The sequence below is a fragment of the Rosa rugosa genome, chromosome 6, assembly GCF_958449725.1.
Source record: "Rosa rugosa chromosome 6, drRosRugo1.1, whole genome shotgun sequence".
NCBI lineage: Eukaryota > Viridiplantae > Streptophyta > Magnoliopsida > Rosales > Rosaceae > Rosa > Rosa rugosa.
Genome location: NC_084825.1, coordinates 32,684,759 through 32,787,051, shown reverse-complemented (window position 1 = coordinate 32,787,051; position 102,293 = coordinate 32,684,759). Strand labels below are relative to the sequence as shown.

General features: G+C 45.4%; 3 protein-coding genes across 3 annotated transcripts; 1 reads left to right on the top strand and 2 right to left on the bottom strand.

Moving 5' to 3' along the window:
- Nucleotides 1-47,022: 47,022 nt before the first annotated feature.
- On the bottom strand, nt 47,023-47,565 carry LOC133716605 (putative zinc finger A20 and AN1 domain-containing stress-associated protein 8). Its single transcript, XM_062143291.1, has one exon. The coding sequence runs from the start codon at nt 47,503-47,505 to the stop codon at nt 47,023-47,025; it is 483 nt and encodes a 160-aa protein (XP_061999275.1). The 5' UTR covers nt 47,506-47,565.
- A 19,711-nt stretch (nt 47,566-67,276) lies between these two features.
- LOC133718723 (methylsterol monooxygenase 1-1-like) lies at nt 67,277-68,995 on the top strand. Its single transcript, XM_062145590.1, has 5 exons — nt 67,277-67,614; nt 67,761-68,083; nt 68,317-68,464; nt 68,576-68,608; nt 68,709-68,995. Exons 1-5 carry the CDS (start codon nt 67,285-67,287, stop codon nt 68,790-68,792), a joined length of 918 nt encoding a protein of 305 aa, XP_062001574.1. The 5' UTR covers nt 67,277-67,284; the 3' UTR covers nt 68,793-68,995.
- A 314-nt stretch (nt 68,996-69,309) lies between these two features.
- Nucleotides 69,310-74,705, bottom strand: LOC133717235 (uncharacterized). Its single transcript, XM_062143912.1, has 10 exons — nt 74,342-74,705; nt 74,031-74,136; nt 73,678-73,738; nt 73,288-73,586; nt 72,920-73,059; nt 72,198-72,272; nt 71,576-71,666; nt 70,756-70,950; nt 70,220-70,264; nt 69,310-69,721 (listed from the first exon to the last, which is right to left on the bottom strand). Exons 1-10 carry the CDS (start codon nt 74,540-74,542, stop codon nt 69,636-69,638), a joined length of 1,299 nt encoding a protein of 432 aa, XP_061999896.1. The 5' UTR covers nt 74,543-74,705; the 3' UTR covers nt 69,310-69,635.
- Between the last annotated feature and the right edge of the window lie 27,588 nt (nt 74,706-102,293).

Here is a 102,293-nt window from a genome sequence, read left to right as displayed (position 1 = left end):
ATTGAGACCTAAGATAGGAAGTACAATAAACACATCTAAAAGGCAGTGCTCTTTTTTATAAATTCTTTGTTGGAAACAATTGCTTGATGATACTAAGCAGCTAGGCATGAACAAGCAAGTAGTCAGAGTCTGTTCAATATGAGCATAACTCGTGTCTTTTTATATTAAGTCCCGGAATATGAGTTTTAGGGTATACTGCTATAGAAGATAACGATATAGACCTAGTAAAAAAGAAGAAGATAAGGATATAGACCTAGTCTTTGTCGTTTTCTATTTTCCGGAAAGCATTGCTTTTCATACTTTTGTACAAATGTTGTGATTTTTTTTTTTTTTTGAACAAAGGAGAGCAGCACTTTTATTGATGATTAATTAGTATGATTAGAATCATACTGAAGTACATCATGTAAGAAATCTGGAGGCTGATGGAACCAAGCCTCACTTTTGTACAAATGTTGTGAACTTGTGATTGAGAATCTTTTTAGAGAAGATACTTACTATTTATATATTCTCAAAATTAAATTTATATTCATGAGAAAAATAATAAGTTTGACTTACAATAAATTAGTTGTTGTATTTGATAAAAAAAAATAATGAGTTGATATTTTCAAACAAAAAAAGAGTAAACAACAAATTTTTATTTGTATAAAAAATCAATTAGAGTATGACCGGCCAATTAGACATAGCTTACAAGTTAAATTGTGAGTCTGATCAAATTTGACAATTGGTACTATAATCTTATCAATCCGATATGAAGATTGATTATAATTTATAAATATAGCTCTATCGATCTCAAAATCAATGGTTATTTCCTTCATTCTAATTTAAAACTAACGATGTATAACGATAAAGAAAAGAAATTAATTACTTTATGTTTAAGTAAATCCAGAATATGTGTCTGGCCCAAACTCTAGGTTACTTGACCTAGTTGTAATAGGATTTTGAATTAGAGATATTCTCGGAGATATTCATAGATATCCGATTAATTGTACGATTATCTTTCTTTGTACAACTCTGATTCTATGTCTTGTAATCCTCTATATAAAGAGGTCCCTATTATCAATGAAAGTACGACTCAATTCTCTCCCAATTCCCGTTTCTCTAAAACACGTTATCAACACGAAACCCTAACCCTGAAACAAATAGCCAAACCCTGATTCAAGAAACTAAAACCTTAAATCTGAATACAAAACCTTGAACCTTTTTCTGCCTCCGCCACACAACTTGAAGCCCTCGACGTCAGGAATCCAGAACCGGTGGCAGAACCACCAGAACCGGCCAAAAACCTACCTAACCGGCCACCAGAAGCTCCATACAACCTGCAGCAAATATTCCACCGGTTCACCATCTTCCGAACCTCCAATTTCCACCAAATTTCGCCAGCAGAAGCCCCTCGATCTGAAGATTCAGGAATCGGAAGAAACAGCACAAAAAAACGGTCTAGAAGTTACTGAACCGACAACAAATATTTCTTGCAGAAAACCGGCAGAAAAGAGAAGAAGAAAAAAAAAAAAGAAAAAGGAGGAGGCAGCCCAAGCCGCGGCCCAATAACGCAAGCCACGTCAGCAGCATCGTCATCAGCCACATCAGCAATTCGGTGCCACGTCAGCATCAGGGACCCACTGCCATGGCATCACCGGACCCCACTGCCACGTCAGCTCTGGACCCCCTGCCATGTCAGCATCGGTTGACCGTTTCCGGTCAACTTTCCGGTGACTTTTCCGGTCAAATTTTCCGGCGACCTATTTCGAGGTATTTTTTTACTAAAAGTTTCCGTTTTTGAAGTTTTAATTTCTTTTCTCTTCTTTTTCTCGGGGACTTGCAAACTCCCTTCTTCTACCCCCCTTTCTTCATCATAGGGGAGACCTAATTAAGCCGAGCTGTGAGGGTTCGTGCTCACTCCAAGCTTGGAGCTTGTTGAAATCTCCAAACTAAGAGTTTGTAGAGAATTTATGATCGACCACTTACGTCATTGTTTCCATCTAATCCAATACCTCTTGGAATTGAATTTCTTGGAAGCGATTACACTCAGGAATTTTATATATTTTCGTGGTAGCTTTTTCTCTCCGAAACTAACCCTTTTTCTTGTTCTCTTTCAGGATGAGTAACCTGAACAAATTGGACTTTGCTCCATTGAGAACAACTGGCTCTAGATATCACAGGTGGGTTCGTGATGTTCGCCAGCATCTCAAGGCCGATGGAATCCTGGATATGATTCTCAAGCCTAGCCAGGACTTGCTAACTGTTGAGCAAGCTCAAGCTTTGGAAGCAAATAGAGCAGCCTTAGAGGCAAATAAGGCGAAAGCCATCATCCTAATGACTCGTCATATGGATGATTCGCTCCAGTACGAGTGTATGAATGAAGAAGACCCCAGAAGGCTGTAGATCTCACTCGAAGAAAGATTTGGCAAAGTCCGTGACTCCCTGCTTCCTGACCTAGAAGTGAGATGGCATAGCCTCCGCTTCTGTGATTTCAAGTCAGTTCTTGACTACAACTCGGAAGCACTTCGCATTAAATCCTTAATGAAATTCTGTGGTAAAGAGATCACAAATGCGATGTTGATTGAGAAGACTCTCTCTACCTTCCCTGTCTCTGCATTGATGGTTGCTAAGAACTATCGAATCAATGTTACTGCAGGATGGATCACAAGGTTTTATGAGCTCATTGGAGCTATGAATATCGTTGAAAAGCATGACAACATCCTTGTGAAGAACTATAATTCGAGATCCGTGGAAACAGAGCATATTCTGGAATCCAATTATAGTCGCGCCCCTAAGAGAGGGGGCCAAGAGCGAAACCCTAATCTTAGGGATACTTCTGGACGTTCTGGTCCATATAATCGCTCTACTTGGGAAGGTAACCGCCAAAACAGGCGAACACGGAACTGAAGAGGTCAACGTGGAAAGAGAGAGGGAGGCAACGCCTCTGGCCATGTTGGTGGCGCCACCAACACTAGGAGCCATCTAAATGACGCTTTCAAAGCGCCTCAATCAATGGAGTCTGAGCGAAGAGATGTATGTTCTCGATGTGGAGTATCCGGTCATTGGGCACACATTTGTAGAGCTCGTGAAGAAATTGTCACCGCCTACAAAGCATATTGTGAAGCAAGAGAAGCTCACTATGTGGAACAAGAAGATCAAGAAGATGATCTAAATTGAAGGGTTGAAGACTACAAAACTTGCTGGGATCAATAGATCGCCAATTCTGTTTAAGTATTTATTTTTCCAAGAGATGTAATTGGCAATTGCTATATACTTTGTAGTAAATGCCATTGGTTTAGTTTTTCTTCACATAGGCTCATCCAAAATAAGTATGATGTTTAGGAAGGTTTTGAGATAAGTGGTACTTAAGCGAGCTTTGCTCCACCGATATCTCTCTACTCACCTGGTCATATCTATTTTGGAGTTACCGAAAGAAGTTAAACGACTACCTTTGTTTTGCATTAGCTAGCATTTGGAGATTCTCCTAATGGTTAAGAGACAATGATGTACTATGTTGGCTTATGAATAAAATTTCGAGTTCTTTTCATTATGACTCCATTTTGATTCTGAGCATATTACTTTGTGACTACGATGGCTGGGCCATCAATATTAATTCAAGGACATGGAATAGCCCAAGTTCCCCCTGCCAAATGGCACTTTGATTATTGTCACAGAAACTCTCTACACTCCTAGGTCAAATCGCACCTATGAATAGCCAACGGATTCCATGCGAAAACGCATGTAGAGAACGGAAATAAGCTACTTTGCAATACCTCTAATGATTGCGAACAAAGGCGCATCTTAGAGAAGCTTATGTGTCTCTCTAGTGGACTCTATGTCACTATTCGAGCTATTAAATCCAATAAAGTTATGAGAGTAGATCTCTTGGATTTAGACACATATTGGCTTTGTCACGACAGGATAGGATGACCTGATCCTGATATGATGATCCGTCTACTAAAGACTTCGCATGGACATCCATTCTCTCGAGCGAAACGATGCATGAATCAAAAGTTGATTCTTGGACTAAGTGTGACCGCCGCCGCTGCCCCTGGCCCCGCTGCCATCCACCACCAGCCTAGGGCTGGCACAGTCCCTATCCATGACGCCATGGATGGCGTCCATCATGGCGATGACTCCCTAGGTGATGCTGCAATCACCAACTTTGCTTCAAATAACGTTTTAGACACTCAGACCCAACCAAAATCCTCATTGGTTACTTTTAAAGCCTCTCGCTCATTTTACAAAGCCTGTTCCTTAGGGAAGTTAGGACTGAGACCGTCCTATGCAAAGGATAGTGTTCTAAAACTCGGCCGCCCAGGCCGCCTAGGCGGCGCCTCTCCGCCGCGAGTAATGACAAATCGGGGCATCTGGGCGTTCTGATTTTCGGTGGGTGCCTAGGCCGCCTAGGCGCCCGCCTAAGCCGCCTATGCGGTAGGCGTTCGGCGTTGCGCTGGGCGGATATATATATTTTTTCCTCGCGATACAAGTCCCAAAATGGGATCTCACTCATCTCAGTCCCACTCCACTCTTCCTTCATCGCTGTCTCACTTCGCCGCCGCTCTCCTCCGCCCGACTCTACTCCGTGTGCGACTCTCCTCCGCATGACTTTCCCGTCTGAAGGCCTCTCTCTCTCTCTCTCGATCTCGCTCCTTGCGGCTTCTCTCTCACTCCGTGCGGCTTCTCTCTCTTCTTCGTTCCCAACTGCGCCCCTCCACGCCTTCAGCCTCCAGCCCTCCACCGCTCCCACGGGTTCTCCACGTAAGTTCTATTCTTCCATTTTTCTTGTTCTGAACATCTGATAATTGCTTGAAGCCTTGAATTGGAAAATTGGAATTGATCTTTGCTTGAGTTCTTATTACTGATAAATTGATAATCAATCTTCTTCTTCTTCTAAATTGATATTTGATAAATTGCTTGGTTCTGTTGCTTATGGATCAATCTGGGTTAACATTCTGTGCCTACTATGTGATGAAATTTAGGCGTTTTAGTTTTTGACTTTTTGTTGTTGGGTTGTTCAGTTGCGTTTTCAGTTGAGAAGGCCATCATTTTATCCATAGGGAATATAGCAGCAATACAGAAAAACCCACCACAGCAAACTTTAGATGTTACATTTTATTGTTCTGTTAATTGAACATCATTTTTCTTCACCATTCCTTTTATGTGGTGAAACTGTGAAAGCCTTGAATCAGAAATTTTAGTTAGTTTTTTTATCATTGACATTTTGTTAGTAATTTCGCATAGCAAAGGATGAGTAGGATTTTTTTCCAATGAAACAAAAATGAAAGTAGCAAATTATGAATGCCGATAATAACTTTCGTCTAAAGCTTTGTTTTGCACTGGATCAGCCATAGGAATGCATATATGATGCTCTTAAGGAAGCATAGAGGAAGAGATGTCTGCATTTTAAGGGAGAAAGTTGTGAATAAAGTTTAACTGATGAAATGAAATGAGTAATTTTCAAGCATAAAGGGCATACAAACAATCAGGTCTCTTAAAACAAAAGGCAGACCAAAGAATGATCTGTAATTCTGTATACAAATTTGCAAAACTGGATGGTGCTTCTATATTGTTCAACTCCCTTCTTCAAAGACTTGTAGTTATGAGCGGTTCACCGGAGCTGACTAACGGTGTAGCCGTGTAGGTACCTGATACGTAGGAACAGGCATATTTGTAGGAAGATTTGGCAATTCTGCCTCAAAGTTCAGAACATGAACTGCTTGCCTTATTGAGGGCCTTAAGCTTTTATCAGGGTGAACACACCACAATCCTACAACTATCATACACTCTACTTGCTGTGGTGGGTTTTTCTGTATTGCTACGGGTTCATATTTTAGTTTCTGCCACTATTGTGCCATGTTAATGCATTCTGCCACTTTGTAGTTTGTAATGAAGCATTGAAGATTTGAAGCTAAATTGTATTTGTTCATTGTTTGTTTATTAATAGGGCTTCCTCGATGGCATCTTCCGGAGGATATGGAGAAGAAGAGTTAGAGGCTTAGGCTTGCAATTGTTTTATGTATGCTTATTTAGGACTCTTTTAACATTTGAATATTCTAGATGCAATTTTATTACTCTTTTAAGTGTATATATTTTCAATTACATAAATATAAAAGCTATAAAAATAAAATAAAAATTAAAAAATACAAAACCGCCTAGGCGCCACCTAGGCACCCGCCTAGCCGCCTGGGCGCTCCTCCCCTGCCCACCGCCCGACTAGCGCCTAGCGATTTTTCGAACCTTGGCAAAGGATATGAAAATACTCATTCTGTTCTTACATAGAATCCATTGGGATTCTGTTGACTGATTCAACCATCTTGCGGACGCTTAAATATTTCATGATGTTGGTTGACACACAAACACTCTGGTCACGTGTTATGCCATTGCTAGGCGAACGGGCAACTACGTTGGATTTGAGATTCCAACAATCGTCCGCCACTTAATGCCCTTGCTAGGCGATCTCTTTACCGCATGTCTTGCGGATTGTCACTTTGATGAGACAGTCTTCTCGTTGTTAGGGAGAGATAAGAACACGAATGTTCAGCAGGAACGACAGGAATTGTTGTGGTCTGTCCCCACTATGTCTCATCTCGATCCCCACTAAAGTGACGATATCATACATATCTGCTGCAAATATGCCTGCAAGGAAGGACATCCTTACGAGAGGACGTAGCGCCACCCTACACGGAGGTAGGCATGGCGCCAACGCCATAGAGAGTGGCACTCTGGTGTTACAGGCCATGGCCCCAACTAGGATGCGTGGGAGGCCCGTGGGTTCGAAGGATACTTTGGCACATTCCAATCCTTTGATCATCAAGACTCAAAATCCGTCTCATGAGAATCTTCCGGATTATGTTATCGTTGGGGGACGCCTCAACGTCAAAACCTATTCTTGAGAATATAGAGCTCTTTGAAAATTACACTAGTGTACATGAGACGTGGGATAGAAACTCCATCATAATTGATGATGTAGTTGCGCATTTCGTTGCGCATGAGTTTGTTGAGTCCGATGATATCGAACCACGCTCTGTTGATGAATGAATGCCAACATAGAGAAATTTGGCCTAAATGGAAAGATGCGATCCAGGTTAAGTTGGATTCTCTAACGAAGAGCAAGGTTTTTTGAGCCAATGATGCCATCACCTCCTGACATAAAACCTATTGACTAATGGATCTTCGTTAGAAAGCGTGATGAGAAAAAGAGATGGTAATCTCGCCTTATGGCGCAAGGCTTCTCACAAAACGTCCTGGAATCGACTACGTTGAGACATATTCTCTCGTAATGGATGTCATTGTACTCCACTACCTTGTCAGTTTGGTAGTTTCCAAATAACTGAACAAGTTACAAATGTCGTCACTACGTATCTCTGTAGGGATCTAGATAAGGAATATACATGAAGGTTCATGGTGAACTTCATTTACCCAAGTCAAGTGGCTGTAGACCACGGAGCGCATTTTACAAAGAGGTTGAAACGCTCACTAAAGTGACTACTTGATTGGGAAGGGATATGCCCACGCGTTTCCATAACAAGTTTCGGATTCTATCGCGGTTCATATTGGACATGATCTTCATTGGAAGCCCTTAAAAAGTTAAGGGAAATCGCTGAACACTTAAAATCCGAGTTTGAGATGAAGGATTTTGGGAGAACACGATTATGTCTCGGTTTGGAACTTGAGCATCGTTTTGATAGATGCTTAGGCATTTTGACAAGGTCAAGCCTCCAAGCATCCTCATGATCGTCCGTAGTCTTGATCCTAAAAAGGATCCTCTTCGTTCGAAGGATGATGTCAAAGATGTGCTAGAGGCGGAAGTGCCCTACATAAGTACAATAGGCATATTATTATACTTAGCTCAATGCACAAGACCGGACATCTCATTTTCCATGAACTTGTTAGCTAGATATAGCTTTGCGCCAACGCGACGCCATTGGATTGGTGTAAAAGATATCTTTCGGTATTTGAGATGTACGATTGATATTGGCTTGTTCTATCCCTACAGAGAGATGATGGATTCAGACCCATCACACACAAGGAATGCCGCCAACACTGGCCTGCGTCCACTATCCCCATCCCAAAACGACATGTGTTTTGGAAGGTTTTGCTGATATTGGGTATCTCTTTGACCCATACAAAGGTCATTCCCAAACTGGTTAAGTGTTCACCATGGATAAAGACCGTGATATCTTGGAGGTCTACAGAACAGACCCTAGTCGCTATATCTTAGAACCATGCAGAGATTATTGCTCTTCACGAAGTAGTTCGAGAATGTTTATGGATTGGATCCATAATTACGCATGTTCGAACAATTGTGGTTTGAAGTCTACCACAGATGAGCCTACGAGCATTTAGGATAATGCTGCTTATTTTGAATAAGTGAAGCAAGGCTACATCAAAAGCGACAACACCAAGGATAATCAGCAACAACAGACTCTCCTCAAGATCAAAGTGAACTAGGTTCGATTTGAGGACAGTGTGGTAGACTGGCTTACTAAGTTATTGCCTAAATTCCACTTTCGAGAAACATGTTAATTGGTAGCATCGTTTGCGGAAGTTATCCGAACTCCCATGACCATTGTCATCAGGGGGGGATGCAGACATCAGGGGGAGATGTCTACATGTATGGTCTTGAAACGTGAAGGGTGTGTTGTGCTCTTTTTCCCCTTCGGCCGAGGTTATTTTTGTCCCACAGGGTTTTTGTTACTCGTCAAGGTTTTTAATGAGACAACGAGAGGAGTACCACGTTTGGGCGACACAAGGGGGAGTGTTTAAGTAAATCCAGAATATGTGTCTGGCCCAAACTCTAGGTTACTTGACCTAGTTGTAATAGGGTTTTGAATTAGAGATATTCTCGGAGATATTCATAGATATCTGATTAATTGTACGATTATCTTTCCTTGTACAACTCTGATTCTATGTCTTGTAATCCTCTATATAAAGAGGTCCCTATTATCAATGAAAGTACGACTCAATTCTCTCCCAATTCCCGTTTCTCTAAAACACTTTACAATTTAATATTGGTTTTTTTTAAAAAACATATTATTCTAAATACAGTGGTTCTTTGTGCAAAACTTTTGATGATTTTTAATTGAAGATTGGTGGATCACCTTACGACCAATAGTTGAAAGTCAATGAGGGACTAAGAAATCCGAGAAGAAAAAGAAGAAACATAAAGATGGATGCTCATATCAGAATCGCCCAAGCATTCCTTAATCAATCGATCAATTTTATCTACTTTGTTTTACCTTTCGACTTTCACACCAAGCAAGCAAAAATACCAGACTATAATAAATTACTAATCCCCTGCAGCTCAACCATAAACGTGACAATGACCAAAACGAAAAATATAAATCAAAGACTAAATCTTTAGGGTAAGAAAACCATTAATAATATTGTAAAGTCTGAGAAACCAAAGAAAAATCTATCTTGTACCAAGAAAAGCATCCCACTCATTTACAAGACTAGTGTTTCCAATATGTACAGTCTTATCAGACTTTCCTGGAAGAGACCTCCTGAAATTTTTTACAAACTAAATGTTGATGGCACTCGAAAATCTGCATCTGGTAAAATTGGGGCTGGTGGAGTCATCAGAGACCACACTGGGAATTGGGTAATTGGCTTCCAAATTTACTTAGGGGTTGGTGAGATTCTGGAGGCTGAAGCCTGGGGTCTCTTTTATGGTTTGAAGTTAGCATCAAATCTGCACATCCATATGCTGGAAATTGAATCTGACTCTGCTATTCTTGTCCAGTTAGTGCAGCAGCAAAATCTTCCTACTCATCCTCTTGGATCTCTGCTCACTGGATGCAGCAACTTTATGGCTACTATGCAGAATGTCCATCTCATGCACATCTTTCTTGAATGTAATATGACCGCGGATGCTTTGGCTAGATGCAGCATTGATCATGAGCCTGGCCTCATCACATTTATGGATCCTCCTGTTCATGCTACTCATGCCTTCCTTGATGATCTTGCTATTGTAACTAGAACTAGGAGAACTATCTCTTCTTAGCTTTTTCTTTGCTTTTGTTTGGGCCTTTTAGGTCTTGCTTGTAACCAAAAAAAAAAAAAAACATCCCACTCATTTAAATAAAAAAGCTTTTATACTTTTCCATAGCTGAATTGCTGGAAAAGACAAAGGAAAATCCTTTTAGCCATTTTGGAGCCAAGCATAGGCCTTATCCTCAAGTAGCATGGTTGAGAAAGCTCAGAGAAGATGGTGAGAATCTCTCCCTTCTACTGCTTGTTCTCCTACTTGTTCTCTCTTCCTTAAACTAACATAGGAATCTTAAAAACAAAAAGAAATCTACTTTGGTTTCAACCGTCAGATATAGACATAACGACCCACTGTTAATATTTGCTTGCCGGGTCCAATGGACCCCATTGATGAATACAATTCAAAATTAACTTTGACAAAAGAAGGATCAGGCGGTCTCCAAGTAATATTATCAGTTTTATTATTGTTCACTGTTGACAAGTCTTTAACACAAAGTAAGCTTCTAAGCACACTCTTGATATTATAAATCAAAATTTTCAAATCTCTTTCCACAAATATTTGAGTATGGTCATTACATTGGTGGTTTCTGTCGTAGGCTAGGTAACCAAACTGCCTTCTTCACTGAATTAATGGGAGTTATTCTTGGGATTGACTATGCTTTTAAGTTTGGTTGGCGCTATATTTGGCTTGAGAGTGATTCTACTAGTGTTCTTGCATGCATTACCTCTTCTTCCTTCTCTCCACCATGGCCTCTTCATATTGCATGGTTAAATTGCTTATCACGCATCCGATCGATGTCCTTTTATTGCTCTCATGTTCTTCGTGAAGGGAATACTGTTGCAGGCAGAATGGCAAACCTGAGTTTGGCTTCTTCTTCGTTGGTATGGTATGAGGTTCCACCGCCTGCTCTCTCTCTTTTTCTTCGAATGGATGACTTGGGTTTTCCCTATCAGCGTGATACCTAAAAGTTGGTGGACTCATGGTTCCATTGAAGCAAGGATTTACTGCAGCACCACATGTTTATTGTTATGCTGTAATCTTTTTAGAGTAGCAGATGGAATTCAGTTTTTCCATCTTTTATTTTTCTGCATTGTACTTGGGGGTACATTTTTGTCCCATGTTTTTGTAATTTTAGCTTTTTCATTAATAAAATTTTTCGATAAGGGGACGGGTAATGGGTTCCCAGAGTGTAGTAGGCCCCTCTCCTTTGGGATTGAGGATGAGACTTGTTCCCTACATCGTCTACCTCCGAGGAACTAATATATATCGCCTAATCCCTTATTGGTTAAAAAAAAAAAAGGGTTTTTGTCCATTTACCCCATTTCTAGAGATTTTTTTCCCACTTACCCCATTAAGTTTTTTTAATTCCCTCTGACTCAAAACACTCTAAGGAGGTCTTCCCTAATACCCCATTAAGATTTTTGTTTTTGTTTTTGTTTTTAATACCATTTTACCCTCACCTTTGTTACTTAAAGAGAGAGAGAGAAAATGGAAGAGAGAGAAACCATAGGGGACTTCGCCGGAGCCCGGTCCATCGGTCGCCGGAATCTGATCACCGGCCGCCGCCCATCGGACTTTTCTGAAAACCTCACCGAAAAGGTTTATTGCCCCCAATAGACCTCTATTGCTCCCCAATAGACGTTTATTGCCCCAATAGTCTATTGCCCCCCAATAGACGTTTATCAACCATGTATTGCCCCCCAATAGACGTATATTGCCCCTCAATAGGACTTTCAGTCTCCAGAATGGGAACTAATCTCCCTAAATTTAGACAAATAAAACTTTGATTACATAAAAAAAAAAATTACATCAATTCAAAACGTTTATTGCCCCCCAATAGACGTCTATTGCCCCCAATAGATCTTTAACAAGCCTCTATTGCCCCAATAGAACCTTTTTTTTTTTTTTTTTCATTTTGAGCTTCTGAACCAATTTACCTCAAAAAAAAAAAAAAAAAACATAAAAAAGAAGAAGAAGAAGCAAGAATTTGATTTGGGCACCCCTCAATCTTCCCCAATCTTCTTCTCTCGATCTATTAGGCCAAACAAAGCCTTAATACTTGTACATAACCGCTCCGGCTTGTCATCCTTTGCAGAAACAGTATACAGAGAGAGAGAGAGGGAAGAGAGAGAGAGAGAGAGAGAGAGAAAGATCGAAGGGAAAAGAGAGTGGCATAAAGTAGTTGTTTAATTAGGTGGAGGGCAGAATTGTCATTTTATTTTAAGGACTAAATACTGTTTAGTCCTTGAGCTTTTGACCATAAAACACTTCAGTCCCTGACCTTCTAATTTCACACGTTTAGTCCCTGTACTTTAAAATTTCAGACTAAGAGGTCCTTGCGGTCTAAAAGTCGTGGCAAAATGTCTATTATGCCCTCAGTTCTTTTTTTTTTAAATAAATTTATTCCTTTCTCTTTTTTTTTATTTATTCTTTTTTATTTATTTTATTTATTCTTTTTTTTCAAACAGAAAGATAGAAAGGAAAAAAAAACAGAAAACAAATAAACAGAAAGAAAGAAAGGAAAAAAAAAATTTCTTTTCCAAAAAAAATAAAATAATTAATTAATTAAAAAAAAAAGAACTGAGGACATAATAGATATTTTACCGCGACTTTTAGACGGCAAGAATCTATTGGTTTGAAATTTTAAAGTACAGGGACTAAACGTGTGAAATTAGAAGGTCAGTGACTGAAGTGTTTTATGGTCAAAAGCTCAAGGACTAAACAGTATTTAGTCCTTATTTTAAATTGGGTTAGTAGGAATAAAAATCTGTTAATGGGGTAAGTGGGATAACTTTTGTTCATTTTGGTGTTTTGGGTCAAGGACCCTTTAAGTTAATTGGTAATTCAGTAGTCCTCGAAGAACTAAAATCTTTCAGTCTGGCCAAAGTTAGTTTGTTGTTGCAGCTAAAATGTTGCCATGAAGAAAAAGACTACAAAGAATGTCTAAGGGAACTAGGAAAGCTAGAGTGTCCGCCATAAAACTTACTTCTCTAAAAAAATATGTTAAAGAAAATATGTAAAATAACAGCAAAGATTTGAATATCTCGGACCAAGAACTTAATACAACCGCAGTTTCCATTAATAGTATAATAACTTTGAATCTCTTTTTTTTTTTGTTTCTTTTTTTGAATAAAGGGGCAAGGTACCTAAACCCCGAATTACAATATGCAACAAGAGAACTTCCTGAGAATAACAAGAGTCTCAACTAAAATAATGTATTCTAGCAAGCACTCACTAGCGAAGAGTGTTTTACAGGCTACTCCATTTGCTTTACAATTGTGATGACATAACAGAAATTTAACTTTATTACGAAGAAGCATCATTACCAATAACACAGTTTTCCCACTATGTTGCCACTGAAAAATAAATCCAATGATACCTAGTTTCACCCTGGCACTAGGAGGCTGCAACAATTTGACCAGCAAGGAACTCACCGCCTACCTAGAGCAGATACTTTATTGGCACTAGGAGGTTGTAACCATTTTTCAATGCAAAAAACTAGCCGCCTACCTAGAACAGACAAGGCACACAAGGTGCATTAACGGGGACCAAGCCCACCTCGTCCTACCAAACAATGGTAGCAACTTATTAACCCAACTAACAAGTATACATAAAAATGATTAAAAAATTTAAAAGAAAAAATAGCCCATCTTGGACCTAGAGTGCAACACCAGGCCTAAGACCAACCAGGCCCAGAATAAGTCCACAACTGAATAAGGGCAGATAGGATCCAACCCTTACTTCCATTCCAAGATTGCATATGCCTGGGCAGAACCGCCACCACCCTCACACCTCTATCACCGATGTGCCGCCACAGCTCTCAGTCGACCCGCCACCGACAGGAAACCAGCAGAAATCGCCCCCCACCACCACAATCCAAAAACTGGGAAGTTTAACTCTAGAGAGAAGATCAAATTTGATACCGAGTTTCCCTCCATTGCCCTCCCCACTCCCTTCGTCGCCCTTCAGGAGGAAAATCACTGCCAGCACCACCGTCGAACAACCTGTAGCAAGTCCCGACTGCACGACACAACCAACCTCTAATGAATTTGTGACGGGATCCGATCGGATCCAATCACAGACCCACTATCCAGAATGGGCAAGAAGCGCAGCCACAACACAAATCACCACCATTGGCGGCACCGCTACAACCTGTGTAGCCATCGCCAATGAAAGCAAGGCAAATAAAATTCTCTCCGCGCACTCTCGACCACAAGAACAATCACTTTTGACAACCTCCCGCCTGGCCACACTCGACGCACGCCGGCTAGGCCAGAGGCCAGCGCCAACCCGCAGCGCAACTGAACGAGAGCAAACCAGAACAACGACAAGGATTAGGCTACAGAGGAGGGGGGCAATTTGATTTTTATGAAAGCATAAAATCTTTGAATCTCCTTCTACTGAGACTTTGAGAAAAATTTCCCATAGTTCATTATTTAATGCATATGTGGATTTATTTTTGATATTTCTCAACGTGATAGAAAATTTTATTACGAGTTATCATAATAGCATTTGGACCTCCTCACAAATGTTTTGACCTCAAACGTACAAGTTACCCTATCTTTTTCATCCTCTTCCTATTCCACTTGGTATCTTCTGCACTCTCCGTCCACAAGCATCCACATGTAAAATAATTGCACGCATATGATAATTGGAATACCTCCAAGCATGCAATTATCATCTTGTATAGAAGATAGAATCAATTTTTGTTAGAAGTCTACATAGAAAACAGGGTTTTGCAATCCCATTATGCTCTTTGGTGCTGCAGATCTCTGTTTGAGCCCAAAAGTAATTTTGGCAAGATCCTTTAGTGGATTTAGCGCAGCGGGCCGATACCTGCGGCCCAAAAATAAGCCTACTTGGGTTTGGGTTACAGCTTCGCCCATTCCGTGATCCATAAGGAAAACGAAACCTTATTGGAATCAAGTAGCAGAGATTGAATAGGAAACTTAAATCAATAATCCTTCTGTGGCAAGGAACAGTCGACACCCTAGGTATAAATACCAGGTTTCAAGGACGAATCAAGGACCTCTTGACAATCAATTAATCTCTACGATTATCAAAGCCTCTCCCGGAGCAAACTTTCAACCTAGTTGAAACCCGGCGACCGTGCTTCCAGTCCTAGTCTCTTCAAGAGCCGACTGTTAAGTGCTACTGCCACCGATACTACCAGCGAAGCAAGGGTAACGCCCTCGCAACCCAGCGAAGCTAAAGTCACGCTTTAGCAAACCCTATGCTTTCTCAGAACTTCCCAGTGATTGCTCTGCTTAGTCTACAACACTAAGTATCGATTCGGTGTCGCGAAGAGATCACAACCAAAGTCCTTATCCGTAAGGCAAGAAGTCCTTTCTCGGAAGGCATAGAAAAGAACCTTGTGGCGAGGTTGGTGCTCTCCTCGTCCACAACGCTTGAAGAAGAAGTCAGGTCAAGGGACTCCCCCGACGGCTGCACCCCACGGTGCTGGTACGCCCGCGCAATCACACGTTCAAAAGAGACAGTTTGCAGGCCAACTGGTTTCCGTGTCAAACATTTTGGCACGCCCAGTGGGACCCATTGCATAACGTTTCTTCGCAAACGTAACCATTGGGAAATCAAGCGAAAACCCTTACCAAAAGGTTTACGCTAACTGTCCGAAGCACAAGACCTCTAGTTACAGACCACATACTCGTGCGGACTGTCGTGGTCTTTCGGAGGAACAGATAACACAAGAATTTTCTCTCAATCCATCATCGTCCGCGATGTCGACAGAACAGGGAGGAAATCAACCACCCAGTACTGAGGGTGAGAAGTCGGCGCAAAAGTCGGCAAATGAGGTAGTCAAGGCTCCTACGACTACCGAGACTACTTTCAGTGGTGATACCATTGAAATTATCGAGTTCGAACCACTCATCATTCCACCAGATGCTAGCCTGGACGAGAGGCTTCGCATCCTTACTGAACATAGCGAAGGTTATGGGAAACATCTGGCAGTTTCGATGGAGAAAACGGCACGACAACTTCGTGAGTTAGATCAGCGCTTGATTAGGATTGCTGAAGAGGGTAAGGCAAGTACACAAAGTTTCGCCACAGCAGCTATAAGGCACACGGATAGCATTGCTGCGACAAATCGCGCCCACTATCAGGAGCTTTTGGGTGCTGTCAATACAGCCAATACCCATTGCAAAGAGACTGCGGCATCCATCGCGGCCATGCGGAAAGACGGATCAAACCTCGCGACCGAAGTTGCCATGCAGAGGGTCGAGTTGAACCAGACTAGAGAAGTCCTGAATAAGGCTTTGGGTGACCCCCATGCTATCCTTGGGGCGCTTGGCCAACCCTCCAGGTCTGACAAATATGTACATCCTAATGCTCGTGAAAAGGGTAGCAGCAGCACGGCTACACCTTCTGTAGCCATTCCTACAGCAGCCAAGATTAAAGAGAAAGCCCTGGTATTTGGCGGTAGCAAAGAGAAGACTACTCAGGGCGGCCAAACCACCTCCTCTGCTGGACAGAAAAATCAAACCTCAAAGGCCAACGCGCGTGTTTCGGCTGATTCTGCCGCATTCGTGCAATATGACAGTGATGGGGTAGAAAATATATATGAAGAGTTGACAGGAGACTACTATGGCATCGATCTGGCCGGCAATCCGATCAAGATAACATCTCTAGTCAAAGAGACAGCCATGCCAGCAGTGACTCTTCAACAGTCTCCTAATCCCCAAACTATTCGTCTGGGGGGGGGGGGGCGAACAACGAATACTATCCAAGCTATACCGTTGCAGGCTACTCGCCAGAATGCGGTGATACCTGCTCTTCCTGGCTGTTAATGTCTAAAAGTCCGGCGGTAGCTGAACCTTAGTTAACGCTGATCCGATGAGCGGATCTACACTTGTGGTGTTCTCAAAGCCTCCGTTACCTGTCAAGTGAAATACAAAGGGCGTTAGAGGGAGACCGCGTTGGGCGGTCTTCGACTCTCCGATGCCTAAGTTAGTCAATGTATTTATGTTGACAAAGTAACAGTAGGTAAGTATTGAATGCGTAATTAATGAGGAGAGAGGAGAGAACCTTTTATAGGTGAGGAAGAGGTTGATCTTCTCTTTGTTTTCGATGTGGGACTGATATGCTTCAGTTCCCAGTTTCAGAAGCTTCTGATGCCATCTTGGCGTGGCGCGTGGCGGCGCGTCGCCGCCGATCTGGAGATGATCCGACTTTGGGGCTGTAGCCCGCCTGGCGGTGTGCCTGCATGTCATTCCTTTGGTTGGAATTAGTACCTTTGGCGGTACAATGAGCGTGGCCCATTATAGCTAATTATGCTTGCAAATGTACATGTATGTACAAGTCCCCCAAGTCCCCAGTCAAGGAGGGCAATCTTGGTTGGGGAGTTGTTCGGCGGTTTGAAGCGTTTTCTTCCGCTAGACTTGCAAGAGCATAATTAGCGTTAGTGCGTTGTCAACCGTTGGTTTTACTGAGCAAACGCTTTATACCCTTTCGGGTGGGCCCCTGCTAGGCCCCCCAGGGAGTCCCCCACTCCCCGGTGAAGATAGACCTCCGGATGGTCGGCAAATTGTTTGTTGAGGGGGAGCTGCACGGAGCAGAGGGTGTTGGGTAGCGAGCCCAAGCTTTAGTACCCAATTGACGGGGGTCAACGTGCCTGATCAGGGCCGTCGTAGACTGTTGACAAGTCCCCGTGTCCCGTAGGGACGGTCTGACGGTAACGCCGCGTGGCGGTCGTTGTCAGAGTGAGGCGTGGCCTCGGGATTTGCCGTTTGGCGGATATCCCCCCGCTGAATGCAGCAGGAAGCAGCGTCCGGTAGACGTGGCTGGCGGTATTTTGTTGAGCGATAGTGCTGAACAAAATACGCAGCTAGCAAGCTGAAAAGGGGGTTCCGCTAGAGGTACGTAGCGGAAGATGCCCAGCTTGCAAGATGGCAAGGGAGAAGTTCCGCTGGCAGGGTTCGGTCAGCGGAGACTTCGTCACTTGGAAGATGACAAGAGAAAAGTTCCGCTGGCGGGGATTCGCTCAGCGGATACTTCGTCACTTGGAAGATGACAAGGGAGAAGTTCCGCTGGCGGGGATTCGCTCAGCGGATACTTCGTCACTTGGAAGATGACAAGGGAGAAGTTCCGCTGGCGGGGACTTCGGACGGTTGGCGAACTCATCCCAAGTGGTTACTTCCACCAGACGCTTCGTCTGGTGGTGGTTGACACGCGTCCAACCCGTAGAGGGTTAGCGTGTGGAGGCTTGTCTCCTAAGCCTGGCCATCTTCTCGCCATTAATGATAGTAATTATGGATTTCGTAACCGAGGCGACGCCTCGGTTAATCCGGAGAGTAAGTGGAGACTTGTGACACGTGTACGGCTGGTGTATGATGTCGTTTTTTAGCGGACGGCTTAGAACGCGTTGATGTTGACATAAAAGGGGGGGAAACCCAGCGAGATTTGACACTTTGGTAAAAGCTTCAAACTCACAGTCGTCATCTTCTCGCTCTGTTCGTCCGAGATTGAAGAAAGAGGTTGCCGGAGCTTAGAGATACCGTTCCCTGAGAAACGACGATCGCACCCCCCTAAGATTGCTGTGCACCATCGTACCGTGGGCTTCACCACCGAGGTTGGTATCTGGATTCCCTCTTTTCCTGTTTCATTGGATCTGCTATTTTCTGGGTTCTGGTGTTTTTGGTTTTTTTTTTTTTTTGGATGATTTCTGTTTTGCTTTGGCGTGTTCTGAGGTGTAAAGTGAGATTTGGGGGGTTTGGGTTATGGTGGTTGGCAGAGAGTTGGTGTTTAGGGATTTGCTAGATGGTCGAATCTGGGTTGAGTGCGTTTGTTCTTATTTTGGCATTTTCTGGGTAAATTGTTCTTGATGATCTTGGCTATAACTGATGTAAGAATAGGCCAGATCTGTGTGTACCTACATGTACGTTGCAAACCATAATTAGCTATAATAAGACACCCTCATCGTACCGCCAGAGGTACCAACTATGGTCAAAGGAGTAACCCACAGATAGGCAGCCAGGCGGGCCACGGCCTGAGCACAAGCGTTCCCCACGATCACCGCTGACGCGCCGCCACGCACTCTGCCAAGACGGCATCAGAAGCTACTGAAACTGGGAACTGAAGCACTTCAGTCCCACATCGAAAACAAGGAGAAGATCAGACCTCTCCTCACCTATAAAAGGTCCTCTCTTCTCCCTTCATTAAATTACGCATTAACTCTCATTTATTACTATGCTGCCTATATATCAACTGACTTAGGCATCGGAGAAGTGAAGACCGCCCAACGCGGTCTCCCTCTGACGCCCTGCCTTTCATTTGGCAGCTAGCAGGAATCACCAAGTATACAGAGTAGTGGTCCGCCCGCCGGACCCGCGTTAAACGAAGGTTTGGCTACCGCCAGACTTTGAGCATTAACATTGGCGCCGTCTGTGGGAATCCTTGAACAAGAGGTCATCCCATCACAACTACCATGACTAGCGGTAGCGGGGGAAACGCCCATGAGCAGGCAGACCAGTCCGCCATCCCCCAACCATCCAATCCAGCGGTAGGTGTTAACCGAGCACTATTCAACACCCCAACTAACCCTGGCGGTGAGACGGATCCAGGCAGCAGCCGCCCACCAGGCCAGGACCTCGCCGCCATGTACGAGTTGGCACTGGCAGACCTTCACAAGGCAAACAGAGAACGTGAAGAGGAGCGCAGAGAGAAGACCGAGCCCCAAAAGCAGGTGGCTGCGCTGATGTCACGTTTTGATGACCTGAAAAGGACGTTAGAAAGAACCGCCAACCCGGTACAAAGCGAGCATTCGCATAGTACAAGGCGTAGTCATCCCAACGCTGGTACATTGGGACCGGAACCAGTTGTACAGATGCAGGTCCCGCTGGACCCCCCTGAACTACTAGGGATGGGACCACCGCCCATTCCCCAACTCATGTTGGAGCAGGAAGCAGAGTCGGTACCACGCACCAACCGCTCGGAAATTAGGGCAAGAACTGAGGGTGGTCCGCCTGCGCCAAGGCATAGGCAGACCCAGCGGAGTACATATGCCGGACCCGCCGGCGACGCAACAGCCCAAATTCTGGAGAGGGTGCAGCAGTTGGAACAAAGGTTGGTCCGGGCGGAGTCGGGCGCCGCGCCGTCAACTCAAAGTCCACTTTTCACGTCCAGACCAGGGCCCTTCACCGCTGCAATCCTACAGGCTATCAGGCCTGCGTACGCAAAAACTCCGAAGATGTCGCATTACAGCGGTACAACCGACCCCTTCGTCCACATGGACACCTTCAAGAAGGTCACCAACAACAAGGGATTTGACGACCCCACTCTGTGCCACTTGTTCAGCGAAACACTGGACGGGGAGGCAATGAATTGGTTCTTCGAATGTCCGCCAGGATCCATCGACTCATTCAACGCACTGTCACATACCTTCCTCTCCCGGTTCATCTTACTGTCCGCCGGACATCATAACACGAGTCAGCTGTTCAGCGTCAAACAGGGAGAGAATGAGTCACTCAAGGCATTCGTCACAAGGTGGCGAGCGGCGGCATCTCAGTGCCGCGATCTGGACAAATCGATGGCATCGGCGGCCTTCAAGCAAGGACTCCTCAAAGGGCCGTTCCTCTATCACCTCAACTACAATCATCCAAATGCGGCATATGACCATATCATGAGTGAGGCGGTCATTCACGCCCAGGCGGAATTCATTACATATGGAGAAGTCCCACCGCCACCGGTAACGCCAGCAAAGGCCACACAGCCTACCTCCAGTCATGAAACCGTTAATAAGGCACCCGCCGCATCACCAACTGACAAGAAGAGGGAATGGCCACAAGGTCACTACCAGAACAAGCGGCAGAAGGATCAATACCACAAGGGAAACCGCCCAACCCAGGAAGATAACCGCAACAGGCAAACGGAGTCTTCTCAACGGTATGCAGTGTTCACGGTCCTCACAACCTCGTACGAGGAAATATACAATCAGTGCAAGGATCAGATCCCGCCACCTCCTCCAGCAAAATACCCAAAGACGGGCAAACCCAAAAACACCGGCAGATGGTGCAAATACCACGAGGACAGCGGCCACAATACCAACAGCTACAACGCACTCAAGACGGCAATTGAGACCTTGTACCGTGAAGGCAAGATGGAACAGTTCAAGGTGCGCCAACTGCCACCAGTGATCGCCAACGTAGAGACGTTGGGCCGCATTAACACAATCGACGGCGGTGCTCCAATCACGGGCTTGTCTCACAGAGCCAGGAAGCGTTACGCACGCGTTAATCACCCAAAGGAAGTCTGCAATATCCGTTACGAGAGATCCGCCAAGATCCCAAAGGTTGGTTGGGAACCTATCACATTCTCTGAGGAGGAAGAGCGCGGGGTGCACCTACCCCATGATGACCCCTTCTTGGTCGACGCCATCCTTGGTAGGTTCTCAGTGGGGAGAATATTGGTAGATAGCGGGTCCGCTGTCAACGTCATCTTCAGCGGTTGCTACAGCCATCTCAAGCGGAATAACAAGTTGCTCCAGGATCATGAGCCGCTGCTCAGCTTCTCTGGTGACGTCACACAGCCGCTCGGTTCTGACTACATGCGGTTGACTATTGGCACTAGTCCGTGTATGGCGGAGGTACATACAGAATTTATAATCGTTGATTGTCTCAGCTCATATAATGCCATCCTCGGACAACCGGCGCTCAACAAGCTTAAGTGCATTATCGCCGGGTACATGCTTCTCCTGAAGTTCCCCACACCTAACGGCACAGGCAGTATGAGGGGAAGCCAGCAGTTGGCACGCGAGTGTTATTCAACGACTATGGCACGGTCAACACGCCGCCATGATGTCTTAACGGTAGGAAACCAGGCACCGCCACCAAATATCTTCGAGGACCCTGGGGATGAGGAGAAGAAATATGTAAGGAAGGAGCCGGTCAACCCGGACACATCCTTGAAGGTTGTCTGCATCTCGGACGAGCACCCTGAGCGGACGGTCCGTATAGGCGCCCAACTAGATCCAGAAGTAGAGGCAGAGCTCATTCAATTCCTACGTCATAACGCCTCCGTCTTCGCATGGTCCTATGCGGACATGCCAGGTATCTCCCCTGAGATTATCACTCATAAACTGACCATCAAACCCTCTTTTTATCCCATCAAGCAGAAGCGGAGGGCCTTCGATGAAGAGAAATACCGGGCAATCGGAGAAGAGGTCGCCAAACTCCAGGACATTGGATTCATCCGCCAAGTCGTCTATCCCCAGTGGATCTCGAATTTGGTGATGGTCAAAAAGCCCAGCGGCAAGTGGCGGATGTGTGTTGACTTCAAAAACCTCAACAAGGCATGCCCAAAGGATAGTTTCCCGCTACCCCGTATCGATCAGCTGGTCGATTCCACCGCCGGGCATGAGCTCCTCAGCATCATGGATGCTTTCTCCGGATACAATCAGATCAAAATGCACCCTAGCGACCAGGAATGCACAACCTTCACCACCGACAAAGGCCTCTACTGCTACAATGTCATGCCTTTCGGTCTGAAGAACGCCGGTGCCACTTACCAGCGGTTGATGAACGCCATGTTCGCGGAGCATCTGGGAAAAATCATCGAGGTCTACGTGGACGACATGCTAGTTAAGAGCATAAAGGCCGGCGGACATGTGGCAAACCTCAGGATCATAGTAACCATTCTCTTGGCCTATGGTATGCGCCTCAACCCGGAAAAATGTTTCTTTGCAGTCACCGCTAGCAAATTCCTGGGATACATTGTCAGCGAGCGGGGCATCGAGGCTAACCCAGACAAGGTCCAGGCCATCCTTGACCTGGAGGACCCAGAGTACAAGGTGCACGTCCAATGCCTCCAGGGCAAGTTAACCGCCCTTTCTCGATTCATCTCTCGACTCACTGACAAGTGTGCCCCATTCTTCAAACTCCTCAAAACAACGCACAAGAAGAAGGTCATCGACTGGAATCCGGAATGTCAGGCGGCGTTCCAGGGCCTGAAGGAATATCTGGCGGCAGTCCCTCTCCTCTCTGTCCCTGTCCAAGGAGAAACCCTATTCATATATCTAGCGGTATCTGCATCAGCGGTAAGTTGCGCAATTGTCCGAAAGGAGGGCCAAGATGAGCTCCCGGTTTTCTACGCCGGCAGAGGCATGAACGGAGCGGAGACAAGGTATCCTCCCTTGGAACAACTGGCCCTTGCACTTATCGTTGCCGCCAGGCGCCTCCGCCAGTACTTCCAGGCCCACACGATCCATGTGTTAACAAATCAACCACTGAGACAAGTAATGCAGAACCCTGAACACTCCGGGCGCCTCAGCAAGTGGGCCATCGAGCTCAGCGAGTTCGACATAGAATACAAACCAAGAACCGCCATAAAGGGCCAGGTAGTGGCGGACTTCATCGCTGAACTCACCGAACGTCAACCTGAACCCGGTGTAGAGATGGTACCTGGAGCGGAAGTGGTAACCGTCGGGGAGGCAGGTCCCCTCCAGTCGGATTGGAACCTACATGTGGACGGATCCGCCAGCGCCAAGGCCAGCGGTGCCGGAGTCATCCTAACAGGACCCGGGGGACTGAACGCGGAGTACGCGTTGAAATTCAACTTCAAAGCTTCAAACAATGTGGCGGAGTACGAGGCACTGATCGCCGGTCTACTTCTCGCCATTGACTCGGGGGCTGACAGCGTCAACATATTCAGCGACTCTCAATTAGTCGTTAACCAGGTCAACGACAGCTTCCAGGCAAAGGACCAGCAGTTAGCGGCATACTTGGGATATGTCAAAATGTTGCTCAAAAAGTTCAACTTTCACACCATCACACAAATCCCCAGGGAAAAGAACGCCAAGGCTGATTCCCTGGCGAGACTGGCAACCGCCCAGCCACATCAAGGTCCAGCGGACACAAAGGTGGAATGCCTTGACAAGCCAAGCATCACGAAAACCCTAGCGGAAATCTTCAACATTGAAATCAACCCCAGCTGGATGGACGAGATCACTGCATACAAGCGCAGCGGCACACTACCAGAGGATAAGGTCAAGGCACGCCAAATCCAGCGGAGAGCAACCCGCTACAATATCCAGAATGGCAAGCTTTACCGACAGGGGTTCACTCACCCCAACCTCCGCTGTTTAACCCCGGAGGAAGGAAAGGTCGTGTTGGCAGGAATCCACGGCGGGGAGTGCGGAAACCACTCGGGCGCCAGATCCCTGGCCAATCGTACAATGCGACAGGGCTACTTTTGGCCTACGCTTGGTGAGGACGCCCGGCAGGTGTCAAGATCTTGCCACAAATGCCAGCAGTTCGCCGATCTCCCGCATGCGCCGGCTGAACCACTTTCAGTCATCATCGGTCCATGGGTCCACTCTACATGGGGCCTCGACTTAATGGGAAAATTCCCAACCGCCAAGGGACAGTTCAAGTACATCATTGTCGCTGTCGACTACAACAGCAAGTGGATAGAGGCAGAGCCACTGACGGCCATCACTACCGCCAAAGTCATTCACTTCCTCTGGAAAAACATTTACTGCCGCTATGGTGTCCCACACACAATCATTACAGACAACGGCACACAGTTCAACAATGAGGAGCTCATTTCATTGACCGCCAATCTGGGCACCAGGATGAGCTTTGCCTCGGTCGCCCACCCCCAAACCAACGGCCAGGTCGAAGCGGCAAACAAGATAATCAAGAAGCTGCTAAAAAAGAAACTCGACACTGCCAAGGGCCTGTGGGCGGAAAAGCTTCCAGAAGTGCTATGGGCCATCAGAACGACTCCATCCTCCGCCACTGGTGAAACCCCCTTTTGTATGACGTTCGGAACTGAGGCCGTTCTGCCTGTCGAGGTAGCTCAACCCACTGCTCGGGTCGAATGCTACCACCCAGAGACCAACGGCGATGGCATCAACCTGGACTTGGACCTCCTAGAGAAAAAACGACACAAGGCCCATTTGCAAAACCTGGAAAACAAACAACGAGTTTCGCGTTTCTACAACGCCAGAGTCAAGGCCCGCAACCTCCAACTGGGGGACTGGGTAATGAAGGAAGTCATTCCAGCACCAACAAAACTCCGCCCAACTTGGGAAGGTCCATATAAAATAGTAGAAGTCGTTAGCCCAGGCACCTTCTACTTAATGGACAAGGATGGAGTCACTACGACCCACCCTTGGAATACCGAACACCTTCGGTATTACTACAAATAGTCATGTCGCTACCCAGGAGCATCTTGACTTAGCTAAATTTTTGTTCAATATTTAGCTAAGGGAAGCTACCCAACGGGTACATCCCCACTTTTGTTAACACTGACCAGTCAGTTATCAATGAAACGAGGAATTATTCAAACCATTGTTACCAAGTCTAGCACTGAGGGCAGCTCTGGCAACGCCAGCAATCGTCAGCGGACCTCGTCCGCTACGTTGTGCACTTGGACCAATCTTAATTCCTTTAATTTTTCATTGATTGCAAAAGAACATCCTCAGTCAAAACTCTAGCGGTATAGACATGTCATCACACAACGTCAAAAATTCCATATTTCATATATTCAGGGCTGGGACTCCCCACCCAAAAATTGTTCATTACATTAAAAAAAAACAACACAACAAAAGTACATATATTTTCAGCCTCAGCGGCTACACAGTCAAAACAGGGCACGTCCGGCATGTCAGGGGTTGGCCTCGGCGTCGCCTACTTCGGCCTGCGACGGCTGTTCACGGCTTGCTTGGTCAGTCCCTCGAGCGGTGGGACTTGGCGTCTCAATGGTCCCATCCGCCGGAGTCTGATACCCACTGCCTGAGCTGCCACCTCCTGCTGGGGGACTGGGTACTGGCGGGGGTCTCTTCGTCGGCGCTGCATTTTTTGCCTGCGGCGCCTTGGGCAGGGACGCCTTGGCCCAATCAATGGCACCCTTCGCTCGCAACATCTCGACATTCGCCAGGGCGTCGGCCTTCGCCGCTTCATTCAGCGCGTTTTTGTATTCCGCGCTCTGCTTGAAATTCTCCACAGCGGCGGCGGCGGCTCGGCTTCCATCATCCCTCAGCCGGGTCAGCTCACCCTCCAGTCTCTTCACTTCCCCTTGCCTGGCGGCAGACTCCCGCTGCAGGATGTCAATTTTCTTCTCCTTGGCGGTCACACGCTCTTGCAGCAAGGCCTTGTCTTGCTCCAGCTGGGAGACTTGATCATTTCGTTCTATGTCCCGCTGGATGGCGACGTCTAGCTTGCCTCGAGCGTCCGCCGCGTCACAGTCTGCCTTCATCAGGCGTCGCTCCACATCTGCCAGCCTGTCCTTGGCTTCCGCCAGCTCCCTCTCAAGCCTCTTAACCTCCTCCCGGAGCTGACCCTCAATTCGAGGTTGCTTGGGCGCCGCCAAGAACATTTCGTTCAGCCCCACCGCCAGATGCCCAAAGGCTGAGCTAAAGGGCGACTGCTCGATCGCCGTTGGCCGTGTCATCCCTGCCAGACCGCCGAACCCCAACCGCTCGCACAAATGGTAGAGAAACTCCCGCTCGCTGTCGGTCATGAACTCGGTGAAGGCAGCGAACGAGTCCAGATCGCTCACGGGCATTTCTCTCTCGGCCGTCACAGGAGCCTTCGACAGGTCTTGTCGGCTCCTCTTCTGCCTGTGGACCTCGAGGGTCTCGTCATCATCCTCCTCCCCGGCCGAATCACACTGGCGCCGCCTCCGCAGGATCGACCGGGTATCTCCAGGGGGCGCGGCCCTGGTCCCCTTCGGCGGTTGTCTCCCCACCGCGGTAGCGGCAGCCCCCACTGGCGCCACGACCTTTTCTCTCTGTGGCCCACGTCGAGTGGCAGCCACTCTTTCCTTCTGCGGCCCGGAAGAGGATCCCTTTTTCCCCCCGCCCGCTTGTCCATCCGCCTGCACGCTGGGCAGACCGTCGGCCCCTAGGTGCGAGTGGTGCGGCATGGGCAGCGTCACCGCAACCTCGGATGCGCTCACCTCCAGCGTCTCCGGATTCACAACTGTCATCTGGGCCGCCTCGCCTGAAGCATACATTGTCTCCAGGAAGTTGTCTATCTCCGCACGGTCCATGGCTTTGTCAAAGGCGTCACGACTCGCTTTGTTGCCTGGCGGAGTCTCTGAGAACATGCAAACACTTGTCAGCTTTAACCAAGTTATCAAGAGGTACAATGTGGTGGAGGTCTCTTACCAATGGCGCGCGTTAGCTGCTGATCGACCAACAGCTCCCAGCCGGTGAGGAGACGGAAGTCCAGCAAATTGCGGTTCTTCCAACAACCTTTGATACGCGCAACCCGGCACTCTTCCTCACGCGTCAGATTGTAGCGCAGGCCCGCTGTAAAACAACAGACAAGGTGTCAGTCAAACGATTACAACATGTATACCATAAACAGCCAACTATGTTCAGCGGAGATCGACGGACAACCTCGGATTGGCTGAAACTCCGACTTAATCCTAAATGTCGGCTCCCCCTGGTTGGACTCCGCTTGATACTCCCACCCCGTCGTTGCCACGCAAAACGTCCCCCGCCAGTAGGACATCGAATCCCTCAAATTCTCTATCAGCTTGGGCGCTCCCTGCCGGCGGCTCAAATTTACTTGCCCCCTACAACCTTGGCGATTAATGTACACCAGTTCGTAGAAGTGCAAAACCTCCGCCACCGTCGGCCCCTCGCACCCGGATAGGCGCCACAAGGAGTTCATCGCCAGCATCAACCGCCACATGTTGGGACAGATCTGCCCAAATGCGACGCCAAACTCGCACACCAGGATTTGGAGGTTGGGTACAAGCGGCAACGTCACTCCTTGGCGGAATATTGCCTCGTGAACGGCGGCGAACCCCGCTGGAAGAATTGAGGCCTTTTCGTCCGCAGTCGGTTGGCGCAGCTTCACCACTCCCGGCAGCCGGTATGTCCGTTTCATCCGGTTGACCGCGGCGACAGTCATCCGCCCTCCCGCCTCGTCGACGGGGGTCCCATCCGGGAGCACCCACGCCGATTCTGTTTCCTCCCCCGTCACGTTTCCCCCGTCAGCAGAACCACTGGCGGCACTATTACTTGCTAGCCGCTCCTCACTCCTCTCCCGCGCAGCAGCTTCCTCACCCGCCCTAGAACTCTCCGGACGCAACGTACGGCCCATGACAACTTCCCAGGGTATGGTTTGCAGCGGCTCGATGTCTAACGGCTCTGGCAGTGAGGTTCCTGCACGGGCAGACGGACGCAACGAGTCAATAAAAACCCTATCCACCGCACTGATTGACACGTCAGACCCGGAGTCCTCACTGCTCGAGATCTCTACGACGTTGGCCATCCCAAAACCCTAAAACCCAAATCAGTTAGCCCACAGAAGGATCTAACCTATCCCTATATCAGGCATAGCAAAGCACCACGAACAGCTACCCAGAAAATACCAACACATGAACAAACCCCCCCCCCCCTCAACCCAGATTCAACCATCTAGCAAAACCCTAACTGTCAACTCTCTGTCAAAGCACCATCACCTACCTCAAATCTCATCTTACACCCCCGACGAGCATCAAGAAACCCAGTTCACACACCAATCCCAGACACAAATACCAAACCCACAAATCGACAAACACAAAACCAAAGAGAAGGATCACCAGAACACTAACCTCAATCGTTAACTCGCCGGCGTACTGATGCTCGCTATGCCCCGACGACGGAAATTTTCGTCTCTTCGACTACGAGAACTCCACCAACTCACGGCACTCTCTGCAAATCTCGGCTGGGCAGAGCTTGAAGACGACAAACAGTTCGAATGGATTTTCTCATCTCCCTTCTCAATACGTTCCCCCCCTTTTATGTCAACATCAGCGGCTTTTGGGCCGTCCGCTAGAAAACGACATCACACCCCAGCCGTCCACGTGTCCCCTGTCCGCACTAACCCTCCGGGTTAACCGAGGCGTCGCCTCGGTTACGAAATCCATCATTACTCGCATTAATGACGAGAAGACGGCCGGACTAAGGAGACGCGTCTCCACACGCTAACCCTCTAGTTATTTGCCACGTGTCAAGGCGTATCACGAAAGCAATCCAGGGTACACCCCTCTCCAAGTGAGTCTCCGCTGAGCGAAACCCCGCCAGCGGAACTTCTTACTTGTCCTCTCCAAGTGAGTCTCCGCTGAGCGGAACCCCGCCAGCGGAACCTCTCACTTGTCCTCCCCAAGTGAGTCTCCGCTGAGCGAATCCCCGCCAGCGGAACCTCTCACTTGTCCTCTCCAAGTGAGTCTCCGCTGAGCGGAACCCCGCCAGCGGAACCTCTCACTTGTCCTCCCCAAGTGAGTCTCCGCTGAGCGAAACCCCGCCAGCGGAACTTCTCATTTGTCCTCACCAAGTGAGTCTCCGCTGAGCGAAACCCCGCCAGCGAAACTTCTCACTTATCCTCTCCTAGTGACGTTCTCCGCCGGGCGGAACCCCGCCAGCAGAACTTTTCATTAGCTGTTATTTACGAAGTCTCCTAAAAGCGACACTTCTCCCTTGTCATCATACAAACGGGGCACCTTCCGCTACGCACCTCTAGCGGAAACCTCTTTTATCTGATAAATCGCGTACTTTATTCAGCGCGGTACCGCTCAATAAATTAACGCCAAGCACGTCCACTGGACGCTGTTTACTGCTATAAACCAGCGGGGGGACTCCCGCCAGCGGCGGATCCCGAGGCCACGCCTCATTCTAACAAATGACCGCCACGCGGCATTACAGTCAGATTGTCCCTACGGGACACGGGGACTAGTCAACAGTCTACGACGACCCTGATCAGGTACGTTGGCCCCCGTCACTCGGGTCCTAAAGATTGGGTTCGCTACCCAACACCCTCTGCTCCGTGCAGCTCCCCCTCACCAAACAAATTTCGCGACCATCCGGAGGTCCATCTTAGCCGGGGAGTGGGGGACTCCCTGGGGGGCCTAGCAGGGGCCCACCCGAAAGGGTATAAAGCGTTTGCTCAGTAATATCCATGGTTGACAACGCACTGACGCTAATTATGCTTCTGCAAAAGTCTAGCGGAAGAAAACGCTTCACACCGCCGATCAACTCCCCAACCAAGATTGCCCTCCTTGACTGGGGACTTGGGGGACTTGTACCTACATGTACGTTGCAAAGCATAATTAGCTATAATCAGACACCCTCATCGTACCGCCAGAGGTACCAACTATCGTCAAAGGAGTAACCCACAGATAGGCAGCCAGGCGGGCCACGGCCTGAGCACAAGCGTTCCCCACGATCACCGCTGACGCGCCGCCACGCACTCTGCCAAGACGGCATCAGAAGCTACTGAAACTGGGAACTGAAGCACTTCAGTCCCACATCGAAAACAAGGAGAAGATCAGACCTCTCCTCAACTATAAAAGGTCCTCTCTTCTCCCTTCATTAAATTACGCATTAACTCTCATTTATTACTATGCTGCCTATATATCAACTGACTTAGGCATCGGAGAAGTGAAGACCGCCCAACGCGGTCTCCCTCTGACGCCCTGCCTTTCATTTGGCAGCTACCAGGAATCACCAAGTATACAGAGTAGCGGTCCGCCCGCCGGACCCGCGTTAAACGAAGGTTTGGCTACCGCCAGACTTTGAGCATTAACACTGTGTTTGTGCTAACTGGTGTGGGTTTTAGGGTTTGGGATGGCTAACGTCATAGAGATTTCGAGCAGTGAGGATTCCGGGTCTGACGTGTCGTTCAGCGCGGCGGATAGGATATTTATTGACTCGTTGCGTCCGTCTGCCCATGCAGGAACCTCACTGCCAGAACCGCTAGAGGTTGAGCCGCTACAGACCATACCTTGGGAAGTAGCCATGGGTCGTGCGTCACGTCCGGAGAGCTCTAAGACGGGTGAGGTGGCTGCGGCCAAAGCTAGGCGCGACGAGCGTTTGGCGAGCAATAGCGCTGCCAGCGGATCCGCTGGGGACGAGGAAGCAGCGGGGGAGGATGCTGAGTCAGCGTGGTTCCTCCAGGATGGCACCCCTGTTGACGAGGCAGGAGGGCGGATGAATGTCGCCGCCGTTACTAAGATGAAGCGGACGTTCCGGCTGCCGGGCTCGGTGAAACTGCGTCCGCTGACGGTGGATGAGAAGGCGTCGATTCTCCCAGTGGGATTTGTGGCCTGTTAATGTCCAAAAGTCCGGCGGTAGCTGAACCTTAGTTAACGCTGATCCGGTGAGCGGATCGATACTTGTGTACTCAAAGCCTCCGTCACCTGTCAAGTGAAATACAAAGGGCGTCAGAGGGAGACCGCGTTGGGTGGTCTTCGACTCTCCGATGCCTAAGTTAGTCAATGTATTTATGTTGACAAAGTAACAGTAGGTAAGTATTGAATGCGTAATTAATGAGGAGAGAAGAGAGAACCTTTTATAGGTGAGGAAGAGGTTGGTCTTCTCTTTGTTTTCGATGTGGGACTGATATGCTTCAGTTCCCAGTTTCAGAAGCTTCTGATGCCATCTCGGCGTGGCCCGTGGCGGCACGTCGCCGCCGATCTGGAGGTGGTCCGACTTTGGTCTGTAGCCCGCCTGGCGGTGTGCCTGCATGTCATTCCTTCGGTTGGAATGAGTACCTTTGGCGGTACAATGAGCGTGGCCCATTATAGCTAATTATGCTTGCAAATGTACATGTATGTACACGGCCGTTCACGAGGCGATACTCCGCCAAGGAGTGACACACCCGCTGGTGCCAAATCTTCAAATCCTGGTGTGTGAATTCGGCCTTGCGTTTGGTCAGATTTGTCCCAACATGTGGCGTCTGATGCTGGCAATGAACTCACTGTGGCGGTTGTCCGGGTGCGAGGGGCCTACCGTGGCGGAAGTGCTTCACTTTTACGAGCTGGTGTACGTGAAGCGCCAGGGTTGTAGAGGGCAAGTGAACCTGAGCCGCCGCCAGGGAGCGCCCAAGCTGATCGAGAATCTGAGGGATTCGATGTCCTACTGGCGGGGGACATTCTGCGTCGCCACAGAGGGGTGGGAGTATCAGGCTGGGGCGAACGAAGAAGGGCCGACGTTTAGGATTAAGTCGGAGTTCCAACCTATCCGAGGTTGGTAACCAGTTGCCGCTGGACGTAGCTGGCAGGCTCTTTTATCTTGCAGACTTGGTATTTTTACTAATCCACTTGTGTTTGTGCAGCGGGACTGCGGTACAACCTAATGCGCGAGGAGGAGTGTCGCGTGGCGCGGATCAGAGGCTGTTGGCGGAACCGCAACTTGCTGGACTTCCGACTTCTGACTGGCTGGGAGTTGTTAGTCGAGCAGAAACTTACTCGCTCCGTTGGTAAGAAATTTCCGCCAGACTGATCTCTTTTTTGTAATAAGTAGCCGAGACTGACTGGTTTATATATATATTTTTTTTAGAAACTCCGCCAGGCAATAAATCAAGTCGCGACTCTTTCGAAAAAACCATGGACCGCGCAGAGATAGACAACTTTCTGGAAACCATGTACGCCGAGGGGCTAGCGGCCCAGCAGACGCTGGTGAACCCCGAGACACTGGCGCTGAGCCAGTCCGAGGTTCCGGTGGTGCTGCCAATGCCGCACCACTCCCATCTTGGTGAGGATGGCCTGCCGGTGGTGCAGGCGGGGGCCCAAGTGGCCGGCGGGAAGAGGGGAGGCGCTGCAGCTGGGCAGCAGAAAGAGCGGATGCCTGCCAACAGGCGTGGCCCCCAAAAGGAGAGGGTGGTGCCGCCAACAGAGACTGTCATTGCGCCAAGGGAGGAACCGCCGGTGAGGGTGACGAGGACCGCCGCCGGGAACCAAAGGGCGCTGGAGAGAAAACGTCGGCAGGTTGACTCTCCTGACGAGGAAGAGGGGGAGGACGTGGAGGTGATCGGGTCCCGTCGACAGAAGAAGGCCCGAGAAGCTCCGTCGAAGACTGCTGTGGTGGAGGGAAAAGCGCCCGCCGTTAGTGAGCTGGACTCATTTGCCGAGTATGCGGCATTCATGACAAATGGTGAGCGGGAGTTCCTCTTCCATCTCTGCGAACGGCTTGGGTTCGGCGGCCTAGCAGGTATCTCGCGCCCGACGGCAATTGACCAATCGCCCTTCAGCTTGGCGTTTGTCAAATATCGGCGGGACTGCACGACATGTTCGTGGCGGCGTCAAAGCAGCCCCTGGTCGAGGGGGAGCTCAGGGAGGAAATTCAAGGTCTCCAGAGGGAGTTGGCGGAGGCGAAGGAGAAACTGGCGGAGGCAGAGCGGCGCCTGGCGAAGGCGGAGTGTGACTTTGCCGACGCCCGCGGTAAGCTCAACGTGGCCATCGAGCGGGACTTGGAGAGGAATGAACGCGTCTCCAAGTTGGAGCAGGACGTTGCGCTGCTGCAGGAGCGGATTGCCGCTAAGGACAAAAAACTTATTATCGTGCAGCGGGAGTCCGCTGCCAAGGCGACGGAGCTGAAGCGGTTGGAAGGCCAGGTTACTCGTCTGAGAGCTGAAGGGGATACTGCTGCGGCAGCCGCTGTTGAAGCATTCAAGCAGTCTGCGGAGTTTAAGAAGGCGATGACCGAGTCTGCGAAGGCTGGGGCCCTAGCAAACATAGATATGCTGAAGCGGAAGGGCGCCATCGATTTCGCCAAAGCGTCACAGCCTGATGCGCCGCCGGCCAAGAGTACCCCGCCGGAGAAAGACGTCGTGGCCGCTCCAGCGGGAGGTGCTCGCTCAGGCAGCGGAGAAAGTGGCGCACATCCGGCGGAAGGGTCCCAGCAGACTCCCAACCCCACCCCGTCGAAGGTGTCGCGCGCTGGATTCCTGGCGGCACACACTCGTGCGGATGGTACCATAGAGACCCCAAGTCCGACAGCGCGAGGGTCCGATCAAACGAGTCGAGCGATCGTGCCGCCGCCTGCTGAAGCAGAAGATGCCGAAGGCAACCCCTGAAGCCAGCTGGGACCGCTCTAGATTTTCCGACTTGCTTTTTTTTTTTTTTTTGTGTAGCCGCTGAGGCATAACCGTTTGTAATGAATGTTGTGAAATGAAATGAAATTTTGAATTTGTGTTTGCTATGATGTGTTTGTACTGCTAGTTATATTTTCTTTTGTCCATCAATGAAACATTAAAGGAATTAAGATTGGTCCAAGTGCACCACGTAGCGGACGAGGTCCGCTGACGATTGCTGGTGTTGCCAGTTGCCCTCAGTGCTAGACTTGGTAACAATGGTTTGAATAATTCCTCGTTTCATTGATAGCTGATTGATCAGCGTACAAAAGTGGGGTAGTACCCGTTGGGTAGCTTCCCTTAGCTAAATATTGAACAAAAATTTAGCTAAGTCAAGATACTCCTGGGTAGCGGTCTGACTATTTGTAGTAATACCGAAGGTGTTCAGTATTCCAAGGGTGGGTCGATGTGACGCCATCCTTGTCCATTAAGTAGAAGGTGCCTGGGCTAACGACTTCCACAATTTTGTATGGGCCTTCCCAAGTTGGGCGGAGCTTTGTTGGTGGCGGAATGACTTCCTTTATTACCCAGTCCCCCAACTGGAGGTTCCGGGCTTTGACCTTGGCGTTGTAGAAACGCGATACCAGCCTTTTGTTTTGCAAGTTGTGCAAATGGGCCTTGTGTCTTTTTTCTTCTAGGAGGTTCCTGTCCAAGTTGATGCCGTCGCTGTTGGTGTCTGGGCAGTAGCCCTCGATCCTAGCGGTAGGCTGAGTTACTTCAATAGGTAGGACCGCCTCTGTGCCGAACATCACACAGAAAGGAGTTTCGCCGGTGGCGGTAGTTGGAGTTGTCCGGATGGCCCATAGAACTTCTGGAAGCTTCTCCACCCATAAACCCTTGGCGTTGTCGAGCTTCTTTTTTAGCAGCTTCTTGATTATCTTGTTTGCTGCTTCGACCTGGCCGTTGGTTTGGGGATGGGCGACAGATGCGAAACTTAACTTGGTGCCCAAGTTGGCGGTGAACGATATGAGTTCCTTGTTGTTGAACTGTGTACCGTTGTCTGTGATGATTCTGTGTGGGACACCATAGCGGCAGTAGATGTTCTTCCAGAGGAAGCGAATTACCTTGGCGGTAGTAATTGCCGTCAGTGGCTCCGCCTCTATCCACTTGCTGTTGTAGTCGATGGCTACAATGATGTACTTGAACTGGCCCTTGGCGGTTTGGAACTTTCCCATCAAATCGAGGCCCCGCGTGGAGTGAATCCAAGGGCCGATGATGACTGACAGTGGTTCTGCCGTTGCATGTGGGAGATCTGCAAACTGTTGGCATTTGTGGCAAGACCTCGAAATTTGCCGGGCGTCATCACCAAGTGTGGGCCAGAAGTAGCCCTGTCGCAATGTGCGGTTGGCTAAGGATCTGGCGCCTGAGTGGTTTCCACATTCTCTGCCATGGATTTCCGCTAGGACGACCTTTCCCTCCTCTGGGGTTAGACAGCGGAGGTTGGGATGGGTGAATCCTTGGCGGTAAAGCTTGCCATTCTGGATGTTGTAGCGGGTTGCTCTCCGCTTGAGCTGTCTTGCCTGGACCTTATCTTCTGGCAATGTGCAGCTGCGCTTATATGCAATGATCTCGTCCATCCAGCTGGGGTTGACTTCAATGTTGAAGATCTCCGCCAGGGTCTTTGTGATGCTTGGCTTATCAAGGTACTCCACCCTTGTGTCCGCCGGGCTCTGATGTGGCTGGGCGGTTGCCAGCCTCGCCAGTGAATCAGCCTTGGCGTTCTTTTCCCTGGGGATTTGTGTGATGGTGTGAAATTTGAACTTTTTTAGCAACGTTTTGACGTACCCCAAATATGCTGCTAACTGTTGGTCCTTGGCTTGGAAGCTGTCATTGACCTGGTTAACGACTAATTGAGAGTCGCTGAATATGTTGACGCTGTCAGCCCCTGAGTCAATGGCGAGGAGCAGACCGGTAATGAGTGCCTCGTACTCCGCCATGTTGTTTGAAGCTTTGAAGTTGAATTTCAACGCGTACTCCGCGTTCAGTCCCCCGAGTCCTGTTAAGATGACTCCGGCGCCGCTGGCCTTGGCGGTGATGGAGCCGTCCACATGCAGGTTCCAATCTGACTGTAGGGGAATTGCCTCCTCAACGGTTACCATTTCTGTTCCGGGCTCCGTCTCAGCACCGGGTTCTGGCTGACGCTCGGTGAGTTCAGCAATGAAGTCCGCCACTGTCTGGCCCTTCATGGCGGTTCTTGGCTTGTATTCTATGTCGAACTCGCTGAGCTCAATGGCCCACTTGCTGAGGCGCCCCGAGTGTTCAGGGTTCTGCATCACTTGCCTCAGCGGTTGATTGGTTAACACATGGATCGTGTGAGCCTGGAAGTATTGGCGGAGGCGCCTGGCGGCAACGATAAGTGCGAGGGCCAGTTGCTCCAAGGGAGGATATCTTGATTCTGCTCCGTTCATGCCTCTACTAGCGTAGAACACTGGGAGCTCATCTTGGCCTTCCCGCCGGACAATGGCGCAACTTACCGCCGATGTCGAGACTGCTAGGTATATGAATAGTGTTTCTCCTTGCACAGGGACAGAAAGGAGAGGGACTGCCGCCAGGTATTCCTTCAGGCCCTGGATTGCCGCCTGACATTCTGGGTTCCAGTCGATGACCTTCATGTGATTTGTTTTGAGGAGTTTGAAGAATGGGGCACACTTATCAGTGAGTCGAGAGATGAATCGAGAAAGGGCGGTTAACTTGCCCTGTAGGCATTGGACGTCCACCTTATACTCGGGGTCCGCCAAGTTAAGGATGGCCTGTACCTTGTCTGGGTTAGCCTCGATGCCTCGCTCGCTGACGATGTATCCCAGGAATTTGCTAGCGGTGACCGCAAAGAAACATTTTTCTGGGTTGAGGCGCATACCATAGGCCAAGAGAATGGTTACTATGACCTTGAGGTTTGCCACATGTCCGCTGGCCTTTATGCTCTTAACTAGCATGTCGTCCACGTATACCTCGATGATTTTTCCCAGATGCTCAGCGAACATGGCGTTCATCAACCGCTGGTAAGTTGCACCGGCATTCTTCAGACCGAAAGGCATGACATTGTAGCAGTAGAGGCCTTTGTCAGTGGTGAAGGTGGTGCACTCCTGGTCGCTGGGGTGCATCTTGATCTGATTATATCCGGAGAAAACGTCCATTATGCTGAGGAGCTCATGTCCGGCAGTTGAATCGACTAGCTGATCGATACGAGGTAGCGGGAAACTATCCTTTGGGCATGCCTTGTTGAGATTTTTGAAGTCGACACACATCCGCCACTTGCCGCTGGGCTTTTTGACCATTACCAGATTGGAGATCCACTGGGGATAAATGACTTGGCGGATGAATCCAATGTCCTGGAGTTTGGCGACCTCCTCTCCGATTGCCCGGTATTTTTCCTCATCAAAGGCCCTCCGTTTCTGCTTGATGGGATAAAAGGAGGGTTTGATGGTCAGCTTGTGAGTGATAATGTCAGGAGAGATACCTGGCATGTCCGCGTAGGACCATGCAAAGACGGCGGCGCGCTGACCGCGCTATAGTCGTTGAATAACATTCTCGTGCCAGCTGCTGGCTTCCCCTCACACAGCCCGTGCCGTTGGGCGTGGGGAACTTCATGAGAAGCATGTACCCGGCAATGATGCACTTGAGCTTGTTAAGCGCTGGTCGACCAATGATAGCGTTGTACGAACTGAAACAGTCGACAACAATGAATTCCGTATGTACCTCCGCCATGCATGGACTAGTGCCAATAACCAGTCGCATGTAATCCGACCCCAGCGGTTGTGTGACGTCGCCGGAGAAGCTGAGCAGAGGCTCGTGATCCTGGAGTAGTTTTTTGTTCCGCTTGAGATGGTCGTAGCAACCGCTGAAGATGACGTTGACAGCGGACCCGCTATCCACTAAGATTCTCCCCACCGAGAATTTGCCAAGAATGGCATTGACCAAGAATGGGTCGTCATGGGGTAAATGCACTCCACGCTCCTCCTCCTCTGAGAAGGTAATAGGTTCCCAACCTGATCTTGGGAGTTTGGCGGACCTCTCTTAGCGGATGTTGCAGACCTCCTTCGGATGATTAGCGCGTGCATAGCGCTTTCTTGCCCTGTGAGACATGCTGGTGATTGGAGCACCGCCATCGATGGTGTTGATGCGGCCCAAGGTCTCAACGTTGGCGATTACTGGCTGTGGTTGGCGCACCTTGAACTGCTCCAACTTGCCGTCACGATACAAGGTCTCAACGGCCGTTTTGAGAGCATTGCAGCTGTTGGTATTGTGGCCGCTGTCCTCGTGGTATTTGCACCACCTGCCGGTGTTCCTGGGTTTACCCGTTTTTGGGTACCTTGGAGAGGGTGGCGGTGGGATCTGATCCTTGCACTGATTGTAGCTGTCCTCATACGAGGCCGTGAGGACTGTGAATACTGCATACCGCTGCGAGGACTCCGCCTGCTTGTTGCGGTTATCCCCATGGGTTGGGCGGTTGCCCTTGTTGTAATGTTGGTCCTTCTGCCACTTGTTCTGGTGGTGGCCCGGCTGCCACTCCCTTTTCTTGTCAGTTGGCGGTGCTGACTGGATCTTGTCAGCGGTTTCCTGATGAATGGGGGATGGCTGTGTTGACTTTGCTGGAGTTGCTGGTGGTGGTGGGGTCTCTCCATATGTGATGAATTCCGCCTGGGCGTGAATGACCGCCTCACTCATGACGTGGTCATATGTCGCATTGGGATGATTGTAGTTGAGGTGATAAAGGAATGGTCCCTTGAGAAGTCCTTTCCTGAAGGCCGCCGATGCCATTGTTTTGTCTAAGTCACGGCACTGAGACGCTGCCGCTCGCCACCTTGTGACGAAGGCCTTCAGTGATTCGTCCTCCCCCTGCTTGACGCTGAACAGCTGACTTGTGTTGTGATGCCCAGCGGACAATAAGATGAACCGGGAGAGGAAAGCGTGTGACAGTGCATGGAATGAGCTGACAGACCCCGGCGGACACTCAAAGAACCAGTTCATTGCCTCGCCATCCAAAGTTTCGTTGAACAAGTGACACAAGGTGGCGTCGTCGAATCCCTTGTTGTTGGTGACCTTCTTGAAAGTGTCCATGTGGACGAAGGGATCAGACATTCCGCCGTAATGCGACATCTTTGGGGTTTTTGCATATACCGGTCTGACAGCCTGCAGAATTTCAGTGGTGAAGGGCCCAGGTCTGGAAGCGAAGAGCGGATTCTGAGTTGGCGCTGGGGCGCCCGACTCCGCCCTGATCAACCTCTGCTCTAGTTGGTGCATCCTTTCCAAAATCTGGGCGATTGCATCGTCGGCGGAATCAGCCTGAATGATCCGCTGGGCCAGTTTGCGCCTCGGCACAGGCAGATTGCCTTCAGTCCTCGCCCTAGCTTCCGAGCGGTTGGTGTGTGGGAGTGATTCCGCCTCCTGCTCTAACATTAGTTGGGGTATGGGCGGTGGCCCCATTCCCAACAACTCAGGTGGGTTCAGCGGTACTTGCATCTGTATGACCGGCCCTGGTACCAATGTGCCGGTGCCGGGTCGACTACGCCGGGTGCTACGTGACTGCTCGCTTTGTGCTGGGCGGGCGTTGGCCTCCAGCGTCTTCTTTAGTTCCTCAAAACGTGTCATGAGCGTAGCCACCTGTCTTTGGGCTTCAGCCTTTTCCTTGCGCTCCTCCTCACGTTCTCTGTTTGCCTTATGAAGATCCGCCAGTGCTAGCTCGTACATAGTGACGAGATCTTGGCCCGGCGGGCGGCTGCTGCTTGGATTTGTCTCACCGCCGGGGTTGGCCGGGGTTGTGAATAGTGCGCGGTTAACGCCTACCGCTGGGTCGGAGGGTTGGGGGATGGTGGACTGGTCCGCCTGTTCCTCAACGTTTCCTCCGCTACCGTTAGTCATGGTGGATGTGGTGGGATGACCTTTTGTTCAAGGATTCCCACAGACGGTGCCAATGTTAATGTCTGAAAGTCCGGCGGTAGCTGAACCTTAGTTAACGCTGATCCGATGAGTGGATCGACAGTTGTGGTGTTCTCAAAGCCTCCGTTACCTGTCAAGTGAAATACAAAGGGCGTCAGAGGGAGACCGCGTTGGGCGGTCTTCGACTCTCCGATGCCTAAGTTAGTCAATGTATTTAAGTTGACAAAGTAACAGTAGGTAAGTATTGAATGCGTAATTAATGAGGAGAGAGGAGAGAACCTTTTATAGGTGAGGAAGAGGTTGATCTTCTCTTTGTTTTCGATGTGGGACTGATATGCTTCAGTTCCCAGTTTCAGAAGCTTCTGATGCCATCTTGGCGTGGCGCGTGGCGGCGCGTCGCCGCCGATCTGGAGGTGGTCCGACTTTGGGGCTGTAGCCCGCCTGGCGGTGTGCCTGCATGTCATTCCTTTGGTTGGAATTAGTACCTTTGGCGGTACAATAAGCGTGGCCCATTATAGCTAATTATGCTTGCAAATGTACATGTATGTACACTGGTCCAGAATATGTAAGACGTGAAGAGTTAGAGGAGATGATCAGGCTGGCTAACCCTAGGGCCCAAATGGATGGGGTCTATGAGGGGCCTTTCCCGCCGCATATAATGCTCGCGCCCTTCCCCAGAGGTTATAAAAATATCATATTTTCTACGTTTTCAGGGGAAGACACTGAGAATGCGGCAACTCATCTGGCCAGATTAATTCAGGGTGCAGTGCGGCCAGTACCAGAACGATGACATCCTCAAGTGCCAGATCTTTGGTACTTCTCTTTCTGGATCTGCCTTTAGATGGTTTTCCAAACTCCGACCAGGAACAGTGGCGAATTGGCCCGCCATGGAAAAGCTTTTCCGAGAAACCTTTGGGGCCATTGAGCCTGAGGTTGACTTGGCTTCTCTCACTCAGATGACCCAGCAGCCTATCGAGTCTGCCGTTGCATACCTTCAACGCTTCCAGATTCAGAAAGCCAAATTGAGTGTGATCTTGCCTGAGAAAGAGCTGGTCAAGCTGGCGATCAAGGGTTTAGAGCCTCGCCAGCGAAAGAAGTAACATGGTAGCATGATTCAGTCAATGGGAGAGCTCATTACAGAAGTGGGCAGCTTTGAACATCTTCTCAGAGAAACTGACTCAAGAAAGAATGCGTCCAAAGGGACATATGTGCCAGGAAAACATCGCACCGTTGCAGCCCTGAACTACCAGCCAGCTACTTATGACCCTTATTACCATCATCACGCTGAAGAGGTGGTTCAGGAGGAAGATGAGGAAGAGGAGAATGACATCGCTGCTTATGAACTGACAGGAAGAAAGAATCCAGCCTTGAAACAATTGAAAATTGCCAAGGAACCTGTCAAGCTCAAATCAATGGCTTTCACCAAACCTGAGTTCGCGACATATACATATGATGCCAACAGGGCACATGAGATTTTAGATGAGATGATTGCTGCGAAGATGGTAAAGACAGACTTTGGCCCTTTTCCTCGACCGGATCAGCTGAAAGGGAAGAAGTATTGCAAATTCCACAACTTGTGGAATCATAATACAGCTGACTGTGTGAAGCTCAATGACCAGATTCAGGTATGGCTCAATAATGGCAGCTTACAGGTGGAAACTCCGACGACCGCAGCGTCATTAGTAGACCTGAACCCTTTTCCTGACACTGGGATCAATATGGTTGACTTGAACTGGGCAAGGCAGAATCGGAGGAAACCAACCTTGGATTTGAACACAAAGGGGGGAGAAGAAAAGTCTAACGAGGATGAGACCCCTGCAAAGAAGAAAGCTAAACCAGTTGGTCAAGCCTCATCCATGGTCCTATGCTCTCGATGTAAAGAAGAATGTGGCATCCAAGTGTCACATGAAGAGGTCGAGCAAACATTTCGTTTTGGCTCTCTCCCGCCCATCAAGTGGGCCTCGCCATCGAGAAACAATCAACCTTCTAGCCCTAGAGAAAAAGATAAAATGGAGTCAACATCATCCCCAAAGGACTCCAATTTGTTCAGGAAGCTGAGAGCGGCCGCGGTTGATCGAAAACAAGAGGAGAAGGCTACGACCAAGCACAAAGACATTCTGACCAAGCCCTATATCCCACCTGCTTCAGCCGCCACCATCAAGGAAGGCAAATGGTACACCAGGGAAAAGGGAAAGGCAGTGGAAATAAGTCCTTCCAAGAAGAGGAAACTGCAGCGCATGTTTGGGGAGGCCAAGCGCGCGCTAGAGGCTCCGGACCAGGGCCTGATCAAGCCTTCGCAATTGGTCAAATCACCTGAGCAGTATCAAAAGGAGATGGAGGTACTACCTGCTAAGCCATTAGTGACTCCCCGCAGCTTCCAAAAGCAAGCGAGCTCAGCAACAGGGGCATCTAAGCCCAGTGTTTTTTGCAGGATCACTGAAGAAAGAAGACCTCCGCCAGCTCGAAAGGAGAGTTCGCCGACTAGGCGACCACATGTCAGGCGCAGGTTGTTTCGCGAAGACCCAAAAGCTAAATCCTCAGTTTTTGAGAGACTGGGGGGTAAGGACAAGACTACCGATACTTTACAGTGGAGACCTAAAAAGATCCAGAGTGTAGTAGTCGCCCCCTTAGAGGTGAACATAGCAAGGGAACCGAAGTCAAACTCTCCTAAGCAGGCTCCCGGGATACAGGAACATGAGCAACGTGAGGTAAAAGGCCTTACAGAGGAATCGTTGGTAGACCGGTTGGCTAAGCAATTCAACACTGACACCCCTGTCGACGAACCCAAGCTTAACCTGGAAGATGACATGGATGAGACAGATATGACTGACACGTCCTGCAACATGGTTTATGTACTCCCCGCGAGGTATGCGCTACCGGTCACCGCGCAGGATTGTGTAGAAGCTGAGGAAAGTAGTGCACAGCCCTTGCAGATTACATCAGCAGTCACGACACCTGTGGAAGAGGCTGTCTTTCTTGAAACGGAGGATGCCAGCAGCAGAGAATTCTTCATGAGATTCACCAGGCCAACACCTGCTATGGTCCAACACATGCGACCTCTATACATCACAGCAGAAGTTGGCGGTACCAAAGTTAGCAAGATCATGGTTGATACCGGCGCTGCCGTTAATGTTATCACTACCAGGACCATGCACTTGCTCGGGATCAAGAAAGAGAAAATCCAGTCTACGTCCCTTACACTCAAGAACTTCGCGGGGACTGTAACAAAGACCCTGGGACTACTTTTCTTGCGCATCAAGGTTGGCCCTGCAGAGGGAGTTTATGCTTTCTTCGTGACAGATTGTTATGCGGCCTACAGTGCTATTCTGGGCAGAGACTGGATCCACCGGAGTTATTGTGTTCCGTCAACTCTCCATCAGGAGCTCATTATGTGGAACAGGGAGACAGATAAGGCTGAGGTGATCAAAGCGGATCCTCGTCCATTCCCAGTTTCTGCGAATTATGTAGATGCCAGGTACTACTTAGAGCCTATTACTCCATTGTAGGTGAGTGGCATCGATAACAAAGGCCGCCCCACAGGGGTGACGACCTCTGATCTGGCACAGTGGGGGCTCACGCTCGCAAAAGAAGGCCTGGAAAGGCCTGGCCACTCTGTGCCCAAACCCTTAAACGATTAATGGATTACGACCTTCCAGAGGAAGGGATAGAGGCCCTCCACTCGCTGTACGAACGGCTATCATCGTACTTAGTGGAAAAAGAGGCCTATGATCGAATCGCGACCTTAGAAATCGTCAATGAAGAACTCTCTGATCAGGAACAGGAAGATGTAGAAATTCAGCTCGCTCCGGCAGCGCTGGACGATACACCCCCTAAGGTCAGAGACCCTACCGAGAAGGTCAATCTTGGAACAACATATGAGCCTATGGAAGTGGCTATCAGCGCTTACTTAGAGCCTAGCGAGAAACAGAGGCTTATTGACCTATTACTGGAATTCAAAGACTGCTTCGTGGAGAAATATGAAGATATGCCCGGCCTGTCACCGGACTTGGTTTGCCATCAGCTGCCAACACTCCCTGACAAGAGGCCTATGAAACAAGAACCGCGAAGAATGAATTCAGAAACCCAAGTCCTCATCAAAGAGGAAGTCGAAAAAATGCATAAATCAGGCATTATCAGGGTGGCCAAATACAATCAGTGGCTATCTAATAGAGTGCCAGTTTGCAAGAAGAATGGCAAGATGAGGGTCTGCGTGGACTACAGAGATCTTAATGTAGCTACACCTAAAGATGTTTACCCCATGCCGGTAGCGGATATGTGGGTAGACGCCGTAGCAGGACATGAATTGCTGTCCTTCATGGACGGCACCGCGGGGTATCACCAAATTCCGGTAGCAGAAGAAGACAGACATAAAACCACTTTCAGGTGTCCTGGGTTCGCGGGCGTTTTCGAATATGTGGTTATGCCGTTTGGCCTGAAGAATGCTGGGGCAACTTATCAGAGAGCCATGAACCTAATCTTCCATGATATCCCTTGGAAAGATTTTAGAGGTTTACATCGATGATGTAGTTGTGAAGTCTAAGAAGAGAGGGGATCACATCACAGATCTCAGGAAGGTCTTCGAGCGCATGCGACAACACAAACTCAAGATGAACCCCGCCAAATGCGTGTTCGGAGTTCAAGCAGGAGATTTCCTGGGCTTCATTGTCCATCAAAGGGGAATTGAGGTCCCTGAAGACAAAGCAAGCGCAGTCATCAACGCATCCCCTCCGCGAACGAAGAAGGAGCTACAGCGTTTGCTGGGTAAAATCAACTTTCTGAGACGTTTCATTTCTAACTCTGCAGGTAAGATCTAGCCCTTCTCTCCATTGCTGAAGTTGCAAGGACAGAACGAGTTTGTGTGGGAGTCTAAACATCAAGAGGCTTTCGACATAATCAAGGCCTATTTAGCGAGCCCACCAGTGCTTGTTCCCCCTAGAGCTGGATTTCCATTGAAGTTATATATTTCAGCAGCCGAGGCTTCCATTGGTAGCCTACTCGCCCAAGATGATGAGACAGGTCTTGAGCATGCCATTTTTTACTCAGTAGGACACTTACGGATTGCGAGACAAGGTATACTCCTATGGAAAAACTGTGTCTCACATTGTACTTCTCCACTTGCAAGTTGCGACACTACATGTTATCCTTTACTACATGCATCATTGCTCAAACCGACCTGGTTAAGTACATGTTTTCGCGACCTATTCTGAGAGGTCGCATTGGCAAATGGGTACTGGCCCTATCCGAATTCTCGCTACAATACGTTCCACAGAAAGCAATGAAGGGACAGGCTATCGCAGACTTTCTGGCACATCACCCTATGTTGGATATCCCCACAGTGAAGGAATTAGAGATAGCGACCGCCACCACACCTCGACCAGATTTGGCGCGCATTCCAGAGTACGCCATATGGTATCAAGCCACCGTCTCCTTGCAACCCTGGGTATTCTTTTTTGATGGCTCAAGAACAGAAACATTAGCAAGGGCAGGGATTGTTCTGGAAAACCCGGCGGGTGATCGTTTCTCTTATTCGTTCCAATTGGAGTTTAAGTGCACAAATAACCAAGCAGAGTATGAGGCCCTTATTATTGGCCTAGAGGTCTTACTGGAATTGGGAGTAAGGAACGTTCAGGTACGCGACGACTCTCTGCTCGTGATAAATCAGCTTCAAGAGAAGTACAGGTGTGCAAGCTGTTTGCTCGTACCTTATTTGAATCGCACCATTGAGCTTCTGGATCAATTTGATGACGCGGATTTGGAGTACATACCTCGCGAGCGCAATTTCGCGGCCAATGAGCTCGCTCAACTGGCTACAGGCATTACATTGAAGTATGGGGTTCGTGAGCGCATTCTGAAAGTCGAGCGCCGCACGCTGCCTTCGTGGCTAGCGCGGCCTGACCCGCCTGACGATCCGGTTGTCGCGGTCCTAGAGCCTATTGACGTCGATTGGCGCATTCCGTTGATCGATTACCTCAAGCAACCAGGTCCTACAGTAGACAGGAAGATTCGTTTTCTTGCCTTAAATTACTTCCTCAGAGGCGATGAGTTACGACGACGTGGGGAAGATGGCATAGACTTCCGATGTGTCTATGGCTGCGAAGCAAAGCGATTAATGCGCGAAGCACACGCGGGAGTATGTGGAGCCCATCAAGCGGGCCCTAAAATGCGTTGGCTTATCAGAAGACATGGGTATTATTGGCCTAGCATTTTGAAGGACTGTATAACGTTCGCGAAAGGGAGAGAGCTGAAGTCCCCTTTTCTACTTGTGAATGATTGATATTTATAGGAGAATGAGTAGTTGAGGTGGAAAGGAAAGGTATGGGCTCTTCCCTAAAATCGGGGTGTCAACCCCTACTTTCTGCTTACTGACACTCCAAGGATGGGCTGACAGAGTTGGTACGTGACAGGTGTCACGACTATGTGGTCTCTTCCCCTCACATCACTCTTGGGCCATGCTGATGGACCATACTTGTCATCAGAGCATGACACCTGGCCTAGTAGGTAAGAGTTGGCCCTTGATTTCCACTAACTATGTCTCCTTTGCAATGACTTTGTCTACGAATGATCCTGGTAGTCGAGGCCTTGGCCTTGGAGGTCGTGGCTTCTAAGCTTGGGGGTCGAACTCTTGGTCTTGGGGGTTGAGGCTCTTGATTCCTTTGGATTATGCTTCTCTGGTAGTGAGGTCATGATATGCTTTTGCCTTGCCATCCAAGATGGTGAGTCAATCACATGGTGACTGTCCAAGACTTAAGAGGTAGAGGTCCAAGGTTAAAGACTTAGAATACCATGGTTAGGCATCTCACTAGTCATGGTTATTTATGTCTAAGAATTCCTTTTCTTTCTAGATGAAATGTTTAAGTGCGTTGAAAGGTTAGAGTCCTATGTAGACTCTTTGACATTTCAAAGCGTTCTACGTGGAATTGGTTGAAAAGTCAAAAGTATTTGTCGAACCAAATTATGACATCAACAATTGTTTTTGTGTATGTCTTGATTTGATGTATATATTCAACTCTTGGTATACTATGTATGTACATACTAACTTCGATGTACATCAAACATAAAATTCTTTCTAAATTAATCCATTATTGTTTGATCGAAGTTTCGATGTAAATAACAAATTAGAAGTAAGGAAGGAACTAAATAAGGTCGCAAGGAATTAAGGATCACAAGTTTGCAACATGGAAGTTACTAAATAAAAAAATTCTGATTTGTTAAAAAAAAAAATTGAGGTATATTCATATATTCATTGAACCAATCAATTTTTCTTGAGGTACAAGTTCATCACTTCATTATCTTTTTTTTCTAACCATCTAATTAAATTCTATGCTGCATCTTATCACCCTTGCAAAGCGGGTTTTGCTTGGCCAAAACCTCCCTTCCAGCTGTCTTAAAATCCACACCGCACGAGTGTTTTTCGGGGTAGCGATGCTCTCCACAAAACACACCACCACAGCAGCAGTGAAATCCCAGCAGTCCCAACTTTTTGTTACAGCAGGGGCACCTGATTCTTGTAGTTGTAGTTGTAGTTGATCCAGTACTATTCAAACTGTTGGTACCAGAAACCGTCACCGTCGGGCTAGGATGGTCATCAAGTAGAGATGATGAGTTTGGTAGAGGAGTAGGAGTAGTAGTAACTGAATTCTTAAGTACTTCAAATGCCATGACTGACTTGGCGATCAGTTCTTGTTTTAGATAATCAACATAGCATTTTGAGCACATGTTCTTATTTTCCAGAGAGCCAAAAAATCCGCAACCCTTTGCACAAAGTGGAGGATCCATGTTGTTTTGCGACGCCATTTCTGCTTGTTCTCTTCGATCAAATGGTATTGAATTTCGGCAAGATTCTTGTTCTTCTCAATCTAGGCAGGAAGGATGTAATAATTATGAGTGAGTGAAAATGATCTGGTAAGTGTGTGTTTATATAGGCTAGCTATAAACGTGGTGTTAGTATTAGATTTGGAGTTGGACTTCCCTTCCTTACAGGCCAGCTGGCCAGGCTTAATCAAGCCGTGTCATTCTAGAACATTCCTTCCATCATGTGGATTTGCAAACTTTCTTATTTTGCCCTTTTCCTATTTCAATAGGATTTGAGTTACTCAGTGGCTTAAACAGAACAACAACGTCGACATTGAAAACCTTCCCCCCCCCCTTTTTTTTTGTCTCTTTCGTTTTTTAAGAGGTGTCAGAAATTTAAACAGTGATCGTCTTTGCCCAATTATAGCTTTTCCTGTAATTTGATTTGCAATGATTTACAAATTTTTATATATATATATATATATATATATATATATATATATATATTTTCATTTGGCATATAGTGAATGACATTTTCAACTCAAAAAAAGAAAAAAAGAAAAATTTACCACCGTAACTCCTTGAGTACTTCTCAAACCCCTTCAAATACATATGTGAATATTCTTTAAAAATCAAAACTCTTGTAAATGTAAACATAGTTTTTATTAAAATTAGGATATTTGAGCAATTTCCCTCAAATATATAGAAGATTAAGCGATATTAGTTTATATACGACAACTGATTTGGGGCGTCAAGTGCCTAGCTACCTATAATTTTGAAGGAAAGGGGACAATCACAATTGAAAACACACCGCTCGTCTCTTCATTCAATTTAATAACAAGAGTTTCTACACGCCCGATGAGAGTGAGAGCATGTAGTTATCTAACCCCTCAAAATTCAATAAAAATTGTTTTAAAACTCATATTAATGTAAATAGATTTAGATTTTTTTTTCTTTCAAATAAATAAAACATTAAGTTCCTATGAGACGGAGGAACAAGAATAGATTGAGAAAATATATTCGAGTAAGATTCTTGTTCTTCTTAATCTAAATAGTTGACTTGGAATGTCAAGTGTCTACCACTAGTCTCTTCATTTAATTTTAATAATAAAACGTTTTTTGAAATGAAGGATTCATAGACTTAAATATAACCTTAACTTGGGTATAGAATAGTACAAAAGATGACTACTCCATGTAAACAATTTGAGCACCGAGTAGTCTATACCAAACAAAAACCACTTCGCCTTGTAAGTAATCTAGTCTACTTAACTTCAAAGCCGAGCATTCAATTGTGGTATGATGAAACTAAGCAAATCTACAAAGCTAGGCACATAGAAGAGGTCTCATTGGTATAGACTTTAAAACAAACCTAGTATACTAGCCAATAGATGAGCCATTAGCAGCCTAGCCCATAAACTGGAGAAAGAATGGGCTTGTGATAGAGCCCAAACATCTTCTGCACACTTGGGCCTCCTAAAGGTGTTGGACACCCCAAGTACTATGGGCTGGCAAACCCTTAGCACCTAGTAACCAGTATTGACGAACAGACTAGCACTGCCATCCTCCTTCGTAGCCATCAGCCTTAGTTAGGTTTCAAGATGAGTCATGACTTCGCCACCGCATATTCCTGCAGCGCCGCCACCCTTTCAAGATTAGGCTTGTTCGGATGTCTCCTGTGCTTTTGATTTGTGAAAATGTTATTACCCTTTGTCATTCCTAGACAAAACGAGGGAGAAAATGTTATTGCCGATACTAAAGAGTTAGATTGATTTTAAATCTCTTATACTCTATGTGTTTCACAAGGTTTATTGTTTTTTAGTATCACCGGATGGTGAAAGGCAACATGACACAGTTTCAAGGATGCATATTTTTAGTTCTAGGATGTGTGAGTTAGTTTTTAGCAAAGTGTAGTTTTGTAGTATAGGAACTTGTCCCTTTATGCAAAACTAGTGTGTCCTAGTTTAAGGTTTAAGCTTGTAGCTCAAATCAAGATCCTAACTGACTCGTATGACAGTTCAAGTAATGTTCCTTCATTGCATTTTGCATAACTGAGTAGTGGGATTGATAGTTGTGCTTCAATCCTGTAGTCTATATTGAGTCCATGTATGGTACGTCGTCTCTGTGTCCTAGTTTCTAAAAGAAGTTAATTTCAAGTAGTTATGTTAGTTATTAGATCTTTGATGTGTTATGTTTTTGTTTAAAGCATATATCTTTTATCTTTATGATAAAATGTTATTTTTTGGTCATGTTATGTCTTTGGAATATTTGTTTCCTATTAGATGTATAACTATTTAATAAAGTTTATGATACCCTAATAGTTTTAGGGAGAGACTTGTTTAACATATATATATATGCTTTGCAAAACAGTTTTCGTTTTTTTATGCTTTGCAAGAGAGAGCAGTTCATTTTCACAAGAGGCAAAGCAATGTCTTGCTAAGTTAATTCATTTGTTTCATGTCTATGTGAATTAGCAAGACAAGAGTTCATTCATATACTATTCACATCATTCTGCAAGAGTGAGTGTCCTACGAGTTCAGTTGGGAATCAAACGTGCTCAAGAGTTGAAGTTTGATAAGTTTGAGATGAGTGAAGCACATCTAGAAGCTGTGAACAAATTGGAGCGAGGTAGTTCAATAGGCTAGAAAAATTTTAGCTAGAGGTAATCATGTCCAAAGTTATTTGAGAGGTTGTAAGTTTTACCTTGTAGTTTGTTTACTATCTTATAGTGTGTGCTTGAGCACTTGGCCTTCAAGAGTTAAGGCCCCACAGTTGTTTACCTCACATTGAGGGTTTTACTACGTAAACAATTCACGTGTTGTTGTTCATTTTATTTTCTATTCTTGTGTGTCGGCTGATCACTTTAAGTTCTGGTTTAATCTATTTTCGTTCATTAGGGATGCAAGCTTCCTTCAATCCCTCAGCAAGGTCTAGAAAATTATTTGTACTTAGGAGTGACTTGTTCATTCACCCTCCACCCTCCACCCCCCCCAAGCCATTCTAGTACTTTCAACAACCGTTTGCGCAAAGTGGAGGATCCATGTTGTTTTCTGACAGCATATATGCTTTTTATCTTTGATCAACTAGTATTGAATTTGGGCAAGATTCTTCTTCTTCTCAATGTAGCATGAAGGTTATAATAATTGTGAGTGAAAATCTTGTTGTGATTGTGTGTTTAAATAGGGAACTAGCTAAAAACGTGTTGGTAGTATAAAGCATATTTAGTAGACTCTTTATCTTGACTCCTTAACTATTTTGGAGAGCGTATTTAGCCTTTTATTCATTTTAACAACTACACCAGACTCCTAAGTTGCTTCCCATTTTAACTTTTAATTATCTTACTCCTACATATAGGAAGCGAGATGAGCTTGAGTGCTCGAGACACAAAGAGAAAGCGGCCCTAGCGTTAGGGTTTCAAGTAGACGACGACTCTTTGTCTGATCGTGTTCGGTTTCGATCTTGGCCAGGTTTGCATATCGACATCACTTGTAGTGTTGTGTTGAAGAAGAGGCGTCGATGTCATTTTCTGATTTCAATTGCAAACTGTTGGTCTGATTTCGAGGGGTTGATTGGAGTTGGATCAGATTTCTCGATCTATGAAGGCTGGATTTGGTTGATCTGTGCTTGCCGCTATTGTAGCCGTTGTTGTGGTTTTGTATGGCTGTTTTGATGTGGTTTTGATCGGTCGCAAAAGGAGGTGGTCTATGGTTTTGATTGACATCGTCAGCACCGGCGACGATTCTTTGGATGGGATTGCCGCAGGAGAGAGCGGCAATGACTCTGTGGCAAGGGATGCAATTTTTCCTTCCTGCTAGCCTTGCTTGGGTTTGGGCTTAGGCTTGGGCCTCTGGGCTTGAATTTTTTGGGCCTGTTGTTGGGGCTCAAAAGGAGGGTGGATTACTAGTACTTGGGCTGGCCTAACCCGAGAATTGGACCTACATGGATAGGTTGGGCCTTTCAGTGGTCTTCGAGTGCTAGTCTATATATTCGAATAGTGACTGATACTGGAGTTGGTAACTATTTTGAATGTGACTAGCGTTTTTTCAAGTCTAGTATGCGTAGGGATAGCTTCTAGGAGTTTTATGAGATGTTTCTATATTTCATTTGTATCACAATTGAGTGTAGACAAGTGAGGTGTGGATGACTGATGTTTCCTTAAGAGATGAGGCTATTTTTATGTGTACTAGGCTTGCTTTTAAGCGAGCGTTATTGGACTGTAATAAGCTGCAGTACTTGGGTAAAGAATTGGTTGCTTTGGGTAGAGAATTGGTTGCTTTCCCACCAATTTCTCTATTCTTAAGTGTTTGTAGTCTCTAGCTTGTTTATGGTTGTTGATCTAATGCATTCAACTTTTACTTCAAAAAGAAAAAATAGAGAGAGCGATCGAGATGAGGCTCTCTATTATTTTTGTTAATTTAAAACATTCATTTTAAGCTATTTATTTAATTTATAAATATATTTAAACTATTTTTTAATTAAATTAAAATAATATAAATTCATAACTAGTTACAATAGAGAGATATGATGAAGAAGTGTATTAAAATTGGCTATATGAAACGAAAGAGAAACTAGGGCCGCCAAGCACCGCTAGGGTTTGTGTGCCGCCACCAAGCAATCTTGCAGCTTAATCCATTCTGTAGCCATGCTACAAGGAAACATTTTGATCTGGAATTGCAGAGGCATAGTCTGCAATGAGACACAACGAGCCCTTATCGACTTGGTCCAGTTGAAGAAACCGAATCTGATTTTTTTGGCTGAAACCCTTGCGAAACCGTCTTGCATAGACTCTATAACAAGCCGGCTTGGCTTTGCTGGAAATATATGTTATACACACGAAGAGGGATCCCAAGGTCTGGCTTTACTCTGGAGCAATGGGATTCATGTTGATCTGCGCACAAAATCTCCTCATCACATTGATGTTGAGGTTTGTGAACAAGGAAGCCATGCTTCTTACCGTTTCACGGGAATTTATGGCTTCGCTGCACGGGGAGAACGCAATAGAACATGGGATTTAATTCGAACCCTAGCGGCTGAAAGATGTGATTTGGCTTGGCTCATGGCAGGTGATTTTAATGAAATCATGTGCCAGACTGACAAGTCCGGCGGAGTACCACGAGCTGCTGCACCCATGGCTTCATTTAGACATACGATGGTGGATTGTGGCCTCGTTGATATGGGATTCAGTGGCAGTAGGTATACTTGGTCCAATAAGTTTACCAAAGAACGTCTTGACAGAAGTTTTCAATCAATTCAATGGAGGGATTCTTACCCTTACAGTAGGACAATCACACTGCCACCAAATGAGTCTGATCATTGCCCCATCCTTGTTGAAGTGCGATCTGAGTACCATCATTTCAGGCAAGCTAGCAGGAGATTTAGGTTTGAAGAAATGTGGCATGGCAACGAACAATGCAATGCCATCATTCAAAAGAACTGGTCAGCCCCTACAACCGGCAACATGCTGCATCAAATTGGACAAAAAATTTCTACCACAGGTACACAACTCTTGCGCTGGCATACCACAGAATTTGAGAAGCAAAAGGTAGAGCTGTGTGTAATTCGAGAGAAGCTAGAGGATATTATGAAGCAACCTTTCTCTTCAAACCAATATGAAGAGCAACGTTTGTTGCATGTTAAGCATAGTCAGATTCTCTCCCAACAGGAAAAATATTGGAGACAACGTTCTCGAGCTGTTTGGTTAAAATATGGTGATAGGAAATCTGCCTTCTTTCATCGAAAAGCTTCAAACAGAAAAAGCAGAAACTCAATTAAAGGGTTAGTCAATGAAGCAGGCTTATGGCAGAATGAACCAACTGAAATTCGAAGAATGATTATAGAGTACTACAAGGGAGTCTTTACTACAGATGGCATTGACGATGCTGCCCTCTCTGAGGTCTTTCGTGCCACCCCAATGAAGGTTCTGCAACACATGAACTCGGACCTATTACTACCATACACAGATGATGAAATAAAAAGAGCTCTTTTTCAGATGCATCCTTCAAAAAGCCCGGGACCGGATGGTATGTATCCTTTCTTCTTTCAAAAATATTGGGATATTGTTGGTATGGATGTTTGTGTGGCAATCAGAAATTTTCTAGAAGCAGGTGATATTTGGGAAGCTTCCAACTTCACGCACATCTGCCTTATTCCCAAAATTAAAACTCCCACAGAAGCCTCTCACTTTAGACCTATAGCTTTGTGTAATGTAATTTATAGAATTAGCTCAAAGGTCATAGCCAACAGACTGAAAAGGTGGCTCCCTGAAATCATCTCTCCACTACAAAGTGCTTACGTCCCAGGAAGACTGATATCTGACAACACTCTTGTTGCAACAGAAGCTGCTCATTTTATGTATAAATTGAGGACTCAAGAGGAGGGTTTCTTTTCTCTCAAATTGGATATCTCAAAGGCCTATGATCGTCTGGAATGGACTTTTTTGCAGACCATGTTAACAAAATTAGGATTCCATCCACAGTGGATTCAAATGGTGATGAGTTGTGTCAAGTCTGTCACTTATGCTATCTTGGTTAATGGAGAACCAACTGAAGTCATCACACCAGCAAGAGGCATCAGACAAGGTGATCCGTTGTCACCGTATTTGTTTATTCTTTGTGCAGAGGGTCTCTCTGCCCTCCTGTCTCAAGCAGTGGAAGCAGGCGCACTTCAGGGTCTGAAAATGTGTCCAGGGGCTCCCACTCTACACCACTTGTTTTTTGCAGATGACAGTTTTCTCTTTGGAGCTGCAACTGTAGAAGAATGTCAGACGATTAGACAGATTCTCAATGTCTATGCGCAAGCATCAGGTCAAAAGATTAATTTCCAGAAGAGTAGTGTGGTGTTTAGTAGAAATGTACCAGACACTTTACAACATGAGTTGGCATCCATTCTAGCAGTGAAGAAAGTTGATGAGCATGACAGATACCTAGGTCTTCCTTTAAGGGTAGGAAAATCCAAAACTGCCAAGTTCCAATACATACAAGAAAAGTTGACGAAGAAATTAGTGAATTGGAAGTCCAAGATTCTCAGCAGTGCAGGTAAAACAATTCTTATCAAAGCAGTTGCACAAACAATGCCACTCTATGCTATGAATTGTTACCTATTACCTAAAGGTCTCTGTGATGATATTCATAAACTTTGTGCCTCTTTTTTCTGGGGTGACTCTGATACAAAAAAGAAAATCCACTGGAGAAGTTGGGAAAAGTTATGCCTTACTAAACAAGAAGGAGGTATGGGATTTAAGAACATTTATGCTTACAATTTGGCCATGCTTGCTAAACAAGGGTGGAGAATTATTTCCAACCCTCAGTCTCTAGTTGCTCAGCTCTTTAAAGCCAGGTACTTTCCCAATTTTTCTTTCTGGGACGCCGAGCTAGGTGTGGCACCTTCATTCTCATGGAGAAGCATTATTGAGGGCAGACCAGTGCTAAAAGCAGGAGTCAAATGGAGAATAGGTGATGGTCAGCTAGTAAGCATCTGGAACGATGATTGGATCCCAAATTGTCCAAGATATTTAATCCAAAGACCGTTGAGCTCTCCTTTTGATAAGGTGGCAGACTTGATAAATGAGCATGATCGTTCCTGGATTCCCCCATCAGTTCATACGCTTTTCCCTACTGATGTGGCTACACGCATCCTTGCTATTCCCTTAAGCAGAAGAAGCACATGTGACAAACAGTATTGGCAACCAGAAAAGAAAGGTATCTTCACAGTGAAATCGGCTTATTGGGTGGCTAGGGCTCATGTTCTTGGCAATGCTTTAGCTACTACATCAACCGGGGATCCCTTCCAAGAGCTGTGGAAAAGACTATGGGGAGCCAAAGTGCCGGGGAAAGTGCAAATATGTGTGTGGAGAGCATGTCAAAATCTATTGCCCACAAGGGAACGTCTTCTCACCAAGGGCTATGAAGGTGACTTGAGTTGTTTGCTTTGTAAGCATAGAATGGAAGACACTGTGCATCTTTTTTGCAAGTGTCCTGTTGCTGTTGAGTTCTTCTCCATATTATCTTCTCATCTTCAAAATTCTATTCTCCCCAATATGGTGTTTAAAGAATGGATGCTTGAACGAGCCCTACATCTCAAGCAGGAGGTGTTTGAAAGACTTCTCATGGGCATCTGGTCCTTATGGAAGAACAGAAACGAAATGTTATGGGAGAACACTTCGAAACCTGCTTCTGCTCTTTTCCTAAGCTCTATGACATGGTTAGATGAGTACAAACAGGCTAGAACTTCTCCTATTGCACCTCAACCGAAGACTAAAGCTTGCTGGCAGCCTGCACAACATGGTGAAGTAAAAATTAATGTTGATGGACTATAAAGGGCCTACTCTAACTCACGGGGGTCTTGGCGGTGTAATCAGAGACTATAAAGGTCAATTTGTTGCAGCTTTTGCACACCCTATTCAGCTTGTTTCTTCAGCCAAGCAAGTGGAGCTTTTAGCTATCAGGGAGGGGCTGGATTTCATTAAGCATTTGCAGCTCACGCATGCTACTATAGAAACTGATTGTCTTACAGCAGTACAAGAGATCACACATGAGGGTGTTGCCCTCTTTGAGTTTGGTAGTATTGTTGACGATATATGTACAACCCTGCACACCCTGCCGCAAGTCAGGATCACTTTTGCCCCACGGACATGTAACCAAGTAGCACATAGACTAGCCAACCATGGATTCGATTCTGATCAGAAACAAGCCTGGTTTACCCAAGCTCCTAATTGCATTAGGGATGTACTACATCATGATTGTAACCTATTGCCATAGTTTGCAATAAAATCAGTAGCTTCTTTAAAAAAATATTAAAATTGGCTAGTCAAAATGACTTTATAGCTACTTTGGCTAAAATTTCACTAAAAAATTGCTAGCATTGCTAAATATGCTCTTAAAGTTGAGAGTGAGATTTAATTTACTTTTTTTTTTTTTTGAAATAAAGGGTTGGTGCTGCTGCCCTCAAGCCTCGATTAATGAAACTGCCGAATACAAGGGGGGGGGGGACATTGAGATTTAATTTCCTTACAAGGTTTGATTAGTGTCATTTCTTCTAGGACTTTTCTTGCATTATTTTACTTTAGAACTTTTCTACTTTTCCTCCCCTTATTTCAATTGGATTTGAGTGATTATTGAGAGTTTATATTGGGACCTCCAAATCTGCTCACTTGACCTCACTCTATTATGAATTATTAAATGACATATATAACCTACTATAAAATGACAATTAAGGACAATAATTATACCAAAAAATATTATATTTATTTTATGTAGACTTTCCAATTCAATAATATTAGATTGTATTTCTTATTATTTTCCTTATCTATTTTCATTTTCCAATTTCACTACATACTGATTAAAGCATTCATATATATTTAATAAGAATTAAAAATATGATTAAGATCATGTGACATAAAAATGTATGATATATATGTTGAACGCATATTGGTTAGGGAAAACAAAATAAATCCTCTTATGGTTTATGACATAAATCTAAGTCAATCCATTATATTTGTTAAAAAAAAAAAAACTAAAAATATTTAAATAATTAATCATGTGGTACAAAAAATACAGAAAAAAAATAAACATTAAAAAACAAATGATTTTTTTTTTTGAGAATAAAAACAAATGATTTCTTCATTTTTTTTTTTGCACAGCTAAAATAGAAAAAAAAATTAAAAAAAAAAACAGAATAGTTCATAGCATTTTCTTATTGATTAGACATTAATTTTTGAAACTCAAGTTTGATTAAGAAATGTATATTTAGTTAAGATTTATAGAGTGATTAAATCTTTGAAATGACTAAATTTTTTATTTTAAAGATAATTAAGAAATGTATATTTAGTTAAGATTTATAGAGTGATTAAATCTTTGAAATGACTAAATTTTTTATTTTAAAGATAATAATTTGTTTGCAAATTATATGAGTGAGGTTATTTGAGGAAGTTTAGTGAGGTTTAGTGAGTAAATTTAGTATTTGAAAATTTGGTAAGAGGTGTAAAAAGCATAGAGGTCAAGTGAGTAAATTTGGAGGTTCCAATAGAAAATACAGAAGACTTTGCAATGAAAACTTTTTTTTTCTTTTTTTTCTTTTTTTTCTTTCTAAAAAGAGAAATTTGATTCACACATCCCAAATTTCTAAATACACATTCCACATTTTTTGGAAAATTTTTAATTCCTGATTTATCCCTCATTTTAGCTTCTAATAATAAAAATAAATAAATAAAAAAAATTCTTCTCATACCTTTGATATGTGGCAAAGGTGAAGAAAATTCAAGCTCAAGTTATCTTTCAAGTGGTTTTAACGGAATTACCTTTGGTCCCTTAACACCAAGTTGCTACTACTATATTTTATTTGTGATTGATTGTTGGGTTTATCATATATACAATAGCCATTGGTAACTGGGGAGCTTCCTGCAATTTTTCAAGATGATTGACTGGTCATTGAATTGTTAATGCCAAATACTGAGGATTTCTTTTATATTTTCATCAAAATCACCTAATCTTTGTTCTTTTTGTTTGAAATACCTAATCTTTGTTCTTAGTTATATAACCAATAATTTTTTTTCTGTCAAAAAAATAAATAAATAACTTAGGGTGGTTCTAGTTAGACCTCCCCATTTGCTATTTAGACCTCTTATAATTTTTGTAAAATTTTATTTCCTATTTTACCCACTAAAAAATAAGAAGAAGAGAAAAAAATTCCTATTCATCACAAACCCAGCTATTTGATCTTCCTCGCAATGAGACCTTAAAAAAACAACAAGAATTGGTCTTTGGGCATGGATCTGGGAAGCCAAACCTCCCTTTTGAGCAGCAGAATGAGCAAAGAATTCATCAAATCATGGTTTCATATTCCATATTTTCTTCTTGCGCGTAACAAATAATTCTCTATTTCATTTCAATTTAGAAAAGATCATCACATCATCATCAAAACTGCACCTCCCTCCAAAAAGGTTCAATTTTTGCCTCATTAAACATTATTGATGCATCAAAAAACCAAAATAAAGATCAATTCTTTGTGCAAAGCAATCCAATTTTGGTACCTCTCGCTTTCTCAGACCCAGGAAGTACAGAGCTCAGTAAACCCAATTCAATATCATGTTTTTCTCTGATTATCGTTTCAACTTATATAAAATTATAAATATGGATTTGGCAAGCCTTCAATTTGAACCTTAACCCAACCACATATATAGAGCTTGGGTGGAAAAAGAATGAAAAATAAAACTTGTTGATCAATCTCCATGGCCTTATATTAAAAGAATAGAGAACCTTAGGTGGGTTGAACAAATGAAAGAAAGAGGATTTGACTCTGTTGAGGAGAACACATGATTAAAAGAGGCATTTTTTTTTAATTTATAGAATGGGTAAAATAGGAAAAAATAATTTACAAAAATTAGAAGAGGTCCAAATAGCAAATTGAGAGGTCTGAATAGAATCTCCCAATAACTTATACTTGTTTTATCAAAAAGAGTCTTTGTTGTAGTTGCAGATGGAGAAGAGAGAGAAAATGTTGAAGTAAAATGAAAGAGGGGGAAGGGTAGAGAAGGAAATATTGAGAGAGAATGTGGCAAAAAAAATTAAGAGATGTGTACTGAACAAATAGAGATGTGTCAATAAAATATCTCTTCTAAAACTGCTCTTAAAGTTGGGAGTGAGATTTAATTTCCTTACAATGCTTGATTAGTGTCATTTCTTCTAGAACTTTCCTTCCATTATGTTACTTTAGAACTTTTCTACTTTTCCTCTCCTTATTTCAATTGGATTTGAGTGCTTATTTGGCATTTTGGTGGCCAACATACGACTTTGGAATAAAAACCTTTTTCTTTTTTACTTGAGTGATTACTTGGTTTATACAGGAATTTAAAGGCAGAAACATGTAAGGAATGAAATTATCAATTACCTAATCCTTTAGATATTTCTAAAACCCTACTAGGAACTTCTTTTATCTTTTTGCAATTCCCTTCCCATTTTGACAAGATTTTCTACAATCTTGAGCTATATAAACACAGTGATTGATTACATATATGCAAATCGTTCAAGAACGATTCTCTATCAATTTGTAACATCACATAAAACTTACGTATCACCAATTAATTTACTCCAATATCCCTGAATAATTAAATAAAATACTCAAAAACAACGGTAACTAACTATTAAATAATTAACAAAAGAAAACAATCATTCTGTTTTAGAGAAACTGAAATTGAGAGGAAATCACTGTGTATTCTCATTGATAATAGGGGCCTCTTTATATAGAGGATTACAATGCATAGAGTCTGAATCATACAAGGAAAGATAATATCTAGATTCTTCTAATTAAACCCTATTACCACTAGGTCAAGTAACTTAGAGTTTGGGCCAAACACAAATTAGGGTTTTACTTGAACACTCCTCCTTGGGTTGCCCAAACGCGGTGCTTCTCTCGTTGCCTCATTAAAAACCTTGCCGAGTAACAAAAACTCAGTGGGACAAAAATAACCTCGGTCGAAGGGGAAAAAGAGCACAACACACCCTTCACGTTTCGAGACCATACATGTAAACATCTCTCCCTGATGTCTGCATCACCCCCTGATGACAACAGTCATGGGAGTTCGGATAACTTCCGCAAACGATGTTACCAACATGTTTCTCGAAAGTGGAATTAAGGCAATGACTTAGTGAGCCTGCCACACTGTCCTCAGATTGAACTTAGTTCACTTTGATCTTGAGGAGAGTCTGTTGTTGCTGATTATCCTTGGTGTTGTTGCTTTTGATGTAGTCTTGCTTCATTTGTTCAAAACAAGCAGCATTATCCTAAATGTTTGTAGGCTCATCTGTGGTAGACTTCAAACCACAATTGTTCGAACATGCGTAATTATGGATCCAATCCATATACATTCACAAACCTCTTCGTGAAGAGCAATGATCTCTGCATTGTTTGAAGATATAGCGACTAGGGTCTGTTCTGTAGACCTCCAAGATATCATGGTCTTTACCCATGGTGAACACTTAACCATTTTGGGAATGACCTTTGTATGGGTCAGAGAGATACCCAATATCAGCAAAACCTTCCAAAACACATGTTGTTTTGGGATGGGGATAATGGATGCAGGCCAGTGTTGGCGGCGTTCCTAGTGTGTGATGGGTCCAAATCCATCATCTTTCTGTAGGTATAGAACAAGCCCATATCAATCGTACATCTCAAGTACCGAAAAATATCTTTTACACCAATCCAATGGCGTCGCGTTGGCGCAGAGCTATACCTTAGCTAACAAGTTTATGGTAAATGAGATGTCCGGTCTTGTGCATTGAGCTAGGTACAATAATGCGCATATTGTACTTAACTAGGGCATTTCTGCCCCTAGCGCATCTTCGTCATCATCCTTCGAACGAAGAGGATCATTTTCAGGATCAAGACTACGGACGATCATGGGGGTGCTTGAAGGCTTGACATTGTCAAAATGCCTAAGCATCTATCAACACGATGCTCAAGTTCCAAACCGAGACATAATCGTGTTCTCCCATAATCCTTCATCTCAAAATCGGATTTCAAGTGTTCAGCGGTTTTCCTTAACTCTTTAAGGGCTTCCAATGAAGATCATGTCCAACATGAACCGCGATAGAATCCGGAACTTGTTATGAAAACGCGCGGGCATATCCCCTCCCAATCAAGTAGTCATCTTAGTGAGCGTTTCAACCTTATTGTAAACGCGCTCCGTGGTCTAGAGCCTCTTGACTTGGGTAAATGAAGTTCACCATGAACCTTCATGTACATTCCGTATCTAGATCCCATAAAGATACGTAGTGACCACATTTGTAAGCTGCATGTTCAGTTATTCAGAAACAACCAAACTGACAGGGTAGTGGAGTGCATTGACATCCATTACGAGAGAATATGTCTCATCGTAGTAGATTCCAGGGCGTTTTTGCGAGAAGCCTTGCACCATAAGGCGAGATTGCCATCTCTTTTTCTCTTCACGCTTTCTAACGAAGACCCATTAGTCAATAGGTTTTATGTCAGGAGGTGTTGGCATTACTGGCTCAGAAAACCTTTCTCTTCGTTAGAGAATCCATCTTAACCTGGATCGCATCTTTCCATTTAGGCCAGATTTCTCTACGTTGGCATTCATTCATCAACGGAGCGTGGTTCGATATCATCGGACTCAACAAACTCATGCGCATGCGTAGCTACATCATCATTATGATGGAGTTTCTATCCCACGTCTCATGTACACTAGTGTAATTTTCATAGAGCTCTATATTCTCATGAATAGGTTCTGACGTTGAGGCATCCCCCAACGATAACCATAATCCGGAAGATTCTCATGAGACGAATTTTGAGTCTTGATGATCAAAGGATTGGAATGTGCCAAAGTATCCTTCGAACTCAGGGGTCTCCCACGCATCCTAGCTGGGGCCATGGCCTGTAACGCCAAAGTGTCACTCTCTATGGCGTTGGCGCCATGCCTACCTCTGTGTAGGGTGGCGCTACGTCCTCTCGTAGGGACGTCCATCCTTGTAGGCATGTTTGCAGCATATTTGTGTGATCTCGTCACTTTAACAGGGATCGAGATGAGACATAGTAGGGACAGACTACGACAATTTCTGTCGTTCCTGTTGAACATTCGTGTTCTTATCTTCCCCTAACTATCGGAAGACTGTCTCATCAAAGTGACATCCGCAAATCTAGCGGTAAGGAGATCGCCTAGCAAGGGCATTAAGTGGCGGACGATTGTTGGAATTTCAAATCCAACGTAGTTGGCCATTCGTTTGTAATGACCCATCATAGAGCGCTGTGGCGGCGCAATTGGCACATTAGTGGCACACTCAAAGATGCGTAAGTACGATACTTGTACCCAGTCACTAGCTGTAACGCAGAGGTAGATTGAGTGGCGGTGGGTCGTAGACGAATTAGCATAGCTGCATGCGATATTGCATTACCCCAAGGGGATATAAGGAGATTGGTGCGCATTACCAATGTCCTGACTACCATCGTAGTCGTTTTCACGAGACCATTTGGGTGTGTCCATGAGAATATGATGTCCAACATCAATCCCATTGCAGTATCCATCGAATGTCTTCGATGTAAACTCTCTAGCATCATCAAGTCCAATTGACGAAATAGGATGATCCGGGGAGTGAGCCCGTTGTCATATGATATTTGCTAGGAGTGTAGCATAACTAACATTACAAGTGGATAATGGCACAACACGTGACCAGCATGTTTGCGTGTCAACCAACATCATGAGATATTTAAACTTCCGCAAGTTGGTTGAACTAGTCCACAGAATCCATACGGAGGGATTCTATGTAAGAACATAATGAGTATTTTCATATCCTTTGCATAGGACGGTCTCAGTCCTAATTTCCCTAAGGAACGGGCTTTGTAAAACGAGCGAGAGGCTTTAGAAGCAACCAATGAGAATTTTGGTTAGGCCTGAGCGTCTGAAACGCTATTTGAAGCAAGTTGGTGATTGCAGCATCACCTAGGGCGCCATCACCATGATGGACGCCATCCATGGCGTCAGGGATAGGGACTGCGCCAGCCCTAGGCTGGTGGTGGACCGAGGCGGTGCCCTAGGCAACTGCGTCGGTCACACTTAGTCCAGAAATCAACTTTTGATTCATGCTTCATTTCGCTCGAAAGAAATGATGTCCATGTGAAGTCTTTAGTAGACGGATCATCATATCATGACTAGGATGATCTATCTTGTCGTGACAAAGCCAATATGTGTCTAAATCCAAGAGATCTTCTCTCAGAACTTTTATTGGATTAATAGCTCGAATATTGACATAGAGTCCACTAGAGAGACACATAAACTTCTCTAAGATGCTCATTTGTTCGCAATCATTAGAGGTATTGCAAAGGAACTCATTTCCGTTCTCTACATGCGTTTTCGCATGAAATCCGTTGGCTACTCATAGGTGCGATTTTCCCTAGAAGCGTAGAGAGTTTTTGCGACAGTAATAAAGGTGCCTTTTGGCAAGGGGAACTTGGGCTATTCCATGTCCTTGAATTAATATTGATGGCCCAGCCATCGTAGTCACAAAGTCATATGCTCAGAATCAAAATGGAGTCATAATGAAAAGAACTCGAAATTTTATTCATGAGCCAACGGAGTTACATCATTGTCTCTTTGACCAAAGAAAATTTAATCCAAAATGCTAGCTAATGCAAAACAATGGTAGTCGTCTAACTTCTTTCGGTAATTCCAAAATAAATGTGACCAGGTGAGTAGAGAGATGTCGGTGGAGCAAGGCTCGCTTAAGTACCACTAATCTCAGAACCTTCCTAGACATCACACTTACTTTGGGTGAGCCTACTTTGAAGAAAGACCAAACCATTGGCATTTACTACAAAAATATATGGCAATTGCCTATTAAATCTCTTGGAAAAATAAAGACTTAAACAGAATTGGCGATCTATTGATCCCAGCCAGATTTGTAGTCTTCAACCCTTCACTCTAGATCATCTTTTTCATCTTCTTGTTCCACATAGTAAGTTTTTCTTGCTTCACAATATGCTTTGTAGGCGGTGACAATTTCTTCACGAGCTCTACAAATGTGTGCCCAATGATCAGACACTCCACATCGAGAACATACTTCTCTTTGCTCAAACTCCATTGATTGAGGTGCTTTGAAAGCGTCATTCGGATGGCTCTTAGTGTTGGTGGCGCCACCAACATGGCCAGAGGCGTTGCCTCCCTCTCTCTTTCCACGTTAACCTCTTCGGTTCCGTGTTCGCCTATTTTGGCTATTACCTTCCCAAAGAGCGATTATATGGACCAGAAAGTCCAGAAGTATCCCTAAGGTTAGGGTTTCGCTCTTGGCGCCTTCTCTTAGGGGCGCGACTATAATTGGATTCCGGAATATACTCTATTTCCACGGATCTCGAATTATAGTTCTTCACAAGGATGTTGTCATGCTTTTCAGCGACATTCATAGCTCCAATGAGCTCATGAAACCTTGTGATCCGTCCTGCAGTAACATCAATTCGATAGTTCTTAGCAACCATCAATGCAGAGACGGGGAAGGTAGAGAGAGTCTTCTCAATCAACATCGCATTTGTGATCTCTTTATCACAGAATTCCATTAAGGATTTAATGCGAATTGCTTCCGAGTTGTAGTCAAGAACTGACTTGAAATCACAGAAGCGGAGGCTATGCCATCTCACTTCTAGGTCAGGAAGCAGGGAGTCATGGACGTTGCCAAGTCTTTCTTCGAGTGAGACCCACAGCCTTCTGGGGTCTTCTTCATTCAAACACTCGTACTGGAGCGAATCATCCATATGACTAGTCATTAGGATGATGGCTTTCGCCTTATTTGCCTCTAAGGCTACTCTATTTGCTTCCAAAGCTTGAGCTTGCTCAACAGTTAGCACGTCCTGGCTAGGCTCGAGAATCGTATCTAGGATTCCATCGGCCTTGAGATGCTGGCGGACATCACGAACTCACCTGTGATACTCAGAGCCAGTTGTTCCAAATGGAGCAAAGTCCAATTTGTTCAGGTTACTCATCCTGAAAGAGAACAAGAAAAATGGTTAGTTTCGGAGCGGAAAAAGCTACCACGAAAACATATAAAATTTCTGAGCGTAGTCGCTTCCAAGAAATTAGGAATTTCTGAGCGTAATCGCTTCCAAGAAATTCAATTCCAAGAGGTATTGGATTAGATCGAAACAATGACGTAAGTGGTCGATCATAAATTCTCTACAAACTCTAAGTTTGGAGATCTCAACAAGCTCCAAGCTTGCAGTGAGCACGAACCCCCACAGTTCGGCTTAATTAGGTCTCCCCTATGATGAAGAAAGGGGGGTAGAAGAAGGGAGTTTGCAAGTCCCCGAAAAAGAAGAGAATTTGAATTAAAAAACTCTAAAAAAAGGGGAACGTTTAGTAAAAAATACCTTGAAATAGGTCGTCGGAAAATTTGGCCGAAAAAGTCACCGCAAAATGGCCGGAAAGTTGACCGGAAAAAGTCTACGGAAAAGTGGCTGGAAGTCGCCGGAAAAAGGTTGACCGGGCTGCTGACGTGGCACCGGCTGATGACGTGGCAGTCTAGTGCTGACGTGGCAGGCTGACTGAACGCTGACTGTGTGCTGACTGGATGCCTGACTGAACGCTGACGTGGCAGGCTGCTTCTCGGTTCTGGGCCTGCTTCTTTGCTTCTAGGCCTGAGTCTTTCTTTTGGGCTGAGGCTGGTCTCTGTGGCTGGGTTGCGTCTGTTTCTGGGCTCGGTGATGAATATGCAGAAATCTGGCAGATGCAGACCGGCTAGGAACGTCAGGGGATTTACTGGTCGGTTCAGGGTCTTGATGGCCGGTTCCGGGATTCTGGGGTTGGGCTACAGCTTCTGTCAAAATATGTCGGTGAAAAGCGGACGGGAAGAATGCGAACCAGGCAGGAGTCCAAACGGATTCTTCTTAGGACCGGTTCAGGTTGATTCCGGCCGGTTCTGGTGGTGGCGCAGCCAGTTCTGAGTTCCTGGAGTCTGGGGCTTCAAGTTGGGAGGCAGAGGTATTCGGGATTTGAGAGCTACGATTTTAGGGTTTCAGGGTTAGGGTTTCGTGCTGATAACGTGTTTTAGAGAAACTGAAATTGAGAGGAAATCACTGTGTATTCTCATTGATAATAGGGGCCTCTCTATATAGATGATTACAATGCACAGAGTCTGAATCATACAAGGAAAGATAATCTCTAGATTCTTCTAATTAAACCATATTACCACTAGGTCAAGTAACTTAGAGTTTGGGCCAAACACAAATTAGGGTTTTACTTGAACTCATTCATTATTTTATGACCACAAACTCGCAGTTCATAGCAGGTCGAGAGATATACAGGGACATATTGAAAATTTGAATGACTATTTTAGCATATGCTTCACATGATGAGAGGCATTATTTCAGAAAAATCACGAAGCAAAGTGAGTATCATATTCAACTCATTTTATAGTATCATGAGTTTGAAATGTAAAGATGTTCAAATTCAAAATTGGAAAGTACAAATTGTCTTTGGATATTTTCCTGTGACACTCATTCATAATCAAGATCAAGACCTTTTCAAATTTGTTTTAACATATTTTCATTTTGATTAATTACTTTACACGTTTCCACTGTTGTATAGGAAAATTAGTGAATAGTCTAGTGAAAAATCATTATATAGTCCCGGATCACTATGCATATGGTTGTCCGAACTAATGTGATGATCCATATATATATATATAAAACTTACTTTATGCTGATTTGATGTTTTAAGATAATATTAATTTTTATTTTTGCATTTCTTCTACATAGATGTCAGTATTCTATTGGCCCAGACAAATGTCATATGATAGTCCAGGACCCTAGAACAATTACCCGCTTCTATATTAAACAACAAATTCAATAATGAACAACACTTTAGAGCGAAAAGATTAAGTTCAGAGGACTTTAACTATACGTCTAAGCCTTTCACACAATTATATGTCATTATATCACAACAAATATGAAACCGCTTAATCATCTAACATAACAATAGAAACTAAAGATAAAAAAGTTTTGTTTAGAAGATATATAAAAAGTAAAATCAAAACGATAACAACCAAAGAACAAAACCATTTTGGATAAGCTTGATCTTTTGTAGGAAATCTATGAAGGATCTAAAAACACTCAACCTTATATTGTTTAGCGGGTCAAAATAGTAGTTAGTTAGCTTCTTGCTGACTACTCAGCTTCAATTGTGGTCCTTTCCACAACACACGAGGTAAGCACTGTTGCGCAATTCATGCATATTTAGTTTAAGGATTCAAGCTTCAACAGCCATGGACACTTGTACGTTCAACACCAAACACAATGCTGCCTTACCAAAACCTTCAAGAAGCAGAAGAAGCCCATGGCAGAGCTCTCAGTGTTGCAGAGAAGCTATGGTTCCGATACTCGGCTCACAAACCAGATTACGTCCTTCACTACCATAACATCATCTTCCTCATGCTGTTCTACACTTTGGCTCCTCTGCCGTACGTGTTCATAGGACTCGGCTGGTTCAAGAACATGGACAAGTACAAGATTCAACCGAAGGTGAAGGACTCCTTCTCTAACATGTTCAAGTGCTATAAGAATGTCATGGGAAGCTTTCTTCTTGTTGTTGGCCCTCTGCAAGTGATTTCATACCCCACCATCCAGGTAATTTGTTGACCTATTCTTAACAGCTTAAGCTTTTGGAACGGAAGCTGGTTTTATATATGTTTTATGTGCGTAAATATTGTCCGTTTTGATCTAGCGAAATAGAAATTTGACAGTCTATTCATCTTGTTGGGTGTTTACTATAGTGGATAGGGATTCGGACGAGTTTGCCATTACCATCCTTGTGGGAAGTATTTTTGCAAATAATGGTGTATTTTATTATAGAGGATTTCGGAAATTATTGGATCCATCGACTACTCCACTCAAAATGGGGCTACGACAAGATCCACCGGATCCACCATGAATTCGCTGCTCCGATTGGGCTTGCAGCACCATATGCCCATTGGGCGGAAATTTTGATCCTCGGCATTCCTGCATTTCTCGCCCCAGCATTGGTTCCCGGCCACATTATCACATACTGGTTATGGTTCATTTTGCGACAAATGGAAGCCATTGAGACTCATAGCGGGTAAGTGTTTTGAAACCCACTCAACTTTGTTTGGTATAAGTGTTTTTGTTTGCAGTTTTATTAGAAGCATATGAAGACACTTCCCAATTTGAGATGGCTCAACTTAAATTATAAACAACTATAGTTTTAGCATGAAAGCTGTCTCTTGCTACTCAACTTACAAGTTAAAGCAATTTTTTACTCATTATAAGCTATGCTAAAGTGGGCGTCATAAAATGACTAAAAATTGTCAGGTACAACTTCCCTTGGAGTCCCTCAAAATACATCCCATTCTATGGAGGTGCAGACTACCACGACTATCATCACTATGTTGGAGAACAAAGTCAGAGCAACTTTGCATCAGTGTTCACTTATTGCGATTACATATATGGAACTGACAAGGTTATTCCTTCTGTAGCTTACTCTAGTCTAATTACTCGGATTTTGTTAGACTCCCAATCAATAATATACATTGAAAAATAACACTAATGCACCAATTGCATACATCTTCAGGGGTATAGGTATCGGAAGCAAGCCCTTGAGAAGGTAAGTACCTTATGATCAAACTTGCATGCATTCACCAAGTTTATGACACCATCGTGCATCAAAGTTATTAACTCAATATAACCATTTGCTCCCTAACTAGTTGGCGAAGCTGAGACACGAGGATGAGGGCAGACGAGAAGACGAGCCGTATCACATTCCTGCCGAGGATCGGAAATCTCAGTAATAGACTTGAGGGACTCCGTCGCGGACTACCATATCATGACATGCATTGTGGATCCAAAAAGTTGGAGCTAGTTTAAGATTAGAGGATGATTTACAAATTAGAACAGTTTTCCATTTAGAGAAGTCATTTTTCAATTCTCGTGCAGACATTTTACTGTACTATTTAACAATAAACATGGAACAGAAACAGCTAAAATACGTTTAAGAACATTTTACTGTCGGACAGCAATATTTCATTTACCATAATGTTGCTTGCTTTTAGCTATTTTGGATTTCTGGGGCACATAGTACAAGCATATGAAGTAAGGAATAGATGTAATAACGAATCCGTACTCATAAATATCAAAAATCAAAAATTTATTGTTCGCCAGTAATAAAGGAAAACAGAAATTTCTGTGCAGTAAACTGGAATAAACTAGGTTAGTTTTTGTTAATTTGCCTATGATAAGCAGAAGCATTAAATAAGTAGGTAACATGTAGTTCTTTGTTCGAGTGGTGTCAGTATTGGATCTCTGCTGGAAAAGTAAAGAAACCAGAGCCTAATGTAACTGCAGTTTATACAAAAACATGGAAATTCAACCAAACAGTTTGAGTCAATTCCCTGTGCAACATTTATGTTTACCAAAAACACCTGATATCTGTAGAAACTCTCTCAAGTAGCTCAAGTATCTTGTGAAATCTAACAAGTTCCACACTAAGGTCTGCCTTCTCAGCTGTGTGTTTGATAGCTTCGATGAAGTTGTTAGACCTATTAGCCTGGGCCTATAGAACTTGTGAAGCGTCTCTAGTGCACATTGATCTCTCCGTGCCCTGCATTAGCTCAGTACACACCTACGAGGTTCCTTTACGATGCATTGAGGGATGGAGCAGCCCAGAATTTAACCTTTTTATCTACACTTGCTGTTGCCAAAATTAATACTTTCTTATCACCTACAAAGGAAGGAAGACACAATGTTAACTAACAGTCAAAAAGTAACAATGAACTGCGGACATGTGGCAAAAAGATGTGGAGAAGATAGCTCCTGATTATGTTTAACCAGGGGCAACTTCAAGGCAATTGCATCTAGTGGGATAGTTTTGATTTGTCACACAACTAATTGGACTGTCCAAGTCAAATGACATTTGTCAAATGCAATCCATTGGCAGGTTTTTTAATTAGACATTAAATTGTGCCCAATGGAATACAACTGATGGAGTACACTAAAGGATAGGGTGCATAGATGCACCTGGGTTTCATTAAGGAAAAGTTAACCAGGTTGGCCAGACCTCACTCCTAGGGTTCTCTAAAAAGGCATTTTATTATGCTTTCGTTGTGCTAAATCAACAGAAGAGTTGTAAAAGGCATCTTGTATGTGCAGTCTGTCCAATTAAATGACAAATACTCCTAATAAGAAGACAACAACAAAATATTCAAGGGAAATGATTTACCCATTGGCATAGCCTGTGGTGCCCATGCAATGCATGTGATAAAATCTGCACGAAAAGATAGGGATTAAAGAAGATTCCAGGGAGACTATTACAGGTTAACATTTCAAAGCAGCATAAATCATAAATAATAATTCGAATAAAAAGAAATCATTGCCCCTCATATAACATATGTCTTGCTCACCCAAAATAGATCAACTTAAAGCTTCAACATCTATATAACATATGTCTTGCTCACCCAAGCATATAGTACTTGTTAAAACAGAGATGTTGGTTATGCAGTTGGTTAGTTATGATCATCTTGCGCTCAAATCAAACATTAAATGTAAATGATCAGATTATTCTTAGTCGAGAATTGAGTTCATGTATCTACGGAATATGGATGACAATGACATTACAATGCCACAGGAACCATCATAGATGTGGTGAAGAAAACTTAAGCCAACTTTTAATCGTAAATTATCTATTATAGTATTAAAAAACCATTAAGGTGTACAGAAAGGATATGAAGAAAAAGAAAATCTGACCCTCTACCATACCTTCATGGGCTTTGTCAGCCGTGTCCAAAACCTCTCCAGTTTCAACGCATAACCACTGCAATGTTGAACCATGGGTTGCCGCCAAGATTTTTCCATCAGGAGATAAACTAAGACGATCATAGTGGGGGCTAGCACCACCAAGTGGAATAGGAAACACCTTGAGAGTTTTTGGATCCTCATCCATATGATATCGAACTTTGAAAGAACAGATAATAAAGTTAGTGCAGGGGTCCAAAATACCAACACCCAGGAAAAAACAAAAAAAAGAACCATAAATCTGATCACTTTCAAATGAGCCATGCAGATGATACAACAGGAAATTGTTGCTATCCCAAAACCCAAAGAGACCACTGACACCAATGCTAGGATATATTGTTTCACATGACAACATACTGTTTCTTAGATGGTATTTCAAATTCTTTTATAATAGGTGCAACTACAACTTGTTTCCCTTTGAGGATAAGTTTACTTTATTCATGACCTGTAATGGAACAAACAAAAAAAGTGCATTATGGCCCAACATGAAACAGTCCATCCATGGATTTGAAGAAATAAATTTTCCTCAGTACTTTACAAATCAACTGTAAGATCATACTTAATGAAAAAATAGACTTGTGCAAAAGGAATTAATATATTTTTGTTCCACTTACTATTGCTTTCTGTACTAACACGAGCCAGTTAATAAGTACTCCATGTGTCAAACAGACATTACATAGGTGCATGTTTGTGCATCAAGGGTGGGGACAAAGGAGTTCTTTTACAATAGCTGCATACCAAAAGATGAAAGTACAGACATAAACGTTATTTTGTTGATACATACCATTGATATTCCAAATTCTTATCGAACCATCTTTTGAAGCTGTGATAATTTGTTCCGAGTCTGGAGTAAAGCATAACCAAGTCACTGCACTCTGCAAAGCAACCAGATGAATTTAAGATATTTTCTGATAAAAGAATCAAAATCAAATTGTCACAGCAAAAACAGATTCAATTGTATATAGATTGAAAAAGATGGAATTGGTTTTTGCAACCGAAAGTTAACTTCTTGCACTCCCTTATGTGAGGGTGTGGAGAAGAGCAGGAGACTATGTACAGTAAACACATGTACTATAGCACTCATGTTAGCCTGCAACTGGCTTCATAATTGTAACCTTAAAAAAAAAAAATATATATATATATATAAACCACTTCACTGAAGAATTAGGAATCAAATAAAAAAAAAAATTAAACATTGAAAAAATTAAATTTGGCTAATGCTAAACATCTAAACATCTATGTTGGTGCCATTGAATGAGATCAACATATGCTGTTCTATAGTAAATTGAAAACCGCCAAGCTTCCTGATATGAAGAGGCAGGGAATTTTTCACAATTAATAAAACTACAGAGAGGGTTTATGAAAACATGCATAAAATCATCTAGTTTAACATAAAAACATATAACCTTATGCCCTTTAAGTTGCATGGCTTTTGAAACCTCCTTGACCGATCCATCCTTTGAATATACGATCTCCCATACCTACAAAGAAAAAACATAACATTTTAACAAGTAAATTAGAATATATTCCATTTAGCATCTCCTTTCTTTATGTCAAGCAACCATGGGAGTCAATTATAGAATCCAGGAAGTTACTGATGAAACCCAGTTAACACAAGTGAAAGTGAGCAGCTTATAGTTATATGAATAGCTAAGCCGCTAACAAAAATAACTATGGATGTCAAATTTGTGTACTATCTCACCATGATGTACTTGGTACATTTGATGCCATAACAACTTAACACATAGACTTCCATATAGCATTTGGTGTTTACTACTTTACTGAATCATTTGCACATGTTCAATATATAGGACTACAGAATACACATACTTCAGACACCCCCAATTGCATCGGTGTCAGATGACATGCAACTTGCAAAAAATTGTTGCAATTAGCAAGCATGTATCCCTTCTCTTATGATAAAAGATTCTTTTTCTTTCGTTTTTTTAGAAACTAAATCAAATGATGAACTGCATCTATAACCGATAAAAGAACATGATGAACAAACCCTCAACAAGAACTAAAATTAAATTCTTGAAACAGGGAACTTCTAATTCTTTGGCACTTCTTTAAATACCCCATATTAGTAGACTTTCATAAAGCCAATAAATAGATTAGAGACAGATACCTTCACATCTGCAGTAAAAGCTGCTGCAGCAATGAAACGTCCATTTGGTGATATAGCAGCCATGTTGTTTTTCAACTGATTTGTGTCAACATGCCCCAAGTTCTTGCCAGTTTTACCATGCCAAATTATGATGTCAGTACCTAAAGTGCAACAAAAATAATTAGAACCACAATAGAGGACATAAAATGACTGACCACAATAGAGGACATAAAATGACTGACAACCATCTATTAGGACATTACATAACCCAAATTTCTATTCCTTCCATTGACATATTTGAATGTTGTCAAGTAACCTCAAGTTAGAATCATGTTGAATAAAAATCATATATGCAATATATAATGCACAATAAAAAGTTAAGACTGTACCTTCAGAACAAGAAGCAATAATTGCACTCCCATCAGCAGTGCCATAACTTGCAGTGGTCCCAAATAAGGTGAGAATACCTAATTTCTCATGAATTTTGTGCTGTTCCCACTTTATTTCTGGGAGAGGAACCTTGGATGGCTGACCGGATTCATTAGAAATTTTGGGTTTTTCCACTCCACCATACATGTACAAAGAAGCGCCAGACAGATTTTGGGAAGCGACAACTAAGGACGATGCATCATCGGAAAATGAAACTGCTACTGGAGGACCACCAACTGGCGTATTTATTTTCAGAAATCTGTTGAGAATGTTTGATAATTTGATTAATGAATTGCACCAAAAAAGCATGAGCATAACTGGTAATGCATCAAGGTACTTGACATTCATACTTGAAACTTTTACTCGAAGCATCATCCAACTTGAATACCCTGACCACTCCATCCGCACAAGCTGTAGTAAATCATGAATAATGGGGATATGAGATATAAGCATAAGAAATATCAAAATCAAAGTAGTGTATAAACACACGTAACACCAGCAGGACGTAACACATTCTTAATGGCAGGTAGATCCACTTTTTATTTATTAACAATCAGAAAAATGTAACAGATCAAGTGAGATAAACTGTCTTGATGACAACTGCTACTAAACGAATACACAGAATCAAAACCATCCGAAAACAGCATTGTCTATACTTCAGTCTAACAGCATTAAGCTCATTTAGCGAAATGAACACCATTACCTGTAGCCAAACTCCGTCCATCAGGAGAAAAACACAGTCCATCAACGGAATCTCCATGACCTTTCAACGTATTCACATCCAACGGATGGTGCTTCTTGTTGTGATCCTACATTTCGGCATCGAAAACATTAATATCACAACAAAATACATCACAATTCGAAACCGAAAGAGTTAGCAACTTCGATCATCAACAACAATGAGAGATGAAGAAACACACACTAACATGCAACTCAAGAAAGCGATAAGTTACACAATTCCTCTCCGTTTTCTCATAATTCAATTCAAAAGTGAAGCGATTCAGTTGGCGTTACCTTATCAGAGTGAGGCTTGGGGTGGGACTTCTTATTCTGGGCGGGCTTGGCCGGTTGCTTTTTCTGATCGGCGTGGAGCTCCGGTTTGGAAATGGACTCGACTTCGGAGCTCCGCTTGCGGAAGTAGCTGCCGAAGAAGGCGAGGGCAATGACGGCGCCGATGAGGACGGAGAGGACCGCGATTGGAAGAACCGGATCCATTGGTGAACGGTGAGGATTGGATTGGGGTGTGAGGGTTTGGATGTGGTTGACGGTGATCGGAATCAGTTCTGGGGAAAATGGGAGGGAGGTCTGGATAGTTGAGAATTGATGTGAAATGCGGACAGATGCCTGACGGGGTTTTGAACTTTGGAATAGAATTGTTTATCTAAAGAAAGAAATTAAATTGAGGGTTTATCTTCTTTTTTTTTTATTTTTGGAATCAAACCCAATAAGGCAGCAATATCATTTATTTTAAGCCATAATGACGTTGATTTGTCTGTTGATTTGTTGTCTTCTAGAAGAGGTTAAAATTATGTTTCACCTCTTCAATTCATTTGTTTGTACATATTGCTCTAGGAAATGTAATCAGGCAGCGCATATGTTAACTAAGAAAGCGATTTTGTTTCCTGCATTTCAAGTTTGGGTTGAGGAAGGGCCACAATGGCTCTCCGATGTACTGACTACTTATGTTTGTATCTAACTTTCTTAATATAATATGCAATTCCTTACTAAAAAAAAAAAACCAGAATGACGATTACATACACTTCCGCTGTCATATAAAGATAGACAAGAAGATGTGTTAGTACCCATGGTGGTACATAGAACTAGGTTCACTCATTAGACATCAAATACATCGAAATAGCATGAATTCTCCTTCTACTACTCCAAAAAATTCGCTCGAAACACATAAAAGTGCATAGGTCCCTAAAAAATAGAGAATTATTAAAAATAGACAAAGTGTTCAAGGAAATCCCGATTATGTGTCTGGCCCAAACTCTAGGTTACTTGACCTAGTGGTAATAGGGTTAAATTAAAAGGATCTAGATTCCTATTCAATGTAAGATTACTTTCCTTATATGATTGAGATTCTATGCATTGTAATCCTCTATATAAAGAGGCCCCTATTATCAATGAGAATACACAGCAAATTCCTCTCAATTTCAGTTTCTCTACAACACGTTATCAGCACGAGCCCTAACCCTGAAACCATAATTTCGTAGCCTTCAAATCCCAGAGACCACCGCAGCCCACCTTGAAGATCTCAACTCCAGGAGCTCAGAACCGGCGGCGCTTCCCCCAGAACCGGTCGGAAAATACCCAAACCGGCCCCCGGAAACACCGAAAGTCTCTCTGCCTGGTTCGAAGCCTTCCTTCCTGCCCCTTGCTGCCATACTCCACCAGAGGCTGCAGCCTAATCCCAGATTGCCGGAGCCAAAAAATCGTCACCGGAACCGGCCGATTACTGCCTGAACCGGCCGCCTCAAGGCACTGCACCACTGAACCACCGCCTGCCTCAGTCAACCTCGCCCAGCCCAGCAGACGAAGCCAGGCCCAAAGGCAGAAGGAGCAGCCGAGCCCAAGAAGCAAAGAAACAGGCCCAAAAGCCCACTGACGTCAGCCTGCCACGTCAGCGCCCACGCAAGCGTCCAGTCAGCAGCCCACGTCAGCGTCAGAGTGCCACGTCAGCAACCGACCGCCACGTCAGCACCCCAGGTCAACGCCGGTCAACCCTCTGGTCAACGCCGTCAACCATTTTCCGGCGACTTTTCCGGCCGACTTCCGGCCATTTCCCGCAACTTTCCGGCGATTTTTCCGACCACTTTTTCCGGCGACTTATTTCGAGGTATTTTTTACTAAACGTTCCCGTTTTTTTAGAGTTTTTAAATTCAATTTCTCTTCTTTTCTCGGGGACTTTCAATCTCCCTTCTTCTACCCCCCTTTCTTCTTCATAGGGGAGACCAAAAGCCGAACTGTGGGGGTTCGTGCTCACTCCAAGCTTGGAGCTTGTAGAGTCCTCCAAACTTAGAGTTTGTTGAGAAGAAAAACGATCGACCACATACATCATTGTTTCGATCTAATCCAAAACCCCTCTTGGAATCGGATTTTCTTGGAAGCGACTATGCTCAGAAAATCCCTAATTTCTTGGAAGCGACTACGCTCGGAAATTCCTAATTTCTTGGAAGCGACTACGCTCAGAAATTTTATATGTTTTCGTGGTAGCCTTTCACGCTCCGAAACTAACCCTAATTTCTTGTTCTCTTTCAGGATGAGTAACCTGAACAAATTGGACTTTACTCCATTGGGAACAACTGGCTCTGAATATCACAGGTGGGTTCGTGATGTCCGCCAGCATCTCAAGGCCGATGGAATCCTGGATACGATTCTCGAGCCTAGCTAGGACGTGCTAACTGTTGAGCAAGCTCAAGCTTTGGAAGCAAATAGAGCAGCCTTAGAGGCAAATAAGGCGAAAGCCATCATCCTAATGACTCGTCATATGGATGATTCGCTCCAGTACGAGTGTATGAATGAAGAAGACCCCAGAAGGCTATGGGTCTCACTCAAAGAAAGATTTGGCAACGTCTGTGACTCCTTCCTTGCTTCCTGACCTAGAAGTGAGATGGCATAGCCTCCGCTCCTATGATTTCAAGTCAGTTCTTGACTACAACTCAGAAGCACTTCGCATTAAATCCTTAATGGAATTCTGTGGTAAAGAGATCACAAATGCGATGTTGATTGAGAAGACTCTCTCTACCTTCCCCGTTTCTGCATTGATGGTTGCTAAGAACTATCGAATTGATGTTACTGCAGGACGGATCACAAGGTTTCATGAGCTCATTGGAGCTATGAATGTCACTGAAAAGTCTGACAACATCCTTGTGAAGAACTATAATTCGAGATCCGTGGGAACAGAGCATATTCCGGAATCCAATTATAGTTGCGCCCCTAAGAGAAGGCGCCAAGAGCGAAACCCTAACCTTAGGGATACTTCTGGACGTTCTGGTCCATATAATCGCTCTACTTGGGAAGGTAACCGCCAATATAGGCGAACACGAAACCGAAGAGGTCAACGTGGAAAGAGAGAGGGAGGCAACGCCTCTGGCCATGTTGGTGGCGCCACCAACACTAAGAGCCATCTAAATGACGCTTTCAAAGCGCCTCAATCAATGGAGTTTGAGCAAAGAGATGTATGTTCTCAATGTGGAGTGTCTGATCATTGGGCACACATTTGTAGAGCTCGTGAAGAACTTGTCACCACCTACAAAGCATATTTGTGAAGCAATAGAAGCTCACTATGTAGAACAAGAAGATCAAGAAGATGATCTAGAGTGAAGGGTTGAAGACTACGAATCTGGCTGGGATCAATAGATCGCCAATTCTGTTTAAGTCTTTATTTTCCAAGAGATGTAGGCAATTGCCATATTATTTTTGTAGTAGATGCCTATGGTTTAGTCTTTCTTCAAAGTAGGCGTACTCAATGTAAATGTGATGTCTAGGAAGGTTTTGAGATAAGTGGTAATTAAGCGAGCTTTTGCTCCACCGACATCTCCCTACTCACCTGGTCACATTTGCGTTGGAATTACCGAAAGATGTTAGACGACTACCATTGTTTTGCATTAGCTAAGCATTTGGATTAGATTCTCCTAATGGTTAAGAGACAATGATGTACTCCGTTGGCTTATGAATAAAATTTTGAGTTCTTTTCATTATGACTCCATTTTGATTCATGAGAATGTTACCTTGTGACTACGATGGCTGGGCCATCAGTATTAATTCAAGGACATGGAATAGCCCAAGTTCTCTTTGCCAAATGGCACCTTGATTAATGTCACAGACACTCTCTACGCTCCTAGGGCAACTCGCACCTATGGATAGCCAACGGATTCCATGCGAAAACGCATGTAGAGAACAGAAATGAGTTCCTTTGCAATGCCTCTAATGATTGCGAACGATGGCGCATCTTAGAGAAGTTTATGTGTCTCTCTAGTGGACTCTATGTCACTATTCGAGCCATTAAATCCAATAAAGTTATGAGAGAAGATCTCTTGGATTTAGACACATATTGGCTTTGTCTCGACAGGATAAGTCACCCTGGTCATGATATGATGATTCGTCTAATAAAGACTTCACATGGACACCCTCGAGCGAAATGAAGCAAGAATCAAAAATTGGTTCCTGGACTTAGCAAGACCGCAACAATTGCAGCATCTGGCGCTGCAGCTGTCTTGGGGCACCATATGGCCGCCCAAGTCCCTTGTGACAACGCCATATATGGCGCTACCCATGGCCATGACGCCATGGATGTCAATCCCCATGGTTATAACGCCATGGATGCCACTTCCCATGGTCTTGACACCATGATGGGTGATGTAGTCACAAACTTCGCTTCAAAATGCGTTTCTAACGCTCAGGCCCAACCAAAACCCTCATTGGTTGCTTCTAATGCCTCTCGCTCATTTTACAAAGCCATTTCCTTAGGAAAATTAGGGCTGAGACCGTCCTATGCAAAGGATATGAAAATACTCATTATGTTCCTACATAGAATCCGTAGGGATTCTGTGGACTGATTCCACCAACTTACGGACGTTTAAATATCTCATGATGTTGGTTGATATGCAAACACGCTGGTCTCGTGTTGTGCCATTGTCCACCTGTAATGCTACTTATGCTACACTCCTAGCAAATATCATATGACAACGGGCTCACTCCCCGGATCATCCTATTCCGTCACTTGGACTTGACGATGCTAGAGAGTTTACATCGAAGACTTTCGATGGATATTGCCATGGGACTGATGTTGGATATCATATTCTCATGTACAAACCCAAATGGTCTCGCAGAAACGACTACGATGGTAGTCAGGACATTGGAACTGCGCCCCAATCTCCTTATCCGCATGGGGTGATGCAATATCGCATGCAGCAATGCTAATTCGTCTACGACCCACCGCCACTCAATCTACCTCTGCGTTACAGCTAGTGACTGGGTACAAATATCGTACTTACGCATATTTGAGTGTGCCATTTATGTGCCAATTGCGCCGCCACAGCGCTTTATAATGGGTCCTTACAGACGAATGAGCAACTCAGTTGGATTTGAGACTCCAACAATCGTCCGCCACTTAATGCCCTTGCATGGCGATCTCCTTACCGCTAGATTTGCGGATGTCACTTTGATGAGACAGTCTTCCCGTCGTTAGGGGGAGATAAGAACACAGATGTTCAGCAGGAACGACATGAATTGTCGTGGCCTGTCCCCACTATGTCTCATCTCGATCCCTACTAAAGTGACGAGATCACACAAATATGCTGCAAACATGCCTGCAATGATGGACGTCCCTACGAGAGGACGTAGCGCCACCCTACACAGAGGTAGGCATGGCGCCAACGCCATAGAGAGTGGCACTCTGGCGTTACAGGCCATGGCCCCAACTAGGATGCATGGGAGGCCCGTGGATTCGAAGGATACTTTGGCACATTCCAATCCTTTGATCATCGACACTCATAATCCGTCTCATGAGAATCTTCCGGGTTATGGTTATCGTTGGGGGACGCCTCAACGTTAGAACCCTATTCCTGAGAATATAGAGCTCTATGAAACTTACACTAGTGTACATGAGACGTGGGATAAAAACTCCATCATAATTGATGATGTAGTCACGCATTTCGTTGCGCATGAGTTTGTTGAGTCCGATGATATCGAACCACGCTCCGTTGATGAATGAATGCCAACGTAGAGAGATTTGGCCTAAATGGAAAGATGCGATCCAGGTTAAGTTGGATTCTCTAACGAAGAGGAAGGTTTTTGAGCTAGTGATGTCAACACCTCCTAACATAAAACCTGTTGACTAATGGGTCTTCGTTAGAAAGCGTGATGAGAAAAAGAGATGGCAATCTCGCCTTATGGCGCAAGGCTTCTCACAAAACGCCCTGGAATCGACTACGATGAGACATATTCTCTCGTAATGGATGTCATTGCACTCCACTACCTTGTCAGTTTGGTAGTTTCCGAATAACTGAACATGCAGCTTACAAATGTGGTCACTACGTATCTCTATGGGGATCTAGATACGGAATATACATGAAGGTTCATGGTGAACTTCATTTACCCAAGTCAAGTGGCTCTAGACCACGGAGCGCGTTTACAAAGAGGTTGAAACGCTCACTAAAGTGACTACTTGATTGGGAAGGGATATGCCCACGCGTTTCCATAACAAGTTTCGGATTCTATCGCGGTTCATGTTGGACATGATCTTCATTAGAAGCCCTTAAAGAGTTAAGGGAAACCGCTGAACACTAGAAATCCGAGTTTGAGATGAAGGATTTTGGGAGAACACGATTATGTCTCGGTTTGGAACTTGAGCATCGTGTTGATAGATGCTTAGGCATTTTGACAAGGTCAAACCTTCAAGCACCCCCATGATCGTCCGTAGTCTTGATCCTGAAAAGGATCCTCTTCGTTCAAAGGATGATGACGAAGATGCGCTAGGGGCAGAAATGCCCTAGTTAAGTACAATATGCGCATTATTGTACTTAGCTCCATGCACAAGACCGGACATCTCATATATTGTGAACTTGTTAGCTAGATATAGCTCTGCGCCAACGCGACGCCATTGGATTGGTGTAAAAGATATCTTTCGATACTTGAGATGTACGATTGATATGGGCTTGTTCTATCCCTACAGAGAGATGATGGATTCGGACCCATCACATACCAGGAACGCCGCCAACACTGGCCTGCGTCCCCTCTCCCCATCCCAAAACGAAGTTAGCGTTTTGGAAGGTTTTGCTGATGCTGGGTATCTCTCTGACCCACACAAAGGTCATTCCCAATCTGGTTAAGTGTTCACCATGGGTAAAGACTGCGATATCTTGGAGGTCTACAGAATAGACCCTAGTCGCTATATCTTCGGACCATGCAGAGACTATTGCTCTTCACGAAGAGATTCGTGAATGTATATGGATTGGATCCATAATTACGCATGTTCGAACAATTATGGTTTGAAGTCTACCATAGATGAGCCTACGAGCATTTAGGATAATGCAGCTTGTTTTGCACAAATGAAGCAAGGCTACATCAAAGCGACAACACCAAGCTTAATCAGCAACAACAGACTCTCCTCAAGATCAAAATGAACTAGGTTCGATTTGAGGATAGTGTGGCAGACTTGCTCACTAAGTCATTGCCTAAATTCCACTTTCAAGAAACATGTTGGTAACATCGTTTACGGAAGTTATTCGAACTCCCATGACCGTAGTCATCAGGGGGAGATGCAGACATCAGGGGGAGATGTCTACATGTATGGTCTCGAAACGTGAAGGGTGTGTTGTGCTCTTTTTCCCCTTCGACCGAGGTTATTTTTGTCCCACTGGGTTTTTGTTACCCGGCAATGTTTTTAATGAGGCAACGAGAGAAGCACCACGTTTGGACGACACAAGGGGGAGTGTTCAAGGAAATCCCGATTATGTGTCTGGCCCAAACTCTAGGTTACTTGACCTAGTGGTAATAGGGTTAAATTAAAAGGATCTAGATTCCTATTTAATGTAAGATTACTTTCCTTATATGATTGAGATTCTATGCATTGTAATCCTCTATATAAAGAGGCCCCTATTATCAATGAGAATACACAGCAAATTCCTCTCAATTTCAGTTTCTCTACAACACAAAGCTAATAATATAGAGCTCCCTAAACAAAGGGAATTAAAAGAAAGAATGAAAAAATCTAAATAATTAGACCTAGTAGCTAGACCTGTAAATGGACCGGATTTGGATCGGATCGACCTAAATCCAAATCCGTTTACTTAAAAAAAAATTCGATCCAAACCCGCTCCGTTAACCCGGCGGATCGTTGATAACTCGATCCAAATCCGTATCCACCGGGTTAACGGATACCCCATCCGCTAATCCGACCCGTTATAATTTCAAATATTTAAAAATTTTAAATAGTAATATTAAATTTATATCATGATACCTCATAAGATATTAATAAAATATTAAAACAACATGAAAAGTATCACCAAAAGTAGAATTACATATCAAAATTCTTAATGCTTCTTGGAATCTTGGATGATAGACTGTCCCTTAGATTTCTGCAAAAAATTTGTATTAGAAATTCTTCATATTTTATATTTTATATTTTAAAAAAATAATAATATATTAATAAAATAATAATATTTTATTATTACAAAAACGGGCCGGATCATTAACGGATCGGATCGACCTAGATCCGTATTTGATTCGTTAAATAAATGGGTTAACGGATTCGGATCATTAACGGATCAACGGATCAAAACTTTTGATCCAAACCCGTCCAATAGTCACGGATCTGGAGCGGGTCCGGATCAAAATCCGGTCCATTTACAGGTCTACTAGTAGCCCAGTGGAAACCCATAAAGAAAGTCCAAGCCCGAAACTTAATAAAATTAGCCCAAACCTCAGGCTCAGCAACGTCTCCTCTACGCAGGTCATCTCACGCACAGCCGCACAACCCCACCAATCCAGGACCTCGCTACTGCCAACGCCAACTAGGCCCTGCGCCTTCGCCGCCAAACCTCATACACTATTGAACGATGAAGACCGAGCATTCTAGAGGTTGTGACGGCGACCCAGTGCCATAGAATTCGCACCAGAGCCCGATGCTGAACAATTCCATCAAGCTTCAATTGCAGCCCTCCCTTCCAAGACCCCTAGAGCACTAGTATTAAAACTCCCGTCCGGCAATAAGCTACACAACATTAGGAAGGCCAGGGGTTGGCCCAGACGGCAGAAAACTACTCTAGTTTTAGGCAGCTAGGGTTTTGACGCTTTGAGAATTTTTTTTTTTTTTTGTTAATATTATTTGTTTGAGTTTTACATGTTTTCAAAATGAGATAACTGGCAAGAAAATTCGGAACTTTATCTAAGCAAATTCTATTTATTACAAATTTATTTTGAATTGTTTTTTTTAGCCAACATACAAACAAAAATAACTTCATGTCTTCTACAGAAAAATTATCAACCATCCCACTACATAATTGTGGTACCAACAAAACATAACTTCCTAGCAAACAAATATGAGCAACTCTTTATCCATAAACCACTTTCCCTAGTCATAATTAGAGAAAATTACCGATTTCACTGGAATCATCACCCGAAGCAACATATGTTTTTTATTATTATTATTTTTTTTTTTTTTTTATGACAAAATGAAAAACCCTAAAGGCAGTGCTCTGTGCGCAGCCGCCAACCCTAGCAAACAAAGAGACGTACGTCGCTCTTCAATCCTAGTTTTTGGCAATATGTCCAACATCGACGTTGTGACATCTTCCTTTGTTGCATTGTTGGCGCTTGCTAGCTGTGATGTGGTGGATGTCTCACAAACCTCTGACGGAATCCAACGACAAGCCAAGCAATCCTTTCTGTTGGCACGTCCTCTTGTGAAGAAACCAGTCTCTCTGAACGATCTGAAGCGTTTCTTTCAAAGAGTATGGGTCCTGGATAAAGACTTCAAGATTCAAGAAAGGGCATCAAACCATTTTGTCATTGCTTGTACATACATGTACATTTGCAAGCATAATTAGCTCTAATGGGCTACGCTCATTCTACCGCCAAAGTTACTAATTCCAACCAAAGGAATGACATGCAGACACACCGCCAGGCGGGCTACAGCCCCAACGTCGGACCACCTCCACATCGCCGCCGACGCGCCGCCACGCGCCGCGCCAAGATGGCATCAGAAGCTTCTGAAACTGGGAACTGAAGCATATCAGTCCCACATCGAAAACAAAGAGCAGATCAACCTCTTCATCACCTATAAAAGGTCCTCTCCTCTCTCCTCATTAATTACGCATTCAATACTTACCTACTGTTACTTTGTCAACATAAATACATTGACTAACTTAGGCATCGGAGAGTGGAAGACCGCCCAACGCGGTCTCCCTCTGACGCCCTTTGTATTTTACTTGACAGGTAGCGGAGGCTTTGAGAACGTCACAAGTATCGATCCGCCCACCGGATCAGCGTTAACAAAGGTTCAGCTACCGCCGAACTTTTAGACATTAACATTGGCGCCGTCTGTGGGAATCCTTGAACAAAAGGCCATCCCACCACAATTACCATGACTAACGGTAGCGGGGGAAATGCTGAAGAGCAGGCAGACCATCCCGCCGTCCCCCAACCTCCCGACCCAGCAGTAGGCGTTAACCGCGCACTATTCACAACCCCGGCCAACCCCGGCGGTGAGGCAAATCCGGGCAGCAGCCGCCCGCCGGGCCAAGATCTCGTCACTATGTACGAGCTAGCACTGGCGGATCTTCACAAGGCAAACAAGGAACATGAGGCGGAGCGCAAGGAAAAGGCTGAAGCCCAGCGGCAGGTGGCTACGCTCATGACACGTTTCGAGGAATTAAAAAAGACGCTGGAGGCCACCGCCCGCCCAGCACAGAGCGAGCAGTCACATAGCACCAGGCATAGCCGACCCGGCACCGGAACGTTGGGACCGGGGCCGGTCATACAGATGCAGGTACCGCTGAACCCACCCGAGTTATTGGGAATGGGACCACCGCCCATACCCCAACCCATGTTAGAACAAGAGGCGGAATCACTCCCGCACACCAACCACTCGGAGGCTAGGGCAAGGACCGAGAATATTCCGCCTGTGCCAAGGCGCAGGCTGTCCCAGCGGGTTGTTCAGGCTGATTCCACCAACGATGCAACTGCCCAGATATTGGAAAGAATGCACCAGCTGGAGCAGAGGTTGATCCGGGCAGAGTCGGGCGTCCCAGCGCCAACTCAGAATCCGCTCTTCGCTTCCAGACCCGGGCCCTTCACCGCTGCCATTATGCAGGCTGTCAGACCGGCATATGCAAAAACCCCAAAGATGGCGCATTACGGTGGAATGTCTGATCCCTTCGTCCACATGGACACCTTCAAGAAGGTCACCAACAACAAGGGGTTCGACGACGCCACCTTGTGCCACTTGTTCAGCGAAACATTGGATGGCGAGGCAATGAACTGGTTCTTTGAGTGTCCGCCGGGGTCTGTCAGTTCATTCAATGCACTATCCCATGCTTTCCTCTCCCGGTTCATCTTATTATCCGCTGGTCATCACAACACAAGTCAGCTGTTCAGCGTCAAGCAGGGGGAGGACGAGTCACTGAAGGCCTTCGTCACAAGGTGGCGGGCGGCAGCATCTCAGTGCCGTGACCTAGACAAAACGATGGTGTCAGCGGCCTTCAGGAAGGGACTGCTCAAGGGACCGTTCCTCTATCACCTCAACTACAATCATCCCAATGCGACGTATGACCACGTCATGAGTGAGGCGGTCATTCACGCCCAGGCGGAATTCATCACATACGGAGAAACCCCACCGCCACCACTAACACCAAAATCAACACAGCCATCTTCCAGTCATCAGGAAACCGCTAGCAAGACCCCCTCAGCACCATTAACTGACAAGAAAAGGGAGTGGCAACAGGGCCACCACCAGAGCAAGCGGCAGAAGGACCAGCATTACCATAAGGGCAACCGCCCAACCCATGGGGATAATCGCAACAAGCAGGCGGAGTCCTCGCAGCGGTATGCAGTTTTCACGGTCCTGACTGCCTCATATGAAGACATCTACAATCAGTGCAAGGATCAGATCCCACCGCCACCCCCTCCAAAATACCCAAAAACAGGCAAACCCAGGAACACCGGCAAGTGGTGCAAATACCACGAGGACAGCGGCCACAATACCAATAGCTGCAATGCTCTCAAAACGGCCATCGAGACCTTGTACCGTGACGGCAAGTTGGAGCAGTTCAAGGTGCGTCAACCACCACCAGTAATTGCCAACGTTGAGACCTTGGGCCGCATCAACACCATCGATGGCGGTGCTCCAATCACCAGCATGTCTCACAGGGCAAGGAAGCGCTATGCACGCGCTAATCACCCAAAGGAAGTCTGCAACATCCGCTACGAAAGATCCGCCAAGCTCCCAAAATCAGGTTGGGAACCTATTACCTTTTCTGAGGAGGAAGAGCGCGGAGTGCATTTACCCCATGACGACCCATTCTTGATCGATGCCATTTTGGGCAAATTCTCGGTGGGGAGAATTTTGGTAGATAGCGGGTCCGCTGTCAACGTCATCTTCAATGGTTGCTACGACCATCTCAAGCGGAATAAAAAACTACTCCAGGATCACGAGCCACTGCTCAGCTTCTCCGGTGATGTCACACAACCGCTGGGGTCAGATTACATGCGGCTGGTTATTGGCACTAGCCCCTGCATGGCGGAGGTACATACAGAATTCATTATTGTCGACTGCTTCAGTTCGTACAACGCCATCATTGGTCGACCAGCGCTTAACAAGCTCAAGTGCATCATTGCCGGGTACATGCTTCTCATGAAGTTCCCCACACCCAACGGCACGGGCTGTGTCAGGGGAAGCCAACAGCTGGCACGAGAATGTTACTCAACGACTATAGCGCGGTCGACGCGCCGCCATGAAATTCTGACAGTGGGTAGTGAGGCACCGCCACCAAACATCTTTGAGGATCCTAGGGATGAGGAGGAGAAGTATGTACGGAAGGAGCCGGTCGACCCTGACACGTCGCTAAAGGTTGTCTGCCTCTCGGACGAGCACCCTGAGCGGACAGTCCGCATAGGCGCCCATCTAAACCCAGAGGTGGAGGCAGAACTCACTCAGTTCCTACGTAATAATGCCGCCGTCTTTGCATGGTCATACGCGGACATGCCAGGTATCTCTCCTGAAATTATCACTCATAAACTGACCATCAAACCCTCCTTTTATCCCATCAAGCAGAAGCGAAGGGCCTTTGATGAGGAAAAATACCGGGCAATCAGAGAGGAGGTCGCCAAACTCCAGGACATTGGGTTCATCCGCCAAGTCATCTATCCCCAGTGGATCTCAAACCTGGTAATGGTCAAAAAGGCCAGCGGCAAGTGGCGGATGTGTGTCGACTTCAAAAATCTCAACAAGGCATGCCCAAAGGATAGTTTCCCGCTACCTCGTATCGATCAGCTAGTCGATGCAACTGCCGGACATGAGCTCCTCAGCATGATGGACGCTTTCTCCGGATACAATCAGATCAAGATGCACCCCAGCGACCAGGAATGCACCACCTTCACCACCGACAAAGGCCTCTACTGCTACAATATCATGCCTTTCGGTCTGAAGAACGCTGGTGCAACTTACCAGCGGTTGATGAACGCCATGTTCGCTGAGCATCTGGGAAAAATCATCGAGGTCTACGTGGACGACATGCTAGTCAAGAGCGTAAGGGCCAGCGGACATGTGGCAAACCTCAAGGTCATAGTAACCATTCTCTTGGCCTACGGCATGCGCCTCAACCCAGAGAAGTGTTTCTTTGCGGTCACCGCAAGCAAATTCCTGGGCTACATCGTCAGCGAGCGAGGCATCGAGGCTAACCCAGACAAGGTCCAGGCCATCCTTGACCTGGCAGACCCTGAATATAAGGTACACGTCCAGTGCCTCCAGGGCAAGTTAACCGCCCTTTCTCGGTTCATCTCTCGACTCACTGATAAGTGCGCCCCATTCTTCAAACTCCTCAAAAAAACGCACAAGAAGGTCATCGACTGGAACCCAGAGTGCCAGGCGGCGTTCCAGGGCTTAAAGGAATACCTGGCGGCAGTCCCTCTCCTTTCTGTTCCTGTGCAAGGAGAAACACTATTCATCTACCTGGCAGTTTCGGCATCGACGGTAAGTTGCGCCATTGTCCGGCGGGAAGGCCAAGATGAGCTTCCAGTGTTTTACGCCGGCAGAGGCATGAACGGAGCAGAAACAAGATATCCTCCCTTGGAGCAACTGGCCCTCGCACTTATCATTGCTGCCAGACGCCTCCGGCAGTACTTCCAGGCTCACACGATCCATGTGTTAACCAATCAGCCGCTGCGGCAAGTGATGCAGAACCCTGAGCACTCGGGGCGCCTCAGCAAGTGGGCCATTGAGCTCAGCGAGTTCGACATAGATTACAGGCCAAGAACCGCCATGAAAGGCCAGGCAGTGGCGGACTTCATCGCTGAGCTAACCGAGCGACAGCCGGAGCCCGGTGTTGAGACAAGGCCCGGAACAGAAATGGTGACCGTTGAGGAGGTAGCCCCCCCACAGTCAGATTGGAACCTGCACGTGGACGGCTCCGCCAGCGCCAAGGCCAGCGGCGCCGGAATCATCTTAACAGGACCCGGGGGACTGAACGCGGAATATGCGTTAAAATTCAACTTCAAAGCTTCAAACAACATGGCGGAATACGAGGCACTCATCGCCGGTCTACTCCTCGCCATTGACTCGGGGGCTGACAGCGTCAACATATTCAGCGACTCCCAGCTAGTCGTTAACCAGGTCAACGACAGCTTCCAAGCCAAGGACCAGCAGTTAGCGGCATATTTGGGGTACGTCAAAACGTTGCTAAAAAAGTTCAAATTTCACAACATCACACAAATCCCCAGGGAAAAGAACGCCAAGGCTGATTCACTGGCGAGACTGGCAACCGCCCAGCCACATCAGAGTCCAGCGGACACAAGGGTAGAATACCTTGACAAGCCAAGCATCACAAAGACCCTGGCGGAGATCTTCAACATTGAAGTCAACTCCAGCTGGATGGACTAGATCATTGCATATAAGCGCAACGGCACATTGCCAGAGGATAAGATCCAGGCAGGACAGCTCAAGCGGAGAGCAACCCGCTACAACATTCAGAATGGCAAGATGTACCGTCAGGGGTTCACGTACCCCAACCTCCGCTGCCTAACCCCAGAAGAGGGAAAGATCGTCCTGGCGGAAATCCACGGCGGAGAATGTGGAAACCACTCAGGTGCCAGATCATTGGCCAACCGCACATTGCGACAGGGCTACTTCTGGCCCACACTGGGTGATGACGCCCGGAAAATTTCGAGGTCTTGCCACAAATGCCAACAGTTCGCAGATCTCCCACATGCACCGGCGGAACCTCTGTCAGTCATCATCGGCCCTTGGGTTCACTCCACGTGGGGCCTCGATTTGATGGGAAAATTCCAAACCGCCAAGGGCCAATTCAATTACATCATTGTAGCCATCAACTACAACAGCAAATGGGTAGAGGCGGAGCCACTAACGGCAATTACTACCGCCAAGGTCATTCGCTTCCTCTGGAAGAACATCTACTGCCGCTATGGTGTCCCACACACAATCATTACAGACAACGGTACACAGTTCAACAACAAGGAACTCATATCGTTCACCGCCAACTTGGGCACCAAGTTAAGTTTTGCATCTGTCGCCCATCCGCAAACCAACGGCCAGGTCGAAGCAGCAAACATGATAATCAAGAAGCTGCTAAAAAAGAAGCTCGACAGCGCCAAGGGTTTATGGGCGGAGAAGCTTCCAGAAGTCCTATGGGCCATCCGGACAACTCCAACTACCGCCACCGGCGAAACTCCTTTCTGCATGATGTTCGGCACAGAGGCGGTCCTACCTATTGAAGTAACTCAGCCTACCGCTAGGGTCGAGGGCTACTGCCCAGACACCAACGGCGACGGCATCTACCTGGACAGGGACCTCCTAGAAGAAAAAAGACTCAAGGCCCATTTGCGCAACTTGCAAAACAAAAGGCTGGTATCACGTTTCTATAACGCCAGAGTCAAAGCCCGGAACCTCCAACTGGGGGACTGGGTAATGAAAGAAGTCATTCCACCACCAACAAAGCTCCGCCCAACTTGGGAAGGCCCATACAACATTGTGGAAGTCGTGAGCCCAGGCACCTTCTACTTAATGGACAAGGATGGCGTCAAATCGGCCCACCCTTGGAATACTGAACACCTTCGGTATTATTACAAATAGTCAGACCGCTACCCAAGAGCATCTTGACTTAGCTAAATTTTTGTTTAATATTTAGCTAAGGGAAGCAACCCGACGAGTACTACCCCACTTTTGTACGCTGATCAATCAGCTATCAATGAAACGAGGAATTATTCAAACCATTGTTACCAAGTCTAGCACTGAGGGCAACTGGCAACGCCAGCGATCGTCAGCGGACCTCGTCCGCTACGAGGTGCACTTGGACCAATTTTAATTCCTTTAATGCGTCATTGATTGACAAAAGCAAAATGTAACTCAAAGTACTAACGGTACAAACACATGGGGCAAACACAAACTCAAAATTTCATATTATTCAGCAAAACATTACAAAATGGCATGCCTCAACGGCTACAAAAGAAACAAAGTTGAAAAATCAGGAGCGGTCCAAACTGGCCTCAGGGGTGGCCTTCGACATCTTCTACTTCCGCAGGCGGCGGCACGACCGCTCGACTCGTCTGATCGGATCCTCGCGCTGTCGGACTTGGAGTCTCGATGGTGCCATCCGCACGGGTGTGCGCCGCCAGGAAACCAGCGTGCGACACCTCCGATGGGGTGGGGTTGGGAGTCTGCTGGGACCCTTCCGCCGGATGCGCACCACTTTCCCCGCTACCTGACCGGGCACCTCCCGCTGGAGCGGCCACGCCGTCTCTCTCCGTGGGGGTACTCTTGGCTGGCGGCGCATCAGGCTGCGACGCTTTGGCGAAGTCGATGGCACCCTTCCGCTTCAGCATATCTATGTTTGCCAGGGCCCCGGCCTTCGCCGACTCGGTCATCGCCTTCTTAAACTCAGCAGACCTCTTGAATGCCTCGACAGCGGCTGCCGCAGCGGTATTCCCTTCAGCTCTCAGACGAGCAACCTCACCTTCTAACCGCTTCAACTCCGTCACCCTGGCGGCGGACTCCCGCTGTACGATAATAAGTTTTTTGTCCTTGGCGGCAATCCGCTCCTCCAGCAACGCAACGTCCCGCTCCAACTTGGAGACGCGGTCATTCCTCTCCAAGTCACGCTCGATGGCCACGCGAAGCTTACCGCGGGCATCGGCAAGGTCACACTCTGCCTTAGCCAGGCGCCGCTCTGCCTCTGCCAGCTTCTCCTTCTCCTCCGCCAACTCCCTCTGGAGACCTTGAATTTCCTCCCACAGCTCCCCATCGACCATGGGCTGCTTCGACGCCGCCACAAACATGTCGTGCAGTCCCGCAGATATTTGCCCAAACGCCAGGTTGAAGGGCGATTGGTCAATTGCTGTCGGGCGTGAGATACCTGCTAGGCCGCCGAACCCTAGCCGTTCGCATAGGTGGAAGAGAAATTCCCGCTCCCCATCAGTCATGAACGGTGCGTACTCGGCAAACGAGTCTAGCTCGCTGGCGACGGGCTCTTCTCCCTCCCCCACAACAGTCTTCGACGGAGCTCCTCGGGCCCTCTTCTGTCGGCGCGAGCCGATCACCTCCACGTCCTCCCCCTCTTCCTCGTCAGGGGAGTCAGCCTGCCGACGTTTTCTCTCCGGCGCCCTCTGGTTCCCGGCGGCAGTCTTCGTCACCCTCACCGGCGGTTCCTCCCTTGCTGCAATGACAGTATCCGCCGGCGGCACCACCTTTTCCTTTTGGGGGCCACGCCTGTTGGCGGGCATCCGATCTTTCTGCTGCCCAGCCGCAGCGCCTCCCTTCTTCCCGCCAGCCACTGGGACCCCCGCCTGCACTACCGGCAGGCCATCCTCACCAAGATGGGAGTGGTGCGGCATTGGCAGCACTACCGGAACCTCCGACTGGCTCAGCGCCAGTGTCTCGGGGTTCACCAGCGTCTGTTGGGCCGCCAGCCCCTCGGCGTACATGGTCTCCAGAAAATTGTCCACCTCGGCGCGGTCCATTGCTTTTTCGAAAGCGTCGCGACTCGACTTATTTCCTGGCAGAGTTTCTGGGAAAATATACATAAGCCAGTCAGTCTCGGCTACTTATTACAAAGGAAACATCGGTCTGACGGAAATTTCTTACCAACGGAGCGAGTAAGTTTCTGGTCGACTAGCAACTCCCAGCCAGTCAGAAGTCTAAAGTCCAGCAGGTTACGGTTCCGCCAACAGCCTCTGATACGAGCAATGCGACACTCCTCCTCCCGCGTTAGGTTGTACCGCAGTCCCGCTGCACAAACACAAGTGGATTAGTAAGAATACAAAGCCTTCAAGATAAAAACCCCGCCGGCTACCGCCAGCGGAAATTGGTCACCAACCTCGGATAGGTTGGAATTCCGACTTAATCCTAAACGTCGGCCCTTCTTCGTTCGCTCCAGCCTGGTACTCCCATCCCTCCGTGGCGACACAGAAGGTCCCCCGCCAATAGGACATTGAATCCCTTAGGTTTTCTATCAGCTTCGGTGCTCCCTGACGGCGGCTCAGGTTCACTTGCCCTCTGCAACCCTGGCGCTTCACGTACACCAGCTCGTAGAAGTGAAGCACTTCCGCCACGGTAGGCCCTCGCACCCGGACAACCGCCACAAGGAGTTCATCGCCAGCAGCAGGCGCCACATGTTGGGACAAACTTGACCGAACGCAAGGCCGAATTCACACACCAGGATTTGCAGATTCGGCACCAGCAGTAATGTCACTCCTTGGCGGAGTATCGCTTCGTGAACGGCCGCAAATCCCACCGGGAGAATTGACGCCTTCTCATCCGCAGTCGGCGGGCGCAGCTTCACAGAGCCCGGCAGCCGGAACGTCTGCTTCATCTTGCTAACAGCGGCGAGAGTCATCCGCCCTCCCGCCTCGTCGACGGGGGTGCCATCCCGGAGGAACCACGCGGACTCAGCGTCCTCCCCCGCTGTTTCCTCATCCCCAGCGGATCCACTGGCGGCACTGTTGCTCGCCAAGCGCTCGTCGCGCCTAGCTTTGGCCGCCGCCACCTCACCCGCCTTAGAGCTCTCCGGACGTGACGTACGACCCATGGCTATTGCCCAAGGTATGATCTGTAGCGGCTCAACCTCTAGCGGTTCCGGCAGTGAGGTTCCTGCATGGGCAGACGGACGCAACGAGTCAATAAATATCCTATCCGCCGCGCTGAACGACACGTCAGACCTGGAATCCTCACTGCTCGATATCTCTATGACGTTAGCCATCCCAAACCCTAAAACCCACACCAGTTAGCACAAACACAGATCTAGCCTATTCTTACATCAGTTATCGACAAGAACATCAGTCACAGTTTACCCAGAAATCACAAAAACAAGAACAAATAACCAACAAACACTGAACCCAGATTCGACCATCTAGCAAACCCAGAAATCCCAACTGTCAAAAACACCAAAACCCATCCCCCAAAGCCCACTTTACACACTCAGAACACCCCAAATTCACAAAACCCAGAAAACTGACAACAACAAGTACATAGAAATTCAATGGAACAGGGATAAGATTCAGAGAACCAACCTTACTGATGAAACCTTTGCTGTGATTGCAAGCGCTTGTCCTCACCAATAGAAACCTCGTTCCCAAGACCCGGTGACTCCACAGCTTTCGCCCCGCAGAACTCTATTCGCAAATCGCAGAGAGCTTGAAGACGACGACTGTCACACCCCGAATTCTGAATTTAAGTAATTCATATTCGAAGCATGAACCTCAAATACCCTGTTTATAATCTCAGAATTTTTTTCTCAAAATCAACTGCACATTACACCTCTCGATAATTACATAAACCAAATCCTCAAGCTACTTATTACAGTACACTCTCACCAAAACAAATTATAAAGCTCAAGAGAGCACAATTCTCCTCACAAAACAAATGCTATAAATCTAATACTAATATTCTAAACCGCACGATCACTGCCCTGATTCTCCTGACCTGTAAGACTACCCGCTACACAATTTGAATAGTGTACCGGGAATTGCAACAACACAAAACCCGGTAAGCTTTTGACAGCCCGTATGAGTAAACAAGAAAGAACTGTTGATTTATTCAATTATATTTATTATAACTCAAGTAAACAATCAACACAGTCACACGGTAACTCCAAAAATCACATAAACATAAAAGCAAGTATATTCTCGATACTCTCTTTTAAAACTCAACATTTTACTGATCACAACCAACAACTATTGCAACATTAATATGTGAAATAACATTAAAGCAAAGCATGCTTGATTCTCTTTTCACTAACACCTTCACATATTAGCAATATATCACAGATAGATATTTGATCAGGATAATATAAGCACACTTCTCTTTTTAGTGAATTTTCGGATTAACTGGTAACAAATCACAAATCCACGTACTAGGGTATGTCTACTATACCCAAAATACGGGTAAGCCGCAGCATACTAAGGCTACTTCCAAAGTATGTATACCCAAGGTCGGCTACTTCCTTCCTATGAGTATAATAGTGCACTATCTGTAGGGACTAGGGCCCAGGCTTAACGTCTCATAACACCAAAACATATTTACCAGTAATTCATTTAAGCACGGGGTTGTAGGAATCACCCGGCTTCACAACTGTACTTCTCAGACATAATCAAATTCACAAAATACAATCTTTATCATTTATAGATCGTATATATGTATATGTACACCCACATCAAGAGACATATTATTTCAAGATAAATCTTTATTTCTTAAAATAATTTCCACATAATCACACTTGGGCATATAAAATAGCTTTCACACCACATGATCAACATTTCATTATTCAACAATTAAAATGCGAGATTAATAGCTTGAATAATATCCAATCCATTCTCAATCATTTCATCACACCAATCACACATCAACCAATATATATATTCCACGTAAATATATATATACGTAATCATCCGCTCAGGGATGACCACTAATATCAACTATAGTTCAAGCATAAAAACCGTGAAATTCATTTGTATAATAAAATCATTTTACTTACCTATGGACCGTAGTTGATCAAGTCCATATAATTTAAAACAAATATTTATTCCACAAATATTTTCACACAATTGCGACAAAAATAAAGTAATTAAATTTATTCGGTTCGTAATATGAACCACGTGAGGTTTACTCACCTCTAATCCAACTGCGTCTTCTAAAAAGCCAAATATATCAATCCGAATCGTCCACCAAATCAATCCATCGATCACCTAATCCAATAATGATCTTAACTTAGCCAACAACTCATAAACGTACTTAAACGATGATCCAACGGTCGGATCGAAATTATATGATGATCCAACGGTCGGATCCTCACGGATCGCCCTTAGGATCATCCTCCAATATTATCACGAAGATCCAACGGTCCAATCTTCCTGAATTGCCCTTACTAATATCTCCATAATTTTATATGAAAATCCGACGGTCAGATTCTCACGAATCGCCTTCCGAATTACTGTTTTACAATTATACGAAGATCCAACGGTCGGATCTTCGCCCGTGACCACACAAAGTCATCGGGACAGTCATACGATCAACATATCTAAATTTGAAGTAAAACCGATGGTCAGATCTTCGCAGATCGTAAACCGAAGATAAAACGTAAAAACGTTAAATAGTAACGTAAAAACGTAAATCCACTATTTATCAACTTTTTCTAACATAACCTTGTTATATATCAAAACGCTCGTATGGATGCGTAGATCATCGCCTAGATAATGAAAACTCAAAAAAAGGTCCGACGCGCCGCCACAAGCGGAGGTCAGACGGCGGTCAACGGGGATGATCAGGAGGAAGAGGACATCACGAAAATGGGAAGGATCGGCCGAGGGAACGCCGGAAAACTTGAAATCCGTCCGGGTCACCGATCGTTGGCTGGGGAGCTCCGATCTCCTTTTGGGGGCAGCGGCGGTGCAAGGGGAGGCCATCAGGCGGCTGGGCGTGGCACGGCGAGTCCGGAGAGGGCCGGGTGGTGGCCGGAGGATGCCGGGAAGTGCCCTTTCCGGCCGGGTCGGGTCGGCGGAAACCCGGCGGGTCTGAGGCCGAGAGAGAGAGACCGGAGGGACTATTCCGCAAAATTGCAAACTTTCGTCCTTAATGAAAATCAGAAAATTTCCATATTTATAGAAAATTCCCAATTTTCAAATATTCATAACTTATTCATACGAACTCCGAATATTGCGTTCCACATATGCACGCGATCGTATCGACGAGCTCTACAACTTTCATGAAGGAAGTGTTCCCAAATTTTGAACGTATAAAAAGTCAACTTTCTCGACCCCCTAAAAAACGTTCGTTTTCGAAAATAAAATCGTTCGAACTAATTCCACAACTTCTCCAAGCTTCGTACTCGCTCCCACTATCGTGAAATCGTTTCTAAAAATCCATGGAATTTAATTTGGATTTTTCGGGGTATTACAACGACTCGGGTTTGAAGTTTTCACAAAGTGTCAAATCTCGCTAAGGTTCCCCCCTTTTATGTCAACATCAACGCGTTCTAGGTCGTCCGCTAAAATACGACATCACACACCAGCCGTACACGTGTCACCACTTTTCACTTACTCTCCGGATTAACCGAGGCGTCGCCTCGGTTACGAAATCCATCATTACTATCATTAATGGCGAGAAGACGGCTACGCTTAGGGGACAGGCCTGCGCACGCTAACCCTCTACGGGTTCAACACGTGTCAACCACCACCAGACGAAGCGTCTGGTGGGAGCAACCATTTGGGAAGAGTTCCCCAATCGTCCGAAGTCTCCGCTGAGCGAAACCCCGCCAGCGGAACTTTTCCCTTGTCATCTGCCAAGTGACGAAGTCTCCGCTGAGCGAAACCCCGCCAGCGGAACTTCTCACTTGTCGTCTGCCAAGTGACGAAGTCTCCGCTGAGCGAAACCCCGCCAGCGGAACTTCTCACTTGTCCTCTGCCAAGTGACGAAGTCTCCGCTGAGCAAAACCCCGCCAGCGGAACTTCTCACTTGTCATCCGCCAAGTGACGGAGTCTCCACTGAGCGAAACCCCGCCAACGGAACTTCTCCCTTGCCATCCTGCAAGCTGGGCATCTTCCGCTATGAACCTCTAGCGGAACCTCCTTTTCAGCTTGCTAGCTGCGTATGTTGTTCAGCACTATCGCTCTACAAAATACCGCTAGGCACGCCTACCGGACGCTGCTTCCTACTGCATTTAGCGGGGGGATATCCGCCAAACGGCGAATCCCGAGGCCACGCCTCACTCTGACAACGACCGCCACGCGGCGTTACCGTCAGACCGTCCCTACGGGACACGGGGACTTGTCAACAGTCTACGACGGCCCTGATCAGGCACGTTGACCTCCGTCATTTGGGTCCTAAAGCTTGGGCTCGCTACCCAACACCCTCTGCTCCGTGCAGCTCCCCCTCAACAAACAATTTTCCGACCATCCGGAGGTCTATCTTAGCCGGGGAGTGGGGGACTCCCTGGGGGGCCTAGCAGGGGCCCACCCGAAAGGGTATAAAGCGTTTGCTCAGTAAAACCAACGGTTGACAACGCACTGACGCTAATTATGCTCTTGCAAGTCTAGCGGAAGAAAACGCTTCAAACCGCCGAACAACTCCCCAACCAAGATTGCCCTCCTTGACTGGGGACTTGGGGGACTTGTACATACATGTACATTTGCAAGCATAATTAGCTCTAATGGGCTACGCTCATTCTACCGCCAAAGGTACTAATTCCAACCAAAGGAATGACATGCAGACACACCGCCAGGCGGGCTACAGCCCCAACGTCGGACCACCTCCACATCGCCGCCGACGCGCCGCCACGCGCCGCGCCAAGATGGCATCAGAAGCTTCTGAAACTGGGAACTGAAGCATATCAGTCCCACATCGAAAACAAAGAGCAGATCAACCTCTTCATCACCTATAAAAGGTCCTCTCCTCTCTCCTCATTAATTACGCATTCAATACTTACCTACTGTTACTTTGTCAACATAAATACATTGACTAACTTAGGCATCGGAGAGTGGAAGACCGCCCAACGCGGTCTCCCTCTGACGCCCTTTGTATTTTACTTGACAGGTAGCGGAGGCTTTGAGAACGTCACAAGTATCGATCCGCCCACCGGATCAGCTACCGCCGAACTTTTAGACATTAACATTGCTTTTGACCTACGTAAGGACCGCAACAAAGTCTTGAAGGGAGGACCATGGCGTTTTCATCAGGCTCCGGTTGTGCTTCAGGAGTATGATGGCATCACGCCAGTTGCAGAAGTGGATCTGACCTTACTCTTCTTCTGGGTTCGGATTAGTAATATATCGCAGCTGTTTGAGGAACCAGACATAATCCGAAACATTGCTTCGGTGGCGGGTAAGTTCCTTGAATTGGATGATAAGCTTTTTGCAAATACGGGCAAGGTTAGGGTTCATGTTGCGCATGACATCTCAAAACCTTTTTTTCTCAAGAAAACCCTAAAACTTGCACCTAGGGTTGAAGCTGAAATTTCATTTTTTTTTTGAGAACCTGGTGAGCAAGTGTGATCATTGCAATCTGATTTACCATGATGGAGATCATTGCCCTTTGCTTGGTAGTCATCCTATACCGCGTACAGTGCGTGAAACTGGAGAACACATGAAAGAATTTGTTAGCCCTTCTTTAGGGTTTACCACTAACAAATTTGTGGATGCAACCTTCCGTTTTCAGGGTGTTCAAACACCTATTCTCCCATCTATTTGCAGGGCTCTCTTCCAACCCAAGGAAGCAGGTAGGGCATGCAAACCGGTCATACTGCGTGACAGAACTCTGGATCCGAAAGAAAAGGAGGAAGAGGTACACCCCTTGGCGCTGGCATTGCTTGCAGCTCCGGACTCGGAGGTACCAAACCCTATACATGCAGGTACAACTGCACACATGGAGCTGGAGAAAGAGTTGGTGCTTGAACATGCTAGCAATACCCAAGAGCTAAATGCTTCTGAGGATAAAAGTGAAACTGCACAGATTAATGAAGGCAAAAAAGAGCATAGAGGTGACAAGCGTCAGCTTCCTCCCTCGAAGCTAAAGTTCCTGCTGCCAGAGTTATTCAAACCGCTTCTCCATGATATTCAAGCAAAGAAGTAGAAAATGTCGTTGTTCACAAGTAAGTTCTCTGCCAGGTCTTTGGGTATGATTGAAGTCCCTGGTACCTAAAGATGTGATGCCGACTAGCTCTGAAACAAAGAAGAAGAGAGGAAGGCCTCTAGGATCAAGAAATAAGAACCCCCCGAAGTCAAAGAAGGTTGCAGAAGCACAAGAGACTTGTTTTGCTTATCTTTCCAAACCTCCTAGCCTAACTGTTAAGGGCAAGGAGAAAATTTAAGTTTATTTTTCTTTCTAAACTTTGCCTAATTGCTATGTTTTATTTGCATAGTTCTTAGGCTCGCTTTTGAATAAGTGAGCACTGGTTGTCTAATGGGTGGTGCTAGCATATCACGTCCTAAACTTGTCCTTGGTATGACAAGGGAATGTATGTATCCATGCCATTCTGGCTTGAGTTGAATGAAATGATTGATCAGTTCAAAAAAAAAAACAACATATGTTTTTCCTTTTTGTAAAAGAAAAGAAGAAACATGGAGGTGCGCACGAGGATAGAGTCGTAAGATTACAAATGTGACCTTTTGGTGTTATTAATTAAGGGTAGTTTTAGGACTTTGCCGTAAGATCACATCTAAAACGCCATCCATTAATAGATTCATTAAATCATCTTCCTTAATAAAGAATCAAATGAAAACAAAGGACACGCATTTGGAAAAGGAAAGAAGAAATTAAAAGCAAAACAAAAGGAAAGGAAGGTTCTGCTATGTACAGGCCTTAATGGAAAGAATAATTCTTAGGTTCACCCCTAGGGTGAAGGAGCATATTCACCCCCGTTGTCGATTAACATATTTTTACTTAATAAATTTACAATCCAACGGTCTATATCCTAAATTATCCTTTAAAGATCATCTCTGTAAAAAATCGATCGAATCGGAAATCGTTTAATTATCTAATTGAATCAAATAAATGGATGGTTCTAACAACACTTATTACTATTATGATGAACCGTCCATGTATTTCATAGAAATGAATAACTAAAAGGTCTTCAATTTGATTGATTTTTTACAGAGCTAATCTTTGTATTATATTATACAACATGAATGGTTGGATTAGAAAATTATAAAGTTATTATATATGCATTAATCGCAAGAGAGGGTGAATATGCTCATTCATCCTAGGGGTGAACCTAAGAATTGTTCTAATGGAAAAGTATATATAATCACACAAAGATATGGAATATAGATAGGGAGAAAAGGAGTTAAGAAAAAAAAAATTAGTGTAAGGTAAAGAAAACCTCCATGAAAGCTCAAAAAAAAAAAAAAAAATGGTCCTTGACCCAAAGCACCCAAATGAGCAAAAATTATTCAACTTACCCCAACAATAGATTTTTAATCCCACTAACCCAATTTAAAGAGAAATGATAAATTTGCCCTCAGCCTAATTAATAAATTACAGCCACTGCCATGCCCCTCTCTCTCTCTCTCTCTCTCTCTCTCTCTCTCTCTCCACTCTTCGTCGATGAAGTTCTCACCGGCGGTCCTATTCCTCCATGGCTTCTCGGAGATATGGTACTCATGGATGCACCAAATCCAGACCGTAGCCTCGCTCGGCTACCGAGCCGTCGCACTAGACCTTTGAGGCTTCAGTGATACCTACCCGTCGAGATACACTTGCCTTCACGTGATTGGAGATCTCATCGCGCTCTTGGACGCCGTCGCCGGCGACCAGGATAAGGTGTTAGTGGTCGGACACGACTGGGCGGCGTCGGAATCGTCATCGTAAGAGAGAGCGGAGAGACGGAGGCTGCTCAGTTTCCACCTATCTGCAGGACCCAGACCCAGACTCAGACCTGATGATTTGGTCCAGCTCCTGACATGGGTGCCCATAGCATTTTTCTGGGTGCCCAAATCAGTTTTTTTTTTTTGGTCACTGTGGGCAGAAGTTTGAAAGAAAGAAAAAAAGAAAAAAAAAGTTTTATTATCTCGTAATAAAGGTTTATTGGGGAGCAATAGACATCTATTGAGAGGTAATAGACGTTTTGAATTGATGTAATCTCCTCGTTGTTTTTCTTTAATCAAAGTTTTATTTGTCTAATTTTAGGAAGATTAGTTCTCATTCTGGCGACCAAAAGTTTTATTGGGAGGCAATAGACGTCTATTACCTCACAATAAAGGTCTATTTGGGGGCAATAAAACTTTCCGGCGACTTATGAGATCTCCGGCAAGATTTACAAAAAAGTCCGGTGGGTGGCAGCCGGTGAACGGATTCCTGCGAACGTTTCTCTCTCTCTCTCTCTATGTAACAAAAAGGTGAGGGTAAAATAGTCTTAAAAAAAACAAACAAACCAAAATCATTTCCAAAATTCATGTACTTGGGAGCAGTATTATATGATACTAAATGGGAACAGTTCAACCAAATTGATCGAACCACATTGTAGTAGCTCTTATTACTTATTACTAATACTTTATATTGCTTTTGTTGTACTTGTTCATTTTCATTCACGGGATTTCGGTATTACGTCCCTCCAGTTGTATTTTTATAATTATTAGTGAAAAATGCGTGATAATCAATCCTCCCACCGGATTCCAGTCATAAAAAGAAAGTAAACCATATTCACGTACATTATCAATATACAGAATATTTATAATTATATATAAATAAAAACACTAGTTTAGCAACTTACTATAGTTTTAGTTCATTACTCGTCCATATTAAAATATTAAATATCACAATTCTATTATTTATGTATAATTTTGGAGAGCTTACATTGTAAATAGGTTTATTATAAGTTAGTTTAGTCTATGTAAAAGTTTCATTCAAAAATATCATTTTATAAACGTAATTAATGTGGTTTCTTTATTTTTAACAGAAATTTTCACCGAAATCGAAATTTTCTTCGAAATTTCCTTAAATTTGAAGTACCAAAATCAAAACCGAAACCAAAATTTGAAACCTTGGGCTCTACTGATTACCAACGTCCTCAGCTTCATCCCACCGCTGTAGGTTTTTTTCTTTTTCTTTTTTCCTTTTTTGATTTAATTTCGTGTTTCAGAATCGTAGAAGTACTGTATGGTTTGGCTGCATAATATGCAATGCTGCACTTACAGGAAGGAAATCCACGCAATGTTCATCCACAAAACCACGTTTCACGTTGGACTGCTACAGGCAATGATTACATTCCTGACCTGCATTAGCTGGATCGTTTATGAGATAATCTCT

Coding starts and splice junctions, on each gene's coding strand:
- LOC133716605 (XM_062143291.1), bottom strand. CDS start 47,505: ATGGCGTCGCAAAACAACATGGATCCTCCACTTTGTGCAAAGGGTTGC.
- LOC133718723 (XM_062145590.1), top strand. CDS start 67,285: ATGCTGCCTTACCAAAACCTTCAAGAAGCAGAAGAAGCCCATGGCAGA. Junction 68,084..68,316: donor GCCATTGAGACTCATAGCGG/GTAAGTGTTTTG, acceptor AAAAATTGTCAG/GTACAACTTCCCTTGGAGTC. Junction 68,465..68,575: donor ACATATATGGAACTGACAAG/GTTATTCCTTCT, acceptor ATACATCTTCAG/GGGTATAGGTATCGGAAGCA.
- LOC133717235 (XM_062143912.1), bottom strand. CDS start 74,542: ATGGATCCGGTTCTTCCAATCGCGGTCCTCTCCGTCCTCATCGGCGCC. Junction 74,137..74,341: donor CCAAGCCTCACTCTGATAAG/GTAACGCCAACT, acceptor GCCGAAATGTAG/GATCACAACAAGAAGCACCA. Junction 73,587..73,677: donor GCTTCGAGTAAAAGTTTCAA/GTATGAATGTCA, acceptor CATTCTCAACAG/ATTTCTGAAAATAAATACGC.